The sequence below is a fragment of the Calonectris borealis genome, chromosome 2 (assembly GCF_964195595.1).
Source record: "Calonectris borealis chromosome 2, bCalBor7.hap1.2, whole genome shotgun sequence".
NCBI classification, from domain to species: domain Eukaryota; kingdom Metazoa; phylum Chordata; class Aves; order Procellariiformes; family Procellariidae; genus Calonectris; species Calonectris borealis.
In genome coordinates, this window is record NC_134313.1 from 13546823 (window position 1) to 13673549 (window position 126727).

The 126727-nt window shown below is 43.9% G+C and overlaps 3 protein-coding genes across 8 annotated transcripts; 2 read left to right on the top strand and 1 right to left on the bottom strand.

Annotated features, from left to right (window-relative positions):
• Positions 1 to 22903: 22903 nt before the first annotated feature.
• FAM91A1 (family with sequence similarity 91 member A1) lies at positions 22904 to 50772 on the bottom strand. 5 transcript variants are annotated; one of them, XM_075141196.1, is made up of 24 exons: positions 50584 to 50772; positions 48597 to 48681; positions 47749 to 47900; positions 46796 to 46853; positions 45038 to 45105; positions 43665 to 43778; positions 42652 to 42742; positions 40318 to 40380; positions 39135 to 39241; positions 38298 to 38336; positions 38080 to 38192; positions 37064 to 37182; positions 36541 to 36653; positions 36255 to 36341; positions 35344 to 35476; positions 34458 to 34606; positions 33854 to 33988; positions 31573 to 31686; positions 30568 to 30640; positions 29164 to 29313; positions 28554 to 28661; positions 28131 to 28254; positions 26990 to 27059; positions 22904 to 25600 (listed from the first exon to the last, which is right to left on the bottom strand). In XM_075141196.1, the coding sequence occupies exons 1-24, from the start codon at positions 50653 to 50655 to the stop codon at positions 25424 to 25426; spliced, it is 2514 nt and encodes an 837-aa protein (XP_074997297.1). In that variant the 5' UTR covers positions 50656 to 50772; the 3' UTR covers positions 22904 to 25423. The 5 variants fall into 5 exon arrangements, with proteins under 5 accessions (XP_074997297.1, XP_074997298.1, XP_074997299.1 ...); XM_075141197.1 differs by lacking the exon at positions 33854 to 33988; XM_075141198.1 differs by lacking the exon at positions 29164 to 29313.
• A 6779-nt stretch (positions 50773 to 57551) lies between these two features.
• Positions 57552 to 86823, top strand: ANXA13 (annexin A13). 2 transcript variants are annotated; one of them, XM_075144561.1, is made up of 12 exons: positions 57552 to 57635; positions 59339 to 59413; positions 74796 to 74874; positions 77137 to 77231; positions 78908 to 79078; positions 79749 to 79782; positions 79864 to 79943; positions 81978 to 82046; positions 82264 to 82365; positions 84274 to 84349; positions 85171 to 85283; positions 86499 to 86822. In XM_075144561.1, exons 1-12 carry the CDS (start codon positions 57621 to 57623, stop codon positions 86616 to 86618), a joined length of 1029 nt encoding a protein of 342 aa, XP_075000662.1. In that variant the 5' UTR covers positions 57552 to 57620; the 3' UTR covers positions 86619 to 86822. The 2 variants fall into 2 exon arrangements, with proteins under 2 accessions (XP_075000662.1, XP_075000663.1); XM_075144562.1 differs by lacking the exon at positions 59339 to 59413 and having other exon boundaries at positions 86499 to 86823.
• Positions 86824 to 94656: 7833 nt separating this feature from the next.
• On the top strand, positions 94657 to 99809 carry KLHL38 (kelch like family member 38). The gene is made up of 3 exons (XM_075144563.1): positions 94657 to 96015; positions 97441 to 97546; positions 99523 to 99809. The coding sequence occupies exons 1-3, from the start codon at positions 94666 to 94668 to the stop codon at positions 99807 to 99809; spliced, it is 1743 nt and encodes a 580-aa protein (XP_075000664.1). The 5' UTR covers positions 94657 to 94665.
• Positions 99810 to 126727: the final 26918 nt, after the last annotated feature.

The following is a 126727-nucleotide window of genomic DNA, read 5'->3' on the forward strand; positions in this document are numbered from 1 at the left end:
ACCAAAGCCCTCAGAGATGCCAGCAAAGGACAGTCAACCCAGGCTGTACTCCACGAATGGTGGGACAAAGGTTGGACAGAGACTGCCCCTTTGCTTTGCAGTACCCAAAACCTGGCCGGAGGACCCTGACCCCCAACACTCTGACCCATAATAGAGATAATTATAATGACCAGAATCCTGTTCGTTCTCACGCTGCACGATTTTGTTTTCTCATTTTGTGGCGGTGACCCTTAACCACCTGCACAGAGCTGGCTGAAACGCGGGTCCGAGCTCTCTCTGCGGCAGCATCATTTCCCTACCGAGAGTTCAAAGAATGGACAAGAGCATTTTGGCCCCAGAGCTTTAATCCAAAGTTTTAAGCCCAAAACAAGGGCTGAAGGGAGCTGGTATGAGACATACACTACTCCATCCCTCTCCAAACACCAAATATGCAGTCTGGTTGCAGGAGGAACTGGTTTCACAGTGCGAGTTTGACATCTTCATTCCGATCACTGCCTCAAACTATACTAAAAATACAGTAACCGCAAAAGGCAAAGGTGAAAGAAGAGGAGATGATTCTTTTTACACAAGCCACTTCTATGCTCCTTTTGTAACACTGTGTGAGATGTTAAAGCCAACAGATCATCGAGCTCTGTCCAGACTGTCAGAGAGAGACAGGAAAATGTAGCTGCTGCCTCAAAGCACCCACTATCTAGGAAAGAAAAGAGCACGTGAGAGATGAAGCATCTCCCTAAGCTCCCTGTGACTTGACTTACTGTTTATTAGGAGGGTTTGATTTGTAAATGTGAGGAAATATGCCTCCATTAAATTGTCTTTCCACACCAAACACATGCTGCACAAATTATAGCCCTTGTTAAACAAAGAGGCGCACAAAAATCTCCATGGCTTCGTGTCATTTATTCTGCACAAAATGAAGTTAGCGATAATATTTGCTAATTTGATAATATTTGATAATATTGAACTGCCATAAGTCACAGCGGAGATGTCTAGTTATTGAACGCACCAACACTCTGCCAGGATCAACACAGAAACGACCTGCATCCTCAGAGCATCAGCACAGGTTAGTGAAGCTCCTGATGTGAAGCACATTTGTTGGCCTGCAAAGGAATTGCTTTATTTTAAGCAGCAAAAATCCACTGCACTGGGGGACTTGAAAGCCAGATAAAATAGGCATTTCAATAAATGTGAATTAAAATCTTTTTTTCAAGACATTTAGACTAGTTTTGTGAAAGGTACTGTGTAGGCTGCTAGCCATGCTTTTCAGTTTGAATTTAGAATTAATATAATAAAAAGATACTAACACAAAGTTGAGGCATGCTAAAACTTAATTAGTACAATATAAACCCAAGCAGCACTGTGATAATCATTGAACTTGGAAATGCAGCTGTCAGTCACCTGTGACATAACTTACTTACACCAGTATTTGAGCACGTACAGCCTTTGCTTTTTCCAAAATCCCTGTAAAATGCAGACCTGGATTGCTCTCATACGGGGTTTCATACCCAGGGGCAGTTTATCAAACCACTTAAACCCAGGAAATGGGACGATCTAAGAAATTTAAGGCTGTCCCCAAAAGCCTGCCTCTTCTCTTCTCTGTACAGATCCTTTTGAAATAATTACCTGATCCTTCATGAAAAAAACAGTGGATTTAAAATCATTGTCACATTTACACAAAAAAAAAAATCGGGAAAAATGGGGAAAAATGGAGAAAATGGACTTCAGATGGAATTGGATTGGAGAAAAATTACTTCAGATGGAATAGAAGAAAATTCAGGATCTTTGAGATTTCTCTCTCAAAACAGCCACTCGCAGGAATTTCTGCGTGCAAAAATAAGCAACTGCATGTAGGAATCATAGATTTGCAGACCTGGTATTTGTAGGAGTCTCTGCAAGGAAGTCTGCAGGGAAAACGCTAGACTTAATTTTAACTCCTCTACCTTCTCCACAGCAAACGTGTTTGATGAAACTTTTAACAAAGCTCATTTAACTGTCATTATGTTTTCACACAAACACAGAACAGTATTGGAGGGAAGAAAGCTTGATGCTTTTTTGTGAAGGATAACCAAAATCCCTTGTCACTTAATTGCTTGCTTTCTGAGTAAAGAACCATTTGCAAGCAGAGCACGGAGCAAGCAGAGCTCTCCCCCTTTCCCCCCAAAGCCGCAGCAGCAGAGGCCCCGTCCCATTTCTTAGAGATCTGTTTCCACCACAGCGATGGAAACTCAGCTGCAGCATCAGCAACACACACAGAGCTCTGACCGCACGCTGCAAATAATGCCGTGTCTTGGAGCATGATATATATATTCAGGAGCCAAATATCCACTTATTAGAGGCTGAAGAAAGCCAGTTACTAATCTAAAATGACATTTATTTCCAAAAACTCTAGGCATTTCTCCTGAAGTGCCTGTACAGCAATTGAAGCTTTCCATGGTAAGGTCTTGACACTCAACACCAGCTAAGGTGTTTCTATAAAAATGAGGGAAATGCCAGGTCAAGACATGGAGAGAAACCCGACCAGGACGTAAGCCTTCTGCATCCTGCCTGGATGTGCTAATCTTGACACGATGAATTTAGCAAAAAATGGAAAGAAAAAGGAAACACGAGTCTCAGTCTCTCCTGAACTTGTTCTTCTGCTTTATATGAATAACAGCGTATTAACAGGGCAGCCAGGGAGGGGTTCCCTGAACCAGCGCACACACCGCAGCGTGCGTGCTCATTAGAGAATGAATGAGGCAACCCGCAGCTCCACATAGAAGATAGCAGTGCAAAACGGAAATACCAGAAGCACCAGCGTGTCCCCACGGCAGGTCACCACCAAAGCCCTCAGAGATGCCAGCAAAGGACAGTCAACCCAGGCTGTGCTCCACGAATGGTGGGACAAAGGTTGGACAGAGACTGCCCCTTTGCTTTGCAGTACCCAAAACCTGGGTGGCAGGCTCACCACCCTCGGCCGGGCTGAGTCCAGGCTGGGTCTCGGAGCTGGCAGACAAATGTGTTCTCCAAATAGAACAAAATACAAAAGAAAAAGATCTCAGATCTCCGCCAGTCCCGTCCCTCCGGTGCTACACTGCGGTGGCACAGGCTCGCCCAGCCCTGGGGCAGCCCGGGAAGGCAGTACGCCAGCCAAGAACGTGAACCAGCAGTCAGGTGCTGAACATTGAGCAAATGCACCCTGGAAGACTTCAAGAAGTGGTGTCAGTGTTTTCTATTTTATTTTTAGGTCAGCTACTTCCAAAACCAGTTTGCCTGCAAGAAAGACACAACCATCTTTATTTTTTCTGATGGCAGTTCCCAGGTTACTGGAGCTTTCCTATCCTTTATTCCTCCTTGGGCTGGTTCTTAAGGGCACCTTCACCAGCACAAATCTCCAGATTTATTTAACTGCAGGCTGTTCCTGTAAAGCAAATCCATGGCTTGGGAGACCTTGAACCATTGCCTGCCCACACTTCTCTTTCCAGAGTGACTGCAGCCTCTCTACCTCCAAAACCAGAACAAACAGTTAGCGATCTCCTTGGCAGAGCAGGGATGACAGGTCTGGTTGAAGACCAGTGTTACCCGGTCTCCTGTGGTTTTAAAAGCTCCAGTGGATTTATGATCTTGAGATAAATTCAGCCTTGAACCTTGCCAGCAGTTGCCTGAATAACTCAGGCATGCAAGGGTCCCTATAGATAGAGGTTAGCATGGCTGAAGCTGGCCCTTGTATATATGTATCTGTCCTATCACACAGCAATGACTGCAGCATCAAGTTAAATAAACACTCGTGGGTTTTTTACCCTCGTTCAAGTATACATTAGGAATAAAATCCCCATTTTGGCTGACAGCGGGATAAAACTCCTGCAATCAGCGCTCAGGAACAAACCTGTGGATTTTTCCCCCCATCTTTGGAAACATCAAACCATTTTGTCCTCTAATTTGCAATGACAAATCCTTAATGTCAACAACAGCAGAGCAAGGCACACTCCCAGCAACATCCATTTAACCAAATATTTGCCAGAAAAGCAGAAGATTTTCCAGAAATATTTAATCAAATATCTTCCAGAAAGTGCATTTTGTGTGTCTATTTAGAAATACCCTTACTCTGCCAAAGAGCCATTTCAAACTATGCTATGCACGGCTGTATCTGAAACTACCAGACACAGGAATTTGCAAGCTGTTTTTGGGACTAACCTGGTGCATTGGAAGACATTTTGCCACTTTTATTGTTACAGATCACATTACCTGGATTGCCTCTGGTGAACTTGCTATTGTGGTCACCATACCGGCTTTGGAGTTTCTCAGCAATCTTGCCTTCAGCACAATTAGGAAATAAACATTTCTTCATTTCAGTGTGATGATACAGATCTCTGCTCTTTTCCTCAAAAATAAAAGGAATTATTTGACCACCGTGATGCCACATATGGAATTGATGTGATGGTGAAGCTGATGAATGAGTCAGTCCTAAGAGGCTGGTAGGGACCACTGTAACTAGGACATCCCTTCGCTTCTGTCCTGTGTTCATCCTTACTCCGAAGTATCATTGTTCCAGCTATCAGCCAGATGACACACAGACGCAGCACTTTCTCGACAAGTCAAGAAAATAGTGATTACCTAGAGTTAAAACCTTTTTTAAGGTTTCTTTCCAACAAAGAAACCTATTGACATAGGTGGTTACAATCTCACTTCAGCACTTCGCCTCCCTGACCAGTTCCCACCGGCTGATCGTGGTTTGCGGCTGCTGCTCCGTCAGGCGTGGGCACCACGGGGGTGGGATGGGGCACGGCAGCGGCCCCGGCCGGCATCCCTCCCTGCAAGGATGCTCCCATGGTGGAGTTTGAACCAAAAGGGTCTGGAGAAGAGGAAATTGGCCCCACAAATTTAATGCGGTTTCTCTTCCCTTAAAAAGCAGCAACTTCTATAGATCCATGCAGGAACACGTGTTTGTGCCCTAGACCCGTCAGGACTCTCCCCGGGGGAGCAGCCAGCACCGATCTCCATCGGACGCTGGGGAACACACGGCGGCCTCGCGGCTGTCTATGTGTTGTGCCACCGACTGAAAGGAAAGACCAGTTTGGTTCTGCTGGTGAAGTGAAGAATATAACCTCGATGAGTTTGGGATTGAATGAAATGCCTATTTTAGCATGATTTTATTTAATTTTTTCTACCTTTCAAATTTAAATGTAGGTAAAATATTTCACAGTGGAATATATTTAGATGAAATCAGCAAATAGTTCAGCAAAAAAAGCCTGTTTCATTTACATTTTTTCAACAGGTAAAGGATTTGTCCAAAATATGTCATTCAAATAGAGTGTCTCAGCTCCGGTCTTCAGCTTTAACTGGATTGTTTGCATCAGGAAGGAAATAAGGTGATGCCTCAGCCTGAATTTTTAAAAAATATTATGATTATTCTTTCAGGGATGATCATAAACCATAACATACCCCTGTAAATAAGCACTTTGCTATTAGTGTGAGCATTTTGATAAAATTGCCTCAACAATTTTCTGTTTAATTTTGGTTTATGCCTTGTTGAAAAAGATTAACTCCATTTCTCTAGAAAATATCACTTACCTGTATTCTTTGAAGTGAGTGATAAAAACAAATTAGAGCTTCGTGCAGGCATGAATCTTTTTGCCATCCTACTCCTTGCGCAGGACTGCAGATTGGTTTGCTAGCTTTTTAATCAAGTGAGGGTGAAATCTCTAGATAAATCTGAGCAGCAGGACACAGACAATTCATTTTTTCCTGCTGTCTGCGTTCATCCCAAGGAAGAGCTGACAACGCGGAGCCCGCAGAGCACACCTGCGCGAGGTGTGCGGCACAGCAGAAGACGTGCACAGCACGGCAGCTGAACCTCCTCCTCCGCAGCCGGTCATGCAGATGTAAAAATTATTCCAGTTTTCAGAGTTTGGGATGACAGGCCATGGAAGTGAAATTCTACCTATTTCAGAATAAACAAAATATGATCAAAGGAAGACCTTCAAGTCATTTTTTTTTTCTGAAGAAGGGCTCACAGCACCCTGAAGTGAAACATCTGATACTCCTCGGCACAAGCTGCCTCGACCGTATTTCTCTTACAACACCTTTTCAGCTGTAATTCCCATAGCAAGGAATTATGAAGGGAGGAAGCACAACTAAAACACAGCCTAGAGAATACACGTAGGCAATGCTGTCTCATCCACGGCTTCTTTCTCACGTGACGACACTAAAAACTTCTTTCTCACATGACGATCCGAAGGGCATCTAACACATAACACCAGCAAGAGGCCATGCACATCTTGCCCAACAAAACATTTGTGTGTTTTGCTCCAAAACCCACCAGAGCAGTTGGTTTCTCCTCGGCTTTGCCCAAGGCCGGCAGCAGCCCAGGCTCCCTGCGGATTGCGCTGCAGGTTGTGGCATGCGCAGGCTGGAACCGAGCTCAAAGCAAGAGCCGGGGGACAGCGCGTGGCACCCCCTGGGAGGAATATAAACCACAGAACGTTATTTCTTACAGAGGAGCAGTCTCCGTCCCTGCCTGTACTGGGCAAGTGAAAGAACAGCCCCATCCCTGCTGGAAACCCTGCCAGCTGCCCTCTCCGACCCCGGCCAGACACCCTGTCATCCCCCACACCTCGCTTCTGCCGACACGTGAAATTTGGGACGCAAACAGGGCTGTGTGCTTTCCTCTACAGCCATGACAACATTAGACCTGAAATACCCTACGTCAGCCAGCCAGCCCTGCGTGGGGATGTTTTAATTACCATTTCCCAGGGCTGACATCCCAGTGGGCGAGAGCCCGGCGCTGCCGTAGCTCAGCCCACGCTGTGAGCAGGGCTTAACAGAGCTGCCCCGCCAGCTTTTCTTTCCCACATCATCGCTCGAGATGTGACATTCAGGTAGGTAAATATACTTCAGAAAACCTCCGTGCTGAAAACAGCCTTTCTCACCTCAGTGCTCAGTGGAAGCAAATGTAATAGTATCACTACTGCCAACAGACCTTCGACTGTAACTCAGGTTCCAAAACACATTTCTAGGTTTTCAGCACTGAATATCTGCTTCAACCACATAAGAAAGCTGCCGGCGCAATTTGCAATTGCAACTCAATAACTTTCTAAAAGTTGAAAAGTTTTGTGTCTAATTTAAAAACATTATTTGGATATTTTTTTTTCTTGTTCAAAATACAAAAACTGCATATTCTTAAAATCTTTATCTCAGGTAGTTCTCTTTTTGGAAAAAGCAAATGTCACGCTCAAATGATCTGTAAAACTAGAAACAGCTCTTCCAGAGTCTAATTCAGTGACTTTTCAACCTCTTCTGAGCAGATAACTAAAATCCATTTACAGAAACGCCAGCACCCTGTACAGCTCTTGAATACTTTGTAGAGAACTACGGCACCAGCGGCAGAGCCAAAGCTTTATGGACAGCAGGTGTTAGGCAGGGATTAAACACCACGGGGAAGACAGTCACTTAAATATTACTCTTTTTGCAGCCCAATACTAAACCCTCTGATCCTTTCTGCATTACTGTTCCCATTCTCAGAGGTGCAACTCCACCCAGAAGCTGCTAACACAGATAATACCAGTTAATGTTCCTGTGCATAAAATCAACATACAAACCATACTAAAACCCTCTGTCTACAACAGTCTAACAGGTTTTAAAGATACAAATTGTTATAGTATGACTATGCATCGTATAATTGTTTTGGCTTTTAATTCCCATTAGTTTGCCATCAGAACTGTCTGATGAAAATATCAACTTGAGTCCAGGGCAGCCAGTTCACAAAATCACACTGGGAAGTTAAATATTTACAGTAAAAAAAGCAAATACTAAATATGACAGCAAAATGCCATGAAGCTCAGCTGAAGTCTGCAGAGACTATGGTAAACTTTCAAATGACAATGACAAAACGCTGTTCATGAATCTGGCATCCTCAGCCCCATATTGAGACGAGTGTTTTGGACCCGCTTCATGCTTTGAGCACCCTCACTCCTCTTCAGCCTGGAGAACCTCAGCTCAGTTTTGGTAAGCTCCTTGCTGCCTTGCTGAGTGCTTTCAGCCAAATCCATTCAAAAGCTCAAAGAGCATCTCCCTCACCTGCTATTTTAAGAATGTCACACAGGCGTCTTTGCATCTTTTCACTTGTTTCCTTCATCATCATTAAAATACAGATATTTCCACTGCGTCATTCAGGAACTTCACAGGTCTGCCCTTCTTTACCGCTGTAACATGGGTGAGGGTAAATTTGGCACCTGATACAGAAAAGATCATGCCTGAGTCTTGGACAACCACAAAACCCCAGTGCATTTCTGACACTACTACTGGTACCTCTGTAGTCACTTATTGCTGTAAGAGAGCAGGATGTCCCACGTGGCGTTCACAGCATCACTGATGCTGTATCTTCTGCTTCCATTTGCAAGAGATGCGTGGTTTTGCCTGAGATATTTGCTTTACACCCTCAGCGTGGCCAAGAGCAGACCGTACCATGGACTGTAACTTCACTAATTGCAATCAAAAGCTCTCAGGGCTCTCCTGTGCAGAAAGACACTGGGGCACAGGAGTGCAGATGGCCATGCCCAGCAGCACCCTTCCTCTCCTTCAGCCTCGAGCTCTTGGCCCAAAATGACTTTTGATAAAGGAGCAAGACCCTAAATCAAAAGTCAATCAGACCAGCAGCCTTTTACTCACAAGGCTTACATAGCACTGCAGGCAGCCAGCATAATATGTGGGAAGTGTCACCTATGTTCAGTGATGCCATCACAGACTTAAACCCAGCAAGAAGTGGAGTCACATACATGACCTTCAAATCAAGCATAAGCCCCTGTTTCATGCCATTACAGTCACTTCGCAAAATGCCCCCTTGTGTGCTTTGCTGCACCAGGCTGAACCACCATAAATTGTTATAAGAATAATTTTAATTGACTGTGCAAAGTATTTAAAGAATTTGCAAGAGAAAGTTCTGGGGGATGTGGGGAAGAAAAGGTTAGCATCCCCTGCAAAAGTCAGTTCTTCATTTCCTTAAAATAATTTGCATCCTTTGAAATTAAGAGAAGGAGGATCTGAACTGTGAATTGTAGTTTTATTGTCTTTGCCATTTGTGATACAAACAACCATTTTTTACTGCAGAAAGTGACAGAGATTCAGAAAGTTGTCTTGCTGCATGATTGGTGCCACAGATAATAAGAACTTCAGGGTTTCCTCCTGGCGCCATGTGACTGCACTTGATTATCACGTTCATGTTTTAAATCTGAGCATAAATCGCCGATTCTACAATCAAAGGCAAAAATCCCTCAATATAGTTTTCTCGTATTTTATGATTTTTTTAGGTTGGGAAGATTCATGTTGGCTGGACACTTGAATGCTGCATCTCCAATAGCACACGGAACAATGACCACTTTGGCCAATTTTAGGCACTTCATGAGAATTTCGTATCATCTGCCTTGAAACGAGCCAGAGCCTAGCACAGAGAGTTGAGCTGTTTTCACAGGATTACCAGATTCAGATTTTAATTAGCTCCAAACTATTCATTTAACATCTCTGGTTTCTTCTTTGCTCTTCAAAATTTCAGTACGGGAGTTTCAATCAACTTACCAGTGGGACAAAGATGAATTTTTGCTATGAATTTATATATTTAAAGATCTGTCTCTTAAAAGTATCTGGCAGAAACGGATGATGTGGCTCCCCCAGGGAGGGTCTCTGACAGGGTGATAAGGTAGGCGGCTTTCCTGCATTTCACAGGTACAGACTCACCAGTCCGAGAGCATTTCCTCCCGAGGCATTTGACAGGGGCCACATTTCAGAGCAGGGAAAGAGGCTATTGAAGAAAGGAACCCATGTGTGGCACTACATACGCGTGTTACACAGATACATACACAACTTCCCTACCAGCTCCATACAAGATTATCCGTTAGACCCCTAGGTTTCAGCAGCAGCAGGCAACACTGCGTAGAGCTCTTCACAACAAAGATAGGGCTGTCCCTGCTACGCAGGATGCAGAACAACCTTCCAGTAGCTTTCTGGGCAATTAAAGTTGTAAGTTCAGTCAAGTTTGCAAATCTACGGCACGTTCATTCCTTCAGGGCTTGGTGCTTATTAGAGACAGCCCAGTGCAGAGGCAGCGCAAAGCTAGAACATCTCCTGAGGCATCTCCCTCCATTCACCCGCATTTGACCTTCTGCTGACTCGAGCCTTGGCAAGAGCGCTGGAGTAACCCAGGGAAGGGGTAAGTCGAGGGGAGGAGGTCTCCATCCATCACTTCTAGAGCATCGACACTGTGTTCTGCAGTGCAGATTCTGCACACAAACATCACAGTGCCAGCCGCAAGACCTTTCTGACCTTGTTGTAATGCCTTAGAAATGCAGCTTTCAGGGGTGAAGTATCTTTTTATTATTAAATATTTTATTATATAATATTTTATTATATTGCCTATAGCAAAGTCCCTGGTAATAAATATTCATAGCAATATTTATTGACAGATAAAATGGCACAATTTAATCACAGTCATTACCTTCTGTCCCACTTAGGGGACAGATAAGCCTGCAGCAAAATGACTTGATACACAGCATGATTCTGTAATTTTCAGAGCTAGGAGCTCTATTTTTAAGTATTAATAAGACATCCCAAACCTCAGAAGACTTTCATTCCTTTTCATTTGGTTTAAGCATTCTTTCCTTCCCCCAAAACTGCAATCTCCGCCCTGAGCCCGCTCCCCACATCACCCATCCGTAGGCAGCCTCACGCAGCCTGAGAAGCCGCGGAGCACTGAAGCCTCAAGCCGATGTGTGACACACACAGCAATACGAGTTAACAGAGGATGTCTGTGCTGTTATAATAATAAAGCCTAGAACTGCTGCCATGATTAAATACAGATCTGCAGCGGAAATAAATTCTTCCTGGGTCTGACCCATGCTCAGCAATGCAGATGAGTTGCTGGCAGACAGGGCTAACCTTTCCCCACAGCTATAATTAGCATGATGCATTCATCATTACACAGAAATTTAGATTTGTTTGGAGAAGGAGAGAAAAAGCCTACTGGGATTCTGGTGACTGTATTTATACCTACAGAAATGTCAGCATCTAGATCAGGGTTGGACACAGACAGCTATAGGTGCTACTACGAAATTCAAGAGCACGCTCTCTGGTCTGTATGTGCAGGACTGGGGGCATCCTGGGGACGGCCACTAAACTTGCCCCTTTCAGCACCACCAAAACCCTTCAATTTTCCCTTCAAAACCCTAACTATCCAAACCCAACCATTCTCTGGTTCTTTTCCTTCACCCCGCTGCAGCTCACAGTTAAGATGACAGAGGTTGCAGAAAGATTAGGGTAATGAACTGAATCTCAAGCATCCCGACCTCTGCATTGCCTTCCACAATCATAACTGGGAAGTGCACGGCTGCATTACAATGCCGCGTAGCTCGGGGGTGGCAAAATGAGAAAGCACCTGCAAAGGGCAGCGTTTGTTACTTCCACAACACCGCGATGGGTTATCGGAGTCAGGCAATACAAGAGCAGCTGAACAACAGGGTACAAGATCACTCCAGTCACCTGCCGGTTGTCCTCAGGCTGGAAACGTACCTAACCCCAGCTAGTCCCGATGAGCTGCGTCTTAAGCGTATTAGATTGGCTTATCAAATAGGTCGGGACGCTCAGGCATGCTGCTAAGCCTTCCAGCCCAGCCTCCCTAGGTGCTGCCTTGCTGAACTCCTCTGAAGGAAGGAAACTGAACCTGCCGGGGAAATCACAAAGCCCTAAGATAAGCCCAATTTAACTAGCAGCTTTCCTGCAGCTTAACCCTCGCAGAAGGGAGCTCAGCACCGCTGGCCCAAGGACCCGGCCAGCACTGCCTGTGCCAAAGCGTCCCCAGGAGAGCAAGCACACAGCTAATTCAGCCGGGCTCCCTCCGCTGCACTTGTAGCAACAGAAATGCTCTTATACCACCTGTCTCCTCCGTGAGAGGTTTTGCAGAGGTGATGGCAGCGAGGCCAGTGATGTTGTATTTGCATCTCACAGACAAGAAAAGAAGCAGAGAAGCTACTTGCAAAGGCCCGGCGGGAGCCAGCAGCAGGGCTAACATCAGAAGTTGAGCTCCTGCACCCAGTTTAACCTGTTGTTTCTTCACCTGTGAACGTAGCAGGGAGCAAAGAGGGGCTGCGAAGGATGCCACCGCCTCTCCCTCAGCGCCCTGTGGTCCCAGGCTACGGACACGGCGCTCAGCTCCGCCTCTCATCCGGGAGCCAGGTCTGACCCCCTGACAACACGCAGAAGTGCCCCTCCAAGGGAAGGACATTGCCTGTTCCTAAAGCACCTCAGTCTGCTGAGATAAAACAAATCGCTGTGAGGTCTCGGGAGCATCAGGGAGAAGCTCCACAATCATACAAGCTATCCAAGCTCACATCAGATGTGTGTCACCCCTCTTGTTTACACCCCTGTCCACCTTGGCAGACCTTCTTCAGGAAGACCAAGACAAAGAAATTCATGCTACTTTTTGGTGATAACAGTTTTCCTCCTGAAAATAACCAGCATCAACTTCCACAGCCTTTTCAAACTGATCTGCTGCAAGGAAATTTGGGGTTGATCATTTCCCACACTTGCTCCAAAGCAGGACGTTTCCAAAGGCAGCAAGCAGCAGAGCTCCCCCCCATCTGCTGCATGAAAAAAAGTAAACCTGCTCCAGGGACAACGCTTTCATCGTTCTGCAAAGCAGTAAGTCAGCAAATGAATCTAATTCACCCCCAGTACAAAACGTCACTGCCAATCATTCACATCAGGGCAGCAAAGAATTGCAGAGCGCTCCCCAAATGCAAATTTTGATGATTTTGTCAGGGCAACATGAGCCAAGGCTGTAACTGCTCTATAGCCCCTGATAATTCGAGAAAGCACTTTCCTGGGACTGGCCTTTGAAGCCAGGGGACCACTAGGTATCTAGCTATGGGATCATGGCAAGGAGACGAGAGGTATATATCCTCACAGTGGACATTTTAAATATATATAAACCATGCTCAGAATGGGCATTTACAATTTCTGCTGGGATCTCGACAAAACCCAAGAGGAAACCTCTTCATCCCGCCGCTGTACGCACGTGTCGGGTGTCTGAGAGGTGAAGACAGCAAACTGGCTTCATTGGAGCCGCCATAAAAAGCCAAAACCCTGCATGGAAATATTCCCAGGTGGGAAGTGATATCCAGGGACACTTCAGTGTCATAGGCCATTCCCTCCCCTCCTCTTTTAAACACTTTTTAGAAGAAAAGACTATAAAAACCAAAGGAACGGGAACACAAACCTGCACAGCCCCTGCATAGCTCAACCACGGCAGGGAACTGCAGCCACATCATGCATGAAGCTACGGCCGCGAAGCCCTGGCTGGCCACCATTTCAGCCACCCCACGGCTTTGACTTATGACCAGGTGAGCTCAGGAGCTGAAGCCACCTTCTTAATAATCCATTAAATCAGCTTGAAATCAGCCAGGCTGGACCAGTCTCTGCACAGAGACGGGTCCTTACGGAGCAGCTTCGTGCAGCGAGCAAACTCTGCAGGGTGTGCAACCTCTGCAAAGCTCCCCGGGGCAGAAATTCGCTGAGGAACAGGGGACGGGAGGCAGGAAGGGGTGATTGCATCCCATCTGTCAATAAATTTATCTGCAAACATCAAAACTAGTTTGGAGGTAGAAGCCCAGTTCTGCAAAATCTCTTTTTTTTCAAGCTAAGCCTGGCCCAGGAGGATAGCTACAGTCATTACCAGACACATATGATGATTTAAAAAAAAACCCTTATTTGACAGGTAGACTTATCTGATGACTTCTTTGAAGCATTTGAAAGTTTTCTGTCATTTTTCCCTTCATGTGCAAGTGAAGTTTGATTGGCAGTTTGAAGCTTGCTATTAAATTAGCTCCTATTTTTAGACCTTGGGGACCATAATGTAGGACAAAGCAAATTTTAAGCAGATGAAACCTGTAAGACCACACGAGGACAGAGGAAGAGGCAAACAATACTCCAGCAGGGTGATCAGGCAGCTCAGGTATGCCAGTCTAACTCCCCCATGGGGGCACCTAATCCCAGATTAAAAATAACCCTATTCCAAAATGACGACTCCACTTTGAAGTGTAATTACCCTCTTCTCAAGATGCCATTCAATTCCCTGCTCTAGAAAAATTAAACTTTATAGTGATCATGATTGGAAAGATTTATTTCAGTGACACAAATACAATATAACAGTTAAAAGGAGTCCACAGCGTTAAAAAAAAAAAAAGCTTCCTGCATTTTTTTCCCCCACATGTAACCCTCCATGTCTTCTAACACTTTGCAAGGCTTCTGCCCAACATCAGTCTTAATTTTTCTCCTGCACGGAGCAATCCTTCCAAATGTAGTGGCTGCATACAGCTTTGCAGCTCTGAAAGACTCGGTTACCAGTGCATACCCTCAGGAGACACAGTTTCTTCTTACAGACAGCACAGCTCTATCAGAGTCTTCTCCGCTGGTTATTAAACACGCAGTGGTCGCGGCTGCCCAGGGGCCTCGCTGTCCCTTCCAGTCCCGGGTCCCTGCACAGACCTCTCTGAAGCCATCTGAGACAACAGCACCCTGAGATGTTCAGGAGCAGTTTGGGACACATTTCGTCTCCATCCCTTCTTGTCCAGCATGGTAAAGGTGCTGTGGGTGTGCAGCAAGGTAGAGGCAGGCGCCTCGGCTGATAGACACAGTGCAGCTCTGCCATGGGGAAAAACCCTTTCCAAAGAGCCGTCATGTGCTGGAATAGCAACACGGAGCAAGTCATGGGTTTGACAGCAGAGCCGGAGGAAATGGAGTGGAAAGATCTGCAAAAGCAATCCTGGCCCAGCAGTCCTGGCATGGAAATGCAGCAGTGATAGCAATAAAATTCCTACGAGTCCCCTCAGTTGCATGGCACCATCTTTTTCTACTCTTCTTCCCCCACAGCCCTGCTAAGAGCCCAGAGGTACCCCAGTGTCAGACTCCTTCCCTTGAATCACTTCACCAGTGCTGCTAATTGATCTCAGCACAGACTAATTGATTTCAGAAGAAGAGATTTTTTCCATCAGGGCAACTTTCTTCAGTGGCAGACCACATAGTCTCTACTCAACTAAATTGATCATCTAAATATTTTAAGAAATTCACCTGAGCTCTTCTCTACTCAAGCAAATGGAAATCTATTAAGAGCATTAAAAATTCTTAAGTTTTTTTTTCTTAACGTCTAGTACTAGAGCTACATACTAAGAATCATTGCTTCCTCTCTCCCCTTCCCTCCTCCCACAAAATATTACCTGATTCTATGTCTGACTGTTAGCCCACAAAAAAACCAAATCATAACCCGGAGACACCTGTCTACAAATGACATAAGATAATCCACCACGCTGTGCCACCAGCCTGGGTTTGCCCTAAGCCAGCCAACACCCGCCCCACTGCAAGAGCCGCAGGGAATCCAGCCTTCTTTTGCTAATGTGGGATGGTCCAAAGGGGTTGGACGCAGGGACAAAACTCTGCTTTTGGGGACATCTGCTTGGGCTGTGCTGCTGAAGAGGTCCAGAGCTCCCTTTTAAGTGCAAAGGGAGCGACGGTCTTTGCCCCGTGGATGTATTCACACCGACTGCAAGCAAGCAGCGCAGAGGTTGGCAGCTGGGCTGTTTGAACAGTTCAAACCATCGTCTTTGAGAACAGGCAATCGGCCAGGTGGGGATGCGGCTCGCAGGCTGCCAGGCACACCACGCCGATACCTCCCGGGGTCCTCGCTAGGACAGCTAGGGACCACTGCTGCAGGCACCGCACTGGCACACAACAAGGAGACACTTCTGCCCTGCAAGCACTTGCAAAGATGAAGTAAAAGCGAGAAGCCAAGCCAGGAGCTGCAGTCAGAAACTTAACACCTTCACAACAAGCTCATCCACTCTCTGCAGATGGAGATTCAGCCAGGAACAAGGATAGGAGGGGAGAGGGCCTGTTTAGAAAAACAAAAGTACATTTTTCTAAAATCAAGAGCTTCTGGGTAGCTGCTCTCACCCCTAACCTAGGAGGAGCAGACACAACAGCACTTCTCTGCAATAGATTAGTCTCTCATTTTTTAAACGCAAGACTGCTCTCTGTTGGAGAAGCCCTGCCTGCTGTTTGCATCCTATTAAAATGCCGTCAGGCAGCAATTGGTACTTTTCCAGTATCAGCAGGACAGTGGTACCACTGGCTGGGAGTTAAAAATCAGTTTATGAAAAAAGTAACGGTTTGTTCCGCATCCTAAGAAAGCATTATCTAGATTTTTCCCTTGATAAAGGCAGCAGCTGTTCTGCCCAAATCAGCTCAAGGACTATAAACAATTCTTCTACATGGGATGCTGGTTTTTTTTTTGGTTTTTTTTTTTCCCTAATTGCGGGCTACAGAGTTTCTTTCCATAATATGCAGCTATTCATATGAATTATACTAGTCACAGCAAAGGAAAGCATACCACTTCGGAGTAACGGCACACCTGGTGCAGAGCAGGGATTGAGTGCCCTGCAGACATCTCTCTGCTGCATGGAAAAAGAGTCCATGCATACATACAGGCATCTCGGGCCCATGAAGTTCCCTTTCAGCAAATCAGCGCTTTCTATCCAGGACTGCTTGTAAAAAGTTCCCAACCAGCTCCAATTTTGCTGGTTTAAAGTGCAAGTTTACACAAAGCGTACAGAGGTGTCCACGTGCAGCTTCATACAGGTGCCTCCTTTGGCACAAGCTGATTGACCTGGGTCTCTCTCACTTCAACCCTCCACCGGTTTCCATAAGGAGAGGTTGACTCAGGCACCCCGTGTATTTATGCAGCCTCATGGGTATATTCTGTAGCCAAGGCCAAGCTCTCCACTGCTGCTGGCTTTGCACAGGGCAGGCTGCCTTTGCCCAACTCGTCTCACTTAAAACAAGCTCAGCGACATCCCCAGGAGCTGCTCGCTCCATCAACTCAGTCCACAGGCTTGACATAGATAAATTCATTATTTCAGTGCATGAACTCAAGTCAAAAGATAATCTCCAGAGCACCCTGTCCAGAGGAACTGGTTCTATTTTATTTTATCTTGCTTCGCTCATACCCCACAGCACCTTCACCTCCTGTACAGCTAGCCTGAAGACAAACATAGCAGGGTCTATAATTGAGGTGCTCTCTATCTGTTTAATAATGGATTTGAGATGCGTCCGCTCTAAAGACTAGAAATGAAAACACAGTATCTCCTTCCCCCTTCTGAAACATTATCACATGTGTGTTACCATGGATAAACCTTCAGTTTTGTCACTGACATCTACTCAGTCCCCTCAGGACATACTCTGCATAGTTGTAAAATCAGCTCTCTAGGAAGAGGGCAAGAAACGTTGATCTAATGAAGAATATGAGCCAACATAATCAGATTTGTTAGCCAAAGAAATTAATAGTTTAGAAACTGCTGTATGGAAATTCAGCTAATAGTACTTTATTGGACTGCCTTGGAAGCAAGTGCCAAGGAAAAGAGCTCTCTTCGGGAATTCACAAGGTCAGAAATAGACAAATTGCCAGCCAGGATCAATATAGAGCCAGAAGTGCAAGGAACACTACAAAAGAGCTTCAGCTGTCTTCTGAGTACAAATCCCAATTTATTTCCAAATCAAATGGCTACACTAGCACTGTCAAACTTGTCAGGCACCTGAGGGAGTACCAGGTCCAAGAGAGAGGATGCTCCATGCCGATTTTCTATCTATGCATTAAAAAGACATTTCTAACTCACTCTTTGACCCTCCCAGTCACGATTACAAAAAAGTCTTATGTGAACAGAGTTGGGCTAAAACCACGTTCCTCCTATTTCCAAGGTGTCCTAGACCCAGGTTGCTCATACACTCAAGTTCCACACATTTACTCAGCACTGAACAACCTTTCCAGAGCTGGACTGCAGTCCTCCAGGAAAGCTGAGTTGGAGTAGGTCTGCCCTCACTGGGTTTACAGAAAAGCAACAAACACGAATGTGAACAGTTGTACATAAGGAGTAACAAAGTCCTATACCCCATCCTTCTCTCAGAGGTTCCTGTCTCTCCTTCCGAAGCCAGAACTTGGCCAACCTGGAGCTAATGCTTAACCTAAGAGACGCTGCTGTACATAGCAATGCTTATATAGCAAAGTTCATTACAAGTGATGAATGACATTAGTCATATCAATATTTGCCAAAGGCTTAGTCCTATTACTTAGATAATTTTATAAACAGCTAAATGATATTCTGCAAGTAACATTTTAACCAGGTCTATTTTCTGCAGCCTCTTTATCGAGTAAGCAGAGCTCTGTCTCTTAATTACATAAAATTGCCTTAGTTCAGTAGTGTTCCTTAGTTCAGTACTGTTCACTAGCAAAGAACATCACCTCAAGAATATTTTCAACAACAAAAAAAACCCAAACAAATCCACTGTTTTTTCCTGATGCTGCCTGTTGCTGGAAGACAGTAACAAGTGAAGTGCTGACACCTACAGGACAAGACATTTGTGTGTTTAGAAACCTCAACCTGGGAAGTCCTCATTCACTGTACGATCCAGTTAAACAAGCATATGATTTCAGAGTATAGCAGCTACTTGATCTGATTTAATTTAAAAAATGGAGTAATACCTCATCACTCATTTTCAAAACGTGTTTTGTTTTTATACATCAAGTGAAAACACAATCCAGGCCAATTCACGTTGATTGTTTGAAGGAGTTCAGAGACTGGAAAAATAAACCATGAGGCTACTTTTCCAATTCTATTTCTACTCCCTGCTAACATGCTCGGCACCTCTCATTCCTGTGTCTAACTTCTTCCCAGATCTTTTGGGGTAGGAATGGTCTCTTAGGACTTGTAATTAAGAGGTTAATTTCCATTTCTCTATTCTGTAAGAGTGAGCTCTAGGATATAACAGGTCAGACAGACACTTCCCCCCTTCTCCCGGAACTTTTTCTAAACTACTACTCCTTCCCCCTTCTCATCGTTAACTTCTTTTCATTTCCATTTCTGTTTCCCAGTTGAACATATTCCTTCTACCGCAACGACTCTACAGTCAACAACGCTGGGCCAAGACTCTACTCACTAAACCTCGTGGCTTATGTACATGCTATACGTGCCACAAGCTATACACACTACAGAACAGCTTACAAATCACTGCACGTTTAGCATCGATGTCATGTGGAACATTTTATTCAACGAATGCCTTAATTCCTCCCGTTGTTTCTACATCTCTCTTTTCTCAGGACCGGCAACCCACTGTCCTGTAGCTTTTGAAGGAGCACACTTACAAATTGAAGAAACAACAAAACGGCGTCTTGCCAAGCCAAATCATTCAATCAGAATCAATCGCGTCTGAATTCAGCAGCTTCTTGGAAGTAAAGGCCCAGATAACTCACAGAAGTTTAGAGCTATCAGCGTGTGCAATGCTACCCTTCAAACAGGTGGCGTAAGCGGCAGACTCTCGGCTAGGGCAAAAGCCCATGTGCACTGCGATGGAGAACAGAATAACGGAGGCCCCCACCCCCATATGGGATTTTATGCAATAACAGCAATGAAGTAAAGTTCTGAGCTTGCCAAAGGCTTTAAACAAGAAAAAAGCCCACATAAACATTATGAGCAACAGGAAAGACATAAGCAGAGATTCAAGGTTAGATTTTGCACACGTGCCACAAGCACAGCGTAAAGCGACCAAGAGGGACAGGTAGGGTAGCCACAGTAAAAGCTGAGGCTGCAGTGCAAAAACCCATGAGAAACAAAATGTCAAGAAGAAAATGGGCATCACAGAAAACATGATAGCTTTTCTGTCTATAAAAGGAAAGCAAGCAAAAGCTACAGCCCAGGAAAAACAAGTTCATGACGATAAAACCATAAAAGAATTAAACCCTTATTCATTTATAAACAAAATGGTGAATAGGTTGAAACAAGACAAACACAGAAACCACTGTTCTCAAGTGATATTATCATCAATGCATACAACACAGAAGCAATTCAGAAGACACAGCGGAACAACCTATGAAAGGCTTGCAACAGATCTCTTAAGAGTTTCTCACGGTGCATTTTTTCAGCTGGGATGTTTCCTATGGGTACATTATATCTAGAAATAAAGGATTCAGCCAGTTCATTAGCATTTCTCTCTTCACATGGGGAGAAAAAAAAACCTCAAACACAATAGAGTAGAAAAGTCAATAGAAAAGCAGCCACCTCTGAGGTTAGGAAATCAGGTTAGCTGCCCAGTAACCACCAAAAAACGTTCTGGTATTGACCTACATAAGAGATCCACAAATAAAACTCACTACTGCTCGACAGCCACAGCTGAAGCCGTGTTGTGGGTTTCTCAGCAGCAAAACTCACATCCAGAGCTTGAGGCCACAGAAGCCATTCAGTGCTGCTGGACAAGGAAAGCAGTAAATTCCCCTGTACCAGACACAGGCAGGTAAGACAGAACTTGGAAGCACAGCGACAACTTACAAGCTGCTGTGACCACGTGCCTCCTTGCTACTGTTCTCAGCACCATCACACTCCTGCTCCGTGGCATTTGATGACCCCCATCTCCATCCACCCTCTCCTTCTCCAAGGTCTCAGTCCTCAGCACTTTGCTGCTGCCCTGGGCTTGGCCCCAGTCTTCTTGTTGCTATCAAGCTTTCTTGTCACTGGCTTAAAGTAGCTGGTACCACACAAACACCACATTCATAAAGCTGGTCTAATGCTGGTAGTTCGGTAGCAATGAACTATATAATTTTACAAAAACGTGTTGTGCTGTATGGCTAGCTGTATGTTCTGCTATACTAGTGTTCTCCAAATCCACAATTTGCATTTTGTCTAGCATTCAACCCTGCCCTACTTAAAAACAAGTGTAAAGTCACTTCGTGTATTTTATAACCAGGAGCATAGAATAATGGAGGTTGAAAAGGACCTCAGGTGGTCTGTAGTCCAACCTCCTGCTCAGAGCAAGGTCAGCCATGAGATCACATAAAGTTGCTCAGAGCTTATCCAGTCTGTTCTGGAAAACCTCCACGGATGGAGGCTGTACAACACCTCTGGGCAGCCTGCTCCAGTACTCAACTGTCTTAATTCCAAAAAAAGCTTTTCCTTATATCCTTTGCAGGGGAAAAAAAAAACCAACAACAAATAAGCAATTGTGAGAAATTACATTGCTGTAGTACAGAAAGATATTAGGAGAAAACATGGGCTACCTGTGCACCTGTTTTGAGGTTCTACCACAGTTCTGCTTGGACTTGGAACAATAGTTTGAGTGGCTGGGAGGGTGGAGGGGAAAGCAAAGGATGGAGAGGGGGAGCGTAGAGATACAGGACATAGATCCATAATGTAAAGAGGCAACAATTAAACAAATTAAGTCTCCATTAATTTGCAAGAATCCAACATCAGTATTCATTAAAGCTGTCATAAACTAATGCCTCCATCATCTTATTTGCATAGTGATGCTTTTGATTCACTTCTGTGAAGCTGTGCAGAATCACCTAACAAAAGAATCAAGGATACAAGGAGTTACCTGCAACCCTAAAGCCTGCATTACTGAAGACAGCGATGGAACCCTGAGCTGTGTACCTCACTGCAGCCCCAAAAGTACTTTATGTCTCTAAGCCCAGCTCAATTCCTAAAGCCTGCCCAGCCCCAGCTCACTAGAAGGCCCATTTCTAAAAGACATCTTGTACCAAGTAGTTCCTAAGCAAGTGATCTTGATTATCAAAGTCACCCAAAGACTTCTTCAAGAAGCATTAAAAAGCTTGACTTTTTTTCAGGGGATGGGAGGGAGGGTTAGTATTAGCTTTAGGGGCTGAACAATAAAACCAGATACATTTCATCTGTGGTCCAAAAGGAGCCTTGAGCTCTACCACGATGACATAGCTAGGAGGCATGCATTTAGAGTATTCAAGTGGAACAAAAGGATTTGGGGTTGAGGGGAAGGAAAAAAAAGAAAAAAGGTAGTTACATACACATTCTCAAGAAAATCTGAGATAGAATAAAGCAAGGTTTAAACCCAAGCAGGAGGTTATTAGGCTTCTTTCACCATCTAGGTCTGTATTTCTTCTTTATATTGTAATCAAACAGTCAGACTCTGCAGTTATACTGCTAAGATGAATCCTGCGCCTGGATTACTTTAAAGAAACAAATAAATAACAATTTTAGTCTCATTCCTTCCAAGTTCCTAGTCAAAACTGTCTTTAGTCAAAGAAAATGGATAAGACACCACATGCACAAGTGCCTTCAAATATCCAATATCAAACACCACAGGTTTAGATTGTGCCTGAAAGAGAAGACACAGCATACATTATCCTCTTGTACTTCCCCTTCTTCTTAGAGGTTAAGCATATGGTATGGAGAAGACTACAATAAAATAAGGGGTTTCCATTGATAAAATAGCGTTTCTGCAGAATTGCATGCATACAGGAAAAAGATACTTTGATGACATTTGGTAGTCTTGAGCACTACAGTGAGAGTGTGACATTTTAGTGCTGTGTCCAAGAGAACTACTGCATGTGAAGGATTCTGCACATGGTTTGACCTAAACCACATTTTATTTGTAAACATTTGTTACATGTGCCAATAATTTAATTGAACACAGACTTTGTACAATTCAATGTATAATATTAACAATGTCACACTAGAAGAGTGCAACTGTATTCAGTTACAGTCATACTTTAAAACCTTCAAAATACAAACCATTTGGAACACCGAACAAGAAAGGAAAATTTGAGAACAATGATGGAAGAGAAAAAAGAACTGTGAAATAATAAGTCATCATCAAAAAACCTGAAAACAAACATAGCACACTTTCTAGTTGGCTCCTGAACACCTTCATGTGTATCCATCCAGATTGAATACTACTTGGGTTGTGCGAGAGCACAAAGCCAACCTCTCTTCTGCAAGTTAAAAATCTTGCTTAAGACAGAAACTTAAAACAGCTTTACAATGTGTAATGCATGTGATTTTCCCCATTGTCAATAAAACTTCCTGAAGAAAAGAAATTGATTTGATTTGTCTTTATTTGCAATACAATATAAAATAAGATTCTTTTGGTATGAAGATCTTTGAGATCTTTTTTTTTTTTTACACCATATTTAAAACAAAAATCACATACTTTGAGTAAAGCCTCTGGGCCATCCCAAGCACTGGAGCTCTAGTCGAGTTTCAGGTATTTTATGGACTTCTTTGGTTGCAATCTATTCCGTAAACTTCATATATGCAGACTTGAACATTTAAGCTCCTAAACTAGTGTTGAAGCACCTAAATTAGAGTGGCTTGAGTTCTAAAAAACTGCAGCATACCTGGAATTCTCACCATTAACTGTAAGATTTATGGGTATTAAACAACTCTGAAGAGCAGGCTACTTTTATTTAGAAATTAAACTTTAGACAACCTAATAACAAAGGGTATCCTTCATTTAGTAACACTGAAGAATATGCAGTGAGAACAAGAAATTTTCATCCATTTTCCATACAACTTGCGCTATCATCACTTTACATACTAGTATAGACAGTGCATGGCAAAATTCGATACAATACACCGAACTAGCTCACCTACCACAGCTCACTGTAGCACTTAAAGTAACATCTATAGTACTGAAAGTGTAAGCCATCACCTACTGCTTAGTTCCTCTACAGTGCTAGATATTGGCTTAATCTCCACATAACAATTATTACAGTAAATGTTTCCTCTGCCATTTCTAGCAGATTGACATCCAATTGCTTTTTAATTTCTTTTGAAGGAAATAAGGCAACTTAAAAAAAAATGCTATAGAGCATATGCACATCCAATACAAAAGTCACTGTAGTGTAAATGATCAAGTTTCTATAGATAATCTAGTTCTGTAATATATGCAGAATACTAAGTTCAGCTGCTGTTGGTAAAATACAAAAACAAAACAGATGTAAGAAAGCAGCGCTGAGCAAACTGAAGTACTACAGGCTTCCAGTCTCTTAGACTGAAAGTCCTACACTTACACTTTAGGAATGTATATAAAAAGCAAAGGAAAAAAAGAAGAATAGAATTTTCACAGTTGTAACTAAAGCCACTGCATTATCCTATCGTGGTATTTTGTCCTTTTCAAACTTCTGTCATGTTTTTTCTTACAGCCATACAGAACACGATACAAACCCAAATGTTTCTATTTTTCCTCCTTGCTGTTGTCCAGCATCATCTATGCCACAGATTCTTGGTCCATTATGTACTGTAGGCTAGTATTAACAGGATGGTTAAGTCTCATTTTTAATTATGACTATTTAAAACAAGGCAGTTCCAGTAAAGAAGAGAGTTGGCAGAGTACTTTAGACAGCTGGGTTAAAAGTCTTAACATTTTACATTTCTTGTTCTCCTTGTGTGCTAAATGGGACAGACTTTTTTTTAAGATGGCAAAAAGTTGTTAATGCCTAATATAAACAAAGTGAAACCATGCTACATAAAATCATCCCCTACAAATAGAGCCAGAACATGATTTTTAGATGAAAAAGCTCACTGTTAATGTTTGTCATAATCAGCAGCTAATGGTTCAAGGAAAACCGATTCAGAGAAGTCTCTGCCTTCACATCCTCTGCTATTATCTTCCTTTGCTAATGACTGTCACATGAAAAATCAAGAGCTCTGTTCTTTCAAACATTAATCAACAGGACAGATCTAGTTATCTACCTTAAACTCAACTTATGACATCAGAGGTTTTCCTACAGCAATCGTCACCAGCTTCAAATAACAACGAGGGACTAAGTCCCAGTGTAATCAAATCTCCTGGTTTCATACGAAGAGTAAAATGAATCCATAACCATGAAGAATCCCATGAACAGAGCCAACCACTTCAGCCCTTCCATAATTCCACACCTCCATCGAATTCTGCCAGAGATGGAAGTGTACCACTCATCTCCAAAGTGGCCTTAAGTCATCAGCAGGCCTTTGAGTTTGCACTAACTCAGCCTCCTGTAAGCATCAGATCTCTTCCCATTGTACTGATTTCTCAAGGCCCCAGTGTTAAGCTGACCTACAGAATTCAACAATTCTTAAAGCGCCATATCACCATGATACTTTTTTTTTTAAACAGTAGGTATCACTGAGCTTTCAGAGGAAGAGCCAAATCTCTTACCTTTATGCAGAAAGATTTTCAGTAATACAGTACAAAACTAAACAGAATTTATGTCTGAGTAACGAACATAGAAAACTACTATTGTAATTTTGTGGTGACAGCATAGAAATTTAACAATCATCAGATAGCCTAGAAAGGGCGTGTTTAGTTATAAAAGAAAGATTGTCTCAAGATAAAAATAGTGCTGGCAGCTAAAAAGCTCTCTGTTGCAGCAAGATATGCAGTAATGAGTAACAAGTTCTAGACGGTTTAAGCATTTCCCCAATACTGCAACACAACACATTTTTGTAACACTACTTTTACATGGGTTATGCTGCAGCAGCGGTAACACTTCTTAGTGGTTGGCACTAGGAATTAACCATAATAGAAGAAAGGCATTTAGTGATCAATGCATGAGAATCCCTATTTGACCTGTTCCTTAGGTGTGGTTGAAAAAAACGGAGGAAGGGGACCATCCGTTCCATTCAGATAATACACCTTCTTTGAACATGAGATTCTTGGCAGGAAGTGGAACACCCATATCTGCAGAAATAGGCTGCAAAAGTGAAGTTGAAGAACCAGCATCATGGAGCTGATCCAATGCTGAAATACCTTCCTAAAAGCAAAAGTAAGAAAAAACAGTGTCTTAAAAACAAGACAAACAATGAAGGATTTAACAGGTAGAATATGACAGGCTAATCTAATCTGCAAACACACTGTGTGTTACTTTAATCCAATAAACACCAAATCATTATGGAAGTAAAAACAGAATAAACAAAGGGAAGCATGAAATAAGCATACAGTTGCCTCAGCTGCATCTGTGCATGCATTATTTGGCTTCCAAGAAAACTTCAGGAAAGCCTGAAGCTTAAAATTGAAGGAAAGACCTAGCAAAATGGATGTAAAGCTATAAAATCTTCAGGACAGCTATTGTACTGCTATTTATCCCATACTGTGCTAAGAGCTATACATATATTTGGAGGCACTGACTTGACCATATTTTGATTAGTTGTATTTCCCAGAAGTTTGGTTTTCTCAGCTTAAAAATCACTTCAGCACCTTCTTTTTTTCTCTCTATACAGATCAGCATCATGAAAAGTGTATCTCAGAGATAACATCTGAGATTAGGACAGGAGTCACTTGAGACTGTTTGACAGATGGTTTCAAGGCTTCAAACCTCCTGGGAATCTCCAACGTTCTCATGAGGAAGCAGTTTCAGGGTACACCATCCATAACACTACTTGGTTAAATAACCTGCAAGTTCCTTACCTTACTTAAAAGATAGAATTTTAGAGAAAGGTATCATAAGACATAGGCAGCTAAGCAGATCCCATGTTACATGTGGACATGCCTTGCTAGAATACACTTCCATGCAGAATTATAGCAGGCTGTGGACCTGGCATTCCTCCTTGCTTGCTATGCAGGACCCCTATTCTCTATGCTCTTAAAAAATCCCCCCAGAGTAGGCAGTTTTACGTATTTATACTCATTCAAGTTCTAGAGGATCTTAGAACAACTGCAAAAAGCATGCTGGTATGAAATACATGTTAATGTATTTTATTTTTTCCTAAGAGAATACAGTTGTCTTGAGATGCAGATAACACCTCAAACGATTAGCATATCCATGGTTTGCAGTAAATCTCCCTAACATATCTAAGAAGCAACCAAGTAACCAGCAGAGTAGGCTGTGCTGTAACAGGAGGAGTGAAGAACAGTTTTGCTGTGCAAGTCCCGTAAAAAACAATGAAACTAATTACACACAAGATGCAACCACAGAAGTTGCAAGAGACAAGTATTAAATAAGGCTAGAAAAGGGACAGGGAAGTACTCACTTTTTGCTACCAGTAGAATTTGAGGTTGATAGTGTTCTTAATACGGTTATTTAAAGAAAAATCAAATAAAACAAACCATGTGTGTTTCCATACACCCAAAAATGGCAAGTCGGAGGGCAAAAAGGGATGACAGACCATAAAGAATGATTTACGTCTGGATTATTGCTCCTTACCTGGAATGAATGAACAAAATCAAGGACCTGAAGAGACAGCTTTCTACTGGAATGTAAGAGTTTTTGAAGGCTGTCAAAAACAAGAGAGAAAAGCCATGTCCAAGGGGCACAAATTTTTACTAGTAAAGTAACACCATAGTAACTTGCTCCCAATTAACTCTAATAGTACCTAACATCATGTGACAAAGTTAAAAGCTTTCACACAGAAAGCTTGATAATATTGTCATCACTGAAGAGGTGCTCAACTCACCTCATCTGCTCTTGAGTCTAGTCAGCTAAATGCTATTTTCCCTATCATTTACACCATGCTAAAGTGAAACTATTGCAATTGAAAAATGCTATTTTACGTAAGATATTAATATATTAGACTTTATCATGTCTCATTCTTATCTAGGACAGCCTGGTAACATGACTTTTAAGATGCAGATTAGTGACACGCTGTTAAAAAGCAGGTCAACTACTATAATAAAATCCTTAAGCCACGTTTTTCACGCAGCCTTATTTTTGGTCTCCAGAACCAGGCTCTAGAAAAAAAACAAATGAGAAAATCCCTAACACACAAACCCAAAAATCCCATTGTTGAAAGAGTAATCTTTCATAAAGAAATGCTACAGTAAAAAGCAGAAGATAGCTTGATCATAAGCCATGACTAACCTTAGCAAATAAGATACCAATAGTAAAGAAAATTTCCACAGGAGCTAAATGCATTTTTACATCAAAACATTACCAGTAAGATTCCCTTCCCCCTGATCCTCCCCTGGAACGGGGGCAGGGGTAGAGGGGTTAGGAGGAAAGAAAGCCTGTGCTTGACTAGGAAGGGGAAACGAGTAGGAAGGCACCCAAATTTACTTTTTTTTCCTGATCTGTTGATAGACAGTTTACTACAAAGAATTCATTTTTACCTTGCAGAAACTACAAAAACAGCCTAATCTTAATCTTTCCACAACTAAGGACTACTGGACTGTACATCATAGCTGGTATCTATGAGCCAAAAAGCAGCCACCTTACACACTAAAATTAGGTACTCCATGAAACTTAGCTCAGTTCGGCTCCCATTGAGTTGTAGGTATCATTTTTTGCAGAAGCTCTGGGCATAACACATACAACCCGTTAAATCTGTAACCAACAAATTACAGCTCACCTTTCCTTTCTACATAATCCATGAGTGGCAATTTTTCTGCAGACTTTCTGATTCAACTCAGAGCTGAAGAGTGGAATGCCAAAACATAATTCCAGGGGAACCCATTCCAGTTCTGTTGTGGCTACTGCAGAAAGAAAACCAAGAGACAACCAAATTTTAAGAAAAGACAAAGCAAGAATATTGATTCCAGAACCAGTTCTCTCAGATCAGGCTCCATTGGACAGTTCATACTTTTTAAACACAGTTCATTTACTGAACTGCTCAAAGATTTAAGGGAATGTGAATTTTAAGGAGGAAGAACACTTAGTGTTGCACTTACCATCCCAGACAATAATCAAACAACAATATGTGTTCAGATCCTTAAGAACAAGATATCTCATCGGACTGAAAATGTTTAGTACAAGCCAGTTGTCATGTTTTTACCTTCAAGGCTTTGCTTGACTGCAGAATCCATGGAGGTTTCTTCTATTACCATCTCAAATGATTCTGTGCTCCCATTTACATCAGATCCTGATGCTAGTTCAGTCTCTCCTAAAGGCAAAGTAATTCTTACATAAACATTTAAGTGAATATAAATTTAGATACCACCTGATGTAAGGAACACAACACAAGTTTTGCCCAAAGACCATACAGCTATAAAATTAGAGGAAGGGATATGGAGAAACATAGGGCCTGACTTGTTTCAGGATTAAAGAGCCACTTAGGGATCCTCAACACACTTGAAGATTAAGTTCTGGCATATAAAAATGGCACAATTTACTTTTACTGTTTTGAAATTTTTTTTTTCTTCTATTGACTGTTCTAGTCCAGTGATTTTCAGCCTGTATTTGCTATTTTTGAGCTAGTCAAAGAAGAATTAGGAAGTAAGCCTACTGCCAATAGATTCACACTAAAGAAGGGTTCCTATCTGTGTTGGATAGTATTTTGTAGAGTTCCAAATCAGATAATTGCAATCCTTTGTTCAACTTTGCTGAAGTGATTGTATGCAAAACTAAGGGAACACAGCCAAAAAAGACAATTATTGGTAACTAACCTCTTCCATCAGAAGCATCACTCAGCTTTCTGTTAGCATGCCGACTTGTAGGATTCAACATAGTGACATAGCCACAAAAATGCTGCAAGTCTACTTTGTTTCTCAGTATTTTTAAAGCCGTATGAATGCCCATGTTCACACGAGAGAAGTCTAGTGGAAAACAACACATATTCCAGCTTACTTTACTAGAAGTCTCCTCCATAATAATATAGTTCATCTCTAGGCCAGGCTAAGTTTTTAATGTGGATTTTCCTCTCTTGCAATGCTCCAGGTTAATGATCACATTGGTACATCTGGGATAACACATAAGTGATCACAATCTTCCCACACCAAGCACTAACTGGTATTTTATAGTACAGTAAAAGAGCCAAGGAGGAAGAAACATACAAACAGAAGATGATCTCTCTCTCACACACAGACACATACAGACAGCAGAGATGGCAAGGTTCAGCTAGGAATCAGGTGTCCAGCTCTTTCAGTGCCAGAGTCTTTTATGGCAAATTCAATACAAGATACACGTTCCACATATCTGAAATTCTGAAGAATTAGAATACAGTATTAGAGGGTAACAAGGAGTTTTAACAGCGAGTTTTTCATGCTAGAACTTAGATTTTGGCTTCAAGATTTTTCACCTAGTCAGAAGAAAACAGACATCCCAGAGACAGCAAATATAAAAGTAACAAATATAAAAGAACCTAGTAAAAACTATATTAGGAAATGAGCTTTATTTCTAGTTGGTCCAGATTCTTCTAAGTAGCAGCTTAAATAATTTTAGATTTCGTATCTCAAAATTCATACTTTTACGACAGCTCTCAGCTGGGAAGGCTATCCAAAGCTTATGTCCTACTCAAAGAGTATTGCAGAACATGTTAATTCCTGCCTTTCAAAATCAGTTGAGCTAGGAAGACTTTGAAGGAATAGGAGATTTTGCTAGCAAAGCTCTTCCTGGGGAAAAAAACTCCGTAATAGTTCCTAGTACTACTAATCAAGATAAGCTTGTTCAGTTTTGGTCTCACCTGTCTTACAGTTAAGAGATGCTGAATAGAATATACAGAAGATTTATTTATGCAATTAATAAATATGCTGGTTAATAAGCAAGTATGCACAAAGAAAGATTCAGAGGTGTTTGTGGAAGTTACTTCTTTACATCTGTGCTAGGAGAGAAGAGAGGCCAGAAAACACATTCTAATTAGGATAGAGAAGACAGAAAGGAGAAGACTGTATATCTAAGCTCAGAACAGACTTGTCAGCCATTTAAATATTCTTTCAAATTTCTCATCTAAGTCGACTCGTAAGTCCTAGAAAATTTGTATTAAAAGGATTATTGCAACCTTACTGCACAAGGTAATGTGCAAGAAAATTAAATATGGTGGTGTAGAGATTACATTAAAGACAGTCAGTTACCTCCCTGCTGCTCAGCTTCATCAAATGGGAAAGGTATGTGCATTGTTTCTCCCATTCCGTGCATGCCATGCCCCTGAACATCAAGAAATTAAATTAGGAACAGAAAAATATACTCATCAGCTTAGCTTAGTCCTACTTGTGCTCCCTTTTAAGGACTACCAGTCAAGTCGATGAAACAAGTAAGCAGGTAGCAGGTTGAGATATTTACACATTAAAGTTCTTGCTTAGCTGAAATAAATAATTAAATAAAATACCCCACCCTTCCCCCCAAATTGCATGTGAGTAAACACAATGAAGTTAAACTTCAGTGAAGAGGCACAATTTTTCTCTCCAATTACTGGTTATAAATGGATTTCCTAATCGCTGAGCACTTCTGGAGAAAAACAGAGTTTCCACCCCTAAGTACAGAACATTTTTGAGCAGTCAAGGCTGTCACAAGTGGGGCTTTGAGAATGGGTAATTTTATGTTTGTTACAATATTAAGTATCTATTTATTTGAATGATTAATTCTGAGAGTTCAGCTGAACCAAAGAAACACTTCTCCCAAATAGACAAACCCACTGTATCTCTGCTGTTTGTGATAAAAAGCATGTTTTGCTCATACTTTAAGAGCTAAATATCAAGCATTCCAAAAAAGTGCATTTCTTGAATAACACTTCATACTCCCAGTTACCGTATACCACTGCTGTGTAAAAAGCTTGTGGGCTCTTCACTTTCATTCCAGTTTCCTACAACCCCACTCTCATAAATCCACATCTCACTTTTAGCTACCAAAACTCTATTATGTCTGCCCATAATACAATAATGCATACATAATATGCATTCAGTTCAAAACCCGTATCTTAACCACCACTGAATCATAGCAGCACTGGCTATAGAAGTTAACATATTTTTCAGCTCTTGGCAAAAGTGTAGCTCTCCTACATTGTTAATCTCCTCTACCACGTAACAGCTTAACTCAAAAAATTATGTATGTTTTCATCACTTATACAGAGCACTCTGTACCTGAATTAGAACAGCAGAATGTGTTAAAGCATCATTCAACATTGTGAGCACATTTGAAGTAGGAACTACTCCTGGGTCGTGACCCCAAGATGTTATTAGTAAGCGATCATAACCCTAGAAGAAAGAAATTAAGAGCATTTACAGTAGTAATGGACTATCCAAGCACATAAAGTGAAATACCAGAGTTAGGCATTGGCATACTGTTACAATTAGGAAGTTACTACAGGTAACTACAACTCTATAGTGTTATATTTTGTACCAAGGATCATTCATGTTCATATTCCTGGTAAAGACAGAAGTTTGCCAACCTCAAAGTTAAGATGCTATTTTGAACAGGAGGTGTCTGTCACCAATTCCTGTAGAAGTATGCGGCCATTGCAGCAGCCTCCTAGCAAATAGGAGATGAAAATAATTCCACATAAATTTAAAAGCAAAATATAAGCTAGATAAACTAACACCGTCAGAGAACAAAAATATATCAATTCCCAAAATACCTATCCAAGGGGGAGGGACAGGAAGACAAGAATATTGACTAGGAAGTAATTTCCTAGTTTCTCAGTTTTGAAGGTTGAATTCCCCTGCATCTCCGTAAGATTTCTAGAAATGTCTTGACAGTTCTCTAAGAAAATGACACTGCAAAACAGCAGCAGGAGAGAAGCATTCAATATGCACGCAGAAGGAAAAAGCTCAAGTAAGTTTGTGACAGCGCAGAATGTGAGATCATTTAGTACAAGAAAACCTGACCTATCACCACACTGAGATTCAAGCAGTATTGAAATTTTCCAAGGCTACCACACTGAATGCTTTTTACTAATAGAAGTGCACAATCCATACATTTACTAGTAGTTTAAGCTAATGACAGACTAAGGTTTGAAGCAAGCTCATCACCAATGGCATTACAAAATGCCTTCTGTGCTAGAAGCCTTGATTCACTTAATCCTATGTTATCTTAAATTAAGGCTTAGAAATAAAAGTATCTACAAAATTTTTGAAATTGGAAAGGGAAGGAACACCTGAAAGAGGTTTGAGAAATGGAAAATACATCTACAAATCCTAGAGCCAGAGATGACTGCTGATATAGGTACACCAAAGAATGCAGAACCCTCTCTGAATGTCTCCATACCATTCTAACATATTTAGCTCAAGTATCTACTCAGAACGATGAGATGAAAACTGTAGAGGCCTCTCTGCAATTATAGATTTGAACAATATTATTTTACGAATTCCATTGTGAGCAGCAAGACCCAAACACTGCTAAGCATCTGCGGCATTTCATATTAGGTTTTTTGGTTCAGGCAAGTTTAGAAGTTGCCATGGCCACTTCCACCTAGGTTTGCCTAGCATACAGAATACCTAACAGCACTCCTTTGTGGCACTTTTGTCCTTATTAGCACCTCGGAGACAGAATGGGAGAAGGCAGCATGTGAAGTCTTTCAGGCACGAGCTGATCACCTGCACTGTTTTGTGGGACTCTTGCCAAAGCATTGCATGGATGCTAATAAGTTAGGTGGATCCAAGGCTGGAAGGAATTCGGAAGAGCAACTGATCACTGCAGAGACAAGAATTCCAGTCACAACCTCTATATACACAAAATCACATACAGCTCAGGAAGTTCCAGACCAGAACATGGGGAGGGCTGGAAAGGTCTTAAGAGGAAGTATTACATATTGTACTTATTCTTCCTACTTCCAGCCACTGCTAGAGACAGGCTACTGGGCTAGGAAGACCTTTTGTCCAACCTAGTGCAACCTTTATTAAATTACTCTGCCACCTAAACTGCATGGAGAATTAAAGCCTAGAACTTCAAAGTCTCCAGATTTCTACAGTGGACGAACTGGAAGTGATCATCTTAGCCATCTTCTAAACCAGTAAAAGTTGTATGTAGAGGTGTCCTTTCTTATATGATACTAGAATAAGCACAATATACTATGTCTCTATCTTTTGATATAGTTCTTCTACATCTTTGTAACACACTCTGGGGATGGGCTTACAAACCTATATTCACAATGACTGTAGTACCACACTTCACACTAAAATTGAAAGGTGTGGCGTCAAATACGCTGGAGTCACATTGTGACAAGAAGAGAGACATAAGTAGCATTCCTTTTTTAGAACCTAGGAAGAAAACAAACCAAGATGCTACATAAAACTTGCTTCTAGAAAAGGTACATCATTGACAATGAATTATACCTCTGACTTGAACTGTTATCCCTGAATAGCGTACAGCATATCTTTGAAAAGTTTGGAGAAGGGAGGGAGAATAAATCCATGCATACGCTACCTGAAAAATGTCTGGAAGTTTTCGAAGACGTGTTCCTTTAGAGAGCAACAGAGAGGGTGGTCCTTGTCCAGTTATATGGTAAATATACAGTTTGAACCAAACTGAACTAACTTCTGGTATTGCAGGTCCAATATGCTAGAGATTATTCAAGAAATTAGAAAGAACCTAATATTGCAACTGTTACATGTATAGATATCATTTAAGAATCAACAGTTTTAAAGAAATATAAATCTAGTTTTGTAGCACAGGAGTTCAAATGTATTACTCTGCTACTGATGATATTCTAGGTACTTAGTCCAGTATTGCAAGACTCTACAGAAAGGTGATTGTAAGGTATTTTCTATGAAGATAAATTCAAGAACAAAATACCTGTCATTGACTGTACTTGAACAGATAAATTCTTAATAAATTAAACAAACTTATTTTACTAAGTATTCACATTTTTCCTCACTAAACTTTTTTTTAAACGAATTGCAATACTATTCTACATGCCAATAATTGCGTCTCTTTAAAAGGGACATCTAACAGGTGTATCCAAAACAAAGCTATTAAGAAGATATTATATTACCAGATACTGGGGGGAAAACCCCCAGTATTTTTTCACCTGGGGCGTACAGCTGCTAATAGGTCGAATTTCATTGGTGAGTGGTGCCATGGAAACCAGCAAAGTATAATTTTTGTTGAGAACTCTGCTGCAGGTAGCTGGATCCAAGCCGAGCAAACTCTCACATCGTAAGAGGTCCAAGGGAAACCCTATGTTGAAAATGTCAGATTCTTAAATTATCACTTGAGATGGAACATACAACCCAAAGCATTGTTTCAGATTTTTCATTCTCCCCTGCTAAGCCATAAATACAATACTTTTCACAACTAAGTTTTAAATTATTGGGGTGAATTTGAATAAGTTTGTGTGTAATTTTAGCACCACAGCTTGCTCCTCACCAACTAAGGGATCCCAGGAAACAAGCACAAACAAGAGATACTAAGGAAGTTAGGCAACAACCTGTTTTTATTTTTAAAAAATAAATAAATACATCTACCCCCGTTAGGAGAAGAATACAGTGCCTTTCATGACTTAAAAAATGTTTCTTTGACAGAACAACCCTGTCTGGAAAAAATAATGACTCCTTTATTATGGCTTTCAGAAGCACATGATTTGAAACCAACCTCTTCCGCAAGTTCAGCTTGTTTTGCCATCATTATAGAATCATAGAACCATTTAGGTTGGAAAAGACCTTTAAGATCATTATGCTTTAATTTGTTTCTTTGGATGTTAAGTCCAAGCCTTGGCAACCAAGTCTGTCATTCAACAGGCAAATCCAGTAATGCAGGCTCAAAGGATGATGAAAAAGTCATGTTTTGGCTTCAAAATATTTTTAAACAACTAGGATACAGATTGCTTTCTGAAACAGCAGCTTAATCAGAAAGCTGAGTCAATGCCAGATAAGCAAACTAACTTAGAAGGATTTCCTCAAAAGTGTTCACAGTACCGTTATTTGGTTGATCAGGCTGTACAGCTTGTGCCCCTAGGTCTTTATTATGCCGCAAAAACAGTATTGTGTTTCTCAGTGTAAGTGCATGATCGAAGTACCGCTGTGCTTCCCCTTCACCTGTGCTTTGAACCTACACAAGAAGCAAAACAAATGCATACAAGTGGCACGTTGTTTCCACAAGCATTAATTACACAAAAGGAAAGATTAACAAATTAGCATTTTAAAGCTTTGTAATTGAGTAACAACCCTGCAGCTTATATACAAAGGTGATTTACAGGAACTATTAAATGAAAAGTGAGTCTTGGCCATGCTAGTCAAACGGTCGAAAACACAAACACAACATCTATAAATCAGAACTACAACTCAGTCTTTAGGTAGAAGTATTTAAATGTCCAGTCATCCTGACTGGTATAAAAGGACACAGCAATTAACAGCAGTCCTCCTATATAATTCTACAGTTGTGCTTCTAGAATTATCTTTAAAAGGTGGATAGGTTAAACATTCCAGCACACAATGGTCAAATTTTCCTACAAAAATGATGTGCAGACTTTCAGAAATACTGCTAAAAAGAAAGTGATTTCCATTGCACAAGCCCCTAATGCAGGTGTGTGTACACACAGACTCGGGCAAATGTAGTTCATGAACTCACTTTGCCCACCAGACTCATCACATTCATATACGTGCATATATGCAGGTGTGCAGGTGTGTCCCTGCAAGTCACTAGAGGTATAAATGCTGTGAATAAGAAACATTTTAACTGAACTACTTAGGTTCAGTGTGACAAGGTGTTTGTTCTTATCATTGTATTGCTAAATAAGCAGTTTTACACAATGAAAATACTGGGGTTTTTTGGCCCCTTTACACTCCAAGTGCTGAAAAAGCATTTGGTCAAACATGTAACAGATTACCTTTTCCAGCTCCACCAAGAAGCTGTCAAGACTCTCATCTGACAGTTTCCCAACTTCAAACATAGTGACTGCATGACTTTTCAAGTTCTGTAACAACAAAACAAAACTCTTAATTCTTTGAGAACGGAATGGGCAAGCAAAAGTTTTATTAAGCAAAAGCATTTCTTAACAACAAACAATACAGAAGTTTTTTAAAATAATTACAGCTGTATTATATTGAAGTCAAAGTATTTTAAAGCTCTACATATTTATTCTTGGCATAATAAATTGAACAATTTTGACATACTGGTGAAAGATTTCCCATCATTAAAAAGGCAGTAAGAGTAGAATCAAACAGGAAGGCGATACGCTTTGTATGTCCGCTAGACAGATTCAGGCTGCTCACGCTCGCTGTTTCAGCTAATAAAGAACAAAAGAAAATTTATGTTTTATTTAAAAATAAAATCATCAAGTTTAAGTCAAAGCTATTTAAAAACAAAATGAAAAAAAATGTTAGTTATTGCCATATCGAGTAGAACAGAATTCCCTTATCACTAACAAACTACTGATTGATTTAATTCAGAAATTGGTATCTTTGCATCAATTGATATCCATCATACAGATTTGCCAAATAGCTTTTTTCTGAAGATGAGGCTGAAGAACTTTAAACCAAGAAGTAGATACCACCTCCCCCACTGTACATTCCATGTGAAGAAAGGATCTACACAATCTGTGTTTCACTTGTTTCTAGACCCCTTTACAGCCTATGGCACTCAAGAAATATAAAAATAATTGATCCTAATGTATTAAAATTTACTGTTAGTGCTAACCTGGATCATCTTGACTGTTGGTATCTGTATCTGTGGCTGATGACCCAGCTTCCTGTATAGGACTTCTGTTTTCCCCACTGTCCCATGAAAGCAGCATCTTTTGAGGGTCCAAAGTACTCCTATTAATGTGAATTAAAATCCACATCTATCGGTCACTGTAGCACCAGAGAAGTATCTCTGCCTTCCAGTGCTAGTAGTCCATGCACAGGCATACCTAATACATGCCTTTCCATACTTCTAAGCCCTAAACCAGTCAAGCTTGATGTCCCTCAGAGTCCTGCTTTAGCTTCAGCGGAAAAGTTTACTTGGGGGTTTGAAAATACCAGATTTTGAAAGAGATCTGAAAAATCAAGCCACCATCGTTGAAGAAGAATCCAACAGAAAAAAATCTAATTCACTTTGTTCTCACAGTCTGAATTAGCATTAAAGAAAACTCAGGCATAGCAGTCGTTTTAAATGGCTTAACAGAAATCAAACTAAAGGTGCCTGACCATTCTTAATTAACGCAACTTGGTACTCCAACTTGGAGAACCCTTTGTTGACTGATATTAACATCACTTTACCAGGATTTGATATAGATATACGTATATGTGAGAGTGTCGATGACAGAACTGCAATGATATCTGACAGCAAGCAAGCAAACTTCACTAACAGCAGTGCCAAGAGACATTGTCTCTATGCCGGCACAGTAACAGCTGTTATTTATGGCCCCAGCAGTTTAAAGCAAACGCTTGTTTGCTTCAGAAGTGAGCAACTAGGCATTTAAAGGTCAAAAAGCCAGCACTAAATAACAGCAATAAAAGTAATACATTGAACTTAGAGGGTAAATTACTATCCCTTACCCTCAGATTAAGAAGATTATCAAGTATTCTTGCCATTACATACATTAGAACGCCAAGTGAGATTAGTTGTTGCAGAAGTCAAAGAAAGCAACCAGTAGTTTTACAATCAGATTTTGGTTCTAGCTTTCTCTTCAACGAGAAAAATAAGCTTTGCGACAGAACGGAGATACTTACTTCAGTCTGTTTACCGAAGGAACATTCTTCCACGATGGATGAAGATTATCCAGGTTTATTACTTGGCCTTTTTTATGAGCAAAGCCTAACCGACAATACATGGACACAGCATTCTGAAGAAACACAAGTACAGGCAATAAGGAACTGCTATATGAAACCAGGTTGCAAGACAGTGAACTTGCCACATCAAGTTCAATAGATGCATTATACACACATACCTTTACCAAAGATAAGTCAATCTCTAGGACATTTGCAAGCTAAAAAAAAGAAGAAAGAAAAAAGAATCAACAATACAGTGTTAACAATGCAGGGTAATTCACCACTTGTGGGCTTCGGCATGTTTTGGTTGGTTTTCTTTATTTCTAAACCTCGCCTGTACTGGTAGGAGCAATTTTGTCTCATCAAAAGTGATGAAAAAAGGGGATGAAGTCTCATAATTGTCCCACTTGAAAGCATGCAAAAGAAATATGAGGTTATCTTCCACTGTGTAATTTCTAGGTTAATCATGTGTATCAGAAGACACACAAAGAGAAAAACAAATCCTGGATACATTTAATGGGTATTTTTCAGGTGCTTATTCATGAAGTTTTGAGAATAAGACCTTAAGAAAACATATTTCTCATGTTAAAATTATAAATACTTATGCAAAAGTTACATTCCTACTTTAAGCCAACACCCTGCATGTTTTCACTGCCAAAGAAAAAAATTATTTTAATTTTTTTATTTCACACTAGCAAGACAGAACCAATCTTGTTAGGACAGTGGGAGAACAGACTCTGTTCCAGTTCTAGCTCGTATAAAATAGTCTACATTAGTCACCCCTGTATAAATTCTTTCCAGCTGATGGAATTGTTTCACTGAATTGAAGGTACACCTTCAAGCCTTTAAAAATTACATTCAAGATTAAAGAAACAGGCTGGATCTTAAGCCTGGCAACACCTCTAAATAAAATCACTTGATATCGATCCATATCTCTGCCTTAAATATTTTCAGCAGTGTGCTTTGGGCCCTTTCAAGTTTTCCTATCTGCCTGACACAGGGTAAGTTTTACTTACCTCTGCCACATTGGTGTGTTCATCTATTGAAACAAATATCTTGTACAGGAGTGTTTCAAAGTAATCACCTTGCACTCTGTTCATCACAAAACCTTCAAGTGGTGGCACTGAAAAGAAGAATTACTTGCAAAATTACAATTTGGTAACTTTCTTAAACTGAAAACGCATAAAGACAGCAAAATAAATTTACACTTATTTAGTTTCCATGGTACCTGTAATTTTGAGGATTTCCCAGTCACAAAGATTAAAAGTCTAAAGATAGTATACATGGTATTTAAAATTCTCACTCTCCTTAAGAAAAGTAGTGATTGTCAATGTGTTTTCTTATAAAAACTAAAACCACTCTACCTCGCATCATAGCCTTGCAGTCTCCAGCTCATCCACTACAGATAATTTCCAGTCACCCAGCCCATAAAATGATTTTGTAATGTGGACGAAGATTAAATCATGTCTCTGATTAGAGTGAGACACAAAAAAACCCGCCCCACCCACACACTCCAGAGCTGAGACTCCCAAAGCTATTACTTAAGCAGTAAGTCTCTTGTATTTAGAGGACTTTCACTTAACTGATCTCTACTACAGCAATGACAGGTCTTCTGCATGGCCAGGTTCCAAACGATTTATGTCTTTGCAGATTATACTGCATTCGGAAGTCCCCGAGACCTAGCATAGCATAATGAGTTGTTCAAAGGGCAGCCATATGCTGTGCTAGTTTAAGCTCCTGCATAGTCCCCAGATTCAGTGCATGACTATAATTGAGGTGACAAGACCATGAAGGATGGAACCAATACCTATAAAAAAGTTGCATCTGTCTAAAAAATAGAGGAGTCAAAACCCCATGTCCTTTTGGCAAGGTGACTATGTTTCTCTATGCTATTCTTCCTTTTCATTACAGACATATAGGAGGGTACTTATTGATTCATGCCATGAATCTTTAATACACTCTTATCTTACCTAAATATGTATACAAAATAACCTAAGAATTCAAGTTGAAATAAATCCTATATACAACAAAGTTTTAAGAGGGTTGAAAACATTCAGTCAAGAAAAATTTTCATAGCTCAAATGTTTTGTTTAAGCAAACCCATGCACACAGACAAGCAGCTTCCAACACAGAGAACTACAGGAAAACTGAAATGAATCCAAGAAGACATAGGCATAATACCATTAAATATTTACTTACCTGCTATACAGCTGTCATCAGATATTGGTACATCAAGGTAAATAAATCCTTTGTTATATAAACCTTTATAAATAAAAGCACATCATTTTAGAAAAAGCATTCTCCAGAGTACTAATGATACAAAGTAGACTTCCCCATCAGCCAATTCAGAATTTAAAGTAACTTTTCCCAATAGCCTCCGCAGTAGAATATTACTTTGCAATGCATGGATCAATAAGCCACACCTAACATTAAACAGGTGTCATCCTAAAATAGAGCTCCTTACTTGCAGTCTGATGCAGTACACTTGGAGCTCTACAAATACTTTCAGGACGATCAAGCACAGTAGAATTACCACAGATTGAAGCAGCTACATTTGACAAAGATGAATGTGTCCCTGCCTAAATGTTAACTTGTTTTCACCATCATCACTGTACCGCCAAGAAGTGTTTTTTTAATTCTGTATTAGTTTTGTCAGTTGAGGATGCTGGCTACATTTTGGTCCTGCCCTACCTCAGGCTGGAACTCACACACATTGTAGCAAGGACACAAACTAAATCACATCAGTTCTGATGGTCCTCACATGTCCTTCCCACACATCTTCGCTGAAAGTCCTTTTTACACAACTGTAAAAATAAATTCTGGGGCACTTCAACACAAGGTGTCAGCAAAACTGCAGCGGATACAGAGGGACACTGCATACAAAAAGGACAATAATATGGTAGATTTTAAATGGCACTTTCCCTACATGAGACTGATTTGAGCACTAAGCATCTCAACTGAGTTCTGCAGAGTAGATAAACCAGGGAGAAGTTTTTAAGGAAGGGCAAAACATTTCATCATGGAGTTAGAGTACTTTAGAGTATAAGGTTTGTAACAGCTGTACTTTAATAGTAAAGCATAAAGCTAAATTACACAGTATTAAATAAACCAAATTTACCGTCAGTGGTTCCTTTGATGTTACCCAGTATCACTCCACCTACATCATACTCATTACAGCAGGGAGGAAGTGCGCCAAACAGCCTCGGGTGAAGTGTTATTAAACACGTGAAGCAAAATTGTCAGGATGTTTCACACACACACAGAGCTCAGTCCAGCTACGGTGCGTGTGTATAGAGGTATATCTATAGCATATATAGTAACATTACTACCCCCAATCAGATCTTAAATAAAATGCCTGCAATACACTGACAACTAACCTGAATTCATGCTGATACAACGGCTGTTCAGCATGGGCAGTGACACATACTCAGCTATGCAAGCCAATGTGTATCAACAAACCAGCTTTAATGGATCAGGATGATATTACAAGCCATCAACAAGCTAAGGGTGCTTTCCACTGTCTCTCCTTGAGATTCAGCTCTCATAGCTAATACATTCTTACTTACTGTACCTGAAATGTATTGATGGCATCATAGTTTGGACTAAACAGTCCTCTTTCGCCATAAAATCCCACCCTATTGGCAGTCCATTATATTAATTGTCTGTACATTCTTTTTCTACCCATGAGTTAGGGTAGAAAGGCACATTAGATCCTTCTAAACCTACTAAACCTGAGCTGTAACCCTCCCCACAAGCAACACCAGGCCATGTATAGAGAAAGATCAGTAAGTGTTTTCTGAATTCAAATTTTCTTAAGCCCTATACTGTTTCAGATCCACTCCAGAGCTTGAATTTCACCTACCTCACTTTTGGTTTTATTGGTTTGTTCTGCTTCTGTAACAGTCAGTGGAATTCTGCCTCAATTTCTCAACAAAAGTACAGTGCACAGCTTCCATTGCTTGTAGTAAGCCAAGCATTTACAGACCGATTTCTCAAGGAGGAGTTTGTACTCCTCAAGTGCATTTATACTCCCTTGACTAATATGATTTGTCTATATCTAATACTTGTTATGCTGAAATGGGGAGACACATGCACACCATTTTTCAGTAACAGCTGCAGACCTTTGAGAAACAAGACAGCCTCTTAGATTTAAGCCCCATTTTCATGGTGTTCAAACAGTACAAAATTACAAAAATTCTTCTTTGAAAAGCAAGGATTGAAGTCTTACCACCCAGGATTACCGAAAATGACATATTTTATTTTAGTTTCTCTTGTCCTCATCTACCTCCCCCACAATCTTTACTAACAGTTTCTAATGAAAGAATTTGTTCAATCAAACAATAACAGAGCCACAGCTGCTAATGGCTCACTGTTAAACCATTTACAAGATCCAGACTGCAGTCTGTACAAGCTCTTGAGTATTTTCCTCCAACTCCTCTTATGCTTCAGCTGTCTAATCCCCTTTTATTCCTACTGTCAGAATTTACTGAGCAAGATCTACAAATAGAAAAGGAATGTCCATTAAACACGTACTGTGAACTACATTGAAGTCTAATGAACCAGCAAGCTGAGGACCAGAATCAATTATCTTATCAATAGCAGACTTCTCCGATGTAGTACAAATCTAGGTAAAAGAAACCATGTTAGTCTTTTGTAGAAGTGAGTCTATGCAACTTACTTAATACTACTCAAAAAAATCCAAAAACATTACAGCCTCAAGTCAATCATAAGTAATATAAGAATATAGGAAGTAAGCCATGTTCTTAATCAAAGTATTTGCACTGAAGAATTCACTGCAGTTCCTGTTAAAGTCTTAAAAACTTTTACTCTTGTCCCCGCACAAAATTATGCATGCTCTAGGAATGGTACTTAAACACACAGGCGTTTGGCAAGTGAAGTCCACACGATAACAGGTTTGCTCTTTAAAACTTCCAAACTGAGTGTTCAACTGAACAACTGGAACATCTAGAAAGATGTCCATTACAATATCAAGTAATGTGCCTCAGGTTAACTACTCCAGGTTGATGGGATGTCAGAATAGAAAAGCCACTGCCCAAGATATTCCCAATAATAGCCAGAAAAAGATCCCATCACTGCTTTAAATATGATACAATCTAAACAAAAGACTTCCAGAGAAGGAATTAAATCCAGATCAAATGACTAGCTAACTGCAAAAAGAAACTGAGACTGGAAGTAGAATTAAGTCAGCTCACAAGTTCTTCACATGCAAACAATGAAAAAAATAAGGACACACAAGAAGCAGAAACAATGACAATATATATTAAAATAAAGTCCACTGACATTCTGATTCTAATTATAATGAAGGTGAAGATTCAGTCAAAACTGAGCTGTCAGGGCTTAACTACGAAATTTAAGAAAACATATTTTGTTGCTTGTTCCCTACAAAGCACATCATCACGCACATTAGTTACCACAGACTGGTTGACACAAAACTACCTCAGCACTGTACATACTGCAGCAGGGAAGCCGCTGTTTTCAGGGACTATGAGTATTCAAAATTAGAGATGCAGTCCATGCTAAAATACCTTGATGTCATCCTCAGTGATGTAGCCAGACTGCACAACCCACCAAGCTTCTATAGCAATCTCCACAGGTTTCACAGGTAACAGATCATGAGCAGTTTTCCTTCTGAAAAATTTCTGCAGTGGTACAGTCCATTTGAGATAGTAATAAAGAGCACTTCACATGTGCAGACAGCCATTTACCTTTATATAAGCTGATTTTTATAAACATCGATTTTTAAGTACATCGTATTCACAGACCGGATACACACAAATACTATTAGCCTTGCCATTTCGTAAAAGCACATACTCATTCAGAAAAAAAAACATTTCTCTGCTCCCTCAAATCATATGAAAAAGGGAAGGAAAAAAATTATTTACATCTGATGTTGTTAAATCTTCACATAAACCCGTATTCTATTTGTCACTAATTAAAAATCACACTATTCAAACACATTAGGATCAAGTCCAAGTTTAAATCATTTATGACATTTACTAATGTGAATAGGTAAGAGAGTACAGCAAACAAATATACAAATGGGGTATTTTAAAGAAATTCAATGATCTCAAAAAAAACCATTTTAGGAACATTTTCTTTACTTCAAAGGACAAACTACCCAACATTCTCAATAAGCATGGTGCTAAAAAAGTACAGTGCATTTCAGTCAAAGAAAGAAAAACTGGAGGGTGCTGTTTATTTATAGACCTAAATAGCTTCTCTTCCATTGTATAGCCATTACTTTTTGGTTCACTCTATCAACTTCATATTTTGGTAAGCACACTTTTGGTTGAAGCAGTACTGTGAAGCTACTGCAAGAGTACTTATGAGTTTCCTGAAGAAAGGAAGGAACTGTTGCGAACTAAAGGGCCTATTTCTATCAACAGTAATTACAATATTTTCCACATGTGCTGTTCACATGCAAGGATACCTGTTCAGACTCATTACCGTTATCTCGGAGAAAAACATACATACTACAAAAATTTACACCTAAATGGAGGACTGTCCCAGAGTAAACTCTGATCTCAATTGCACCCATAGAAACATGGAATAATTCTTCCAGAACCAGTATCATTATTCCACATTTATACTGGCCAGGAGACATTAGTTATCTGGTGCCATAGAGTAAATATAGCTCTGAAAAGATACGTTTGGAGGAAAAAAAAAGAAAACAATGTAGTACTGAATATCTTTTTCTTTAGTATAATTTGATTTTAAATTAAAAAGCTCTTTATTAACTTCAGGAGACACAATATAATTAGCAATACACTATGTCACATTCAATTAGCCATACTATTAAACTAACCAGATCCATGAAATTATTCCATTCTTCATTTCCTATAACATAAACGGGGGGGAAGAGGGGAGGAAAGAGAGCAGAAATTAAAGACAAACTTACTTTTGAAGACCTACATTGGTTCATTAGATCTATATACTGGTTTCTTCCTATACCTAGAAGTCTTAGACCTGAAAAATAAATAAGGTTTTATTTTTCTTAAGATGGGTTTAAGCTGAAGATACATAAAAAATTCTTCAAAGAATCAGACCTACTTCTATAATAATATTTTTAATTACTCTTTCTTCCCAAAATAAAAGGATAGTTATAGGAGCTAAGTTCAGTTTTAACTGAATTTGACAGAGAACCATATCCATCTAAAAACAGAATCTAGCCCCATTCATTTACTCTGTACAGGTTAAAAAAAAACCCCATACCCCCTATCTCTCAAGTCATGGGGTAGCAGGGAATAATCCAACCCCTTTCTCTCCTACACTCACATCAACAGGTAATAACTATGCTTCAAATTAACAGAACTAAAGCTGTACCAGATTTTGGTCAATAGTTTTTCTTCCCCCTAATAAACCCCACTCCATGCACTGGATTAAAACTCTAAACTAAGAATTAGAGCACAAAAGACCACACAAGCCTCTAGGGAAGATGATTTAGATCTAGTTGAGTTAAACTGAACAGAATTTAATTCTACAATGTCTAGCCTTCAAGCATTAAGGAACTATGAACAGATACTGGAAAACTACTCATTAGTTTTAAAACTGAGGCAGAATATGGGTTAAGTCCAACTTTCTAGTTCAACATTAGTTTTTATGATAGGATGTTAATAAAGATGTTTAACTTAATTATACCTCAGCAACTGACTCACAGCTGCTGCTAAAATAACAGAATTGCTAGGGAAAAAAAAAAACCAGGGAAGCCTTTCCTCTCTTCTTACTCCTGAGTAACACTAGATTTCCAACAAGCTACATGGTGCTGAATAAAAATGTTTTTCCTGATCTGTTTTCCCAGTGTGAACAGAGAGGCAAATTAGTAGTTAACTGACAATATTCTTTTAAAAACAAAACCAAAAAACCCAACTGTTTTCAAAAGCTGCAGGCTACTCCTCACCTGACTACACGCAATCCTTAAAGAGAACTTAAAGAAATATAAATTCATACAGAAGGTGAGGAATGAAGTCTTCAACTATGAATAACTTCTCAGTGGCAGGTTTGATTAACACCCTCCCTATGCCAGCAGTTTGCGTTTTCCTCTATAAGACTTATCAGTAGGCTATTGCTCTTACTCTGTTCCCCTCCACCAGGTTCAATGTTTTTGCTTTCCTAATCTTCCCACCTCATACCCACAACAGTCTAATAGAAATCAGGATAAAACACCTGGCACATCCAGGAGTGTCATAAAATACCAGATTCTCTTCTCTCTATTTTCTGGTACATCATCCCTCAATCCACACTGATGCTAATTCACAGGAGTGTCAACAGCCTTTCAGCGTCTTCCCTAAGCTTTCTGCCCAACACATGCCAAAAAACGCACTAGGAAAGGACCAGCAGTCAGCTGGCTGATGCACAACAGCCAGTAAGGCTTTCCACTCAGAAGTCCAAGCAAACAGGAATGCAATACAAGCAAGGACAGAAGCCGCACAAGATTTTGCACCATGCCTACCTGTACTCAAACTAGCCCAATTCCAGTGCTGACCATACGGACAGAACTCTGTATGAAGAGCACACGCTCCTTAATATCATTATTTAAATGCTTCTACACCTTCATTCACACACTTATGTTCAAGAAAACGGATGCCCACAAAGCTGTTTTCAGAAGCTCCTTATTTCCAACTCATTGAAAGCAGCAATGCAACTAGGTAATACTTACAGTCAGCAGCAGTGAAGTTGGGTAATGAATCATAGCTTTTTTCACTGTTCATTATATCCTTAAAAAGACAAGAAAACTTAGATGCAACAAGAAAGTTGTCATTTCAGAGAAGTAGGTCCAAAATTCTGCCTGCTTTTTTTTTTTAAAGAACAAAATGAAATTAAAACAAATCTATTAATGTCAGTTACCTTACAAAACTTGCCAATTACTTGATTAATCATTACACAATAAGGTAAATACATAAAAAAGAGACTTCTGTTTAATGTAAGATTTACAAAGAAAATGTTGATTGACAAAATAATAAAGATTAAATCCTGTATCTGTCTTCACAAAAAAAAAAACCCAAACAAATAGCACACGGAATTGCTAACAGTAATAACAGAATAAGCTAACAATTAATCCATTATGTCTGCAATCACTATACACAAGATATCTGATATCCAATAAAAATAAAATAAGGTTGCCAGAGTGCTCACAGAACACAGAACCATCTTTGTTCTCATAGAAAAGGATCTGCTTCAAGCTTTTGAATAAGCTTCTAATATGGTTAAGTGCCCTTTTTGGAAGAGAACAAAAAAGAAAATAACCATTCAAATATGCTGGTTTTTAAAAATTGAAATTCTCTTTGTTTCATTAATCTAACAGAGTAAGCTATTTCCTTTACAGTTTGAAGTGAAGAGTCACAATCTCAAACATCAAAAGAGAAAGACTGGCCTCAGAGTGAGTCCCACCCCTGTTTCACATGACAAAGTCCAGCTCTTGAAAGGCTTACAGGGGCAGAAGGGAAAAAACTGCAGATACAAGTAGTTCTCCAGAAAACTTCCTTACTGTTTCCTTGCTTGTTACCATACCCTACCCAAAAGCACATGACACTGCCTCATATGCATTACAGGGACATCACCAACATCTCTAGGACAGAAAACAACACATTCTCAGCATAGTTTTGCACTCACCTCCATTATGCCTGTGTAATATGAAAACGGTGTTACTCTCAGACCTTTTACCATGATGTCAGACAAATGATAAGGGTACAACATGAGATGATCTCGACTGTATTTTAACAGATCCTCATAATATTTACGTTCGTCTTTCTTGACATGCTTAACTACAAGGGGAGAAAAAAGCTACATTGTTCTATGAAGTTCAACTTAAAAAAAAAGTGTTACAACAAATGGATTAAAAATAGTATAATGGCAATTGACAGAAAACAAAAAACAAAATAAAGGAGTGATGAAGGGCATTCAGCATCCAAGGATATGATACAAGTACTCCCAGAGCCTTTAAGAATAACATTAGAACAGAGCAGATTTATTTTACAGATTACCAGGAAGTGGCCCATTGAGACAGAACTCACACAGGCTGTAGAAAATTATCTTTTAATTAGTGAAACTATTATCTACTTTGGGAAGACGAATGGATGCAGTCAATGCAAAATAAATTGAAAGTCTGCAAACAAGTCATAGCCAATAGCTTATGTGAGTCAGGGCCACTGTCTGCATCTCATCTAGTGACAGGTTTTATTTTATTAGTCAAATCCTCTCTTAACACCTCTTAATTTCTTGGAAAAAGGCAGCATAACTACAGCAGGAACTCAGTTCCACCTGCCAACTCAGCTTCACTAGAGTGCTTCACTAGACTCAAAATTCAAGACTTTTCTTGATGTTTTATCATTTAAAAGGATGTATTTTCAGGGAAGGAGGGACCTTTGAAGGGGGCTAGTTCTTGCAGTTTTGCAGTAGAGACAAGCTTCCACACAGAAGAATCGAGTAGCAATTAGAAGTTACTTAGCTTCTTTACTCACCTAAGTTATTCCGGTATCGTAACTGATTGCGGATGCTGTAGAGTACAACCTGCCTTTCATATTCCCTCTGAGAGTTTCCAAGACCCTTGAAAACATAAAGGCCTTTTAGCTGACACGCACAAAACCCCTTTTAGTTAAACCACAAAGTGTCTCATGACAAAACATATGCAGGCAGTTGTCATTACTCAGGGAGTCCCCCAGTTCAATAGTGATAGTATCTTTAGTCTCTGTATGAGGTCAAAAGTATTTTTAGTTAAATAGTTCTCTCTATACGGGGTGCAGATTTAAGCAATAACTTTAGATTTTTTGTTGTCCTAGTACCATTCTGATAAAAAAGGGAGCATCTAATTCTCAAATCAAAGGTTTTAAACTGTCTTTTAGAAGACATGAAGCATCAAGCATTTTACCAAGCGTTCAGCATCTTGAAGCCTTTAAGTATTACCCAGAATTAGTGTAGCATAAACCAAGGATGGTGAATGACATGTGAAGCTTCAACTGCTGCACCTAAGAAGCTTATAATGCAAAAATAAATAATGAAACAGCTCAAGTTGTAGCTTCACACAAGTAAGGCAATCAAATGATCTTAGGTCACAATGTGCGTAAGCACAGCACATTACTTGACTATCATGAAAGAAGATAAAAAGAGAACTCTGATTGATGCTTTAAATGCCTTATTTCAAAAACTTCGCCTCAAAATTCTTCATATTACTCTTCTACTAGCATCCGCAACAAGCCATCTGGTGTTTTTTTTTTCCCCCTCTCCTGGTTCCCTTATTGATGCTTATATTAGAAAAGACCCTTAGATAAAAAGGTACTTTACTGCATATATGGGATAAACAATAAGTTGCATACATACTGTAGAATCAGGTATTGGAAAAGGAACACCTGATATCATACACAGAGTCTATAATTGATTAAATATCCAAAGAGGGATCCAAGTATTTGCTCCAAGCACAAAATTATTAAGGACTATTCTAACACTAAAGTAGACAAAACAGTATTCCAGAAGTTACGTTAAAGAAAATAATGCATTAAATACTGGTATATTTTCTATCCTGAATCACATAGCCAACAGTACGGCACTCAGCTGGGTAGGTAAAGAGAAGTCATCATTCATGCCCCTCTTACAGCTCCCGAAATCTCAAACTCAAGGAATTCAATTACTCAGGGCCTGCAGCCACTACTCATCCTCTCCATCCTTCCTTTGTGCAAGAGCAGGAATTGTTTTTCAGCATCTGCTTTCAAGCAGTGTAAGAGTTTGGAGACAAGAATGTCTCGACATGACAGAATACCTCCCCTCTGCTACCAGAGGCCCGTTAAATCCATCAAATCAAAATTTCATGAGGTTTCCTTTTCCACACGCCACTCACTGCAACAGCTCCCTGGCTACCGAAACGCCGGGCCGCACAAGTCTCCGATGACACCTGTCCTGGTTCAGCTCACACTACCCAGGGGTTGTGTGAGGGATACCCAGGGATACCCGCCGCAGCTGGTCTAGCGTCTGCGCCAGCTGAGAGAGCACCCCACACACCCCCGGCGCCAGCTGAGAGAGCACCTCACACCCCCCCACATCTCCCTCTGCCCACAGAGACCCCAAACCATCGCTACATCCCCCTCTCCTCCCAGAGCCCCCCGCCTCGCACATAGAGACCCCACACCGCCCTCACATCCCACTCTCCCCAGAGAGACCCCCCCACGCACGCGCGCACACACACACACACACACACACATCCCCCCTCTCCCTCCCAGTCCCCGCTCTCCTCACGGGCAGATCCCACACCCGCCCCCACATCTCCCCTCTCCTCACAACCACGCACCTCCCCCCTCGCAGGCACCCCGTGGACCCCGTGGCCAGGGCCGCCTGCCTTCCCTCGGGGCAGGCAGAGCCGAGTCCCCACGCCTCCCCGCACACCGCCTGGCGCCCTCCCGTCCTCCGCTTCCCCCGACCGGGAGCTCGGCAGCCCGGACTCTGCCCGCCCGCCGGCACCTGCTTGACGCTGGCCGGCAGCCGGCCCCAGGGGTAGTTGTGGCGGATGTGGAACTCCACGTCGATGTTCATGGCGAGGAGACCGGGCCGCGCCGCGGGGCCCCGCCGCCGGGAGGCGCTCCAGCCCGGGAGGCGCTCCAGCCCAGGGGCCGCCCTGCCCTCCGCCCGCCGCCGCAGCCACCTCCCGCCGGCTGCCGCTTCCGCGTTACGCCCCGGAAACTCCTGCATACGTCAGTTCCGGCGGGGCGGGGAGAGGGGTGGCCGGCGCCTCGTGATGCGGCCGGTGGCAGCTGCGCACGCGCGGCGGCGGGCGGGCGGGCCCTGGACGCTGCGGGCGGCGGCCCAGAGGGACCCGGGACCTGGCAGCCGGCTTCCCGCCCGGCGGAGCCCCGGCCGCCCGCTACCTTCCCCCGCTTCGTCGGGCGGCAGGGGAGCGCGACGAGGTTATTTCGGTCGCTTTTAGTAAGCTGCTGTAAGCGGAGGCGAGGCCTGGGCTTCGCAGCCAGCGCGTTCGGTCGCTGCACCGGCAGCAAGCGGCAGGAGTTGAGGCCTTCCGGGCGCCCTGCTTCTACTCGAGCTCTAAGGCGCAGGTGCTCGTGCCTCGAGAAGGTTATCCCTCGCCTTGGCCGCTTCCCCCGCACACCAGCCCAACCGTCCGAGGGCTGACACTGCGTGGGAACAGATCCAAGCTGAAAATGGCTCCGTTACCTGCTTGGTTAGTTTCGACATCAGTTTCCTAATGCAGTTCACGATGGACCTGGACAAATGGTAGTGACTGCTCAAAGCAGGGGCAGGTACAGGCGCAGAAATAAGCATTGCACAACGAGGAGTGATCAAGATCATTGCATTTAGCAGTGGCCCTGGGCTAGGCCAGCTGGGTGTGCGTGGTCTGCATAGGGCGAGGGCTGGCAGCTGGCAGACCTGAGTACCAACAGCAGCTTGTCGGATTCGTGCAGCGTCTTGAGCAAGTGGGTTAATACCATCAAGGAAGCTGCTTCAAATAAAATAGCAGCAGGTGCCCCTCCTTGTCTTAGGATCTAGGGTTTTGTGAGTCATTTAAAGTCTTACCAGTGTCAAAATCGGTGCCAACTTCCCATGCAGAAGCATTTTCTTATTGTTTAAGTGTCAGGGAATTACAGACAGGGAAAGGCTCCATATTTTTAACACTACACAACATTTTAGCATATGATTTGATATATAAGTAAAATAAACAAAACAAGTGAGCCTCTGATCACTTGTGCTATTTAATTTTTAAGGCTGTTATCCTGCATGCTCAGTAGTAACCTTGGAACAGTGGTGACAGAGCTGAAAGGGGACCAACAGCAATAGAAAGAAACTCAGTCCTCTGTTATCTTCGAGTGGGTCCCCAGAGAACTACAGACCCAGTTCTTCTTCAGCGTCACTGATACCTTCAGGATTGCACTTCTGCGTAACTGCAGAGACACAAAGCCTCAGCCTTCGGACGTGCCCCATGGTGCCGACGCACACATATCCCTGCAGCCGAGGAGATGATGAGCAGCTCACACAATCTCCAGAGTCTCAGATAGAGCCTCCCTGATCATATCACCTGCAGGATTCAGTCCAGGAACACAGTCACAGCCGACCAACCTGACCTCATCATTAATTCTTTTAACCCCAGTTGTCACATTTCTGATGAGCCTTTTGCTGTCACACCCTACATTGGTTTATAAATAAACTATAAAAAGACATTAATAAGAAACCCTTTTTGCCTTGCCCATTGCCACATAAACCAGGTGGTACAGGTCTTTGGCTGGTACTGTCTGTTTGCTTTTGATATCAGTAATTAGACACACCTCTCAATAGGGCAGGACAGTTTTTTTCTTGGATGGTTCTGAGGTGAATTATCTTGTGGCACCAGCACCTGAATAATACTTTTAGTAAGACACAGATGTGAGAATCCACAAGCTAAAATTCAGGTGCTCAGAATAAGAGTAATGTATGCAGTATTCCTACTCCATTATATTCCTATCGGCTGCCTCAGACTTTTCAGTGATAGCACTGGCAAAAGGGAATTAAAAATAAGACAGAAAGAAACTATTGACGTGAGGTAGATCTTCAGAGAGGCAGAGTAATTGAGCAGACCTGTGATTAGAAGCCAATAGTGGAAGTACCCGATTTTTAACAGGATTTTAATTTATTACCAGAAAGGGTACCATACAACAACATTGTTCTGTGTTTATTAATGAGTTTGAGAATTTGCAGACAACTGATTCAAATCACTTTCTAAATGAAGGCCATAGATAAAACGCTCTGAACTCCTGCACCTTCAGTTGAGGTCGTTGAACTCTGAAGTTATAATCATACTGGTTTAAATCATGTATGTAAAATACAGTGAGCAATGAGGATCAGGCTACTGATCCTTTTTTCCAAAGCTTAGGATATCATTAAAACCACATCCACTCCCTCCCAGCTCCGCTCCTCAGGATGTATATGTGTGTGTAGGATGTTGCACAGTTTACAGTTTCTCCAGCTGACCCTTCAGGCAGTTGCAGCAATGAGCAGATTTATCCTGGAACACAGGTGCTATGTGTAGCTTTCTCCAGTCGTTTACGACTTTCCCTGACTTGCATTAGTGCTCACAGGTAATCAACCCTGGTTCAGATATTGCTACCCCTAGTTTGACACTCAGTAGATCTGTGCCCCTGATTATATATAATGAATATTCATTGATTTTTTTTTTTCCTTCCCTATTCTGGTTGGTACACACGAGTACTTACTTAAATGCATTCATTTCTGGCAGGAATAATCTTCCTTTGTGAGGATAAGCAAAACAAGGATTGAACACTTCAGCCTGGTGTGCATCATCCATTAGCTGCTCTCCTTCCACATTCTGTAATAAATTTCCACTTACCTTTGTTTATCCCTTACTTCTGAGATATTTTTAGACATCTTTTTGTATTTGATGTCTCTTACTGCTCATAACTCATTCTGTCCATCTGCTTTTCTATTTTTCTCATTGCTACACATTTTTCTTACTATACTTCCTATCTTTCCTTCCTGTAGAGAAAATTTGCTTCTTGGATTTTAATATATTTGCTTCCAGTTATTCTCAGTAGCCTTCATTCTTGAGATTGCCTTCTCAAAAGACATTGCCTTTTGGCCCACTGACTTTTCAAAAGTCTGCTTTTTTCCTTATTCCAAGTCTTTTGTGCTTTTTCCTTGCAATAAATTAACTCCATGTGTCATTGCCACTTTCAGACAAACTACCTTCCCCTTCCTCCTCATTGTTTAAAATCAAAAGTAGCAGCTTGGCTTCCTCTGTTTCCTGAGACAGAAGTTGATTCCAGTGTGCTCAACAAGCTTGATGGACTGGTGGGGGCCTGCCAGTTCGCTTTTGCCACTGACAGGTAACTGAGGCCTATCTACAGAGTAAAATACAGTGCTCTGAAAGAGCGAGCTGAGCTGAATCAGTGCAGCTCTCCTCTGAACTGAGCACCTACACTGAGAAGTTGCAATGAGATTTCTTATTCGCATTCCTTCTAGTCCTGGCTGGCCTTACCAGCTGCATGTGAAGAATATCTACTCTCCAAGATGACGTCTCTTTCTCAGGAGTGATTTGTGCAGCACCCCCGAGCTGCTTATTCAAGTTGACAACTGGTGATCAAATCTCAAGACCAAATAGTTGCCAGGGAATTCTTTCCTCAGAAATAATGTTTTTTTGCATATCCAGGAATGGGACAGTGACTTCCTTCAGGGACACTGACTTCCAACTGGAGACAAATTCATTGTAAATGCTTGGTTTTAGCCAAATTTGTTGGCGGGCTGAATTGTTTATTTAGGACTTCCACTCCAGTTTTCAACCCCTTAAATTCCTCTCCAAAGTGAACATTTGAAAGCTTAAGTCCTTCCTGCAGCTTATCCCTGTTGGTGAATGTCTTGGTAAACCTGTCTGAAAATCGTTTGGTCCCTGATAGTGCCTGATCAGTCTCTGGTCAACCCACTGCCCTTTTTGTCTGGTCTGGATAAATCTCCAAATACTGTTCAGAATTCTTGTGGTTGTCTTTACTTTCTGCAAATTCTCAGTCTCACACAGGTTCACCAGGGATCAGCAGAGTTAAACAGGAGTGCCAGGCACTGCTACCACTGTAAGAGCCATTTCACAGCTCATACCAGTGCTGTAGTCAAGGTTGGTGAAGGCATTAATTCTGTTGACTCAGATGTAATCCACAAGCCACGTTTCTCTGTCACACAGAAATCCAGGTGCCTGTCTCTCCAGGGAAAGTTCTGCCTCTTCTTGCAGGCAGACGAAGCACCATCCCACTGCCCAGCCGTGCCAGCACGCTGCTACCACAAACACCCTCTGCAAAAAGTGCAAAGCTCAGCTTCACTTAGTTCTTTACCTATTACTGCCTTGGTCCTTTATTATTTCACTTCACTAGACTGAAGATTTTAATTGCCTCCTCCATGTAGCCTCAGTTAAGGCCCATCAGCTTTAACCAATTCTGTGGTTACTTTAGAGCAAAGACTCACCTGGTGGTAGCCAGCAATAATCTCCAGAGCAGCAGTGTTACCAGTCTACAGTTGCACTCTGCAGTGTGTGCATGGTACGATGTATCATCTCCTTTTCACCTTTTTCAATTATCTCCACTCCACCTTTCAGCGGAGAATGTCTGTTTATAGGCACCCTTTTGATAAGCCCTTTGTGCCTTCTCTGCATCCAGCCTGCTTGATCTTGCGGTGGCATAATACCTGTGCCTCAGTTTTCCATCCTGCTGGCAGAAGAAGGAAGAAATAGATGGAGGTGGACTCCATTCATTACATACCAAGAAATGCCCCTGTCTCATTGCCTGGGGTATGTCACCCACAGGAGTATGGTCCTCAGGCCTTCTGCAGGGAGTCAGTCCTGTTATTTACAAAGCTGAAAGGTACCATACAGCCCTTAATTTTTGTTAATTATACAAACTTTTAAACTCCCAGTACATATACTAAGTCAACCAAATTGATGGGTGGGAGTAGCACATGGTTTTCCTACTGATACCCTATTTGCATATTTAGATAGACCATTTGCATGCACAGCACTCAGTCTGCTGTTTGTTTTAAATCCTTAATGAGTTGCGCCTTCTGGGCTGCTGTATTTCACTCACAATCAGTAAAAGCAGTCTGTATTTGAGCTTCTGAGTGCCCTCCAAGCTGACAGATTCCAGAGAAACCCTGCAGTTTCTTTCTCTCCACCTGTAGTATTTCCTTTAATGTCAGTTTGGGACAGCTTTATTCCCAAAAATATTATGACAGAAGTGGGTAGTTGCCAGCTCAGTAAAGGCTTTGAAGATGCCTTTGAGACAGTATGATACCACAAAGCATTGAATTCTGGATAAAAATTCTTCATGTTCACATTTGATTTTTACATTGCATGTGTTCGAACACCATAATCAAAGCTGATCATTTATTTTTAAGAGTGTTTGAATGGTAGCGGGATCTTTGCAGGAAAGTAATGTCTGTCAAATAATTTAAAACCTAGAATTATTACTGCACTTCCGATAAAACAATTATTTTCATTTGATAATCACATAGATTTTTTTTTCCCCTGAACTGCTATAAATTCAAGTGTACTTGTTTTCTTCTCTTATTTTCTCTGGGTGTCCCACCTGAGGTCTAAAGCAGGAGCTTGGCTGCCTGTTAGATGCTTTCTCACTCCCCTTCCTCAACAGGACAGGGGGAGAAAATAAGATGAAAAAGCTCATGGGTTGAGATAAAGACAGGGAGATTGTTCAGCAGTTACTGTCATGGGCAAAACAGGCTTGACTTAGGGAAATTAATTTACTTTATTGCCAATTAAAAATAGAATAGTGAGGAACAAAGACAAAACTAAAAACACCTTTCTCCCCCCACTTCTTCTCAACTTCACGCCTTCATTCCCAACTTTTCCACCTCCTTCCCCCGAGCGATGCAGGGGGATGGGGAATGGGGGTTGCAGTCAGTCCATAATACTTTGTCTCTGCTGCTCCTTCCTCCTCATGTTCTTCCCCTTCTCCAGTGTGAGTCCCCCACAACTCCTGCCAGAAAACCTGCTGCTGCGTGGGCTCCTCTCCACGGGTCCACAGGTCCTGCCAGGAGCCTGCTGCAGCGCGGGCTTCCCACGGGCTGCAGCTTCCCTCAGGGCACATCCACCTGCTCCGGCGTGGGGTCCTCCACGGGATGCAGGTGGATATCTGCTCCACCGTGGACCTCCATGGGCTGCAGGGGGACAACCTGCTTCCCCATGGTCTTCTCCACAGTCCGCAGGAGAATCTCTGCTGTAGCACCTGGAGCACCTCCTCCCCCTCCTTCCTCACTGACCTTGGTGTCTGCAGGGCTGTTTCTCTCACATTTTTCTCATTCCTCTCCCACAGCTGCTGTGCAGTATTTTTCACCCTTTCTTAAATATGTTATCACAGAGGCACCACCAGTGTCGCTGATGGGGCTCAGCTTTGTCCAGCGGTGGGTCCATTTTGGAGTCAGCTGGCACTCACTCTGTCCAGCATGGGAGCAACCCCTGGTCTCTTCTCACAGAGGCCACCTCTGCAACCCCCCACTACCAAAACCTTGCCACGTAAACCCAATAAAAGCAGTGAGATTTTGTAGGAGCTGAGGGTCCTCAATGGCATACTAAATACCACTAAATCCCATAAGATCCGATATAAACTCTTTAGAGGAGGCATCCTTTCTAAAATGTTTGGAAAGTTTGTGTTGGGCATTACCATCACTATATGTTTTAAATCATTGTAATAACAATTAGATAAATGAGTATGTATAATCTCGAGGCTTATATTGTGATATCCTGATTTACCTTGCAGAAACCAGCCATCTCCATGACCCAACAGGATGTGATATTAGATAGTAGGGATAATAAAACCACCATGTAATGATGAATACACCCCACCTTGAAATGACTAGAATTTAAATAATGTCAGAAGTTATTGATTAACCCAGGGTTGGGTAGGATTTAGCTGCTCTAGTAAAAGTTGACTATTCCATCTGAATGCTGCTTTTATTTAAGAGCAGAAGAGTTGCATCTTCCACACTCAGACTAAGCAAAAATGGGCAGTTCACATGTAAGTAATTTAATTTGGATTGTCAAGAATGCAACAATTTCCTTGTTTTATTTTTGTCCATTTTCACTTTAAATGACATTAATACAGCTGCAAATGAAGATTTAACCTCAAAATCTACTTTAAGCGTGGGTGGGAAACTTGTATGTATCTGGTGATATCACTTAATTACAGTATATGAATAATGAAACTATTACTGTAGCACACATGTTCTGAGTGTTTTAACACTCGTGGCTTAGTTAAAAAGGACAGCTCTTTAATTTTGAGAAAAAGAAATGATGTGTAGGATGTCATGGGAAAACTAATTTTAGTTAGTTTAGCAAATTTGTGTTGGAACATTCTGAACACTAAAATAATTCCCTAAAGATGTATGAAAAACTTCCTGTCCCAAAGGCCAACACTTTCGAAAGTTGGCTAAGTTTATCACTGAATAGTAGGGACAGGAGTAATCTCAAAGTGCAGTGCTCACAAAAGGGCCTGATTAAAATCCAGGTATCAGGATTTACTACATCAAGTTATCGTATGAGTTTTGACTGAGACAATTTTGGCTAACACTTGGGTGTTTTGTACTAAATACCTAAATCTGCATAAAGATATTTAACCTCAAAACAACCTGACTGTCAAAAGTTTCTGTGTTGTAGCTGTGAATAATCGGTCCTTCTGAAAGTTAAGTAGCTTGTGCGGAAAAGTTGCGGGTTTTTAGCTCCAATTTTAAAAATAATGGATAAAAGGCAATATTTATTCAGCAGCTTATTTTCTTCTTGAATGCTGAAAATCTGCAGTTTTGCAGTATGTATCAATAGAAAACGGCCTGTTTGCTGATACAGGCTAATGTTATGTTAGTTTCTCTAAGATTTATATTATTTTATTTCATGACTATTTTTTGGATTCAAATTCAGCAAGACTTTGAGAGATGCCAAGCATCTGCTGCTTTTGGACCAGCTCTTCAGGACATTTTCTCTGCCAACTGAGCAAGAGAGCCCGTACCATTTGCGCAAAGCTCCAGCTACTAAGCCAAGGAGCTTTTTGTCTCCCTGTGAAAGGGTAGATGGTCCCATCTCCTCACCATGCTTTTGTGGCCTGGCTGCTTGCGTAAGGGGAGAGAAGCGAGCAGTTCAGCAACCCATCTTTGCATAGGAAAGAAGGCCAAGAAGGCTCCTGCTGCACAGCCCCGTGTGTCCACATAAGCACACATCGTAGGGTTCTTGGCAGCATCTCCTGAGGGTCCTGACCCTGGAGAGCCTTTCACCAGACACTGCACTGAATGCAGTGTAGAGCAAGCGTATTCAATTGAGGTTTAAACTAGCCGGTTGAGGTCTATCCATGGCAAGAGCACTGCATCTCAGGCAGGTTTAGCAGTTGTATGAGCTCCATGCTGGACTACGTAGCCTGGATGTAGGTGCAGTACACTGGAGGTGTGCTGCAGGCTTCAGTGGGAAGAGGTCTGAGCCCATGTTGGAATAGAATCCGATGATTCAGCCCATGACTCATCTGGGAACTGCATCATTCTGTGTTTGTCCCTAGGAAATTACAGGTAATCTTGGAGAAATGCCTGCATCTGTATCAGAGAACCGCTGCTGGAACAGCCTGAAAATACAAAGTTCTTAACCAAGCTTTTCAGCTGCAGTGTGTTCTTTCTCCTAATCTCATGTTTTGCAACCACAGGTTCATGAGTGTCTTATGTATTGTGTTTTTTAAACCTCCAGAGTAAGTCTTACGGACTCGCAGAGGATATACGGAAACCAACCGTAGGGACTACCAGTTTGTCAGCAGATGAGCCAGTAAGCACTTTTTTTATGGAGGGTGAGAGGGACACCGTGGCATTGCAGCACATGTTGCTGTGGTTTATGGTGGCTTTGGGAGGCACTGCAGTGCACAGAGGCAACTCCTCTTCCATGGTCAAAACTGACACTGGAAAGCTGGGTAAAACTGGGCTGTTTTATTCTGTTGAGTACTGCATCTTTCCAAAAATTTGTCTGCTTTGAAATTTCAGAAGTGAATTTTTTTGAATAGCCCAAATTCTGCTGGGAGAAATATCACATTAATCATCTGTGTCAAATGAGGTATTTTATTTGGTTCAATGGATTTAGGTTTTAAAACTTTCTTGAAAAAATGTCATTATTAAATGAAGTTTTCACTGAAAGCTAAGCATTGTTCAAAGAAAAGGTTCCATTATGTGGATGTTAAAATGGAACTTTTCAGCTATATCAAAATGTCTCATTTTAAAATGGAGCTTTCATCAAAATTAATCTCTTCCTGAACATGTTAATTTGAACAAAAGTAACAAATTTTACTGAAAAAAATGCTTTCAACAAAAAATTTCCAACCAGCTCTGAAGTGTACCTTTCTCTTAGAAAGTGAGCGCTCGATTAAGAGCTGCACCTGATGCAACATTATAGCTCCAAATCTGCATATTGCCACACTCTTTTTGCTCTCTGAACTCGATCCGGTCCCTTTTTGTACAATCAAAGTTTTTGACTGCACATCCTTAGAGATTTAAAGTCTCTAATTACTTTCTCTGTTTGCAGTTTTGCATCAAGCTTATCTGTACTTCTGCTGTTTTCGAAATTACCACAAGTAGAAGTAATCCACCTGCAAATCTGGGTAGCTGCTCTGCTGTAAGCAAGGTGCTTTGGGCACATTTTGGGAATAGCAGCAATGGTTTTGATGATATGGTGGTTTGAAAAGTTTGATGGATTTTGATTTTTATGAAATTGTGTAATTGTTTTTTAACCTTTTGTCTCTCAAGAATCCAAGATGGCTCTTTATGCATTATTCTGTTCTTCTCTGTGATGTTTGTGACTTAAATTAATCTGGGGGTGGGTGAGTTCTTTGTTTTTAATTTAAACCACTTTTTGAGATTCTCTGGGACTCACTTGAGTTTCATCTTCTCATTGTAAAGCAGCCCAAACCTTCTGCCAGGGAGGACTATCACATAAGAAGGGGGTGGCAGGTTGTTGTGGGCCAGATGGTTTGAGGACTTGAAGGTAAAAGAGTAAGTATAACCTGGAGAGCACATCTGCCTGAGGGGTCCTCTTGGGGATACGCTCACAAACATCACAAGGGCCTCTGTGTTGCCTATGGACATTTCTATGCTTGTAGAAATGTTTCGTTAGTACAAGTATTACTTACCACAGTGTGATTTTATTATCTCATCACGAAGCTCAACAATTGCTATTTGTTGTTCCCCTGGCAGACCAATATTCAGTGACAGTCGATTCTTGTTCAGTCCCTGGCCATAAGCCCACAGTCAGCAGAAGACAGAAATACCTTCTTGTTCAGCCACCCGGCACTGGGGAAGAGCTGTGGCAGATTCTTTTCGTTTCCATGGTCCCCTTTTATCCAGGATATTTGCTGTTCCTTTAAGGTCTGAAGCTGTCCTGTGAGTGCAGCTGTGGTAGGTGTTAACAAGCAGCTACCCATGGAAAATTTATCATGTGTTTGTAGCAAAAAAAAAGAGCCCATCTGAAGTATCAAAGGGTCATTACATTTATGTTTTACGTAATATAAACAAGTCAAACAATTATGTTTTACAAAAACATAAAAAATTCCGAAATATCTGGACTCTAACGTTCTTCTTTGTATACAACATTTTTAGTATATTCTACCAAGTTCTGTTACTATCCAGAAAAAGTACTCTGCCTTTATTGTTAACTAGGACTACTGACTGAAGCAATGGACTGATTACTGCTGCTCTGGGTGACCCAGCTGACCTGGGAGTATCTTGAGACTTCCTCCACTCTGTGAGGTGGAAAGGAGTTAGACACAGAAACCTCCAAGTTCAAGAGACACAGTTGGTTTGTCGGACACTAAACACGCAATGTCTGTATAGTAACAGCCCTTCTATGTGTCTATGAATATATAGGTGGTGTTTAGAGAATGCATTTTGCAGAGGAATACTTTAAAAACAATGAAGAGACCAAGGGGAGAAGCATGTAATCTTGGGCCTTCCCTGATGGGGTGCAACATCCTTCCAGTTCTTCTCCTTTTAAATAATTAAGCTTTAGAATACATGAAAGAGTCAGCATGATGTTCCCATGGTTTGTGTGCCCGTGTTTTTCAGCCCTGCATAGGTATACTTAAGTCATGTTAGCTTTCATGCTGGCATCCACAAGAATTTACTTCAGTTCCACCAATGTTAACTTACGAAAACTCATCACAAGTCTTAGTTGAGGTAACGAGTGTAAAATTTTTAATAACACATAAGAACACTTGAGCTATCTCTCTATTAGTATGCAAGTCGGAGATTTGGTATCTCAGCTGAAAAAGAGGCAGAATATGCCAGTTTCCAATCACTTTAGTTATCATTATCCCTGATGGCCCAGCATACAAAGTGTTTTCCAACTAGGCATTATGGTCAATAAAATAAAAGTAGACAAGTCCACCCCAGCATAACAGAGAATTATTCCAGACTTGGAATTCTAGATTTGTCCTAGGTGAATAAAGCCATTTGTTTGCTATTTTTTTGTGGCTTCCATCTGCAAGATAAGTATTAACAGGAAGTGATGTGAGGCGTGACGCATGACTAAACACAGGCATGGTGTCTCTGGAGATTTCTAGCATCCTTCCCTGCCTCGGCTTCAGCTGCCACATTGGGGGAGTCAGGTCCCTGTCATCCCTGTGTCACCTCTGCCAGCCCCGCGTGGGTGCGGGGTGCTCTGGCACATCTCAAAGGTGTCTGTAGTTAAGCAGATGAATTGAGCCCTCTAGAAATAAAAGCTGCAGGTTTGCAGCTTTGGCATTCCCACTGCATGGTACCCTGCTAGCTAACTGATTTTAAATGTAATCTACATTAAGAAGTTCCACCAGCCACAAGAGGGTTTGGACAAATTAAAACCAGACAATGTGAAATTCAGCCATGAGACAACCCCCTCCAAACACTTTTTTCTTTTCATTGTGGACTTCTCTATTGTGGTGATGAGCATGAATAAGTTGAGTGGATAAAAAATCAGCCATAGGCTATTTTGAGATGATATATTAACAGATACTTAGAAACAGGAGGGACGTTGTAGGAGAGACATGGTTTTAATTTTGCAGTTTAAATAACTCTCAGAGCAATTACTTTCACTGTTGCCACTTGTCTGTAATAGGAAAAAGTAAATGCGACTAATTCTATGAGGATCTTCTTGTCACTGTAGTTTTAGTCTCCGATGTAGAAAATAAGGTTATTTGCACCTCTCAGTTTGGAAAGGGTCACTGAGACATTGCAAAGGCTGTTGAGTAATGAAGTCTAATCTACATGACTTACATATATTGTATTATCCAGCATAGACTTCGTATAGAAATTGTTTTGTTCTTGACAGCAACAAACCGTCAGCAACAAGCTAGCCTGACAGTGTGTGTTGCTGTCGTACAGCTGTTAGACCTAAAACAGCCGTAAGGATTTGGGCGAGTGACAGCCTGGCTGGCAGATGGCGGATGGCATTCCGAGACGCTGGTACCATTCTCTGAGCAGTCAAGGAGGCAGATGGCAATTTTCCAGTTACATATTGTGGGTGACTGAGAAAATTGCTCAAACAGGCAAAAATGACAGGTACATTTTACAAAACAGCAAAGGAAGAAACCTTGCGGTCAAAAGGACACACGTAGTCCTTAATGTAGCGCTTGCCAATTGACGTACATCAGAAAGGTGTTTATCAACCCCACCTTTTTATTACCATAGCACAAACCCGGGTTTGTGCTTGCTGATACTGCAAACTGTTTGCTTCTGTTTGTTTTTAAATATTAGCACCCATCTACTCTGACCTCTGTGCTAAAAGCCTTCGCATTTCACATAAATTCCTGCCTGAATAATTGGGCCCAATTATTTGAATTGCACTGAAGAAGAGCTTGCAGAAGAACATCTTTCTTTGATGCAGGGATGATAGGAGATGGTGAACCCACCATCTGCTAATGACCAGATATCCTCACCCCTGAACAGCCTTTCCTACTTAGACGTGACCCAACCTTGCCTACTGTCGCGAATGAGTGGTTTAGAGGCCGCTTAAAGAGTCACCGTCAAAGGTACCAGCAGAAAGTGATTTTAGTAGAAATTTATAAAAACACGACTTAACAGAGTTCGATGGCAAGGTTCACTCCATTACTTACTACACGGATGAAGTATAGATCATAAGATTTTAGCAGCACTTAATCATTAACTAATTTAACGTTTACAAAGTAAGTTAGTAGAGTCTACTACAGTCACGACAGTGACTTAATTACACATTATGCTTGTTATCAGTTCACACACACACACACAGAGAAATATATATAAATGTACAAAACGTATACCTGTTAAAAATTCCCCTCAAGCGTTCAGTGAAGAAATATTCACGTCAAATATCTCAGCATTTCTTAACGGGTGAGGGTTGAGCTTCGAGGAGTGAAGGGTTTCAGCCCAGGTCCCGTCGTCAGCTTTCGGTGATGATCCTCCGAATATCGCAGACTCGAGAGGTCGCGAGCTCTGAGGCGCATCGCACTCGGAGGGAGATGCTGGGAGCAGCCCGCTGTGGTCCAGGAGAGCTCAAAGGGTCTCACTTAGGACCACCGTTCATAGGTTCACAAGATGATTGGCTTTAGTCATCCGTAAATTTCCATCCTGGCCACAGTCCCAGGTAGTAGTTACTAAAAATTCTCAAGGTTTCAGTGTTGTTCCACTTGAGCTATGACTCAGATGAAGGTATCAGGGGATGACACCCGGGCCAGGCAGTAGAAGTATATTCCCAGCCTCAACTATGCAGAGTTTCTGATACGGTCAAGGAGCGCTCAACCGCCAGACTCAGCACACCAAGGCCAAGGTTTTATGGGAATTTCTGAGATCAACAAGCCGCCCAGATCAACAAGCGGCCCAGGAGAAGGGGCGGGGGGAATGCACCACCACAATCCACCCCGTGACTAAAGTCATCTTGATCACAGAGTGGCGGTGTGGTCGCCTCTTGCCTCTGTGCCTATAAACGGATCAATGCTGTATTCCAGTTGTAATCTGAGGGAAATTTTTGGTTGGTATACTTAGTTATTAATGTTTTGTTAAATGCAATTAAGCAATGTTATATATGCGAGGAAGTTTTGGTAATAGTGTCACCTGTCTAGTTATCTTCCACACAATGTTCAACAACAAACATAATACAACAGAAATTAGTAAAATTATGGTGGGATGTAACATCCGATTCAAAGTTCCTGCAACTGTTGGCAGCCACCCAAATAAGGCATCCCACCAGTGATGTTCTCCATCTTTCTTCACCTTTTCTAGGACATGGTATATCGTCTCTGCATCATGATGGACAGTAATCAGAGTTCTTTGTCCATTGTTTCAAATCTATTTAGCAATTAACTCAGGTCATCGTGTTGTAACAGTTTTCTTATCAATGTAAGATTCATTCCAATGGGGGCAGGTAATAAATCTTGATAAGGTGTATAGCTTGATTGTAACAGCTGATGGGTTGTAACAGGAGCTGAATAGTTAAAGTTGCATCCTATAATCTTGGTAAAATTACAAATACAGATATTTGAGGGATTATGTGTTTCCACAGTGGTGGTGTCTGTAAGTACAGAATCACAAAGAGTTCTCATACAAACACATCCATTTCCAACATATATAAGTACAGTTTCAGGGGTTTCATCAGGATGTATTTCAAAATGACAAATATTTTGTTTGGTGTCAAGACAAATGTCTTGGGCTTTAACGGTATTCTACGTTCTAATGGATAGAGGACAGTTCCGCTGTGATTTAATCCCAGCACAATGATTGGGTATATGGTATATACCGAAGCATTGCATATCGTTAAAACAAAAGCTGTGACTTTGCTATCAGTGGGGTCATAAGTAAAATTGACTAGATGCCACCGAGATTGGAATTCCCTTTCAAATTTAGTTGCATTATCCCAAATTAACTTTCGGATTTCAGTGGGCAAGGTGCCCTCATCACCTTCCCTTATAATTACTGTCACGGTAGATTGTATCCACAACTGGGCTTGGATGCAGCTAAGAGCTAGGGAAACATTATTTTGGTTTATGCCAAATGCATCTATAATTAGTCAGTGGTCCTCTTCACTAATTCTTTCCCACTTAGGCAATACATTAGCTAAAAGCCATTGACTTGTTCCTAGGGCTGTCAAAGAAGATTGTAATGGGTGTTCTAATTTATGTAAATTACTTGTTGTGGAACTTATTTTGTTTGCTAAAACTTCAGCGTCTATGCTGTTCAATATTCCTAGTCCCGTTCCCAGAATGCCAGACACATCTCTCCTTGATCGTTTTGGAGAGATGAGGTTTTGTCCATGCAGCCACACTAACAATCCTGAATAAGATGTATTCAGGAATGGTGAGCAGGCAGGTTTAATTGCAGAGATATTAACTTGCATTGATAGCTCTAGGTGTTTGAGAAGCCATGATGGATTAAATAGCACTTGCTGTTGTCCTGTTTTTAATTATATAGGGACCAATGTTATAAATGTGAGGAGACAGTTTGATAGGAGGCTGAGTTGGTGAATACAATTGTTCGATATCGATCCTGAATTCAAGACCCAGGCTGGAATGAAAGTTGGGTTTTGTCCAAAGACATACTACGTGTGCTGAATGGGATATAGTAAAAGTATACCAGCATTCATGTTTAAAAGGACAGTTACGTATGTTGTCTTTTCCTTCGATATTGTTTACAACAATGTGTAAGGTTGCTGTCATACATTTAGTGTGATTTTCAATTAGGCATCTTATCGAAATGGTATCTCCTTTGGTTCCCTTTAAAGATGGAATTTGTTGGTTTTCATTTTCATCTTTAATAATTCATTCCTGCCTATGAAAGGTGATGTTATTGTGTAGTGATATTGCAGATAAATTTGGATCACCACCACACCTACCAGTAATTGCTCTTTGTTTCTTTTACTTGTCCACTATATTAAAGAGCTCTAATATTTGGAAGTTTTTCTCATGGAAGTACCTATGCACAGAAGCGAAATGGGCTTTATCTGCTTTTCTGCCCTTTCTGATTGATGGTCTGGAGCCTTCTGAGCAAGTCACCCTTTTATCGCCCAGGAATATTTCCAGCCCCGTGCCAGGCTGGCTGACACGGCCAGGAACAGGGCTGTGCCAGTGTCCCCGGGCCTCGCTGCCACAGAAAGCAGCCACAGGTCTCCAGGCCCCATTGCTGGTTTGCCCCAGGGCCATCATACATCCCAGGCAGAGCCGGAGGCGCCCGGTGGAGGGGCGATCCTCTGCCTGCCGGCTCCAAGAGCTCTGAGGTGTGTGATACGTGTCTCCAGGCTCTTTGCCATGGGTGAATGTCCTGGTGTCGGCTGGGATAGAGTTAATTTTCTTCCTAGTAGCTGGTACAGTGCTGTGTTCTGCGTTTAGTATGAGAATAATGTTGATCACACACTGATGTTTTAGCTGTTGCTAAGTAGTGCTTACCCTGGTCAAGGACTTTTCAGCTTCGCATGCTCTGCCAGGTGCACAAGAAGCTGGGAGGGACAGGCCAGGACAGCTGAGCCAGCTGGCCAACGGGGTATTCCATACCCTCTGACGTCATGCTCAGCACATAAAGCTGGGGGAAGAAGAAGGAAGGGGGGGATGTTCGGAGTGATGGCGTTTGTCTTCCCAAGTCACCGTTACGCGTGATGGAGCCCTGCTTTCCTGGAGATGGCTGAACACCTGCCTGCCGATGGGAAGGAGTGAATGAATTCCTTGTTTTGCTTTGCTTGCGTGCGCGGTTTTTGCTCTACCTATTAAACTGTCTTTATCTCAACCCCCGAGTTTTCTCACTTTTACCCTTCTGATTCTCTCCCCCATCCCACCAGAGGGGCGTGAGCGAGCGGCTGCGTGGGGCTTAGTCGCTGGCTGGGGTTAAACCACAACAGTGAGGGAGGTATGTCGCTTGTCAGGCAGGTTGGGTGCCTCTACTGAAATGGCTTTTCCTCCTCTCCGTTGATGTTCATTCCAGTCTCAACTGCTTTTTTAACTGACACAAGCAGGAAGATATATTTTCTTTTAGGAATGCATAGGTTTAAAATAGGGTGACATTATTATATAAGGATAATATACCTTATATAGCGGTAAGAGGCTATGACTATTCCTGTTATGCTCATACCTTCTGCTATGATCCAAAAATTGATCCACTTCAAAGGGGCCTAAGTAGCATTACAATAGGTTGAAAAGAATTTTTATGACTGGAAATGTCTGTTTTAGTAAATCAGACCATTGATGAAGTACAAACATATCATCATGTTCTCAGTCTGTCTTTGGAAGTAGATCAAAATCAAAATACAGCAGCCGACTCCCATGTTTGTTCTTGTGTTTTACTCTTAACACACGGAAATGCTTGAAAATGAGTGATGAGATTTGGGCTGTTTGTCACTAAGACTGTCCCTTTGGGAGTTCAGAATTTGCTCTGCTAACAAGATGTTATCCTGACAACGTGTGATGTACTAGAAGACTAAAACCACAAGATCGAAGACAACATGCCCTTTTTTTTTTCTCCCTATCCAGTACTGTTAGTCTAGTTAACCTTGGATTCCAGTTGCATTATAGCTCATTAAAGGTTTCTGCCAGGATAAATAATTAATCTTGAGTATATATGTGTTGATAAAAAATTAATCATGTAGGTGCTGATTTACCAAAAGCTTTCTTCCATGATCTAGTGTATTAGATACAATTTAACTAATGACATGAACACCCCAGTCCTGTCGTTTATTATGCTAACAAGGTGACTGGATGGTTTGGGACATTTCTTGGTAGACAGAGAAAACAAATTTTCCTCTGCACACAAAAGAGGAATACAGAAAATCAGAGAATTGGAAGGCACCTTGAGATGTCAGCTCACTTATCCATTGCCTACAGCAAGATCAGCTCTGCCCAAACCAGTCCTGACAGCTCTAGCAGTGCTGAGCTGGAGGAGAACAGCTTCATTAGTTGGAGACAAGGCTCCCCGAAGGTCTCTGAACTGGCAACTCAGTGACTGTCCATGGTGAGAACTGAGAAACCTCAACAGGTTCCACAGTTTCCAATCTGTGACGGGTTTTCAATTGTTTTGGCTTGTCTGTTTGTTTTTCTGGCATTCCTGTGCTCACCTTTGGGACATTATGGATCGTCTGGGGCTTGGCTTGGCAGTGTGTATATATCTGTTAGCCCAGCTAAAAATATTTGAACCCACTGGACAATTTTTAGATTAATTTACCAACAAGGTGTTAAGTCTCAAAACTGTTAGGTGCCTGTTACATTTCTTGAAAATCTTGAGACTGTATTAGATATCCCTTGAACAAAAGACCCTTATTAGACACCAGAGAATCCACACAGTGATGGGCCACTATGCCTGTGCCCATCACAGGAATCACTTCAGCTGCAGTAGGCAGTAGAGGCACCAAAATCAGCCATCCAGGAGATGTAAATCTGTGGGAAACCAGGCAGAGGGGTTTCTGGTGCTCACCTGCTTGGTAGAAAAGAAAGCTCAGGTTGTTGCCTATGGAACTAGCTTATGTAAATTCTTTTTAAAATATTGGTTTTCTCCAATGCATTTTTAGATGAAGAATAACAAAACTGGTGAAATAGCTGGGGCTTGATTCTGTTGCCCATCTCCAATAACCACTGGAGATGCCCTCAGGTATGTGAGACATCTGCACCAGGTTGACAGATGCAGGTCCCACAGGAGACCACTCATTTCTGACAGGCAGCAGGCAGCTTATCCTGGGGCATCTCTAAAGGTGCCAGATACCTACGTTTAGACAAGTGAATAATGCCCTAAATTTTATTCCAAACCCCACTCACATGCAGTAGTCAGTGCTGTAAAGAGCATGGCTGGGTCGGTCTGCCCTTTCTATGTGCTGCCATTTTGAGATTTAATTTTTACTTCTGTTAAGCCAAAGAAAAATGAAAACAGCAAGCAAAGAGAAGCTTGAAATTAGGCATCCACTAAATAAAGCACATAAAATGAACCTGGCAAAAATGAAGACTGGGGTAAGCACTCAACATCCCTGGACCAATCCAGCCCTTTTTAGAGCTCTGCCCATTGCTATTAGACCTGCATCTCGACTGCTCTGGTCAGCAGCCACATTCCTGCTGGCTTTTCCTAGCGATTTGCTGGTAAGGGTCTGCATCTGCATTTATCCATGCACATTGTCAGCATCGATCTGTGTTAGAGCTGCAGTGGGTGAGCGCTGTCAGCAGCATCCTGAGCAGCTACCCTTTCTGTTGTTTTGATGTTACTGCTCCATAAACTGCTGTTCCTGAGTATGGTTGTGGCATCTGCTTGAGATGATGGAAATGAAAAAATAGCTGTGATTGCTCAGCTGTATTATCAGCTATTTTCAGGTAGGGTATGTTGTCTCTCTTTTGCAATACGGGAAGCTACCTGGCATGCTCATGGTAGTGTTTCTTCTGTTCTTGTCTACTGACAGAGGAGCACTTTGTATCTACTGCAAGCTTAATCGTCTCTAGCTCAAGGAAGATACTAGATTTTGTCCTCAAAATCTCTGCAACGTATTGCAACATCCCACCAATTCTAACTATTGATGCCTTGAATCCACCAGAGCTCTTATTCCCTCCCATGTCTTCCTTGGTTTTGCTGGCCTTTTTGTTAAACTGTTTATTTGTGCACCGTAAGGGCTCCACATGCTGAAATACCAAAGCACAGTCTCCAAATGCTTCTCTAAGCATTGCAGACCATCTTCGACTATAAACTCATCTTACATCTCCTTAAAGTCAAATGTAATTTACAGTAGGAAAAACTATGTGGTGTGCTTTACAACAAAGTAGAAGTGTTAGTTTTAGATCAGTTGTAATCTATCCAGTTTAATAGAAATAAATCTGTGGCAATTCTAGCCAAAGCTGCAAGGGAAAATGATTGTTATCTTAAAATATGCTTGACTGAGGCAAAAACTGTTTATGCTAAGGAACACTGTTGGCAGAAAAAACAAGTGGACACAAGCCATGAATACAGCTAGGCTGGAAGTGAAAAGAGGATTTCTTACCACCAGAACTCTGATTACACTAATTAATGTAGAAGTATTGGAGAAGAAAATGAAGTAACAGAGCAAATGGAGCTGGACCAATTTATGAGAGCAAGTTCCCTTGCTCTCCTAAGCATCGTATGTCCAGCTGCAAAATTTGTATGCAGTCTCTCCACCTGATATTTCAGAGTCCACATCATGCTATCACCAAAATTGCTGTAACACTTGTAAGTCATTAACTACTCAAATCTAATCTAAGATCCTAACTCTAAAACATGAACTATATTAAAGTGACTCTGCCCATATTACAAATGTTACAAATGGTATTAAACATCAGTTTCTTTTGCTATTTGTCCCTTGCAGGAAAATCCACCTGTCAAAATCTGCAGGGTAGGAAGCAGTACGGTTCTGAAACAGCACTCCCTCTCCTGCGTGGGAAGGCTGTGTCAGTGGGCAAGAACAAGGCTGGGACCCAGCAGGTAGTGAATTTTAACTGGGGCTTTCCAGATGACTCAGGAGTTGGCCTTGACAGTCCCTTACCCAGAGTATCAGATTTCCTATCTATAAGGATATCTCCCAGGTGAATCATTTAATGTTTTACAGTGATTTATTTGAAGACGGAGGCTTCCTCTGGTCCTTTGAAACAAACATGTCCTGGACATCATTTAGAAACAGGCCTTCCTTCCCTTCCGCATGATTTTCCCCTTGAAAAGAAATATGTTTCTTTATTTATGTCTTTATGAATCCTCATAAATCCACAATGTTCTTTCAGTTGCTGGTGCTACCATTTTCCTACCTGTTGCAACTGTGCTACACACAAAGACAACAGCTACAATGACAAGTTGCACCTAGGAGTTAAGGACTCACTAAAACCTGAGCATAACTGACCGGCCATCAAGGCATAAGAGAGCAAACCACTCTCCCAAAGTCCTGTAACGACGTTACCAGGACCAGGTGCATCAGTGATAGGGTTGGGGTAGTGGGAGCTGTGGAGGCGGCAGCATTACCATAAGGGCAATACCCACAGCCCAGCACTGTTCGTGGGTAAGGCAAAGCAAAGTACAAACCACGCCTTGCCTTTGGGTGTTTGTGTAGGTGTTTCTGTCCAGGCTGAATGACTGAAAAGTGGGAGCAAATGCCAGACGAAGCCTTTTTCCTCTAACTTCTCACCAGTGCATCTTCTGTCCCAGGGCAGGAAGAAGTGAACGCAGAGCAACCGTTCTCAACTCATATTGTTGGAGTGAATTTGAGGGTCTATAAATTAGAATAGCACTTGGATACTACAAAGTAGTCAAATCTATGCATTTGATATGTTAGAACTTCCCTCTGTATTTTGTGCTCCAGAATTGTCCCTTTTTTTTTGCTGATTTTTCAGCTGCTTCCCTGGTCCTTACCCTCACAAAAAAAAGCTTTGCAAACAACCCTAGGATAAATTCACTACTGACTGCCTAACACAGACAGCAGGATCAACCATATGAATGGCATGAACATCATCTGAAAAGCATACTAACACTATAGAGCCAAAATAATGATAGCTTAATCTCACCATCATCTATTCCATTCAGATCTTGTACCCTGTTCCTACAAACAGCTTTCCACATTCTGCAGGGGAAAGGCAGGGATACTATCTCTCCAGCTTACAGTGTCCTTTGGGATTGCTCCAGGGTGCATGGTACAGATGCAAGAAGTAATTAGGAGCTCGTTACCCAACGTAGTGGTAACTCTGACAATACTACCAACCATATGTTAAAGTATGGTCTGAAGTGTTTAAAAACAATTTGCATGTTAAACTTTGTATTATGGAGAGGGGAAAACCATACTGGCACCACACACTGCTGTCTGCGGGGCACTCAGTTGAACAGGCAGTAGAGCATTCTCCTGAATGCTACACCATGATGCTCATTGAATCCGCCACGCGTTGAGGAGCACCTGGACCACATTCCTTGTCTCAACACCGTGCCTGTACGACTCTCCAGCGGAGAGGCCCATTGTGCATGCAGAATTTGCATTCTGGGGCTGTATAGTCAGAATAGACTTTCATTGTATTGTGGGATCCCATTATTCTGTTCCCCCAAATTCATTGCCCACTGAGTCTGATTAGCTGTCATTGTTTGTATTGCGGAGAACAAAGGTGAATTTTATTCTCACAAGAATGGAATTGATTCTTTTCTGTCCCAGGTCAGGAGGGAAAGAAGAAAAGAAGAAAGAAATTAGAACTGCTTAATTTTCAAGCATGTTGTGCAAAAAGATATCTTTTGTACATGATTCCATCAAAGGAGAAGCACATACACCCTATCATAATAGAAAAATGTGAATGCAATTCATTTTGGATAAAGACAGTGATCAGTGCATCTGTTTTCTAACTTTGTGCTTTTCCCTTTCCTTTTTGACAAAATTCCTGAGAAATTTGAAGACTGTTAAATAAAATCTCTGACTAGAAAATATTAGTTACTTATATGCATCTATTTCCACCTTATTTGAAAGGTTTAGAGAAGCATGTGTGTGTCAGAGCATACAGTGGGATACATGTTTACAAGCAACATTTGTGATAATGATGTGGCAATGAAAGTGTTACCTTGTGCTGTAGAGACCGAGAGAAATTATTGCAGTTATTGTACCTTACTACTTGCTATTATTATAAAAATAACTTTCCATTTCAGTGAGGTGGCTGCACTACAGCAGCTACCATCAGCAGTAAGTTGTATCCTAGCTGCTAACCACGTTAGAAAAGCCAGGTACCTAAATGGTCTTTAGTCTATCACAAAGGTACGTTGGTAAAGCAGTGTAGGGACTGGATTTGGGGTTTCTCCTTGAGAAAAGACCCTTTGTCTTTTGACAGAGGACTCCTTTATCCAGAGCTGTAGCTCTTCCACCAGAGCTAGCAGATCACAGCATGAAACTCTTGAAGAATACCAACTAACAGACTTCCAGGCTATATCCATACTTGTAAATAAAACAGTTCATTCTCTGGCCAGATGGGTACATGGCAGAGCATGGCCCACAGCCATATGGCTAAATTCTCTTTACCTCACAAGCAGAATCATCTTGTGCCTAATGTCTTTCAGGAATCGTCTCTGCCCTGTGCTGTCCCCAAAGACAAGGAGGCTAATCAGCCATTGAGCCTCTTTTGCTCTTCAGTAGGATGGTGGTATTTTCAGAAGGGCTTAAAAGCAGACCGCCATGCCCTGCGGTGTCATAACCCGTAATTTAATGGAGAGCAGAGTGCTATGCCCTGGGGTATCATAACCCGTAATTAACAGTGGTGGTGCCAGTGCCTGGCAGCCCTGCAAAGCAAGTAGCCTGATCCACATGTTGCTATTTGAATGGAAATGCCAAAGCGCTTGCAATGCCCACTTAGAGCCCCCACTCCCACCCCGAGTACGTGGTGTGCACATAGTTCTAATTGATTTTGGAGCCTAGGACCTATTTTCCAGTGTTATTTTAGAGTCCAGGCATTTAAAAGATCTGAGTCATGATATTACACGGGTTAAAACATTGCTGACCTCCTGGTCTGAGAAACAGCAGAACAGAAGAATAGAGGGTGTACCAGCATTTCGGCCCTTGTGATTCACAGTTTGTCAGATTAGTACGAACGGGCATGGTTTTCAGTTTATGTTGCTATGTCAGGTTGTAAACTGCTGCTGCGGCTCTGGACTTTGAGTTATTATCCCCGATAGATTTAGCTCAAGGTAACCAGATGTAATATTTTGCCAAAAAAAAAAAAAAAAGCCGAACTACCAGCTTTACCATGTTATTTATCTCCGATTATCTTGTTTGCATGAATGCATCAATGCCAGAAGGGTTTGCAGGACCAGTTTTTATTCAGCCGATTGGGATTCTAAGCTCTTGGTACTTACAAATGTACTGCAGAGAGGGGCATGGTTCTGTACGCATCTGGTAAGGCGTTTATATTGGCCTATTGTTAAAGTGGTACAAACAAATAATATTTGAGCTGGCATGAAGGTGCCCAGTATGAAGTTATTACCTTCAAATTACTTGAATAAGCCTGAACTGGCAGAACAAAGTTGTATAGGATCAGCACTGGGTGTCATGTGGTGACACCTATTTGTGGACCAATTCTAGGAGCCCTAGTGACAGATACAGTACTTCAGCATGAAGCCCAGCATGAGCTTCACAGTTTAGATGATATGAACAAAGACCAAGCAAGAATCTGGCCCAAACTGCTGTCATTCGGAGAGACTAATGTAAAATTGTTTCCCACATATCTGTTGTGTCTCTGTTTTCCTAGTCAACCAGTAAACACCATCATCATGGGTTTGATGCAGACCGAGATGCCAAGAAAATTCATAGCGCCTGCAAAGGAGCGGGTAAGAAAGCTCTTGCTTTTATACAAAAGGCAATTCAAGATTATAAAGAGCATATACATAAACTTAGGGCAAAACAATTGTTTCAACCAGTTTCAGATAATCTTTATGCTTTCTGTCACTTACTGACTCAAAGAACATGCACACCCATGAAGTTTTATATGACTAAGATAAATGGGAAGGGAAGCCAGTTTGTTCCTCAAAGACTGGTAAGATCTAGGTTGATAATCGCTTGGCTCCAGGGGATTGGGATAAACATGATGTTTGCTCCCTGCAATAGGAACATCAGGCTGTCAAGGCTGATCTGACAGTCATGGGGTCCAGCGAATCAGGTCAGATTAAGGTCATGGTTATATGTCCTTTCCCAGGCCTTCAAGGACCAATCAAAAACATCACCATCTCCATATATGCTCATCAAAGCTCACTGCAGCTCCATCAGCTGGAAGGAATATACAATGGTCCTCAATCTGCACCAGTGATTTTTAACCAAAAATACTGGCTCCCACCATCTTCTAAGGTAGTTTAAAGTAAACTGGCTAACCGTGCACTGATGTGAATGAGGAATGCACAGTGTTCATGGGATCCTCGGGTCCGTGGAGGTGATGATGTCCAGCAGAGGAAGAACAGCCAAGCAGCACATCAGAGCAATAAGTTATTAATCCACTCCAGGCATCTGCACAGCAAACATGTATTTAAGCATTTTTTCCTGGCGTAGCACTGACATTCAAGATCAGCTAGTTAAGCGCCTGAATTTTAGGAATTGTTCTTGCCCTATCAACTGAGCCCCCTCAAGGCAATTCCCCAGGGGACTGTCCTACTGAGTTTAACCCCACATTGTCAGATAGCGGTGCTTTTTCTTCTGAAATTGGACCATGCCTCCCGTCTTGGTTCTAAGCAGGAAGAACTGGACAAGATTGTCCTGTATGTACCTGGTGGTGATATGCAGGGATGAAAATGCATCAGCTGCTGCTGAATGCCGATATCATTTGTATTTTTATCGTTTGTACTGGTAGCTCCTCAGAAACCCTTGTTGGTCCCTGCTCCCTAGAGCCTGCGATGAGGCACGGCACAAAGCCCAGTAGGTGGATACAACAGATGGAAGACCACAAGGAGAGCATGGGGCAGTGTCCACCAGCGTGACGCGCATGCATCAGCAGACCTGGCATACGGCTTGATGCCTTTGATCAGCCATCTAAACCCTTTATATGCTATGGGCATTTTGGCAGTCTCCATCATATGCAGGGTCATAGGTCCCTCCTGAAACACATTCTCCATTTCAAAACCTGTCTTGAAGAGATAATGCCTGAGGCAAGCTGCTGGCCCTGAGATGGAAGTGCACCAGGACACGTGTGTTAATGCAGTAGCTACTCAAGTGTGTCTTTCGGGTATCCAAGTAACATCACTGCGGTTCTGTCCCTTTAGCCACAAACATAACAAATGCCTTCCAGCAGCTTTGTTTAGTGCAAACATCTGTAAACATCTGTTTATATGGCTGAGGGCAAGAAAAGTACAAGAACAAGGTCATTGCCTTTAGTAAACCGCTTCCATCCTTTGCATAAGTTACAGCTCAAAGCTGCCCGAGGTCTCTCTCCTGGAGGGGTGTTCGGTTCCCCCGTGGGTTCCCGGGAGATGCAGCTGCCGTGGTGCCCGTCACCGGGGCACCCCGTGCTCCCTCTTCACTCTCACTTTTGCCAAGCAAAACTCATCAGCACAGACTCAGGCCATGAAGGCCTGTTCCTGCTCCTCTTCCTGACTCCATTTAGCGCAAAGCACGACCCATTTTGTACAGGCTGTACATTCAGGCTGTGGGTTAATGAAGCTGATTTAAACACATCCTCGCCTACCCCGGCCTCTCGCCCCACGCCGTTTGTTCTGTTGTGCAGGCACAAGCGTTCGCGTGCTTAATGAACTGGATCTGGTGGCTGATCCCTTGGGACTACAAGCATTGCCACCAAAAATGTGTATGTCAGCCCAAAGGCACTGGCATAACCCTGATTTTAGGAGCAGTGTCCGACCTTCTCAAACAGAAGACTCAATTTCCCTGATAAAATATGAGCGGCACGGGATGGTGAACTTTTATGATCTGAACATTGTAGCTGACTACAGTTAAATATATCCTCAAAAGGATCATAGATGCTACAAATCCTAAAGTTGGCACCAGTGGGGATATATGTATAGCAATTTTTTTCTCTTTAGAGATCATGTTTTCTTTCCTCTGCTTTAGATTCCTGATTAAATAATTCCTATGCACAACTTCTTTTTCAGGAACTGATGAAAAGAAAATTATTGAAGTCTTGTCAAGTCGAACATCAGAGCAGAGACAACAAATAAAACAGAAGTACAAGGCTCTGTATAGCAAGGTATTTTGAAATAAATGGCCTCTCTGTTCCAAACAGCCTGCCTGCTAGAAATAGAGCTTACAGGCCTCTGCTTTTGGAAATAGCAAGGGCACAGTGGGTTTAAGGTGGACACCAGTTAGTTTCTGATTCAGCAATTTATTTTATCTCCTAAAATACCGATTATATTTCTAATCTTAGGCCTCAGAGTCTTCTTGAATTCAGCCTTAACCAGATCAGAGCATTTTAATCAAAGTTGGGAGAGCTAGAAAATAATTAATAACTGAAATAAAAAATATTTCAACTTGTGTTCATCTTCAGCACATTCAGAAAAAGGAATTAATGTAAAAGGGAAATTTTAAGTCAGAATCTCTCTCAGACCAGATGCAAATTCAGAGGAACAGTTTGATCTTACATCATTATATTTTTGTTAAGTTTAATAGAAGAAGTATTGATTTCTTCCAGTGATGAAGTAGGATACACGTTGCAAAACTGAAAAGTCTCATTGGGCACTTGATTTCTGGAGGAGGAAACACAGAGTGCCTTAATGATTTTGTGTGTAAGAAAAATAAAGCTTCCAATATGTTATTTAGGTAAACAGCTGGATCCTGCAGAGCTTATTATTAAATGGGTATTTTCTTAAAGTCTGCTTGCTCATTAGTCATTAGTCAATGTTAATAAGACAGGCAGCACTGAACCTGAAAGCCTTCTATATGTAAAACTTACAGCAAGCATGATAAAGATTTTGGTTACATAAATACTATAGATTTAGTTCTATAATGAGGATTAATAGAAATAGGCATTAGAAAGGAGCAAATGCCATGAGACATCCCGGTTACATCAGCAGGTAGCAAGCCTTCTCGCCTGCCTGGGCAGCCTGAACCTCTCGGGAAGGAGCCGCAAGTTGTGCCATTTCACTGTCCTGCTGCTCATGGTGCGCGCGTTGAAACTGCTCCACCACCGACGTCAGCCTTTGACTCGAATAGATTGAGAGTTCACTTGTGATTGTGTAAGAGGGTATTTAAGAACAATAGATTCAGAGCCAGGCTTCTCGTTCGTTGTTCTGAACTTGTCAAGTACTTCCCATACTACAGGAAACGTTAACTGCAGATAGGGCTTCAAATAAATCATCAGTAGGCGTCCTTCTCAGCGTACATCCACTAGCTAGTTCTCCTCCGGGGTCTTACTAAATTTTGAATTAACTAGATCATATCACAGAAGGTTGATTTTTTTTTTTTTTTTGTGGAAAAAAGGCTGATTGCTTGGCACCAAAGCACTTTGTAGAAATTTGATGCTTTTTCCAGTAAAAGTCAATTTTAACTAAAACTGAAACTTTGGTAAGTTTGATATCTTCTGTTGCAGCTCTTTCAAAGCAGGAAGTTTCTGCATTGTGTTTCAGAGTAAAGTCTTCTGTTAAGTTTTTAAAAACACTAGTTTGCATTTAATTAAACAAGTAAGAGTCAAAACTGGACTGATACCAACATTTGAAGATGGGACAATCATTTCATTCAATCTGAAACAAAGATTTTTAGGGAATTTATTTTGCAAAAAAAAAGTCCACATATTTAAAGGCTTTTTTATGGTTTTGTCCCTTTTTGGTACTGAAGAAGCTTTGAAATCATGAAATTCCCTGAAACAAATGAAGAAGCCCTCTAATCCCACCTCAGCTTTTGTGCTAACTCTTCCGACTATCTCTGCAGGATTTGGAAGAGGTCCTGAAGGGAGACCTGAGTGGGAATTTCGAAAAGGCTGTGCTGGCTCTGCTGGACCTGCCCTGCGAGTACGAGGCCCGAGAGCTTCGGAAGGCAATGAAAGGCGCTGGGACAAATGAGTCGCTGCTGATCGAGATTCTCTGCACACGAAACAATAAGGTTGGGACGCCGTGCGTGACCTTCCTTAGGTAGCAGGGCAAAGAGCTCGCCAAGAGCATCTCCCTGGAAGGAGGAGGAGGGATCAGACCAGGTTCTGCGGCTGAAATGCCTGTTGTCAGTGCTTGCAGCTGTAATACCGGGGCTGAAAGTCTTGCAGGAGTTAAAAGCAATATAATTCAAATTTCTTCCTTGGTCCGACTCATATCTCCCATGGGTGGCACAGAGGTAACACCGATGATAGAGAAATCCCCGGGTGCCTGTTAAAGGCAGCTTGGCACTGCTCTGACCGTTCAGAGGTGGCTTCCACCAGGTACGGGAACGCGATCCTCTTCAAAAAGCCCTTTAGCTTATGCCTAAACGCAAGTGAAACCAGAGGGATGCTGCACCAGTCAGATATCCCCCGAAATGCTGTCCTGAACCGGGCTGGGTTTGAGTTGTGTCTCTGCACTGCAGTGAGGCCCAGCGTGGGCAGGGAATGGGAACTCAGCTTCTCCTGCCTCCACGCCTGCTACGCCTCAAGCAACACGGGCATGGTACTGACTTGCTGGGGCTTTGTTTGCTTATTTATTTATTAATTAATTAAATATTTTTAATTTTTTTTTATTTATAAATACTTTTTCCTTATTTATTTATTAATTTGCTTATTTATTTATTTGATTTATTTGCCTAGGAAATTGTAAACATAAAGGAGGCATACAAACGACGTAAGTAGTATTGTCTTTCAAACACCTTCATTTAAAGCCTTTATCACTAGGTGAACCCTCACAGATTTTTTTTCTCCACAGTCTTTGGTAGGGATCTAGAGTCTGATGTTAAAAGTGACACAAGTGGCTACCTACAGAAGCTATTACTCGCTGTGCTAGAGGTAAGGCTGGGGGCTTTCCTCTTATGCATCTACCTGATAGAGATATTTCCTTTTCTCTATCCTCTCTACCCTGGATAATCATAATAAGTATTAGCTGGTATTTATAATTATGTAATTATGATATGTAATACAATAATGAGGTAATTATAATAAGCAAAAGGCATTCTTCAGGATAAGAGCCTTCTATATTTATAGCTTTTTAATATAACTGAAGGAGTTACACAGAATCTGAAGTAATTTTATAAATTCCAATAATTTAAAGACAACAGCATTGTTTTATTACTATTTATACCACAGTAATGGCTAGAATACCCACTCAAGGTCATGGCTATATTATGCTGAATTTGGCCTGAAACAAGCCCAAATAACAAGCGATAGGACGAGAAGAAATGGCCTCAAGTTGTGCCAAGGGAGGTTTAGATTGGACATTAGGAAAAATTTCTTTACTGAAAGAGTGGTCAGGCCTTGGAACAGGCTGCCCAGGGAAGTGGTTGAGTCACCATCCCTGGAGGTATTTAAAAGACATGTAGATGAGGCCCTTAGGGACATGGTTTAGTGGGCATGGTGGTGTTGGGTTGACGGTTGGACTGGATGATCTTAGAGGTCTTTTCCAACCTTTATGATTCTATGATTCTATGATTCTATGAAATTCTGATTTCCATCTCAACTGAGGAATTTACAGTTCAGATAGATACAGAAAAAGTAAGAAAGAGATGGCTGTTAATTTTCCATTCACAAAAAAAAGGATCATCGAGTCCAACTCCCTGCTCCTCGCAGGACTACCTAAAACTAAACCATATGACTAAGAGCGTCATCCAGATGCTCCTTGAACTCTTGACAGGCTTGAAAAAAAATTAACACCTCCATAAAGACACAGTACAACTAAGAAGAGTAGGATCATGCCTAGGAATGCAATGTGGTGGCCAGCCTGAGCAGACACCCCTTAAAAATGAAAAGATTCAATAAACAGAAGAAGCTTTAAAGACCTAACAGTCACATTGCTAAATACACCACAATTAGACTCCCATTTTGGAAAGCACGGGTGCATCTCTCTTCAACCTGCTGGGGTATATTTTCAGGAGTGACAAATACATATTATTCCTAGATTATTTTCATAGATTAGTCCTTCATAATTTCTACCAGGAATTACAGTGTTAGTGAGTGCTCAGAGTATATAGGTTAGTCAGGAAAATATTTTGCAGTTATCAGGGCATATCCAGCACCACGAAAACCATCAGCACTTCACTGCAGGTACTGGGAACCTTTTTGCAGTAGCTGGATGATGAATACACCAGCTGCTTTCCTAAGAACCTTTGCAGTTGGAGCCCAGGGTGCTGTATATACCCAGCAGCCGAGCCCTCCCTCAGTCCTGCCCCAGCTCTGTCTGCACGTCAGCCCCATTCCCACCCCAACATCTGGCCACGCACACTACCACTTCCAACCAGTGGAAGAATACCGGCAAAAAATGGCAGAAAGCAGAACCAAAGAACAAGGCAGGTGGGAAGGGACCTCTGGAGCTCCTCTGGTCTGGCCCTCCTCAAAGCAAGGCTAACTCCAAACTCAGATCAGGTTTTCCTCTGATTTTGTTTTCTGCTCCGGACACGTGCTGGCTGGGGGAGGGAGCAGGAACACCCATGGGATGGCAAGGAGTCTGGGGACAAGGGGGGCCAGCAGGCCACCCTGCCGCAGGGGAGCATCCCCAGGGTATGGTCTACGCTGTGCAGCTGCCCAGCCCCGATAGTCCCTTCCTGCACCAGAGTTCCAGTCTCATAAGGGTCCCAGCACACAGATAAAACTGGGAGATAAACCCTACCTCTAAAGTCAGCAAAACCAGGGCTGTGGTGAACCTGAACAGACCGTTCAAAACTGTACCACCAAGTTCCACCATGCCCCATTACTAGGCATTGTCAGCAGATGGCAGCAAAACCGTAACCAAAATATTCGTGAGGGCCACTAGCTGACAATCTTCCCTTCCACTACGAAATGTCACCAGCACTTGGTCTATTTTTTTTATTGTCATGTCCTTTCCTGTAGGCAAACCGAGATGAGACCCAACAGGTCAATGCAGAGCTCGCTGAGCAAGATGCCACAGATCTGTATAAAGTAAGTGCAGTTGTGGAAGAATCCCCGTTTCCCCGTGCTGTGCAGCAAGGGCTGCCTCGGGGGTGACTAAAGACACCAAGTACAGGGGCAATGGCAGTGTAAGGAGATGAGCGAGGGGGGCACAGGCTGGAGCTTGGTGGATCAAGGGCTCTGGCTGCCTTTTTGTCTCTACTGTGAATAAACAAGTGCTTCAAAAAAATAACATGCAATCTTTAAGGCAGGAGAAGGCCGCTGGGGAACAGAGGAGCTGGCTTTTAATGTGGTCTTAGCAAAGAGAAGCTATAATCAGCTGAGAGCTACTTTTCAAGCCTATGAAAAGGTGAGTTAACCTCTTCTGCGATGTGGGTTGCGTGGGGCCTGACATGTAGTTTGCAGACCCTACAACGACATATTTGCCATTTCAAAACTTCTGAATGCTTTAAGAATCTTGGAAAAACATTTCTATATGACTGGATCCTGATCTTATGGAAGGACACATAGGGGATAAAAGCTGTATCTTCTGCCAGTGAAGAACCTATTCCCCTTCATAACCCACACAACATCCAGCCAAATAAATGTCACGATGTCGTTTCCTTCTCGCAGCTGCACAACAGTGGGTGTCCCCACTCCTGCAGGAGGACCAGCAAAGGGACAGGTTCACCAACTCCTGCCCTGAAGCCCGGTTTTGCTTTTCTGGTCTTTTCCTCTCCTTCTGCAAAGCAGAGCCTGACAAGGTCTCTCATCCTGATCCCCCTGCTTCACACGCTCATATTGGCTGGGCAGAGGCACATCTCCAGCCTCTTCCTCTCTGGCAGCCTGTGCAGGAACTTTGCTGCATTATTCTCTGTCTCCAAGCATAAGGCAAAGTAGGTAGCAGGATCCCGGCTGTCTGGTACTTCTCCCTGTGTCACCCACCAGGGACATTTTACTCATGCCTGGACCTGGAACTGACCTTCACTGAGACCTCTCACCTGGAAATGACCTGTGAAAGTCAAAGCAATGGAAGATGCAAGGTCCTTCTCCTGGCAGTGAGGTGGAAGCTCAGCAGAGACATTTATTCGCAGGACAGGGTCCCCGCTCCAGCCTCTGGCTCACAGTCCTGAACTTCCCTAGGATGACTCTGAGTTCATCAGAAAACTGTAACCCTAGGCACTGAAGATGAAAAAAATTCCAATCAAGGCCATATTTCAGTGTCAGCAAAATAAGGAACCCGTAGTTGGAAAAATGTTTGCAGCCTAATCCAAGTTTTGGTTTGTTGCTGGCAGGAGAACAAAACCAGTCACTAACTGATACTCTCTCCCTCAGAGTGGCCCAAACCCTGGGGGTTCATTTAAATGCTCCAATAGCCAAGCTACCTTGGCTTTTTGATTCCTAAAGCCAAGCAGATCAGGTTGCCCAAACCGATCTACCACATCCTGCCTAGCTGTATTTGAAGTAGAAGTGGGCCAAGATTAGAACCATGCAAACATCAGTCCTTCTCTGCATTTGGAAAGATAAATAGGGCCAAATCTAAACCAGTTTGAGGGTTTGCAGAACTTAAGCCCAAATCCTCAGAAGGTACCCCTTCCTGCCTTGTACCCGTGGTCTCCCAGCTCTGACCTAAAAGTCCACTAGAGTCTTGAACCATGCAGGGCCATCCTGATAGGCAAAACAGAGCAAAGTAAAGGCTTTGAGGTTCACAAAGTTCACAAAAGTCGGGATAAACTCTGTTTTGAAGTGGCGGTCTGTTTTTCCCCTTTCCTACAGCATAATACAAAAACCCGGGAACAACTGCAGTGCTTGTAAACTTTCCCTGGGAAGCCAAAGACAATAAGTGACAAAACTTCACAGAGCTGGTAAAGCTCCAAAAATTATCTTATTTGTGTGGGAGCCATCCAGAGCCTTTGATAGAGGGGTTAGAGGAAGCTCAAACAGTTTCTCCTGACTAGGGGTGACTCAGGAAGAAGCTGCAGCTTCTTTGTCCTAGAAGCCCTCAGATACGTTATCAGGTATCTGCTTGATTTAGGTTGTCCATCTCTTAACCATTGTGCCTTACCTGGCCGCATAGACCTTCTCTTGGTGCCAGTGGATCTTGAGCACTTACACCAAAGGAGAACTTCATTTGCCCTTGAATTACTTCCTTGGAAAGGCTCTAAAGGATCTGAATTGGTCTTTTGCCATTGGATCCTAAATCTGATGCTGGTTTTATGGCAGTGGGATGATATGTACAGACAGCAGCTCTGATGGCTCCTTTTTGTTGTCCTCGTAGGTGTGTGGGAAGGACATAGAAGAATCCATTAAAAGTGAAACATCTGGAGATCTGGAGAAGGCTTATCTCACTCTTGGTAAAAAAAAAAGAAAAAAGAGCTTTCTTTTCTAGTTCTTGCTGTCATCTGACATTGGTTGTTGTCAGATGGCAACAGACATCGAGATAGCCCTGAACTGAGCGGACATATCTGCCAGGAAAAGAAGAGCCAGTTTTCAGTAGTGATTTGGACCCCTTGGTTTTAGAAATAAAACTTGCCAGACACAGCTCCACTCCACGCGGCTAAATTATTTGCCTTCTAACACAGGGTGGCCACCTTCAAGCTGCCCCTGAGGCCATGGCTGTTGATAGCTTCCAGTGGATGCTTGGGCATCATCGCAAGTGTGCTAGCCAGCCACCACAAAAATATACATGGGCCTTGACAGCAATTTATCATTGTGGATGACTGTGACCTGTATTTAAGCCTGTGCCCTGGCTCTGGTTAGCTTACTGGTATTGCTGTTATCCATCTGCATCTGGGCTCTTCCAAATCTTGCCCCTGTGAGCTGTGGAGTGAGCAGCTACCCCAAGAATAGATGGGCAAGAGGAACTCCAGAGGGTCAAATGCCCCTCATTCATTTCATTTTCACTGTGGAATGGCAGGGTACTCAGTGTTGATCATCTCGCTATGTAAAATGCTTTCCCTGTGGAGAAATGTACGTCCTCGTGCAGACTCCAAGACTTCTCCTTGCATACTGATAAGGGACCAGTCATAGAATGAAAGCCCTACCAGCTCATATGTCTGAGCATAAACCCTAGAGAGTTTCCTTTATTTCTTCCTTATTTATTTCCTTCTCATTGAAGATGTATCACAAAGTGTACATAGACGAGAATAATGAAGCCTCTTACTGTCTTCTCTAGTCAGCTGTGCCAAAGACTGCCCGGGTTACTTCGCTACGCTTCTGCACAAGTCGATGAAAGGATGTGGGACTGATGAAGAGACCTTGATTCGCATCCTTGTGACCAGGGCTGAGGTAGGGTACCCTGCGACCTGTAATACCTCTCATCAGCTCTGGGAGAAATACAAATGTAGAGGGTATGGAATGAGTCCTGGTAGATCATGTGCTCAGCCAACCCACTTCAGCCCGATGACATCAGTGGTCACACTCTGCTTTTGTACCCAGGCAACCCTAATTTTGATATTGCATCTATTTCTGTTTTCAGAAGAACTAAACCAGAAAGCATGCAGGCAATTTCAAGTGGAGTCAACTGTACCTGGTTAAAACTAACCCATGGGGAGGTCTGGCCCCGATAGGATGTGTAGAAGTAAATTCCTAGTTAAGTAATGATAAAGCAGCAGTTCCCAAATTGAGAATTGCGTATAAAGATACGTTGCCAATTCTCTCTGATTCCAGCTGGGAAAAACAGATGGGGAGGAGGGAAGAAAAATAAAGAGCCAAAGGAGATAATTGTAATTTTAAAAAGCACAAAACTGCACAAGACATTTGAGATCTTAAACACAGCCTTTAAGTCTTCCTTCCTTGTAAGCTATGTAGGTTGTAACCCCAGGGCCGTTTCAGTCTTGACACAGAGGAGGAGCCGTTCACAGGGACGAGGAGAGCGTATTTCTCAATGATCGGCAGTGTGAGAAATTAGGCTCCAGGGTAGTCTCTCTGTTGAGACACAGTCCAATCATCATAACGTTTAAAACCTCCAGTGATACAGATCAGACCCGTGCCAACGGGTGCCTTTTCACAGGAAAGCTCGAGACACAGTGTTTAATTCTGCCCCCCACCCCATAGTAACAAGAAAATTACTTTTGTGGGTGGAACAAAACTCTCTTTTAGCCATACTCCTGGAAGTGCCTCTTTCCCTGCTTGCCACCACAGCGTGGCCTCAGAAGCTCGCAGCGACCTGTGTGAGTTTGTCCGCTACCAAGGCTGTGCCTGCATGTCACCATTGAGCGCCAGGCAGAGGTGCCCCTGGCAGCCCCGGCGCAGGTCTCCACACAGGCCCATACCCCTCTTTGCAGCTAGCGTCCCCTCACCACACCATCTGACATGGGCTTACCTCAAATCCGAATGTTAAGCTGAAGGTCCTCCAAGATTTTTAGACCTCCTGCTTTCTCCTCTCCTCCTTCCACCGGCTGCAGTGGACCTTGGATCAGGGCCCAGGGGTCCTGGTAGGGGCAGGGCATATTACTCAAAGCACGTCTCACTCTTCTAAAGAGGCTCTTGGTGTCTCCTCAGAGCGACCTGCCAGCAATAAAGGAGAGATTCCGGGAAATGTACAAGAAGTCGTTAGCAGAAGCTGTCCGATCTGATACCTCTGGGGACTTCAGAAAGTTGCTGCTGGCTATTTTGCACTAAAAAGCCATCAAGAATGAAGAGGCATGCTGAGCAGCCACCTCTTGATTAGTTTCCAAAATAACATCCAAAAAATGTGGCATTAGCACAAAGAAAAAAATCCAATTTATTTTCTTTCCAGCTGGGAAATGTGTTGCCAAGTAATGCTGGACGTGAGGTTTATGTTATGGCTATCTCGCCAAATGTCCTTAAGCAATAAAGACATGTTAAAAAAACTAAATCTAAATTGACGTCTTTGTGTTTGCATATATGGAGGAATCTTCTGTCATTGTTTCTTCTGGGTAGATTTTCTATCTTTCTCTCATTCTGAAGATTATCTCTGTTCTTTCCCCAATTCGACGGGTGCCATGTCATGCCGTTACAGTCCTGCCAAGAGAAAATGGATAGTAATTTCTGCCTCAGCCCATTATCACAGCTCTTTAAACAACCCAAGGGCTGTGAATTAATTATTTAAGTCAGGCCCTGATTAAAATCCTGCTATCAACGGGGAAGGTTGGAGTGATTTCCCTGTCTGTGGGTTGTCCTCTCACCTCCTAAGTAATCCCATGAAGGAGATAAGGACTTGCAGTCCCCATCGGCACCACCTCCTGGGATATGGTGCAGGAGCCTAGCTGGGGAAGAGATGGGGCTTTGTGAGGTGGATCTGTCAGGCAGGGAAATGCTGTTCCCACAGAGGCAGACATCGGCCTCAAGACAGCTGCATGGTCTCCATCCTTGGAATCTCGGAGGTTTCCAAGATCTGACTGGATAAAACCCTGAGCAACCTGGTCTGATCTCATGGCTCACCCTGCTTTGTGCAGGAGGTTGAACTAGAGACCACTGGAGGTCCCTTCCTCCCTGAATTACCCTGAAATCCTGTAATCGTGTGTGAGAAGATGTAGATGAAAAATAACATGACAGGGCCCGACAAATAAGAAGAGAGAGAGAAGAGTCTGGGTCAAGGAGATGGGCTTGTGAGCGTTTCTCTGTGTCTGGCCTCTTCCCCCTTTTGAGTGTACCGCTCTGCAAGGGGAAGGGTCTTTCAGACCTAGATCTTCTGAGGTATGATGGCTGATGGTCTAATTCCCATTGAAAATAGTATTTCTGAAGCACTGGACCTGTTTCTCCCTGCTTGTATCAATGTCACAGCAGTAGTACCTGGCCGTCTATTTATAGTCTGTAAAGATGGGGCAAAATAAATGGGAGATGGGAAAGATGGAGGGCTTTTAAGAATGATGGTCTGTGTCACACAGGTGTAACAGGATGTTCCAACGTTTTAGAGGCCTGATCCTCCTTTCGCAACATTTCTAGCAACATTTTTATATTCTATAAAAATATCAGGGGCAGATCCTGAACCTGAAATGAACCATGTGATTCTGGATTTGCCTTTATCAAAGGCATTTCAATGTTCAGACCTAGGAAGAGCAGAGCAGTGCAGGATCTGCGTATCTTCTTGTTGCTGTTGCCATGGGGCTCTTGTAACCAGAGACTATAGAAAGGAGAGATGAATAATCTACTTAGGTGTCCAGTGTTCCTGATGATATTTTATCCTCCGGAGGTCACACTGTATGTTCAGTCCAAGATAAGCTGGCAGGTACCCATTCTCAAATGATGTAGTTTGAAGAAAAAACCAGCGGGTGTCTGAAATGCACATGAAGGAGCTGGTTTAGGCAAAGGATTTGTTTTAAAATACTTCAACAACAGTGCCCAAAGCTATATGAGTGGTTTCTGTGAAACCTCTAGAAGCTCAGCACACTTTAAACCCAGCTATGTCCTTATTTAATGTGAAGCGCATAACTTTGGCAGCCAAATTTATTTTTGCCTGAAGACTGTTTTAATTAACGCTAGTAGGTCATTCTGACTAAAGAAGGAAGAGCACAATTGCTTTCATCTTAATCTTTCACTCTTTAATTAGAGATTGGCCTGAAACCAAGCCAGGAGCCCACACATCTTCACACCCACACATACTGGGCCAAAGTCATTATTGAATTACATGCTGTATCTCTCTATCTGTACACAATACATACAGCGATGGCAGTGACGCTTGTGAAGTTGCTCTGTGTCTCCAATGCTGTAAGAGTAAAACTTGTCCCTATGCCTCTTTAACAAAAGTTTAGGTCAGGGGTTTAAAATTCAAGTTCAGATTTCAGGACCAGAGTCTACAGATGTAGTCTGTTACTTCACCTACAAAATCAGAACCAAACCCAGATTCGATCAAGTCTTAAACTAAACTGTAGTTCAAAATTAAGTATCATACCAATGTGAACGACAGCCGTGGTCATAGGGCACTCAGGGAAATCATGTTTCCTGAGCAGATGAATACAAAATGAGTAATGCAATAGTTACAGAGGAACGAGAGAGAAGGATCATAAGGGTATCTGAACTTAAAGAATAGGAAGAAGACCAGATAGTTGGCAACTAGTATCAGCAGAAGGAAGTTAGCAGACTTCTCTGTGGGCAAGGGGCAGCATTCACAAGTTGCAACAAAGGAAATTCCTATTGGATATGCAGAAAAAAATCTTTATCAGGAGAGTGGTTCAGGACTGCAGCAGGTTGTCCAGACAGGTTGTGAAATCTCCATCTTTCAAGATCTCAAAAACTCAACTGGACAAGTCCCTGAGCAACCTGACCTAACTCTGAAGTTAGCCCTGCTGTGAGCAGGAGGTTGCACTAGGTGAGCTCCCAGGGGATCCCCAACCCAATCTTCCCGTGACTCTAGGAGAATTAGGTAGTTTGTGAGCAGGAGACCATACCTGGCAGTGCCATGTGGAATAGTCATTGTATTTCTGTTGCCTGAAGTAACACGAAGGACTTCATCTTATTGTTACATACGATTGTCCATCAATTCCCATATTCACACTGGATTCTGTTTACTTTTCAATGTCTTCTCCGCTACTTGCTAGCTTGGGGAGTTTCATTGCCTTCAGTGAACCTGAGATGTCAACCAGGGAACTAGAGGACAGGGTCAAAGGGCTGTTTTCCCCATCCAGTGAAGCAAATAGTAAAACCACACTGGGCTCCGGCTGAGCTTGGACAGGACTCGGGGAGGCTGCTTCAGTGGGGAGTATCAAGATGAGTCCAAAACCGGGTGCTGGGTGTGGGGAAACATTTCCTTCCCAGGTCTGGCCCAGACATCACATGTGGAGTTAGGTCTCCTGGTGGTGTTATCAGCTGGGTGAGATACAGACATACGTGTTGAGTAGAAAGGTCCATGCTATCTCTTCATAGTCATTTGCTAGTATAGACGTATCTTTGCTCTTTCAATGCACATATTAATTATATACATTTACATGCATGTGTAAATATGCCATACATAAATCTAATAATTCCCCAACACTTTAGTCTTCCTTTCTGCTCCCGTATTTCTCTCCCCGCCAGCTTATAATAAGCAAAATGGTGTCAGGTGCCCATCTTACCCTGGTCAGGGCCCACCGACCAGGCTCCACATCGCCAGGGCACGCAGCATCCCAGGCAGTGCTGGCTGCTCTCCCAGCCTGGGCTGAAGGCTGTCGCCCCAGCCAGCCACCGCTGCTGCTTGGGGCATCTTCCCATCCTCTCCAACTCATGGCATCTGATTAATTACGATCCCTGTAATTGTCTCTTTTTACAATGAGGAATGTTAATCCTGGGTTTTGTTACTTCTCCCCATTTTATAAAGACCATAATAAGGAATGTTTTTTCTTGTCCCCCTGTCTATTTAGACTGCAAATGTGGGGAAAGGGATGATCTCTCTCTTGATAATTGTGGGGGCTGGTAGTCATTGAGGCAGCACACGTAACACTGAATAAGCTCAGTGAAGTCTTTGCCTTGAACAGTCCTTTCTCCTTATCCATATTTGTTCATTTTCACCTGAATTGTAACAGGATCAGTGTATGAATTTTAGAAGTTGTCTGACATCACCAATCTTCTCTGTGCACCTGTCTCCTGGCTGATTAGATTACAGCTTTTTTCCGCTCTGTTGCTTAGTGCATGATAATAGACATTTCATCATCCCACTACATTAAAACATAGGAAGAGCTGCTCTGGGTCAGATGAAAGGTTCAACCATCTTAATTCCAAAACTGATCAATCTTAAAGACGTAAGAAGAGAGAGCAGAAGGAGCAGGGTGAGTGTACAGCATTGCAGCAAAGCGGTCATTCTTTGGTAGACATTTCCATCTTCTAGAAACTGGCCATTGATGGAGTTCATACAGCAGCGGTTGCAGAAGGTCGCTGTTTTAACAGCCCCCAATGGCTCCAGTCTCCCTCAGGGGCTATGGGGGACCTGCAGCATCACGTCCCACAGTGCTGCTGGGTCACATAACCTGCGAACGAGCCCACTTTCCCACTTGCACATGGTGTTTGGACCAGCCCATTACCGGTGCAACATCCCACTCCCGTGGTTAACGCAGTAACCTGTCCTTCCAAAAAAGACCGCTCAGAGCTGGTTGGGTCAATAGCATGCCAACCTAGGAAACCTGCCTCAAGAACTCCTTCAGAAACAGACTTTCTCAGACAAATTACACTGTCCCACGGAAGAAACAGCTCTTCCTTCTCACCAGGGGTCATGCTGCAGCAGTAGGGGCCATATGGGACATACTGTTCTAGGGTATGCCGTGAAAAATGATTTCTAGTTTATTTATAAAGGAAATCCTAACTAAGCAGTGCTGATGTGCCCACTTGGTTGGAGATGTGTCTGAAACCATAATCTCTGGGAAAGAAAGAAGAGAGAGTTGTAAAGCAGGCACCAGCAGCTTCATTGCTCGGGAGCCTTGGCCCCAAATTGATAGGGACCTGTGTGGGGACTCAGCAGGGAGCAGCAACCCCCCCCAAGAGCAATAAGCTATTTAAACAGCACACGCTGTACTCTGGGTTAGCAGGAGTTTGCATAACCGTGCACAGCCCTCGAGCCTGGAATCTTCTAAATAAATGCCACATTTATCAGTATCTAAAGCAGAAGAACATCCCACCTACCCTTCCCCGACCCCATAAAACAGTGTCGTTAGTGAAGGCAGATAGCATCATGTGTTTCTTTAAGGGTTAAAAAAATAATCCACAGCCACTGCCAGGAAGAGGCAGAACTAAACAGGCAGGAAAGAGTCAGAGCCAGAACAGAGATATAAAGCTAAATCAATCATCAAAACGGACCGCAACGAGAGCATATACATACAGAGCAAGAAAGAAAGCAAGAGGGTGTTTTGTTTGGGTAGCTAATGTTCTCTGGACGAGGAGAGAGAAATTCTCCTTTGGGTTTTTAATGCCACTCTAAATATTTATAGCAAGATCATGGCCAGCTGGTGAGGCAGCGGCGCGGGGAGCGGGGAGGGGAGGGCGCATTTTCCCCAGCACCCCAACATCATCCTCTGGGTCATCTCTTTGCTCGAGGAGAGGGAAAAGGCTGCACATTGCCATGTTTACCCTCAAAGTGACTCATCTGCAGGAGTCAATCCAGTGGCTCCCGCCCTTCCCCTCCCTCCCTCGCCTGGCTGTTCACACGCGTGTGCACACACACGCACAGATTGTGCGGGAAGGGAAGATGCCACAGCCTCCAAAAAGCTGTGCCAGCCCGACTCCACCCTGTCTTTACACGGGCCTGGGCCTTCAGGGTTTTGCTAGCCTTCAGGCATTTCACCACGTTATTAAGCTGCATTGAAAAGTCTCTGGGAAAGGCCACGTACGGCATGACCCGTGATGCAAAGCTGCTGTTTTTAGAAGAACAGGCTGCCCCCATCCCTGCAGTCCGCTGGGCCACGGGCGCGGGGGCAGGAACATATGGAGGGCTGCAAACACCAGCGCGGCACGGGAGTTGACATAAGGGCGCTGTGGCTCCCAACGATTTTCGCTCATCTGCCTCGCTGTGACTAGATGCAGACATGACTCACCCGTGAGCTTTGGCTTTGAAAATATGAGAAGGAGTTTTGCTTTAACCTTGTGTTTCCCTGTGGGAGCGATGCTTAGAAACAACATTTTGGATTCAATCCCATCCCAGAACAAAGGGAGGAATTTCAGCACAGATGAGGGGCCCAGTCCAGTTACCCAGTTACCCAGGCATGGGCAGCCGATGCCGTTTGTCTTGAAACACCCAGGAAATTGGCACCAAGCTGGGACACATCACACTGGACCTGCTGGGGACCCCGGCTGGGGACCAGCAGGGGTGGTGGAGGATCCTCCACTGGCACGAGGCGCTCGACCGATCCCAGCCCTGGGGATGGATTTAGGCTCATCATTGCAGATACCTGCATGGGAGGTATAGAGACACCTACATGTGATTGAGGCAGCACCTGTGGAGACCTAGCAGTGCCTGGAGGACTGTTCACCTGCCCAAATACAGGTGGTACTTACTAGTGACCTGAATAACTCGGCAGACTCAGTTGTATCGACTAGACCTCACTGGCTGCAAAAGGAGCTTGGACACCATGTTCATGTCCAGGCATCTGCAGTTAGGGACCCCATCGAGGTGTCTGCCCTGGGGAGCTAAGTGCCACCCCGGGACATGCCACCCTGGGACCCTGGTTTCCAGCTTGCTGCACTCGCTTCAGCAACCCGCTCCAGTCCTCCCACCCGTAACGCTGAGCTTCCTCAAGCCACTGCTCGAGAAGTTCTTTGCTAAGGGTATCAGAGAGCTGAGGTCCTTACACAAAAGGCCACAACCTGATATTTTCTATATGAAATATCAAGCAGCATCATAAAGATAAACTGCTCCAAGAGTGAACTTCACTCTCTGCTTGGCAGAGGTAGCTGGGCTCTCCCTGCCCACCTTGGAGCAGTCCTGGGCGCAGGGGTCCTGGTGCATCAGCATCTCCCACCAGGTTGCAACAGGCCGACACTCCCCAGATCTCTCCATAAGGTGGAGACACGGTCCGTCCCACCGGGGTCCCTGGAAGCCCTTCTCTCTCCCTCTTTCTCCATGAAACTACAGTGACAGTGCATTACCTAGCGCGAGGCATTGCAGACTGTTTACAGGCTTCTAGAGTTCCCAGGCACTTTAGGACAGGGTCCGGCCACTGTTTCCAAACGGACAGCCAGGACTTTTATAAGTGAACTTTCCTCTCCGTGTCTATTTATTATATGTAAACATTTGCCAGAAAAACACCACTCCGGCATGCTCAGTACCGGCCAGGTCATTGCAAAAGGCAACGGCGGCGTCACATGTGATAACAGCGAGAAGCCCGTGTGTGCCTATTCTTAGCGCTGGAATGTATACAATGCCCCACCGCCTCGCCGCTCCTGCGCACAGCTCCTGACAGCGGCAAAAGTGACTTCAGAATAAACACATCCAGAAATCACCCTCTATGAATCACTTACCTACTGAAAGAAACGTCCTGTGGGTTTATAGGTTTTTATCCAGGCTCTAGCTATGGAAAATCTCAGCAGAGAATAAACGACAGAGAGTAAGTGCATGCAGTGAAGGACAACAGAAGGTAAACGTTTCTACCCTACCCCTGCAGGTTGAGCAGTTAGCCATGACAATAGATACTCATCATATTGTTCTGCCTGGCATTAATTTAGTCATTGTGTGTCTGATTAACATAAAAAAAAAACACAGCTAAGCAGAGTTAATAAATAACCATTTTAATGAAGATTCCCAGTCTCTAGGGTTCCGTTTGCCCTGCTGCAGAGTTCAGCTCTGCCAGATTTACATTCTTTGGGAGTGACTAACTCTAGGGGAAAGAGGCGCAAGCTACTAAACTGCTAATACTTTAAAACAGTGAATAAATGTCTAAGTGCATTTATTCAACGTGATTAAAATGAACAAACCAATTGTTTCAGCCGTCCAGCTTTCATCCCAAATCAGTGAGATAACTTCAGTGCTTTTGCTTCTTGCCAGGGACACAGGCAGTGCTGACCTCAGAGCTGCAACCTATCTGATAACTTTATGAAAATTTTAAAGGGTCTTAGCGACCTTTTAGCTTCTTTATTATTTTCCCACTGTGCTTAACCCGTGTTCCATTTTTATGCATAACAGTGAACGGATATTTAGAGCAACATCAAAGTCCCAATTTGTTCCCTTGGAGCTGGATATTTCAATAAAAGCTGCTAAGAATTTGGTTTTTTCTGCCAAGTCCAGAATTCATCTCTCTCCTGTTTTGCTATGGAAGAGGGATCCACTGAGGAGTTTCTCTTCAAAGACCAGGACTTCTCCTCCGAACTGCTGAGGCAGCTGAATGCTCTGCGGCAGAGCGGGATGCTGACTGATGTTACCCTCTGCTCCGAGGGCTTTGAAATCCCCTGCCACCGAAACGTGCTGGCTTCCAGTAGCCCATACTTCAAGGCGATGTTCTGTAACGACTTCAGAGAGAGTCGCCAGGCTAAAGTCATCCTGAAGGGCATCAACGCCGGGATTTTGGATCAGATTATCCTTTACGTTTACACAGGGGAGATTCTTATATCCACTGAGAATGTCCTGTGCCTGTTGGAGACGGCCTCCATGCTGCAGTACGCTAAGCTGTTTGAGGCCTGCTCTGCCTACCTCCAAGACAAGCTGACTCCTGACAACTGTCTGAGCATGATCAGACTGGCAAAAGTCTTGAATTGCCAAAGCTTGAATAAGAAAGCCAAGGCTATGGCTTTGAAGTACTTTCCTGAGGTGGCCTCATCTGAGGACCTGAAGGACCTTTGTCCCTTGGAGCTCATCGATTACCTTGGGGACGATGAGCTCTGTGGGGAGGAGGAGCAGGTCTTTGAGACACTGATGGTCTGGATCCGACATGACCTCCAGGCAAGACAAGGCTACATCCAAGAGTTGTTCAAGAAGGTCCGGCTTCAGTACGTCCATCCAACTTTCCTCTTCCACTTCATCGCCAATGACTCCCTCGTTCAGTCCTCGCCCACTTGCAGGAGCATCCTTGAGTCAGCCCGGAGACATATGTTTTCCTTGTACAGCACCAACGCGCCTGACATCAAGCCCATGCTGCATGTTCCTCGCAGGTACTCCAACCAAGAGTTCCTCATCATCACTGGTGGCAGGAAGGACAGTCAGCAGACGACAAGGGATGTCCTGCTCTATGATGACAAGACAAACCAATGGCTAAGCCTGGCCAAACTTCCCATGCGCCTGTACAAAGCCTCTGCAGTGAGCTTACACAGCAATATTTATGTGCTCGGAGGGATGCCTGTTAGCAATAAGAAAAGCCCCGTCAGTGATAATATTTACGTTTACTCCCTCAAACTCAATCAGTGGAGATTGGTTGAGCACATGTTAGTTCCACGTTACTCCCACAGAAGCTTGGCATATAAAAATTACATTTTATCATTTGGTGGAATTGGCAAAAACCAGGAAATCCTGAATTCTGTGGAAAGATATGATAGCGTCTACAACACCTGTGAGAGCATGGCAAACATGCCTGTTGCCGTCCTTCACCCTGCTGTTGCTGCCAAAGATCAGAGGGTGTACCTCTTTGGGGGAGAAGACATTATGCAAAACCCTGTCCGGCTGATCCAGGTAATGGTCAGTCCTGCTTGTCGTAGGCAGTTTCATCTAAGGTATTCAGCAGTTCATCAGCCTCCTGAGGAAATCAAACCCCCCAGAAAACTTCATTGTGAGCTGCAGCAAGAGGCGGGATGAGTTGACACATGGCTTCAGGGAAGTCTTGTCTGCAAGGAGCATTGCAACTCTTTCATTTTACCCGTTGAGTGTTTTCCAGGCACAAGCCCCGAGGTACTTCTTTGGGTGTCAGCTCTGCCGCTGGTGGGCACTGGGGCCAGGGCTGCTGCAGGCGATGCTATGGCAGGCAGTGGCCGACCTCCCTGCCCGGCTTCATGCCTGTAGCCAATCTCACCGAAATCAGTGCTTTCCACTTGGCGGCCGAGCTGGGGTCTCAGCCACGCACCTGCTCGCTCGCAGCAAAAGCAAAGATTCATGATCATTAGAGCGATTAGATTCTCACTCATCAAAGGGCCAGGACTTAAACTGACAGTTATTTCATATAAACAGTTGTGTTAAAAATGTGGCTCCTGCCACATGTTGCTGGCTCTCTGCCTGCTTTCAGCGGTTACACTCTATTAGGAGGAAAAAATACACTAAATCCTTTCTTATCTGATTTGATGCTTTAGCAACATTGTAGTGTTACATGAGTGTTTTTCACTGGCTTAGGTGTTTTAACTAAGAAGGATCATTAAAGGCTAAGACGGCAGCTGGCACACGAGCAATACTTCTTTACAGTGATAACGCTACTTGATTATCAGGGGGAAGGAAATGTATTTATCAGTTAGTGGGGAGATGTCCTGGAGATATTTGCTATATTAAGAAGCAGATGATGTGACATAAAAGTTTGCGTTGCCCAGATACAGATGACTGAATGATCATCATCTGGCAACAGCTTTTTTTCTCACATAAATTGATGACTTAGATACCACTCTAAGTCCCATCAACAAGTCCCTTTGCCAATCTGAGTGCATACCAGCCACCAGCACAAATATAGCAGCTGGGCAAACATGGTGGCTGCCAGCAGAGCTGGGTGAAGTTGAGGTTTGTTTGCCCAGGAAATTACTAGAGCTAAGGCAGAAATACACAGAATAATTGGAAAATGAAATGAAATGGCTTGCACTTTGGGAGATCATTATCCAGGAGTTACAGTGATTTAATGGCCACGCGAAGATTTACAGCCGAGAAGCTTGCATATGGCAGATACACTCTGCCTTAGTGCGTGTGCTAGCATCTCCTGAGCAGACACGCCTGGAGAATTAGAACGCTTTCCAAGGGGACATATTAGGGAAAAAAGTGGGTAAATTCTCAGATTTCCAGCAGTTCAAGCCAGGGGATTGTATTCATTAGGACAAAATAAAAGCCATAAGTTCCTCTGTAATTACAATTGCCAGTTAAAATGCAACATAAACAGCTGCATGTGTATCTTTATTTATTTGTCAGGTTTACCATGTCTCCAGGAATACATGGTTTCGGATGGAGACCAGAGTGGTGAAGAATGTCTGTGCACCAGCTGTCGTGATTGGAGACCAGATTATCATCGTAGGTGGTAAGGGCTCTGTTTCACCCTCCCTCCTGCCTCCCCCTGCCCAGCTCCTGCGGCATTTCACAGCCTTCCTGCTTGGGGTGCTCCCTGAGAAAGCATGTGGAGCTTGGGAAGGAAAGGAGGAGGGTGTCCACCCTCCATACACGTCTCTCATGGTGTCTTATGGCCATGGAAGTGGGGACAAGTTCTCCGCGAGGCACCTTCTTACTCCAAGTAGCAGGACCTGGGTGGGGGGAAACTGAGGAAAAGCCAATGCAAGTTACAGTTCTGCAGAAGAAGGGAGGAAGCCAAGGGCAGGGGGGTCCTGCTCCTCCCCTGCTGACTCACAGCCTGGCCCTTCCTGACTGCTCCTCTTGGAAGGGTGGAGAGCACGGTCACACAAGGCCATGGACAGCTTTTTGGGATGGGTGGGCTATAGGGCTATGAGGGGTTGATCGGTCCTGTAGCTGCCTCCTGGGGGTAATTGTGAAATGTCCTCAGAGGGGCGTGAAACACTCGGAGAGGGGAAACTTCTCAGTCTCTTTTTCAACCTGAGGATCAGCCTTTGCCCGTGGCACTTTGATGGATCACACGTCATTGGTAGTTTGGCACTCTACAGTCCTTAATGCAGCTCCCCTGGCCTCAGGCTGGCACGAGGAAGCATGTGTTAGATTATTTAAGGGAAAATGAGACATAGGGAAGCTTTAGCAGAGCAGAGGACTGAACCCAAATCACACAGAACTCAAACGTGGTGTCATCTCTCGGCGGGAGGCCACTGCTACCCTTTGCAGTGAGAATAGGGGAGAGCTGAGTCAAAAGGTCCAAGACTATCAGGTTCCTGTGTGGCAGATTACCCTGACCTCAGACCACAGTGCCCAAAATACAGTATTTTCAACTCTCTTATCTTCAAATGCGTTAATTTGAAGGGCCTGTATTGACCCAAGTCTGCTGCTGATGAGCATAAGTTCTCAATTTATTTTTTATTTATCTAACAAAAGCCACAGAAATTCATGTTAACTTTAAATATCTTTCATTTTGCTTGAAAGTAGAGAGATTCACCATGGTCAGGTTTTATTTATCAGCTTCCATGCCAAAACATTGGCCAAACACTCTTAGTTTATCAACAACAGTAAAACCCACAAAAATAACATTTTCTCTTAAAAATAGCTTTCATCACATTTCAGGTCCTCTTTGCATGACTGGTCACACCATAACAAAGGAGAGTGGGCTGGCCTAAGCAAGACAGGCCTTGATTTTTGTTAGGGAAAGTGGCTTCAAGACTTGCAAAACATGGCCCAAAGCAGTTTGTTTGCCATGGGCACTCTTGATTATCTACAGAGATACATGGGCAAGGTACTGCTAGGTACCAAGCTTCCACACCTCCATTGCTCCAGGGCAAAGGCCCTGGTACCAGCCCTTACCTCTCAGCAGATGCGAGGCTACATCACCCCTTAGTGGAAGAGCTGTCCATTGGGTCACAGGCATGGTGGCCAGCAGCCGAGGGCTTTGGGAGTGGAGCGAGCACTGGTGGCACTGTGCTGTTGAGTATCCAGCTTCATTCAGTGGACAGCTATGACTCCAACCCAACAAAGCATTGTTGCTCCCTTCCCATGTGCCATTGGTTTCTGTATTTCCAAGTGAAGCTCTAGGAGTCTGTTGGGTGAAAATAAATACTTTGGGACGTTTGAAGGCAGATGCAGAAAACTGCAAGCTCCAACTGTGTTTGACAAGTTGCTTGCCTGATCTGATGGGTTTTATGGTGCTTGTTGAGCCTCGCTGCCAAGGTGCTATGAGACAGGGTGAGGACAAACAGGAAGGGAAGGTAGACAGACAGGCATTCTTGTGACACATCATCACTTCCCAGCTTAGATATCTTAATTCTGCCAAATTATGTACCAGTATAATAGGTTTTATTGAAGACTAGCAGGAAATATCATTCTTTCTGCTGGCCATAAGCTCTAATTCCCATCTGTCTCTTCGACCTCTGGCTTTGCATTTAGGGTACACCCGGAGAATAATTGCTTACGATACAAAAGGCAACAAGTTTGTTAAATGTGCAGACATGAAGGACAGACGAATGCACCACGGGGCCACTGTCATCAAGAACAAGCTGTACGTCACAGGAGGACGATGTGTCACTGCGGACAATGTCATCGAGGACTTGGATTCCTTGGACTGCTATGATCCAGAGACTGACACATGGACACCAAAGGGAAAACTGCCACACAAACTCTTTGACCACGGGTGCCTTACACTCCAGTGTGTCCCCTGTTCTAACCTTCTCTAAACAACCTTTGGTACTTCCCAGGACGTTTTGTGCTTTCCTTCCCAGAAAGGACCCACCTTGCTCTGCAGAGAGCACATGGGGAACCCTCATGGGGTCCCACAAACTCCTGACCTTGAAGGCACCAGCGGCATTAGTCATTCCCCGAACGCTCTGCCAGAAAGGTCATGCGCTTTGTGCTCATGCCGTATTCTCCTGACCAATTGCATGTGGTGCTGCTCAGTCCAGCCCGGAGGCCTTACCCAGAGTCTTAGCAGAAAACACGAAAAAGATACTGGGTAAGAACCTGGTGCAGGATTTGGCCTTGTACAGACTTTGAAATGAAAGGTGAATAGGAATGCTGGTACCTCCAGGGAAAGTAAGATCTGGGTAACCTGCATTTGTTAGCATGCAAACTCGGCTGCATGCCGCGGCCCTTTGCTGCTCGGTGCTGACCACGCTTTCCATTTCGAGTGGTGGGAGCGTTTAGAATAGGAAGCCCCAAGCTCTAGCCTTGCAGCCAGCCCAGCAGTGGCTGCCTGCGTTAGCTGTGGTAGTCATCTCATAAGAAATAAAATTTTAATGTTCCTAACATCAAATTAGGAATTAGCAAAAGGCTGATGCTTTGATCTGAACTCTCACATTGCGACAAGATGCAGATTTGACTCTTCTGAGCTACCGCTCTTTCACAGTGCAGGGAAAATTTTTGTTCCATCTGCCTGCTCTCCAAACGAATGGGAGAAGGTGGGATGGAAATGAAGATTGTCTGTGTCTTCTTTTTCGAGGGATCTTGTTTTGCAGGGAGCTTGCTTCTCCTTTTGCATCGGGGATAGCAGTGGGGTTAGTTAGGAAGCTCTTTGGCTGATGGAATTCCTGAAATCTGGAATAGCAGAGAGGACACATGGAGGAAAGGGGATGTAAAAGAGAAGAGGTATTTGGGAGGAACATTTTTTTTTTCCCTTTCTCCTCTCTCCAAACCACTGGAAAACAGCGATGAGAGAAAGCCAGTGACAGGAAACCAGCTTTCCAAGAAGAGCAAGTCTAAGTCTGCCACTTGGCAAAGCAGCTCCGGCTCCACCAATATTTTTGTGGGGTTCTGCCACTAAGTGCATATTTTTAAAGGGAGGGGATTAATCATCAGATACTGAACAGGCTGTGAACTGCTGTCAGGTCACCAGGCTTGGTAAGATTGCTGACATAGCAAGGAGCTTTAAAGATAGCACTGATGACCACCATCCAGAGAAAGGATGGCAGAAACAACACCCCTTTTTCCTCATATTTGAAAGAAAGTGGGACTTTTCCAAGGGTAAACAGTGGCATGAGAAAACCATGCTCAACCCTCTTCTTCACAGAAGGCTGCACAGCCATGTGGTCACCACCATGTTGCAGGACACCAATTCCAACCGCTAAGATCCCCTCCCATAAATCTGTATCTGAGAGACAGAAATAGTTAACGAAGTGGGGGGCTGGAAGGAAGAATTGCGTATCAACTGCTGTTTTAACAATGTGAAATAAAATAGTTATTGTTGTTTGTATGAGCTTTGTGTTCAGGAGTCCCCATTGTTCCCTCTGCATTGTTGATAAAGGGAATTGGTTTTGTACCAGCGGTTTTTGTACCAGCGGTTTTTGCCAGGGTTTCCTTCTAAGGATCTGAGTAAACCTGCAAAAAATGAGTGGGAACCCAAACTCATCTCCCAGTTCAGAAGCCTTTGGCTACGTTTCTCCTCTGTCTTTCAGTCTATATCATCATCTCTTCCCCGCGCAAAGCAGGGCTAAATCACGGCACTTGCCAAATTGGACCGGAGCAGTGATTCATTCTGCTTCCTCACAGGCCAGCTCCAGCTCTCTGGAGAAAGAAGCCTTGTCATGGCCAATTATGGAAAGTCTGCCCTGGGGAGATGTTTATTCCTAACCCCGCAGTGCCGCCTTCCCAAACTCCTTCCTGTTGTGACCCCGCTCAGCTCCAAAACTCCAGGAGACGCCAGTTGCTGCCATGCATTTTAGCTGACACGGATTCCTGCCAGGCTCGTGACTGTACCCAGAACGGAGGAAAAAAAGCTGACTTGGGGCCATAACCCCATGTTTGCAAACCATTGCCACAGTCATTGGTTTATGCTTGGAAGCAAACAGATTTTTTTAATTCCCGTATCACATAACTAGTGATTTTCTCAGCATTCATGTGGGGCCCAAATAGTACCTTGCACAGCTGTAGCTGGGCAGGAAATGGGGAGCGCAAAGAAGAGGCACAGTCACAGCGGCATTGAGCACAGCGTCCTTCCCCCGGCCCTCAGGGAGCCCTCATGTCACCCCCAAGTCCTTGGAGATGCCAAGGGCTATGGCGAGCTCTGCCCTGGCTGCAACCCTGTGTTCCTTCCCTTCACAAACTCCCCACCTCGTGCCCATAATTCAAGGAATTTTGGTTTGCTGGGCAGTAAATACAAAGCCTGGTTTCTGATAGACTTCTGTCTTGTGGTCAGTTGGCTTTGATGCAAACTCTGACCAAAGCTTTGCAAAAAGGGTTGAAACCAGAGAACAGTGCTGAGCCTTACCGAGGCAGACAAGGGCTGGCAGAGACGCTCGGTCACAGGGAGGCAGCAGCAGCTTCAGGGCAGGGCATACGCGGCCCCGGGGCAGACGCTATGGGGAGAAGGGATGCTGCCTTTCTAATCAGGTGCTGGCCACCACTTGGCCCACCCAGAGCAATACCGAGTACTGTCCCAAGGCTTTGCAATTGTTGCACCCAGTGGTGCTATGGGTGAAAGCACTTCTAGCAAAGGTTGACCAAGGTACCCCTTTCTCCAGAGTCAGGAGGGGACTTTCCCAAGCAGGATCTGCAAGGCCACCGCTACCTGGAACACTTTCTGAGTCACCACATGCTTTTCCAGAGGTCTCATCATCCTAATATTCGAGCATTTGAGCGCTCGCTTAGATGGGAATCCCCCATGGGAGAGCAGCAAGGTACTTCTCAAATACGATGACAGCCCCATGAAGAGTTGGGAATTTGTTGCTCTTTATTTAATAACGATGGAAGCCAAGGAAAAGAGGGTTTTAAGAAAAGGTCATTGATTTGGGGGTCAACTTTTAGAAGGGCTGAGCACCTGCTGCTTTTTTTCAAATCAGGGAGTGCTGTGAAGGCTCATCACCTCCAAAGGTCTCATTCCTGGGTGTCCTGAGACAGTCACTAGATCATGGAAACCGTAGGACCACATGGCTGAAAGCAGCCTGCTCCATGAGACAGTGAGTTACCCAGTCCCTCATGGCAGGTACTTGCCCAACACATTGAAAATCTCCCATGAGAGACGCTCTGCTCCCTCCCTAAGTAACGTACTTGAGTGCGTTATGAACCTCACAGCTTTTAGTACTATCTATCCTAAATCTTCTTTGCTGTACTTTCTGCCATCCCCACAGAGATGAAGGGCAATTGATTACCCTTTTTGATACCATACATTTTTTTACATCTTTAAAGTTTATTAGGATGTTTCAAATTCTGTAGACTAAACAAACCCAGCCCTTTCAATCTTTCCTCGTAAGTCATGTTTTCTAGACCTCTGATCATTTTTGTTGCTCTCCTCTGGACAATTTCCAGTTTGTCTGTATTTTTTTTTTTTTAAGCGCAGAGCCGTGGCTCAGCCTCGCAGAGCTGAGAAGGGCAATAAACCCCTTCTACGTCCTACCTACAGCACGCCCGGTCTCTCAGCCCAGAAGGACTTTTGCGTTTCGCAGCAGCAGCAGATTAGTGACTCGGGTTCGGCTGTGCTCGGGATTAAGGAATGCTTGCAAGTTTGGGCAAGGTCTCATGGAAAGACTGCAGGAGATCCAGGATCTCCCAGGGTTATGCCGTAACTCCATCTTTGCTTTGGCTCACCAGGATCCTGAGCCAGATCCCGTTGAAAACAATAAGTCTCTCCATGGGCTTCAGCAAGGGTCTTTGGACCGGGCCCTAATTATTGTGTTCTCAGCTGGGTTCATCACTAATTCTATTAATTTTAACAGCAAATATTTAATGTTTGAGTCATTTTTTATACTAGGGGAAAAGTTTCAGGGAAAAAAAAAAAGGAAGGGAGGAGACTGCATTTTCTTTTTAACTTTCTTCCACTTCCCTTGCTGCAGACTCAGAGCTGACTCCTGCAGCACAGGCAGCCTGTGGTGGCAGGCAGCTTTGCTTTGATCTTAGCAGAGAGCTTCGTAGGTTAAGGCTGTGTTTTTTCACTGTAACCGTTTATCAAACAATACTATCATTTCCAAGGGCAGCCTTTTTCTTGCGCAGTAATATGTTTATAATTATAATGCATTTCCTGCTTCTTTTTGATTAAACACACCTGACAAAGTAGGAAAGATGTCGATGCATAAATAAACGGGCACTCTGAGTTCATCGCTTCGTCAGTCCTTTTTTTCCAAACGCCAAGGAGTTCACTGCGAGGTGAATTCTCTGGTTGAGAAGGAAACAATTGGGGAGAGCATATATGAATAGCATACAGAGTAATTTATCCCTGGCATTGTTCCTTAGCCTGACCTGAGAGCCATTAATAATTGACAGCAGCAAAAACAATCCCTTTTTAAAAATATAAACATCCATACTTTTTTTCCAGCTGCTTGAAAGCCCCCACACAGAAGTTAAACAGTCATATTCTCCATGGCACAAATGAGCATGAATTCCTTGGTGCAAGCTTGCACCAGCAAAGGAGCCGAGACCTGCTAATTAGTGGAGTGCTAATAATGTTTTCAGCGGCTATTTCTGATGAGTTTGCCCGGGGTCCAAACGAAGCACAGTGCATATGGAGAAACGGGTGTCTCAGGCTGCCGTTGCCACCGAAGTCAACGGGGCTCCTCAGGGTTTGTGCTGGAGCACTGCGAGATTGATCTGGCCTCTTCTGTTTATTGAAGTTTCCAAAATAGTAGCAGAGTAGCGAGGAGCCCAACTGCTCTGTCACTCGGCAAGTCACCCGCCGGCTCCAGCTGCCGCTTGTCACTTCTCTCCCTGGGGCTCTTTGTTTGCCTGCACTTCTTTCATGTTGCAAGAACCCTTTCTGAGAAAAGCAAGGAGCAGCACGTCTCGAGCAGCCCCGGGGCCGTTAGGTGGATGCCTCGTGGCTGCTTTAAACACGAGGCATCCTCACAGCTGTTGGAGACATTTGGCTTTAGGCTGGGGGTGAGCCATGGGGTAAAATACTGCTGGAGGTGGTAAAAGGTAGCAGAATCTGGTCCACTTCTTCATCTGGTCAGGAAGATGTCTACAAACCATCCTCCTATATCTAATCCTCCCATGTCTAGTCCGCTGAAGTTTGTTTGTCAATCAGACTGTGTCTTCTGATGAATAAGCCATGTCCCACCACTCCTCCCTAAAGCAGGCATGCTGGGACAAGGCCAAAGGCATGTCCCCTTCCTCAGGTCCCCCAGTGCCACAGCTGTAATGACATCCCCTGAGTATTGCCCTGGTCCCGGCGCATCGCTGAGGTTTCTCCCTGCTCTCAGACACCTTCTGAGGCCAAACAACTGGGCAGATGTGTTCTGCAGGTGCCCTGCACCCACTATTGGAGGTGGCAATGACTGCCCAAAGCACCGGGAAGTGACACCAAGGACTCTCAAGTCCAAATTTTCAAGCTGATGGGATGCTCCTGGTCTGGCAAATCAGCCAAAACCAATCTGAGCCTTAGAGCAGAGCCCTGGCACCTCTCTCTGAGAGATGGGTGGCTGCAGGGGAACGTGTCCAGCCCCAAGGAGCAGAGAGCAAACTGCATGGAGGGTGCCGCAACGTGACACTTGGTTACTAAGCTTCAGTGCTGGGAAGGCGCAGTGTTTTATCCAGATCAGCAGCAAGCCCTGGAATTAATAGGGTTGATTAAACCGTTTTGATGTGCATGGTATGTGGAGATAAGGGCCCAATTCCCAAGGGTTTCCAGTGAAAATTAGATGTTAACCATAACAGTACGTGACATCCCCTGACAGGGGTGAGGAAGGCTGCTGGAAGACAAGAGACAAGTACAAACCAAGGGGGCAAAAGAGGCAACTCTTGGATGAGCAAAGTTACCACGAACTTGCTGGATCTGTTTTGATGCTGAAATGACGTGGACCCTGGCACCAGGCAGATCGAAACCAAGGGAACTACGCCTGCTTTATGTTGTTATGACACATATATTTCCCTAAAAATGACATTAAGAAGTACCAGAGGCGCAAACATTGTTCTGTTTATCTGTTCCCCGGGTAGGGCTCTTACTCTTAGAGACAGCCTGAGCACTGCAGAATATGGCCCCTGTCAAGAAAACTTTGCCTCTGGCATGAGGACCGTTAGCAAGCGTGACATGGGAAGCCAGCCCAGGGGGTCAGGGCGAGCACGGCTATTGCCCGCTGCCGCCTGGCAGGACAGCATCCCTTTGAACACGCAAAGGGATGGGCGCCGGAGGAGACTCCCCTGCCGTGCACTGAGGTTCGCAGATAGGAAGCCGATGGCAGAGGACGATTCCTCCCCAAGGTGTTGACCCAGGATTCATCCTGTGCAAAAGCATGGAAAAGCTCCTCATCACCCAGGCTGTGTCGATGGTGCCTTCATATGCTTCAGGCCATGTTTCAGCCCTGGGACTCCCTTGCAGTGGAGCTTGCACCTGAATTAGCCATTAATGGGATTCCAAATTCCCCCTACCCACAGCGTGAACTAACCCATGCTTGTGCAGCAATGCACACGTAGCCATGGCATCCTAAGGAGAAGACTCCTGGCAGCTTAACTGGGTGCTACCTCAAGCCTTGACCAAGGAGGAAAGCAGAGAGGTCCTATGGACATTCTTCAAGACGCTGTGGTATTTAACAGATAATTCAGACCTTTTTAAAAGAAGGCAGTCTTTGGGCTTGGGAGGTGCTGGCTGAAGCCGTGAAGGCTTCAAGCTGAGAGATCCTGTTTAGAACCTACAAGAGTTGTCTTTCTGCTCATTATAACTTGGAACAAACGTCAGTAAATAGAGTCTGTTTCTTCTCCAGGCACAGGGGGCTCTGGAAATTTTCTCAGGAGAAAAACAGCAACACGCAGTGAAAGAAGTGGTGCCTGCAGACTGAAATACAAATGGCAGAGAAGCCGAAAGCATGTTCGCCCTTCCAAGCTTGAGCTCATGTTTTTAATGGCATGAAATGTGACATGCACAGTCAATCAATCACGGACTTCAAGACAAGAGTCCGTTATTTGTGATAGCAGCGTAAAATCCACAGGTCCTTACTCCAAAGATCTTACGAAAGATTCAGAGCAGAGGACACAGATGAGCCTCAGAGCATGATCAGCTGGAGTTTCAAAGCATCCAGCTCATTCGTTAGGCAAGAGCAACACCTTATGCCATAACCTGGATAACTGGAGTACACCTCAAAAAAAAAAAAAAACAGCTCTTCCCTGTGGCTCTCTGGTCTACAGCCCATCCCACAGATCGGCACACAAATGCGATCAAGTGCCAAGGTCCAGGGCTTCCTGGAAGCTCAGGCAACACGTGGCAGATGGGCATTAGCTGTCTAACACCAACCTTTTCTGTCCGCAGGTGCCACATAGCCTGAAGGGCATCATTACCCTAAAACATACCTAGGAGAAGAGTTTTTCCCCTGGTTTTCAACATCTAGATTTTCCCATTCCCCAGGAAAGGTAGCAGAAGGTTTGGGACAACTCTAGGAATGGGCACACAACTGGGAAAGTGGATCCCTTCCGCTTTTAAAAACAAATGCTTTACAGCATGAGGAGAGAACATTCAGACAGCTCAGGGCTCTCTGATTTCCAGGAACAAACTATAAAAGCCATTTAGATCGACTGAAAATACTTTGGCATTTCCCTTTCATATTTCCAAGGCAATTTCAAAGGAAGGTGATAGGTAGTACAGACCAACCTTCCTAGGACTGTCACCAGGGAAGGGAAATGCAGCTGGGGAAATGATTACATGGATCAGTAGGGTTTGCTTTATCATATTTGTTTGATTCTAGAATACATTCTCCTCTGCTGATTTGTGGCTGGACTAATGCAAATACATGGATTTTCATGTAAATACAACATACTGCTTTGTGGCTGCAGGATGTTGGTGAGCTTAACTCGATCAGGAGAAAATCCCTGCCCAGGTTTTAGTAGAAATCTGCAGACACACTGCTAGCAGAATCGTGGTACGGCCAGGCTCAGTGGGATATGGCACTTGCAAACAGCCTAAGTCATTTGCCCTGGAGCTGTAGGAGCAGAGAACATCTGAAGTTCTAGATCAGATTGGTGAATCAGAAGCATCTGACACAGTTTAAGAGGTTAAGCCTATTTATAGACAAATGAGGGTAATTTTCATAGCTGAAGGGATTGGATTTTTTTTTTAAATAAATTCATAATAAACTGTAGGGAGGAGAATACTGAGATCTGTACTCAGTTAACTCCTTGGAGACGAGAGGAAGGTTGTCCAACATAGGGATGGAGTCAAAGGAGCCAGAAATTCAAGAGTGCATTATCCCCACTGCTTTGCTTTTTATCCACTCGCAGGATTAAGTTATGCTTTCAGGACAGTACAAAGCATCCCTGTGGAGCCAGACCTTGTCCTCCCTGCCTGGCGCACAGTTGGGACTCTCCTGGTACCCACACGAGTGCATTTGATGGGGGAAACTGGGAGGGACAAATCGGATGTGCACCCGTGGGGAAGCAAGTCCCTTCTTTACAGGGGACTTTCTGTTCATCATTTCTTGCCTTACTTCATAGTTTACTCTTGGTTATCACTAATGGTGGACATGAGAGTTAGTTTGCCAGTGTGTGTCAGCAGCGGAGTTACGCGGCATCATCAGTCAAGTGAGAAAGGGTGGGACTTGCTGAGTGATTGTGGGTAAAACATTATTTCTCTTATGCCTCCACTGCCATATCATTAAAATAAGGATAATACCAACCCCACAAGGGCATTGCGAATGAATCCACTAAAGCCTGAAAAATGCTGTCTTTCATGAATTGCCAAAGACTGCTGTTGTACAATCTCACTGGAGCTACTTGCTATTTAGGAAGTAACCACACCTATAGAAACAGTGCTCTTGGATGAATGTAATGATGATCTTAAATGAACCGGTAATCAGCTGGATAAGTACAAAGACTTATAAAATGAATATGGGTCTGATTTTGACCGAGGCTACCCCCTCCCCCCAAAAAAAGAAACCTAAATGCTCCTTTAAAGACTACCAGTCTTAAGAAAAGACTTTTATAAATAATAGGGCTGAAGTTAGCCCCTATCTCCTTCTCCTACAATGTGTTTTTGTACACTGCTTTCCATAGAAGTCAAGGACAGATTGAATATGGAGTTATAGACCCACTGGGAGAATGGGCCTTATGAAAAGGACACAAACACTTGCAGGGTTTGCAGGTGGATTGTGCCCATGGATTAGTAATGCTTTTACTTAAGCAAGTGCTCTTCTGCTTGGAGGCAGCTCCCAAGTAAGCTTGAAGATATGAAAATCATCCCTTTGAGGTAATCTGAAACTTTTTTTCAAGTTCAGAGTAATGATGTATGGAGTACTCCATGCACTCATTTCATTCCCAAGTCTGCAATTTCAGATCGTGCAAAAACATGGCATTTCCGTAACATGCGTTTCTACAACCAAGGTCTATAGGACCAGGTCGTTGCTTGCTCTCTTGGAAAAAGCAAGTTTTTCAGTTCTTTCAATGTTTTTGCACCAGCCTTTCTGAGACGCCTTCTTATAACCTCCCCTCAGCATCTGTTTTATTTTAAAAGGATAAAAATGCATCGAAGTCTCACACATTCTTGCTACTTTCAATGTTCTCCAATTACGTTATTTATATGAATCCATTCCCTTTTTTTGCTAGGGTTTTTTTTTTGTAGTTTAAATTTCATGTACTCAGTGGCAAGGACAGAGACCTGCAGGGTGTGTTGTTTTTAAAAACCATTTTATTTTGGCTGTTCTGTGATGAAAACTGCCTGCAAATGTAGAATTGCAAGGATGTTTGAGCACCCGCCATCACTCTATTAACTTTAAGCTGATCCTAGGAACTGGCAGTACTTGACTATCTGGTTCCCAAGTAGCATTTGTGAACTGCAGGAGTCCTTCAACCTTGTCTTCCAAGCACGACTCCTTAGGTCCCTGCACTCACCACCTGTCTCGATAAGCTCAACTCATCCTGAAATCTTAAAGCTAACATGAGGCGTCTCCATTCTTTGGCCTCTGTGTGCCTGTCTTGGCACAAAAGGGGACACAGCATGGAGATGCCCAAGCTGGCAACACAGGAGACTCAACAGTGTATGCTTCATCTGCGCTTGTCCAGGTCAAAATTCCCTAATTTATCCCCTGGAGTTTGATCTGCCAGTAGATGGGTCAAATGCTTCAACGTGGCCTCGGGGCGTTGGTTAAGTCTCCCAGGACTAGCGGGGGGTTCCTTTGTGCTCCACCGTTCCTCACACCTTCCCAAAAGCGGCTGCCCTCAGCGTGCTTCAAGTGAGGCAAGCAAACCAATTAACTGCTTTTGAAAATCCTGCCTTGGTCTGTTATGACGAGATCCTCTTGATAACAGCACTGCCTGGAGTGAGCAAAGAGCTTTCCTTGTTTTCCTCAATCCGAATTCAAGCAAACTTCTGCTGACCTCTTCATTTTGGCCGTTTGATTTCAATGGGAAATGGACTGCAGGGACTTTTGACCTCAAGCCTTGTATATTTTCTCTAATATTCTTTTATCTTCACTAAAAAACATTTACTAATATTTTAAGCTAATGTTTCTCTTCAGAGGGTCACACACAGTTCAGCATGCATCTTGCATCCAAAAATTTATCCAGGTCTCTAGTGTTACGGTTTTCTAAACAGGTCGGGTATTTACTTGCTGTTGCTGAAGGGAGCGAGCAGAGCCCTTCTAGCTGACATCTAAAATAATGAAAGGAAAACCATATGTAAACCATACTTTCTGGAAATAAACTGACCCTTCTACATTTACAGGGCCAGGGGAGTACAAGTGACCCCGCATGTCCCCATGTGACTGCCCAAGTTTCTACATAGCAGGAGAGAACAGGTCACACAGATGTAGTTACAGAAGTTGGAATGGAGATGCAAGGGAGACGAGGGAACGCCGCCAGATTTAGAGCAACAGGTGGTTCTTCAGCGGCAACCGCGAGGGACGAGCGAAGCTGGGTGCTGAGAGCAACCTCTGCGGAGGCGCCTGCACGGCATGGGGTGGAAAAGTGTCTGCAGGGAGGGGGCACCATGGAAATAAACAGAGGAACTGGCACCCACAGCATCAGCCCTTTCCTAGGATTGGTCCTGCAAGGAGCTTTGGAGAAACCCGACCCTGCGGTAAGGGCTGTACCTTAGGACTTTGGAAACACGGGGTTTAGGCACCTGCTGTCCCAGACTGCGTGTGACTATCAACAAACCACTTGGCCACGATGTGCAGATCCCAGCGAGTGCTTAAATACATTCACAGATGTGGGCATTGGTGTCTCAGTTCTCTTGTTTCCTTTCCATGCCAGGGAGAAAATAGCTCTTCCCTACCTCACATGTTGGAGAAGACAAGAGTCCACTCAACTCAGAAGAAATAACCCATTTGCATGTTTCCAGCTCAGCACGGGCACCTCGTGTGACCCTGCAGGTTTCTGCCCGGCAGAGGACAGGTCACACAGAGGCGGTGACAGCAATCCAAGCAGAGAACTGCGATCCGGAGAAGATTATCAAGCCCTGGGCAGCTATGGGAGTGAGCTCATAGCAGGTCAAGAAGAAAACAATTAGCACGAGGTTTGAAACACAGTCTCTGGGGAAGCTCGGAAAGGCTTCCCATAGACATTTCAGTGTCTCACGTGGACACTGAGCTTGGTTCTCCACCATCCTACCCCTCATGTGGGCACTGGCACATAAAGTGCACGTGAAATACCATAGAGCTTTAAGTCATAGTTTACCTCCGGTTCATGCTCTTGAGCCTGTCCAAGAGAAGGAAGAGCTGGATTTTTACATGCTAAGCTTGCAGGATTACACTGCTGCTGTGTGGCTGGGGCTTTCAGAAGTTAAAGCCAGATGCAGCCAGACCCTTCCTAGTCCGACTGACTTTTTCCTACCCATGACTACATCAGGCCTGCCCGTAGGAGCAGAGAGCAAACAAGTCCGGAGTGGCAGTTCCTTGGCAGGGACCTAGTTTACCTTTCAGTGCCACATTTCATAACACTGGATGGCACTTATCAGAATAGATTTTCCAGCAAGTGGCATGCCAAAGCCTTGATGAAATCAGGCCTTCTGTCTGATGTCAATCACCTACCCTTTGCCAGTTCAAAAGTGCTATCCATGCTGGAAAATCAAGACCCAAGGAGCACTTTAGCCCAGAAGCGCACAGCTAAACCTGGCCTAGCAATACGCTGTAGTAAAATGAGGTCATCGGTGCATGGCCTTCAACCTGTTCTTCTACACTTGATGTTAAACAACAGACTCACCTAACTACTGGATGTGCTTCCACGTGTCTTCCTGTCCTTTTGATGAGGAATCTTTCACGGCCACTGGAGCTGCAATATGTGCATAGACCTGGGTATCTACTGAGGTGCAACAAAATGGAGGTGCATCCACCACCTTATTTTACAGACATTCCCTAGTCTTTACAATAGATTGACACAAACAGCTGATTACAAATGTGAAGATTTTAGGGTGTGGGCAAAGCATTCTCAGCTCATGGCCCGAGCCTATCCTTGCTAAATATGCAAAAATAGACATTGTTCTCCCCCTAGATTAGATTATAGTTTTGGTTCTTGTTGTTCCCTGGTGTCAATAGGAAGTATGTTCGCTGGCATCTGCATTAGGCCCATTTGCACCAGTCCCCGACGGCTGCAGAGCTGCAAGTTCTGCTTGTGGGTGGCAGCTTTGCCTCCTGGTCTTTTGTTTTCGAAATGCAGCTGCAGAGAAGAGGAACATGGCATCATTACTGCTATGAAAGGTCTTTTCATCCTTTGTGGTTTCCGGGTCAGAGCTGTGTTGGCTGAGGATTCCTCCCCCAGGGTGGAGGAGTAATGGAAACGCAGCCTAAAACAGGATCAGGAGGAAGATGTGAAAATGAGCGCAAACGTACAGAGTATGAGTCAGTGCCACAAGGAATCTCTATCCCATAAAGTCAAGATCACACCTCCTCTTGGTACAGCAGAGCTGTTCCCACACAAGGAGAAGGCATTGTGTGGCATTCAGCATCTTGAAAAGGACTTATGTCCTGATTGAAAGTTTAATAGTGGGAAGATGTTTTCAGGTCAGCAATATTGCAGCGTCAGAGAAGGGTAGAAAAAGCAAGCATGACATGCTGCATTCATTATCTGCTGTAAAATAATATAGACTGGATGCTGAGGCCAAATCTTCTGCTTGTGCAAATCAACAAAGCCTCACTGATGCTAAACTGATGCTGAACTGATGAACTCCACTGATGGGCTGGCCTTTGTCAACAAAACCAGTCCTTGTACGTGAGGGGTCTCTCATGGGGTATTATGTTTTTAAATTTTCATTAACAGCCTCACCTCAGACTGTTCAGAGGAATTAAACTGTAGCTTTAGCACAAGGAGTAGGCAACACAGGCTGAGAAATACCCAAAACAACAGTTTCACTGTCAAGTGTCTCCAGACTCCCAGGCCCTAAAGTGACAGTCCATGGCAGCCTGGGGCTGCTGGTGGCTGGAGCTCAGACCTGAGCTCGTGGGTTCTCCGAGGCAGGCACCAAGTCCATCAGAGTGGGAAGAATTTGTCCCCCAAGGAAAGAGCGAGGACCCAACAGAGAAGGACCTTCTCCTCTCAGGTAAGCATGAATAGGGCAAGGCAGAGTCAAGCCCAAAGAGTACGGCCAGGTTTGAGCCCAAGCAGGATTAGGATGTCGGAGGTGCAGGCGAGGCAGCCATGAGGCAGACTAAAGAAGCTGTAGTCTGCTCTGAATCAAAGGTGCAGGGGACTGGCATGGTTGAGGTCAAGGAGCAATATAAAAAGAGCTGGTTTTATTGCTGTTTATGTCTTGAGGACCAGACTCTTACCTGAAGCAGAAGTGGGATGTAAAGGAGCAGGATGGAGCTACGGGGAGTGGGACTGCTGGTGGGACTGCTACGTAGACCTGATCATGGGGCAAACTAGCCCCACTTCAGCTCTTCTTGGTGAAGCTTATCAAGCCCTGCCTTTCCCAAGGAGCTAACTGCAGTCAGGGAGCAGAGCTGATAGACCAGGTAGAGCCTCATGGTCCATCCAGCTAGACATCATGCTTGACACCAGCCCTCCGGATGGGCCCCAGCAGTAGCTGAAGAGCAGCGGCATACCACACCGCCTGCTCATCCCTCATGCGGCAGACGGAGCAATGCACCGGCCACGCAGCCGACGCAGAGCCGAGCCTGCCCGCAGGCTGCCTCGCAGCCCAGGGAGGTACGTCACATTCTTCTGCCATGAGTGTGGCTCATCCGGCCGCACCCAGATGCTTGCCACATCAACAGCGGGTGTTGCAGTGCCAACCCTCCTGCCAGCAGCTCTCCTGGGGGATGCAGGATGAGCTTTTCCAGAAAAGAAGATGCTCACAGAGGTGGTGGACCAGAGGTGTCACCCCCCACCAGAGTGGGCAGATGGCTTTGGGGACAATCACCTCCAAGGAAGAACAAGAGGAGGGTGCCTTAGGTCACTCTGCACACTTGAGCACCCTACCACCCTGGGAGATGTGCTGAGGAGCCCAGGACAGGGGAGGCCCCACTCTCATTTTGGCCCAGGAGGGCGGCCTGGGCCATACCTGTGCCCTTGGCACCCGTTTCCCAACTGGTTCCTCAGAGGTGTCCATGCAGATGTGCACCTGCACAGGCAGAGGGGACACCTCTGTCACCCCCTGGATCAGTAGGACATGGCCAAAGGCAGACCCTGAGCCATAGTGGGTGCACGTCTCCTGTTTTGGAGGGGGCTGCGACATGGCACACTATATTACAAAAGCCTCCGCGTAATTTCTCGCAGTAGCTGGTCTCTGCTGCGTTCAGTTTGTAAGTGCACTTTTTTCCTAAGCACTGGACTGACGAGTGCCGCTGGCATCCGAGGTTCAGGATGTTCCCAAATAAAAATCATGTTTCCAAGGACACACGCACATCTTCCTCTCTTCCGTGAATTTGCATGGCTGGAGCCCGGTGAACTGCTGACAAGGCACGAGGAGGAGCAGGACGCAGGTCATTCTCTGGTATCCATCCTGGCTTATTTGAAAGCAGACCTTGTTTCAAATACAAAGTGCTGAGCAGAAGATGCCATTTGTCACTCTTGGGAGCAGATTTTCACTGTAGAGGCCCCACTCTCATTTACAATAAATCGCCTCATAATGTGCAGGTAATTTATGCCATTCTTCAGCTGTAAATTATATTTACATCTACTCTGTGATCTCTTTACATTGTTAAAGTGTAGTAATGTGACTGTGGAGTAAGTGATAGTGATAACTTGTCTACAATGAGAAATTCATCAGAGTAACTGTGTGCATGAAGAAGAGTCTCTTTCATCTTGGAAAAATATTCTGTCTGGTTTCCTCATGTGAAAAAACCATTCACATCACAGATTCGATCTGCAGGCATCGTTTCCCTTGACCTGAACACCGCAGATATGTGCTGTATCTTCCTCTGAAATGGGGTCAGGAATTATGAATCTCTTCTGTAACTAACATTATTTTTATTCACTGAATTCATCCAAAGATCTCAAGCAGAGAGTAGAAAGCTTCCATCAGAAGTGATCTAAATTGTGAATGAGGATAAATTTGTCCTGTTTGCTTTTTTGGTTTGCTTTTCCAGTTTGCTTTTCCAGCATCCGGAGAATATATCTCTTCCTATTATAAGCTATTTTTCAAGGGTGATTTTACTTACAGTAAAAAATGAGCATTGTGAAATCAACTGTTAAATTTAGATCTTCAGGCTGTTTTCATCAGAACAAAAACACGGGGATTTGTAGCTGTCAGCTTCCCTAAAACTGATTCGTACAGAAAGACCAAATCCTGAGCTCAGTTACCTTAAAGTGGTTTCCAGTGATACCAAAGCCACAGGCATGAGAACAAGGTCCCTTTGGACCTTAGGATGAGGGATCTTTTGAGCGTTTCAGGCGATGACCAGATCAGAAGAGGTAGTTGGGAGAGAGCCATTTTAGCGGTTTCTCACTGCTAGCTTCCTACTGAAATTTTTGAAAGAGGAAAACAACATTTCTGGTTTCTCATTTTTCTTTCTATTTTAGGATATTACTTTGGCTACAGTTGGAGCTTTCTAGCTCTGAGAGCCAAATTCTACCATTAGATCTGCAGGGCATTTTATCTGGGTGGGGAGGAAGAAAGTTGGCTGGAAGAGGTGATGGAGGACCAGCAGGATTCTTCTGCGCTCCAAATACTCATTTCAGTGGATCCATGCTGCTTCTGTGATCGGGATAATGTTGCATTTTGTTCGAGAGGGGGTAGTTCCAGTACTACCTGCACCACTAAGACACACGCCGAGATTGCCTGTACTAGGGGCTAAATCTTCCCATACACTGTCTGATGACTTTTGAGGCCAGATTGCTTAATATGCTAAATTACAGCCAATTACCTTATTATTATGGATAAAGTATTTTCATCCAACATGCCAGGGAGATCAACACTGCACATTACACGATGCCTCTGAAATTCACAACAGTGTTTTCTGAGAAGAGACGTCCATCTGGTTCACTGGTAAAAGCGACGTCTTTTATCTCTTCCCAGCAGAGGGAATCAACCAGTTACTGGATGAGCTCCTGCATTCAGAGCTGTATTTTAGTCCTGGAATTTAATCCAAGAACTAAATTCTGGGCTGAAACTCTGGTATCTGCCAACTTGAGTTTTTATCCTCCTCTTAGTCCAGCAAACCAGATCAATGGTCTGACTGATACTGTGTCAGTTTAATTGCAGAAATCATGTTGCACCACTTAAAGCTTTTATATGCAGGCTCATTTTTATGTTGTTTTGAATGTCCTTTACATCAGGTTAGTTTGTCCCAGCCCTGACCCTGAACATCATCTCTGTGTTGCTTTTTCTAGGGGAAAAAAACAACAGCTTGCTACCAGATTGACTGCTGCTGATAGCCTGTACAGGATAAAGTAAATTAAAACCATGCATGTGCTTGGTCAGAAAATTAGGTTTACATGTGAAGAGGCATAACTCCAGTGCTGACTTTTTTGCATCCCTGTTAAACATTATGGAACCTATAGTTAAAGCGCTTTATGCTGCCAACTGTATGGGGCATTTCACCGGTAAGGACCAAAACCCCCAGGAATCACTGAAGTCTGTCCTCCTGGAGAAGGAAAATGGTATGTTATGAGAGTCGTTGATGCTGGTGCACGACAGAAGACCTTCTGTGGCTGAGGAGGACAGCCCATAGAAAAGGACAGAAAAGCAGAGAAACAAAAATCCCGCCTCCTGGGGCGCACTGAGGTAACAGCAATATGACAGCGCACTCTTAATGTTTCTGTTTCCCTGGAAAGCAGACGCTTCATGAAAAATGTCATAAAGTTGAATTTAACCTTTTCCTGCTGGAAACGTTGCAGCCAGACCTTTTGCTTGCTGATAGAGGATGCCTCTTTTCCTTTTTCCTTTCTTTTGTCAATGATAGAAATATTTGCACATTGAATGGACAGTCAGGACACGACTGGGCTACAGCTGGGGGAAAAAGAGATGGAGTCAGAATTTGGGAGGCGATATCCTCTTCTGCCCTTTGTGCTCTCCATGACTGGGGAACGGGAGGGGTATTTTTGGAATATTATTTTAAATAGCAGGGAGGGGCTATCAGGTTTCATTTCATCTGTTGGTTCTGGTCTGCGGTGCCAATCAAGCTATAGTTGTAAATTATAAAATGGAGTCCTCTGTGGTGAGGAGCAAAGGAAGAGACAATGCCCTCCCTTCACAGCTGGGGCATACCTGTGGCGATCTGCGTTTTCACCGCTAAGCCCATGTTACTTCAATTACTGTTTGCCTCGGACTTATTTATTTGAAGCCTATTATGTCAGCTTAGTCAGATCAGTGCAGTAATGCTCTGCTCTCCGTACTTCAGCCCCCGAGGGGAGAGAAAATGGGTTCCTCTTTCTAAAAGGAACTGTGGTTTTTCTGACAGTGTGCGATGGCACGCGAATTCATGGCATGGCTGACATCATCTAAATCCTAAAGTCTTTACCCAAGGTCCCTTCAGGAAGATCCATCCAGACCCCAGGCACCCCAGCGAAGGAGGATCAACAGGGAGCACGACTGACACCCTCTCCTCTGGGAATAGCATCCATCTGTGCTTTGCATTTTGTGCCTTCTTTACAGCCTACAAATCTTTCAGCCATTTTGTTTTTACACCAGCTTCTGGTGCTGAAACAGCTGATGATCGTACAGTCTGACCATGCAGGGAAGATGGCCCAGAGATGCACTGAGAATCTCTGTTTATACCAGATAAGGCTGGGTATCTGGGATGGGGAATGGCTTTGAAGATCCATCCAGATAAGGGAGTTGAGTGGTATCCCCAGTTGACTTTTCTTGAGAAATACATTTGAATGTAATCTCGCACAAATCCCAGCACCGGGGAAGGGTGAAAAAGGGATCAACTGTTCTCATGGTATCAGCCATTCTTGTAAGCTCTCAGCTGCAGTGAAACCACACCAGAAGATAAGGTGACTTCTGACTGTGATGACACGAACGCTTTGGGGCTGATCTTGGGTCTGAAGATTTTAAGTTGAATTTACCTTCCCTTTCTTCCTTCAACTTAAGCGCTCTGTTCAAAAGACAGCAGGAAGGCTTGTTCCAAAAACATTGTGAAATTAGTTTTATGGGAAAAGTAATAAATTTACATTCTGGCTTGTAGGGCTGTATGTTGTCTACACTGCCACAATGATCTAATTTAGCTGGAGGAGTTAAGACTCCAATATGATGACAAAGGCTGTTTCTGCACAGGCTAAACAATAACAGCTTTGTACAAGGTAAGCTGCCGTGCCCAGGAACTGGAGGAAAAGACTGGGTTCAGGCACTTCAAGGTAGGTAGCTGTCTTCTGATACATCTCTGCATTTCAAATAGCTGAGAGACCTACAAATTCAGCTGTTTAATCAGCTGTCACCTGTTCAAGGTTTCCTAATTCTCCTACGCTAAACACACTGCCTTAGACGATATGTATTTTCCACAGACACATGATGAGACCACCGTTAGGCCCCGTGTGTCATTACCCTCCCACACCAGAGCTAACGTCCTTCCCGTAATGGATATAGATATATAGATATACACAACACATCCCTTTCCAGAAAAGCTTTCCAAGCTTTTCCTCCATTAAGTTAACCTCAATTGTATTATCTGGAATTAATTTTGCTGCAGTACTTGTTGGATGTTCAACAGAAAGATGAATGCTATAAGCTTTTACACAAGTTTCATGCTCAATGGAATAGCTGATCACTAAACTTGGACCTAGAAGCGTTTTCCTTCCTTGTGCTCCAGCTGGGGTACTTACAGACTTTAAAAGTCAGCACACTCTGCTCAACACCCTCCAATAAATAGCACGGTATCTGCTGGGAAATGTTTTTTCTTGGCCACCGGCTCTGCCTCCAGACAACAGGGCTGGAGGAAGAGGACTACTGGTCCACTGCAGCCATCAGCAAAAAGCCTCATTTGAACCACCACAGAGTTTCAAGGTAGAGTATTCCTCAGGGACATGGACTGCAAATTTAAGAACAAAACCTGCTCCGCTAATATCAGTGGGAAAGTCGCCAACAGCAGCTGCAGAGGCCAAATTAGCTCTTCTGGCAGCAGAAGAGGAGACTATTTTGCACTCTTAGAATGGTACAGCTACTGTGTCCCACCTAGCCTGGGCAAACCCCTCGTGAATTAGAGTAGAAGAACCTTAAAATTAAATGCAAACTTAGGAGGACTCACATTTTTTTTATGCAATATGGGTGGGAAATCACATTAGACAATATAGCTCTGAAAAAAAGCAACTCCTGCTCCCAGGGACCTGCAACCTAAAGAACAGGCTGGGACGGACTTAGCTGACAGATTCGTTTTTGCAGTTAATTACGGAATTTTAACAATTTCCTGCCTGTGAGCTGAGCCACGGTAACTGTCCCTGAACACACTTCTGACTCCAGCAAAACGAAACGCAAGGTAATCTGACCTCATTTAATGAGTGGGGAGGCAGATTGCATCACCCCGCAGCTGGTGCAGGCGAGAAGCACAGAGCCACGGCGTCCCTGCCGCTCTCCTCGTGCACGGGGACTTGCTCAACCCAGGCGATCGTGCATCTCGGCTGCCAAAAAAACAGAAGAAAGGTCCTGTCCTGGCCAGGTGATGCATTTTGGATCACAGGGACAAAATTTTCTCCTGAACTGGCCTATAATTGTAATTTGGCAGCTCACGTATCTTACCATGAGCCAAGGAAGGATGACAGGTAGCTTTTTTTTCCCTTTAGGATTGATTTGCGGTGGCTGGGTAGAGCACCTAACTGCTTCTGCAGAGCTCAGAGGCTCTCAATGCTCACCAGCTCTTGCCAATAAAAAACCCAAAATCGATGTTCCAGCCATGCAGGTGGCCTGCTTGGGCTTCTTCTGAATTATGAGCCTGCTGAGCTTGCTGAGTTACTCAGAGTCCTGCAGCCCCGTATCCCAATTTTACTATGGCAGGGATGAATTATTTTTTCCATCAACCCCAAACACCTGAACCCCTGCCAATGTATAAAGGGGCCTTTTTGTGACTTTGAGGGATTGTCATACCTCAACCTTTGGGAAAGGAACCTGTGATCCTCTCCAAAAAATTCTTCTGCCCATCAGCCAAGTGTCGAGACGAGCAACTCAGCACAAGGCTGTGTAATTGCAGTGTTAACCCCTTTTAAAATAAATTAAATAATACTTAAATAAATATTGAAATATATTTTGAAATTTAAAAATCAAGCCACTCGATATATATTTATAAAGATAGATCTGGTATTACTTAGATCTTCCTTCTGTTTTACAAGGAGAAGACTGCCTCTTTCCCAGCTAAAACTTGGAAAAGAGGTAACTACAGCCAAAGAAAAATGGACTTAAACTCTGCTTGTATTCCTCCTGTTGCAGGTACCAGTGTTGTGCCCTTTCCTTGCAGCTACTATCTCTGGACTGATGGAAAACACCTTGGAGAGTATCGCTCTTGGGCTATCTCTGGGCTGCCTCCCCTTTTCCAGCATCTTCTAGGAGTTGGGTTCCCATTGCCTGCAGAAGGACTAAAAGATCCTAAAGATGTAGCAGCTGCCCACCGGCGTTTCAGCACAGCGTGTGCTGAAAATCCCCTCCTTGTAATAACAGTGATGCTGCTGTGACTCCTTGGCACTTTCTCTGCAAATCCACTTGCTTCCTGGAAAAATCAGGCACGCTCTATTCCATGCCTGGCCAAGAAAGTCCAGATGCTTTATTGCTTCATTCCCGTGCTGCGTTTAGTTTGTTAATGCTTTCATGTGAAAACAGAGTGACACATGGGAACCCTAAGTCTATTTATTTCTTCTGCAAAGTCACTTCTTGGTGCGAGAGTTAAAGGTTACAACCAGTGAATGGCTGTTGACTCCAGGGGTTACTCTTGTAAAGCAAACCAACGCTGATTTTTATTTCTGTTTATCTGAAGCTTGCAGAACACTACACACCGTGTAAACATCACAAGGCAGCAAGGGGGAAGTTGAAAGCAAGGACTGACCACTGTGATTATGTCTGCACACAGCACAGGGAAGCACAAAAAAGCAGATTAAAAACTGTGGTTGCTGACCACAAAGTCTTTGCCTCTCCTGGACAAATACCAAGCCTGAGAGAGATGAAGCCAAAGCCCCTAAGACATGTCTTCATATTACCTACTGGAAGGGAAAAGCTCAGATGTGCAGTGGTCTTCAGCGGCAGGGCTGATCAGAAAACGTTCCTCTTTCATGCAACTGTTCATAAAAAAAAGAAAAGGGTTATAAAAATACCTTACACATATGTATTTAGATTAAGAGTGCTGGCCTTAAGGTTGCCTGTGGGCAGTGATAGGCAGGACAAGGGAAAGGAGCCAACCTGGTCTCATGCCTCCTACCTGCTCCTCTAAACGGTCCTGGGCATGAGAGGTGGCCCACTGAGCTCACCACTGCAGCTGTGCTCTTCTCAGCACTTCCCAGGAGTGAAGGGAAGAATTTGTCATCTATTTGAGGACACCTAAATCCCTGCAGGATCTCAAAATTCTGGGTAGCTTCTCCATAACAAAAAGGCCTGGTACACTGGCATCTTCCCCCGAGATTGCCAGTGCCAAGTACTCAAGGACCACAACTTAGCCTTAAAAACCATAATATTCCTTTTTGATTGTCGTCTTAACCAAAGCACGGGGTATTTTGCATTTTTGAGCCACGGGAGCAAGCTTCTCTCTGCAACTGTCAGGGCTGCAAACGTGCATTCTGGGTTTAAACTGAAAGCTGAGCTTCTCACCCCAAAACTATGCTCCAGATACTGGTGCTGTCAAAAGAAAGCCAGCTATCACAAGACTTAGAATAAAAATCAGAAAGCCGGCGGCTGCCCTTCCAGCAAAGCATTCTTTGTGGCTACAAGTAGCCAGCTGAATCTCAGCTATGTGGTTTTAGAGACAGAAATTAGTACCTCCAGCTGCACGACAACAAGCCTCAACTATATTAACAATAGAAGGCGGCTCCACTGGTGTCCCTGCTCACCGGCACCTGCGCTGGCCCGGTGCACAGCCCCATAGAGGGCAGTGGTACATGCACAGCATCCGTCAGATGCTCAAGAAACAGAAAACAAAGCTTATAAATCATAGATGTGAGAGATAAAAAATAGATCATGTTGGGTGGAAAATGGCAAAAAGATGGGTAATTACAATACTTCTCTCCTGGTCCGAGTTCAAGCACATGGGCCAAGTGGCCCTGTTCAATTAAAGATGTATTTGGGAGAGGTCCCACACGAAGCCGCAGCACTATTCCTGGCCACGCTCCGGCTGAGCTACGCCGGCAAGGAATGCGTGCTTCAGGAATGCAGCTGGACGGGCTGTGTTTAGGAAAAGTTGTGTATCCTACCAACAGGGAGGAGGATCGGAACTCTCTAATAACCACGCTCCTCCCTCCGCAGGGGGTTTTACGCAGCAAATCGCCCCGCTGCCCTTTGCAGCTTGCTCCCGTGGCTGAGCCCGGCGCTGGCCACCCACGAGACCCAGGCACCCCAGAGCGGCTTCCTACGGCCCGCCCCGTCAGGCAGGGATGCTCGCTGCACCCCGCTGACGCTGCCAGGGTGGTGTTGAGGTAAGCAAAATGTGGAGCGACCCAGGCTGGAGCTTGCCGCAGACACGGAGGCAAGCATGCCGAGAAACTCCCGTGGGCTCTTCATTGAGACTGAGCGGTCGAAGCTCTGGCTTTCGTGGAAAGCAGCTGCTGGTGCAGGAGAGGGCTTTCTCGCACACGGACAAATGACCTGTTCTGTAAAACAGGTAGTTCTGGGTTAGAAACACGTAAGGGACAAGAGGGTCAGCTAAGGGGCACCTTCAAATCCAGCCAGGAACAACTTCCCGGGCTGCTTCCCCTGCGGTGGTTTCTATAGCATGACCATGAAATCTGCATTTGCTTAACGGCCGGTGAGAAAAACAACTCCTTTCAGAGCCCGTGTGTGGTCCAACAGCAAGGGGCTACCTTCAGATTTTCTCCCCCATCGTGTTGAACAGAGGCCTGGAGCGGGCAGCATGCCCGATGGGCAGGGCTGTAACCCCCTGGCACCTTCCCAGACCTCGCCTGGGGCCGCCTCTCACCTTCGGAAACTGCCCTGCCCGGGGACGGCTCTTCACGTGATGGAAACAGCTGCTTTCTGCAGGCTGCTGGGGGGACAGAAGGGCGGAAATTTCACACTGTGTTCCCTCCATCTGTGTTCCTACCTTCCCTTCCAGGGACATCCGTCCTCTGCAGCAGGCTCTGCCCTTGGACTGCACCATCCTTCCACCTCTGAAGGCTCCAAACCCCTTTAGGAGACAGGAAAATTAAGATGCAAGGAGGCTACAAAAGGGAGTACCCAGCATTAACCACCTGCCTGTAACAGGCATCCAGAGAACAAGAGCAGTGGGCAAAAAAAGGGAGAATCTGGGTCCCCTGAGACTGCGGGCAACCAGGCAGCGCTGCCAGTTGCACAGGGGGCCACAAAAGCCACAGAAAACACTGCAGCGCCGATAACGAACTTCAGACCCATATAAGAGCCACAGCCGTGATGTGCCACAAGGAGGACGGAAGAGATGAAAGGCACGGCCAGTACGTGATGTCCCCAGGGTAATTACAGGAGCTCACTGATCATTCAGCCATGACCTGCACTACAAAGCCAGGCCAAGCCAACCCCGCTGCTGACTTGATCTTCGCAGGTGCGATACCCTCAGAACTTAGTGCCTTTCGGTGCCTTTTGCTTTCCCCGGCACTGGCGGTGCGGCACACCCACCGCCGTGGAGCTCGGGGAGGCCCTGAAGCTGAGCCAGCTCTTGGCTTGGTGCGTTGCCATCCCACAGAGAAACCTGCGTCCTGCAGGACTGTCGCCACGGCCGGTGCAGGCGCCGCTGGCCGCTTGCCCACCGTAGCTCTGAACTCCTGCTCTTCTCCGTTGTGGAACTGAATGTCAAGTACTAACAACTCCTGGCTGCAAAATCCTGGGCTTAACCCAGCGGGCGGGAGGCGGAGACACCCTTTGACATGCAAAATATATATTTTCTGTGAAATCAAATCCCTAAGCCTGCTGTCAGCTACATCGTGCCCAATTTACTATAAGCAAGGAATATTTCTCGGATATACTTCCAATTTGACAAGACACTGCTCCTCTTTTCAGTCAGTTTGCTGACATTAATTTGCTGCCAGCCTCTTTCCTCCTTTAGAGCTACCTATGGGGAGGGAGGACGGGCTGGCCCATCACATGCAACGTACGTGGAAGTTGGCTCGCACGCAACACCCCGTTGTTTGTCTTTTGTGCACGGGGAACTGCCAGTACTATTGCGGCTTTCTCCTCTCTATTATCTGTCCTAACCACCCCGTGTTTAGGGGTATGCTTCTGTTAACTGAGGTAAAGCCAGGGCGTCATTTTACTTTTCCTAAATATTTTCTATTTTCAGACCAAACGTGCTTGCAGGTATTTGCCCAGGAAACTACATTGCTCCTCTCCCTCTGGTTCCCAGGGAGCTGCTGCTCTGTGCTGCTCCCATTTCAGCGCAGAGCGGGCTTCTCCCGGGGAGATCAATTAACTCGCCCAAGGTCAAGCAGCAGCTGGTGCGCCCAAATCCACCCCTGGGGCCAGTCTCCTGGCTTGTGTCCCCACTAGTGATTTACACAAACAGCCCTCTCACCCCAACATCAGCAGCCAAGACCCCATCCAGAGGGTTAAAATCTTACACTCGGACTTTCAAAGGCAACAAAAAAAAAGTTTGGCACCCCGATCCTGCCAGGAGCTGCTTCCCTCGGCCTTTCAGCATCCTTAACTGGGTGGTCTCCTACTGCCAGACCCCGGGAGCGAGTTGTCGGAGGATGCACCCCGCCACTCCCCAGCCACATCCAGCGCTGGAACCTGCTTCCAAAGGTGGGTCGTGGCCCAGCACCTCCCCACGGGCTGCGTGACTTGCTGCCAGAGGAGAGGCTGGCTCCCGCAGCTCCTTGGATGCCAGCTACCTCCTTGATGAGTACGGAAGGTCTAATGGTCACGGGACGGGCAGGCAGGAACTGCTGTGATTTCATCACAGCCGTGACCTGATTCAACCTTCATCACATCATTTACTCTGTCTCTCTGTGGAGCAAGGGTCATGAGCCTCGCCTGCCTGGTATGAGGATTAATTCCTACCAGCTAATGCTTTGAAGATGAGAAGAACAGCGTGCATTGCTGGGCGCCGCTCTTATTGCTGTTAGACCTGTGCTCTGCCCACCTGCGACCAGGCTCTGGCAATGCACAGGCAGGAGTCCGTGGCGAGAGGCATTTATGCCATCCATGTTTGTGTGACATCCCTCTTCCAGGAGGATCCCAAAGGGATTCGCTGTTGGGTGCATCGAGGGACCCACATCCACCAAGTAGTTACCGGGAGGCTGTCGGGCAGGGGCAGGAGGGTCCCCTCCCGTGCCCAGGGCCAAAGGGAGACCTGATCCAGGGTAGAGCTATTGAATTTTTGGAAAGATAAGGCTCCACAGGACACCTGTGAGCATCCAGACAGGAGAAAGAGAGAGTCCTAGGGGAAAACCAGCTCCCCTAAAGCATCCCTCTAATGCACACGCCAGCGAGCCAAGCTCATTCCCGGCGTTTGCTCTCGCTCGGTGAGTCGCTGCTTTCAGTGAACAGAGGTGTAGGAAAATAAAGCTTGGGCCACACCATGACTCACCGTTCCTGAAGTTAGGTATCCTTCATCGTAACCGCGCGGCTTTGCCAGACGGCAAACCCTCCCGCAGCGGTGCGAGCCACGGCACGCCGACTCAGCCGCCGGCATGCCCAGCTGGGGTGACGGGGACAGGGAGGCTACCAGGCCTGTCCCCCTAGGAAATACCCGTCCGCTGGATCATTTTTCAGCAAGAGGGGCACGTTTGCTTCTGAGGTTTGAGAGCACAGGCTGCTGCAGCCAAACACGGGCTCCTTGCCTCTTCCCATCGAATGGTGGGAGCACGTCTGGGATGGCCCGAGCCTCGTGGGCAGGATCCTGTAAGACGTGCCAAACGAGGGTTTCTTGCCCAGAGTTGGCTCTGAAAGAGGGTTCCTGGCTTTATCCCCATGTGGGAAATACATCCTTTAATGCAGACATGGACGATACAATGACCACATCGATAATTCTCCCCAAGTCCACTTACCTGTGGGAACCCGAGTGAGCCATGACCAAAAGTCAAGTGCCTGTTGCCTTTCTGAAAACCAACGCTGCCGGGTTTTGTTACGCACTGCCCGGTGGAGCATGCTTCACCCGCAGCCTCGGTGCCCGTTTTCACTGCCAGAGCTGATTTCCACTGTTAGCTTTGCCCTACGGTATCCATATGTGCTGACTGTGAGTCTACCCAGGTCAAAGTTGAGACACCACTGGAATGAAGT

Excerpts from the sequence above, each read along its gene's own strand:
- FAM91A1 (XM_075141196.1), bottom strand. The coding sequence starts at position 50,655 with ATGAACATCGACGTGGAGTTCCACATCCGCCACAACTACCCCTGGGGC. Across the intron at positions 36,342-36,540 it reads TGATGGGAAATCTTTCACCA|AACTTGAAAAGTCATGCAGT; the intron begins GTATGTCAAAAT and ends TTGTTGTTACAG. Across the intron at positions 28,662-29,163 it reads TGATGCTTCTGATGGAAGAG|GAGAGACTGAACTAGCATCA; the intron begins GTTAGTTACCAA and ends CTTTGCCTTTAG.
- ANXA13 (XM_075144561.1), top strand. Across the intron at positions 79,783-79,863 it reads AAAGGAGGCATACAAACGAC|TCTTTGGTAGGGATCTAGAG; the intron begins GTAAGTAGTATT and ends TTTTCTCCACAG. Across the intron at positions 85,284-86,498 it reads TCCTTGTGACCAGGGCTGAG|AGCGACCTGCCAGCAATAAA; the intron begins GTAGGGTACCCT and ends GTGTCTCCTCAG.
- KLHL38 (XM_075144563.1), top strand. The coding sequence starts at position 94,666 with ATGGAAGAGGGATCCACTGAGGAGTTTCTCTTCAAAGACCAGGACTTC. Across the intron at positions 96,016-97,440 it reads ACCCTGTCCGGCTGATCCAG|GTTTACCATGTCTCCAGGAA; the intron begins GTAATGGTCAGT and ends TTTATTTGTCAG. Across the intron at positions 97,547-99,522 it reads CCAGATTATCATCGTAGGTG|GGTACACCCGGAGAATAATT; the intron begins GTAAGGGCTCTG and ends CTTTGCATTTAG.